Source organism: Netta rufina (assembly GCF_964035555.1).
Source record: "Netta rufina genome assembly, chromosome: 11".
In the NCBI taxonomy this organism is placed as follows: domain Eukaryota; kingdom Metazoa; phylum Chordata; class Aves; order Anseriformes; family Anatidae; genus Netta; species Netta rufina.
The window spans coordinates 20,866,709-21,009,368 of NC_140134.1; the positions used below are offsets into that span (position 1 = coordinate 20,866,709).

Consider the following 142,660-nt stretch of genomic DNA (forward strand, 5'->3'; position numbering starts at 1 on the left):
CGCATAGCTGGAAACCTCCCAAAGCCATCCATAACCACTCTCTGTGTGGGTGCTGCAGGATTAGTCCGTGTGTGCAGAACCTCTGTAGATGTTTTCTCTCTTCCTTCAGTATCTTATCCCAGGGACTTAAAGCAGCGATGCTGCCATGTCCCAACCCCATAAGGCAGCAGGGAGCCACCTGCATGCAGCAGGAGGAGCAGACCTGCTCCTGGCAGCTTGGCAGGACACCAGGGACCAAACACCATGTAACCCCCCAGAGCAGCACCTGAGCTGGGGGCCTGGGAGGAATCGACCAGAAACGGGTCATAAAGAGGCAGAAAACCGAGCCATCCTTCACTGCCCACAGCCAGGGGGATGAAACAAAAGGGGAAAGTATCTCATCCTTCTGGACGAGCGATCTGCTCCTCCCAACACAGCATATCGGCTTTTCAACACGCACCCGGTGGTGTGAGGGAGGTTATTAAGAACAGCGAATGCCTTCAGTAGGCTCTCAAGTCATAAAGATGCTTGGCTCCTCATTTGCACATTTCTCGTGGAATCAATCAAAGCGGAAAAGCTCGAGGATAAAAATCAATAAGGGAAAACTAGTACGTGCGGGGCATTGTAAGACAGAGAGATACAGATGCAGAGGTGCAGGGCAATTATTTAGTGTGCTAATAGATGGGGAGATGATAACTCAGAATTGATCGGACACTGCCTAAGCTGAGGCGATTTCACAGCTCCAAAAGTCCCAGCCCAGAGGCTCTCACAGAGGGATGCTCGGATTAGCTGCGCGCTTCCCAGCCCACTCAGCAGCAGGTATTGGCAGGTGCTTATAGCCCAGGGGAGAAGCAAAATGAGCCTTGCTCTGGGTTAAATACCTAATAAAGCAGGACTTTGCTAATAAGTGCCCCCACTCCTCCAGCAGATAGTCATTGCCCACTCCATCTTGCACAGTATGGATTCAGGGGCTGTCACTGCACCAGTGCATTACCCACAGCCTGCTCCTCCTCCGAAAACTGCACTATCAGCTTCTTGCTTTCCACCAAAACATCTCAAGGCTTTGGGGGATTAATTCATCCTCCCAACCGGGCTGGAATTGGCCTTGTCTGAAAATCCCAGTGGGGAAACCAAGGTGCAGGGAAGGTGCTCGTGGCAGAGCTCACCCCAGCATCCCGCCTCGCTCAGACCCAGATGATTGTTTTGGGCTCTCCACCTCTGTGGAGGCTCTTGCATCTTGATGGGATGGTTTCCTCTGGTCTCCAGAGTGCAGAATGAGGCCTGCTCTGCTTTCACTCAGATATCTGTGTCAGCTCCAGAAGGGGGCTGAAGGCAATTTTAGAGCAGCACTAACTGGTTCGAGCCAACTTCAGGCTCAGCCAGCTGGGTCACTGCAATGCCTCCAAATGCTGCGGATGCTGGAGGATGGAGAAGACCTGGTTGCTCTTGAGACCCACTATGAGATCAGAAATGCACAGCATAGCTGCTCCCTGTAGGCTGCTCCTCTTTTTGCAGGGTGGTCCAGACACAAGGCAGGGCTGTTGTAGGATGCGATGGGAACCTTCCTGCTCAAAGGCAGAGATTTGGCATTCCCAGTGAATATTTCTGGATGAAACTTAGCTGGGACACCACAGAGAAGCCTACAGACCTGTTTTTCTTGGAAAGTATGCAGGAGGGTAATCCAGATACAAACCACCTGCACGCACCCTCTGGGGAGGAATTTTGTGGCAGGGCCATGGGCCAGATCCTGTTCTGATTCCCACCCTGGGTAACAGCTGTTGGACAGCACCATCCACTTGACGGAAAGAAATGATGCTTTGGGGACAGTTTCTGGAAGATCTGCCCTTAACCTGAATGGGATGGAGCTTACAGCACGCAGAAGTCCATGGAAAGCCCATTTCTGCTGTGTGCCTCCAGCAGTGACCCTGCTTTGGTGCCAGCCTGCTTTTACTGCTGGAAATTTTGAAGACCAGGTCAAGAAATATGTCCAGAGATATGAGAGAGAGCTGGGCCTTGGGGCAAGGGCTGACAGGTGACCGAGCAAGGTCTCCTAGACCTGTCCCCTGCCTCGGCTGCAGGGCTGGTCCAGAAAGGGGACTTACAGGTGCCTGAGCACCTTGGGCTTTTTCTCTGCCCTTCAGCCAAAAAGAAAAAAAAAAAAAAAAAAGCAAGGAAAAACAAATTTCTCGGTAACAGCTGTGTTTCCTTTACAAACAAATGTTCCCTTAAAACACCCAAGATGATGAGTTGACAGTAATGAAGTAACATCTGTCCAATCAGCACACTTTTTGGCAGCTCCCGAGCCTCCGAGTGAACGTTCCCTAATGCTCACCAGACACAGGCAGCACCTGCTCTCCGCTACCAGCCTCGTCCCGCCGCCTCAAAACGCGGAGCAGATGTGCGGGCTGAGATGAAAAGCTTCCCCGAACGATCTGTCAGTTTAATAGCACCGATCAAACGCGCCGGCCTCGGAGCATCCCTTGGTTTTGCTCCTGGCACCTTGTGCCCAGCTGGGGCATGAACTCTGCCTTTGACTCTCGCCTGGCTGCAGCAGGTACCTGGCGGGGTGCTGGGATGCTGCTTGCCATGGGCCAGGCCCGGTGCTGGGTTTGCTGCACCCAGGGATGGATTAAAGTGGCTGCAAGGGTCTGCGGGAGCCGTGGAGGGGCAGAAAACCCATATGTGTATGCATCAGGTGGCTCTGGGCCTGTTGGTGGGTGAGAAAATGCAAACCAAGGACATGCAAAGAGGGATGTTTTCCATGGAGGATGGGGAGCATTGTCTGGACTGAATGTGGTGCTGGGGAGACCTGGCAAAGTCAGGTCACATGTGCCCCAAATGAAGGAAACCAGCCTGGCTGCCTCTGTTAGCTTCTCAGCCCGCTCTTTCTTTACAGAACTCCACAAAATGGTGTTTTAAAGCCAAATTCAATAAGTGGGCAAGCACCCAAAGCCAGCAGGGGGGTTCTCCTCCCCGCAGCCAGCCCAGCACCAGCACCCACCCCGCCTTCCCCCATGCAAGTGCCACTTCAGGGCTGTTTATTTTCGATTTAATTAGCTCAGCCCCAATCTGCAGCTCAGGGGTCAGCAGGTCCCAGCCCTGAAAGGTGCTGCCATCGCTGCTTTGTCACTGGTCATTTTCCAACAGCCTCTTTCATCCCTTCAGCTCAAAGCCATACCCTCCCCCCCCAAAGAGGGGTCCCTCCAGGCTGTCCTCCTCTCTAATGGGGGCATATTTAAAGGCCTGGAGAGTGACAAAAAGGGCAGCTAATCGCCTTGCTCCTTCCTCTGGTCTTGCCTTGCAAGGAAAGTGCAGACCTCTGTGACCCTGCTGAATGGGGGGTGCGCTGCTGAGATGTCCCCAAGGACACCCCAGGGGACACCCGCCCCTGGGGGTGGCGATGCCCAAACACCACCAAGAGGAACAACGGGGAGGAGGACGGAGCAGGGCATGGCCAGAGCTGGCATGGGCACGTGTCCCACGCTGATTGCAGCGCAGGTTAAGTGAACGGGAGCCTTATTAGTCATAAAAGATGTGATATGGAAACACTTAAGGGGACCGCTCAGATAGAAAGAGCCAATTTAGAAACCTATTAGGTGCAAAAAGCACAGCATATGTGGTGCAATAAGGGAGAGTGATGCAATCACCAAAGCATATGGACACCTTCCCGTGTCTAAACACATCTATTAGCTTGGCGGATCGGCTCCTGCGAGTGCTGCCACCCAGGATTATTAACGTGCCCTCTGAGCACCTGCAAGGAGCAGCCACCGGCTCCTCTCCTGGCCCCAGGCACAGCCTGTGTCCTCCCCCAGCCTCCTCCCAAAATGCAGGAGGGCAGAGGTGGCAGAGAGCTCTCGGGTGCTGCAGCTGCATCTCAGCTCCTCTTGATTTCAGGGCAGGTGAGGCTGTGGCAGCTCCAGCACCCTGTGCCCGGGTACCCAGCTGTGAGACCCTGCTGTGGGGCAGCAGCACTGAGCCACCAGGCACTGCTGCTCACCGTCCTGCCTCATGGTTGGTGAGGGGCACCCACTGTGCTGCTGGAGCAGCAGCAACACAACCCTGAGCCGGGAGAAAGCTGGGGAGCAGGAGTCTTGCAGGGGGCTTGCGCCGAGGCTATCGCATGGGAAAATGGCAAATTGCAAGGCAGTGAAGCATGCACAGGCCAGGCTGGAGGCTTGACATCATGGGTTTGGGGTCAGGAACATCCCCAGAAGGGGTGTGTGTGTATCGTGTGCTATGTGCTGCACACTTTGTGCTGTGCACCATGCCTTTTGCACCATGTCCTGTGTGCGCTATGTTCTTTGTGCACCATGCCCTGATGTGCACCATGCCCTGAGCACCATGCCCTGTGCACCACACCCTGTATTCACCGTGCCCTGTGTGCACCATGCCCTGTATATTCACCAGTCCCCGTGTACTCCTCTCGCTCCGCCGCAGGCCGCCACCGGAGGGAGCCCGCACACCGAGCACGGCCCCGGCGCTCAGTGCGGTGCTTTCGCCTTCCCCCTCTCGGGGACTCTTTGGGGCCGTGGCCACACCGAGCCAGTGGGTGCTGCTCGGCCCTCGGCTCCCTCCGCCTTTGGGATGAGGTTTTGGGATGGGGAAACCTTGGGGAAAGGCTGCCCTACAGCGAGACCGGGCACCGAGCGGCCCCCTGCCTGCACTGCTTTGGGTTTGCTGCCCCCAAAGCTGGGTTTGCTGCCCCAAAGCTGAGTTTGCTGTCCCATAAATCTGGGTTTGCTGTCCCATAAAGCCAGGTTTGCTGTCCCACTAATAAAAAGCAGAGACGAATGAAGGAGGGCAGGAGGTGAGAGGTCTGCCCGGAGGCTCGCCCGCAGTCACGCGGAGGGCTCTCACTGCACTTTGCATGGATCACAGCAAGCTGAAGCCTCAGCCTCGGGGCTTACAGCCCTCGGATTTATGTGCATTGATTTCACACCTTCACTCATTTGCCTCGGCTTTCCGCAGCGCCTTCACGCAGACAAATTTAAGGCCCAGCAGAGAAGGAACATCCTTAGCCGGAAAATTCAACTGTGGCAAATTTGCGATAAAAGTCAATCTTCCATGCACCTTTGTTTTACGGTGTGCTGCAAGAGATTGGACATTTATTTCATCCAGCTGAATGTTCACCCCGAGCAGGCTGAGCTCTCCTCGGTGTGAATCAAACGGAGCGGGATCGCCGTGCTTCGCCTTCCTGAGAGCTCTCGAGCTACCTGACGAGGCAGACGAGGATGCTGGGGGGATACAGGGGTCCTTTTTAGGCAAATTCCAAGCTGCCCTGACTTTCAGTTGGCTTTAATTTTAGGAAAATCCAATTAGCCATGTAGGCAAGTCATGTTGAAGTGGATGTTAGGGGTCTAATGCTGTAGCATAGCCGGGAAGTGCCGCCTTCAAACCTTGGAAGAACACAGGAGCACGAGCTGGGGACATGCCACCCCAGTTCTGTCGCTGTTTCCAAGCTGTGGCCCCTTTTTTTCTGGTTTGGTTTGGTTTTGAGAGTCCCTGGGGCTCAAACGCTGGCTCACAGCTTGTTTGTGCTTTCTTCCTGCCTTGTGCTGCAACCTGAAACAAGTGGTGGCTATTAACACAGGGCAAAATAAGGTCTGTATTGATTCCTGCATCTACCACAGTGCCATATCTCTATCTCCAAAGAGGCTAAACCCAGTTTATAAATTTGGCAGACGCAATGTTAGGACACTTCTAACACCAAAAGCAAGAAGATCTTACTGGCTTTTGTGCATCCCTGGACATGTGCTGCAAGAAGCAGCTCGGTGCTGAAAGCTGTGGGGTCTCATCCCTTACCTGCCCCCACAGAGGGACCCCATCCTTCTGCAGGAGAGCTGTTTTGGCCCCCTGGATTTGCTGTGCACAAAGCTGGAGCTAGCAGAGGCATCTCCATCCAGCAGCTGCTTTGTCTGGGTGAAGCAGCACTGCTCCTGGCTGCAGAGCTGGAGCTTTCCCCAGGGCTGGAGGAGATAAGATCACCTCCAAGGCAGAAAACCCTGCTCACCGGAGCCAGGGTGAGGTGAGCACTGCGTGTGGGGCTGCAGGCTGCTGTTCAGGACCACTGGCTGTTCTTTCACCAGTGCACAACGGGGCAGGGGCAGCAGAGCAGGATTTAATCCCAAATCCCCGTCTGAAAGCAGTGAGTGAGGCAGAGCTCTCCCAGCCAAGGCTGCAGCCCCCACCAGGCTACAAACCCCATAGGAGATGTGGCTGAGCGGGGTCTGTGGGGCTGAGCCCATCATAAGCATCAGCCTTAGGGACAGAAAACCATGCCCAAAACTCCTTCTCTGGACATAAAATGGGATTCATTACCAGTATCCCACAGGAATGTGCTTTAATACTTGGGGAATCCTGGAGAAAGTCTGTGGCTTCATACCCAGCATCTAAACACAGGGAAAAACCCTATTTCCGCATAGCCATAAATGGCTAATTTTCTTAGAGGAGGCTGCAGGAACAGGGTGACCTGGTTAGGGGTGATTCATGCCTGCTGCCGCGTTAGGCATTCCCTCTGAAAGGTGCCTGTCCCTCAATCTGCTTCACCGCCGGGTGAGTAACAGGGAACCTCGGCTCTCTGTTATTAATATGCCATCAGACCATATGCTCCCAGTCAGCCCATATGTATTTTTGAAAAGAACCACCTGTGACTAATTCTGCCTCCTCGGGGCAGCGAGGAAAACCTGCTTCGGTGTGGGAAACTGCAGCAGCATCTCGGTGGCTGGGTGCTCCTCTGCCATCCATCCCCGTGCTGGCAGCAGCAGGACCTGAGCAGCCTTATTTCAGGGACCCAGCCCCGGGCCAGGCTCTGTTGTTATTTTTCAGGGCTCTGTTCATCTCAGGTTATTTTAACAGCCGTCAGGAGCGGTTCAGCTGGGAGCTGGTATTTCACCTGGTGCTGAGCCACCGCCGGTGACTCACCTCCGCCGCCAAGGACAAAAAGGGAGAGCAGCTCAGGGATGCCAAGGATGAAAGGCAGAGTGGTTCAGGGGTGCTGGCAGCCCTCGCTCACCCCAAAAAGGTGGAGGTGAGTGCCTGACCCTGGCAGTGGTCTCCCCAGGCAAAGAATGGTGAAGCAAACAGGGAGCAGCGCTGTCCCGGGGTGGCCTCCTGCCCTCCAAAGTGGGGAGCTCGAGGTCTTCCTGCACCAGAGCTCGTGGCTTTATTTGATCCTTATGTTTTGCTCACACTGGGTGCTTCAGCTTTGGGGTTTGTGTGTGTGTTTTCTCAAGTTCTGTTTTCCTCTGTTTCATTTTAAAGGTGCTCAGAAGGACCAAAGCCGTTCTCCCAGCCCGCAGAGCTGCTGCAGTCCTGGGGTGTGCTGCTCTTGGTGCTGCCAAATGAGCAAATTGTGGCCGTCCCTCTTCCTGAGGATATCAGGACACCAGGTTAAGTGCCAGAGCCGTTTAGAGTGGTGGCTGTCACTCAGAAAGCAGCTTCACCTTTTTCATTTCGGAGGGGCTAATGCTTTTAGCAGCAGTGATCACAGGCCAGTGAAAGTCTGGGAGTAGCTATTGTTTGCAGATGCAGGAGAGAATGTTTGCTAAACACTTTATGAATCAGTGTTTTAAGGGATTGAAACCACATGCTCGTGTGGCTTGGCGTGTATATTTTTTCATGGTAAAACATTAATGAAAAACTTTTGGGCAAGCCCGTTCCAGTAAGCCATATAGCCCATGCCTGTGCAATGCTGGGAATGCAGGAGGGAGGTGGGCAGATTTACTGCTCCAGCAGAGTCAACAGAAGTGTGCTGTATGGGAATGGGTGGGCACAACAGTGGGGCTGTTTTGCATCCTCTCTGTGCCCTGCTCATGCCACCAGCTCCGGCACCTGGGGTTATTCCTCTCCCTCCCAGGGCACCGAGGAGGGATGGCTGCGTGCATGGAAACCCAGCCCCTTGGATCCCTCCCTGCTGTCTGCCTGGAACTCACAGAGACTTTTTTCCCCTGCAGACGGAAAATATTCCTCATTGGAGCCCCAGTATTTGACTGACAAAACAATAATCTTCCTTTTAAGCACGTCAAGCAGCCAGGTAAAGGGAGGCTTTGCTGGCATCGCCCAGGATGCTCTGATGACAGCTCCTAGACTTGAGCAAGGGCTTCGAAGCAAAGCAAGGGGCTTTCTGACACAATTCTTGGTGGAGGGGATGCTCCTGAGGACACACAGCATGCTGCAAGAGGTAAGCACGATGGCAGCACCCCGCTGGCACTGCCCTGTGCCCATGCCCGGGTGGATTGCCATCACAGGCTGAACCCACCTGAGCCAGTTTCACCAGTGCCCAGCACCAAGTCTAGGAAAAATCAAAAAATAAATATGTTTTGGGGCACGTTGATAGGTTTCAGTTGGTCACTGGTGTTGTTCAGAAGCACCCACTGCAAAGCCCTGAGCCCCAGCAGGTGGGGGCCAGGCCGGTTCCTCTGCCCCCTGCTCCCCGCACATGTCCCCACGTCACCCTCAGCACAGGGACAGCACCCAGGCATCCACCAAGTTCGTTTTTTGGGTAGTAATAAGGGTAGTGGAGATGTGTCATGCCACCAGCAGTTGAGTTGTTGTGGGTGCTTGTTCCCTTTCCAGGCTGCTTTCCTTTCTGTACTGTTTGGGCAGCTACTGCCTGATCATCCCTCTTCTGCTCCCACTGCAGCATTTCACCCTTGATTTTAAGAAAAATCGGGAAGTTGTGATTTCTGTAAGTGCAGTGTGCACGTGGGATGTGAGAGGTTCATCCATTTCAAAGAAAGAAAGAGAAAGTAAAAGATGGCAGCAAAACTCAGAAAACAGAAGGAGGGAACTACCCCCAGAGAAGATGGGATTCAGTGCTATGTGCCACGTGTCAGGGGATGGAGAAGGAGTGGGTTTAACAGCTCTTTGCCCTTTTTTTTTTATGTCTGAGCTGCAGAGATGTCTGCAAGGGAGCTGCAGCATAGGTCAGTACATTCTTCTCCTGCCCCTGGTGTTTTATGGCTGGTCTCCAGCTAGGCCTCAGCCCCGCAGAGTCTGGGCCTCACGAGCAGTGGTTTCCAGTGAGTAGCACCAAGACGTGTGTGTCCCTAACACCACCATGTGTCCCTAACACCACCATGTGTCCCATCACGAGAAGGGTTTGTACTGGTGAAAGAAATGTTTTCCCTGCATGAGAGCGTCACAAGGTTACGGCAGCAAAAGCCTTTCTCGGCCTGGTGGCAGGGGTACATGAAGGGCCTCGGCTGGCCCATAAATGAGGTGAAAACTCGTGGTCCTGAGCAGCAAAACTGTGCGAGGGAAAGCTTCCAGAGCAGACCCAGCCCTCGTTTATGAATCACTTGAATCAGCCGTTTAATGTAATGCAGAAGGATTAACCCACTGCAGATTTTTGAAGGGAAGCTTTAGAAAGATCACTGTCATATATTGTAGGGTGGTTTTTTTTAGAACAATGACTCAATTTAATCTTTCAGGAAGCTATTATTTAAGCCTGTTAAATTCCATAGGATTTCTCATGGGACTGGGGATGAGAGAGGAAGACAGACAGCTGATGACCAACGCTGACTCTTCCAGCTGCTCTTTTCTGTTCAAGGGCTCTTCTTTAGTGGGGGCAATCTTAAATGTCACGCCTTGAACAAGAGACGGAGATATTTCAAGGTCCCCTTTCCCCGGTGATCTCATGCCTTCACCAGGGAAACCTTAATTACAAATCATAGTAACACCAAGGGAGATGTATCATGCCCATCCCTGCGCTCCCAGCTCGCCCTCCCTATCTGCTGCCTCCTCTGATGCTGTTTACAGCAGCCTCCCAGCACCAGCGGTCAGAGCACAGGGAGGAGCGGGGTTTTGGCTTTAGGGATCAGCACCAAAAATAAATCCCTCTGCCAAAAGCCACGCGGCACTGGGAACCTTGAGAAATGCTCCCGCCCAAACACACAGCCGGGCTTCCTCGGGTGGAAAATTAGAGATCCGTGTTGGAGCATGTAGGCGGCAGGTCGCTTCTGCGGAACTTGCAGAAACTGAAGCTGCCTTGCCATGGACATCACCAGCACTCAAATAACCAGAGATGTACGCTGGTGTGACTGTGAGGAGATCCTGATGGGCTGTGTGACCCCAGGAGGTCCAGGAAGAAGCCCCGAAGTCACCAGGGATGGCCACGTCAGGGAGGAAGCTGGGTCAGTGCTGCTCTGTTTAAAGCTCCCACCAGCATTCAATTTTCATACTTGGTTAGCTCCTGTGCCTTAAAGGCATGTGGTGTGATTCTGCTCTTTCTTGAGCTGGTGTAAGAAAAGGAAGAGTCTACTGAAGTCCATGGTCAGCTGGTGTAGAGCATTTTTAGAGGATTGAGTTGGGAGATGAAGGAGTAAAACAGAGACATATTGGTATAGAATAAGATTTAAACCATGGACAAATGGCTTCTTAGCTAGGACTGCAGGCAGGCAGCCATCTGCTGGTGCTGGCACCCTCTTGGCAGAACCTCTAGGCCCTGCAGATCTGAAAAGCTCCAGATCTTGCAAAACTACTCTAAAAGCAGTGAATCACCAACATTCACCGTGCACAGGCAGCACGGCCATACCGATGGACAGGGCAGCTCCAGCGCAGCCGTGCAGTGGTTTTTCCACCCGTGATTTGACTGCATGCTTGTGACAAGCATGTGTGCACCGTGCACTGAAAAAATGTTATGTCCCCAGGTGGGTTCTGAGCCCAGGGTCACCACACCGTGTTGGCCAATCTTCTTCCCAATATTTTGAGGTCTTTTGGATGTGGATGATGTTGTCCGATGTGTCCCTGAGACTTTGCCCTTCCATCCACCTCTTCTGATGCACTGAAGAATACCTCTGGCTTTTGAAAGCCCACAGAGTCAATCTCCAAATTCATATTTGCAGAAAAACATTAATGTTTGCATGTGGTGTCAGAACAAGATAAGTGTCTGTGCAATTAAGAAACAGCTGTTGCTGGCAGCCTGCCCTGGCCAGTCTCAACAAGGAGCAAGACAGGTAACCTGCTTTCATCAGACCCTGGGATCCCTTTCAAACCACCCCAGCACATTCACAACAATAAAATAGAATAAGCATTTTTATTAGCCTTTAGGAATAGCACGTTGGTTTGGGTCCAAAACATGAGATGAAGTTGTTCTAAGACATAATGCACTGTGGCAAGGACAGCATGTTTCCACAAACAACACCTGGCAGAGGGAATTAAAAACAATGCTGAAATCGCGCCAATCTAAAGATTTTCTGAAGTCGATAGCGATGCGAAATGAGGACAGGTGTGGCTGTGTTTTCAAAATCGCCCAGGGCCAGTGTTTCAGGAACTTGGCACTGACTGGTGGGGCCAGATTTTCTAAGGAGGTCAGCATCCAAGATGCGGCGCTTGCTGGAAAAACTGCCCCATAGCATCTAGCAGAGAAATACATAGCTTGAGGGTGTAACGAGTTGTTTCTTCACTGCACCAAGTGCAAGGAGACCTGAGACCCCTCTCCAGACCCCTGGACACAGCCTGGCTGTGCTAATTACCTCTCCTACTGCCATTCAGGGGAGAATGAGGAATCCCTTTGGGTTTCTGGCAGCCCGTGGCTTGCAAGCAACTGCTGCCGTTTCTTGAATAAAATCTGTGCAATTTCCTTCTTTTTGCTTTCTCTCCTTACATTTTGTATTTTCTTTATTTTTTTTTTTTTTTTATTGCCCCAACTGGCTTTAATTTCCAAAGCATTGTGATTTGCCATAGTGATTTGCCATTGTGATTCAGCAATCGTGTTCTAGCAAGAGCTCTCCCAGCGTAAGAGCTGTACAAACACCTCTGCCTGTCCCGATTTCCGTACCCAGGGCTCGGACAGGGTGGAAGTGAGCCAGAGTGGGATGCTCAGCCCACTGGCCCCTGGGCTGGTGCTTGCTACGAAGAGGTGCCCCCAAACCATCTCCTCGGGATGAGGTGGGAGCTGGATCTCGGCTCGGAATTTGGCATGGCTCACACTGGGCTGAACCAAACCCAGACAGGGACACCCATAAATTCTGGGAAAGTCTGGTTCTGAACTTTGTGGCTTGGACTCCTCTTTAATTACAGGTCACTGGTAAAGCTGGTTGGAAAACTCTATATATATTCTCTGCAGAAATGGCTGTTTGGTTCAAAATTTTCACATTTTTTTTTTCTTTAATTATTGCATCTTCCTACTGAGATTTCACAGGAAGACGCATTTATTTAGGTCTCAATATATTCTCTCAGATTCTGTTTTTCCAATAGAGGAGCCGATTAAGTGACAGAAAATCAAAACCCTCGTGTGCAGTTTTGTCGGAAAACTTGGAAAATTCCAACCAAAACAAAGGACTGTTTTAGCCGAGGGCCCTTTTTGTCAATGAAGCGCTCTGTGAAAAGCAAAATTGAAACCAGCCCTGGTCGCAAAGTTAAACTGGTTTGCCACCACATCCACAAAGTGCTGTGGGAAGAAGCTGCTTGTTCACCCGCTGCTCCCATGGCGGGGCTGCCGAGAAGCCCACCGTGCAGCAGGAGGTGGTGCAAGCCCTGCTGAGCCCCCACCAGCTTGTTCTGTTCATGGCATCTCCTCTTCTCCCCTGCCTTCAGGGTTGGAGCAAGCCACAGATGCCACGTCCACGCACGGTGTGCTCGGGAGGAGGATCCGAGCAGGCAGATGTTCCCGGGGAGTCAAGGGTGTGGAAAGAGAAATTCTGCGACACGTCAGTGGAAAAAATAAGATGAAGGCCAAGTGTCTTAAGCAATGGTGCTTCCTGCAGAGCCAAACAACAGTGAGGACAACCACCTTTGGGAATTGATGATGTAGAAGTGCTCTTCTACCGGAGGAGGAAGCGAGGAAGTGGGAGGAAGCAAGTCAGCAAGAAAGGCCAACGCTTCTGAGTAGCTTGACCCACATCCCATTGAAGTCTGCATTTTATTATTAGAATCATTATTATTTGTATTGTGGTCGCATCAAGTGGCCCCAACTGGAAGACAGCCTCATTGTACTAGGCACTAAACAAACACGGCATCGGAGACACTCCCTTCCCCGCGGGATTTGCCGGCAGAGGAGACACACAGAGAGCTGCAGAGGACAGGAAATTCTCATTTACTGGCATGCACTGTACGTATAACAGCGCTCCTGTGCTAATAAGACTGTCTCCCACTACCCTGGTTCCCATCTGGGGCCCAACCCAACACCTGGTGGAGTTGGTGGAAACGTGGACTTGAGGACAGCACAAACCGAGACATTTATTTCACTCTCCTCCCGCACGTCTGTCCACACAACACGTAAATATGCAAGAAGTCTGGTTTCCAGCCACCACCGGCCGAATAAAGACACAGCCATGAGACAGAGGAGAGACAGGGAGATATGCTCACGCTGCTCTTGGAGCTGCTGAGGCTAATTTTAAGTTTATCAGCCTTGACAAAGTTCTTTTGAAGACTGACCCGGGAGAGAAAAGCTAAGTGTGCAGCTGTGCAGAGGCCATGCACAAGGATCGCTCGTCTCCCTGGTTCCCGCAGCCTTCAGCTTCGTAAGCTGGAGATTACTGCAGCAGCCACAGAAGGGAAACTCGAGATAGACCCAAGGCTGGTGGGTCTCCCAGATTAAGGTCACTTATTTCGTAAATCATTTATTTCTACAGTCAGCTCTTTACAGCCAAGTGTCTGGGAGTTGCTGCATAAATGTTCAGAGACAGAGGAGCAGGAAAATACATTCCCCAGGAAGCAAAGACAGCCCCTGTTATGCCAGACATGTGACACATAGCTGTTTAGGTTTACAACAGTTTTCATCCTTTTATTTTATTTGACTGAGCAGTACCAGAAGTCCAGGTCTGGCAGGTGACTTTGAAATCCATTTGAAATGATGGAGGCACTTAGAACTGCAGCAAGCGGTGCTCAAAAAGAAGCATCGCCCCATGCTTCAAAGGCAAAGAGCAGGACCTTACAGAGGGAAACAGCAGGAGACTCTTTGCACATCCATAAGCAGTCTACTCATGGACAGATGCATAATACTGTACATCCCTGATGCTTTCTTTTAGTGTCAACGTGGTGCAGAGGGACATAGTTGTGTCACTAAGGGACCTAGTTTAGTGTGATGGGACTTGGTAGGTCAGATTGATGGTTGGACTTGATCCTGAAGGCCTTTTCCAATCTAAATGATTCTATGATTCTTTTGGGAAGCCTCACAGAAGAAAAAATATTTTTAAAAATGTCTGTACAACCCAGCTGAAAAGAAAGCTAGTGCTCCAGAACTGCTCCCACTGCAGCAGGTGGGAGTTCTGCCATTTTCCATGTGCATGACCTGGGCTGTTGTGGATGGAGGGGGAACAGAGCTGCTCCAATCTCTAGCAGAAGAAAACAAATGGGCTGCTAGTGACCTCCAGCCAGTGTCACTGCTTTGCTGATTGAGAAGCTGCATCCAAAAGGCCATCCTAGGGTGATTCTGAGTGCAGATTGACATTCCCACCATTCATGCACGGCTGCTACTCATCTCATGCCAGATGCAGCCAACCCACTGTCCCCAGCATACACGACCATGGCCAGAGGCAAACCCCAGCACCATGCTGCAAAGCTCGAGCCACAGCTGGGGGGCTGTGATGGAAGGGCTCAGTGAATGGTGTTTAGCAGGTTGCTGGAGAGCTGTTCCCAAAGCTCCTTCCCCAAAGAGAGCCTTCCCCAAAGCTCCGTGGGGCTCCCTGCTGGCGTCCCAGGAATGGGGACACGAGTGCAGACAAACACAGCAGCTTCTGCCCAGGTTTGTGGTAGCTCTGAGAACAGGAAACTCTCTAGACAATTGTTCGAAGAGGTGTGGGCAGGGAACCAGTGGTGGGCAGAGACTGAAAAGCAAGAAATCTTTTCCACCTCAAAGTGACCCCTACTCTTTTTGTTGCACACAAGGTATCCAGCTTATCTCTGACTTGAACTGTGCTTCTTTTTCACAGGAAGACTAATTTTATCAAAATCAAGTACTCAAATGGTGATGAAATCAAGTGCTCACAAGGTAGGTAGTGCCACTAAGAAGGGATGCTCACTGAGTGTATTTGAACATAACGTGCCCTTGTATTACGATGTTATCTTCTACCCTATGACTGCAAGATTTTCCTGGTAGGAGTCCTGTCTCTTTCCATGTACAAACTTGCTTAGTGAACCATTATTCAATCTCTTGTTCTTCCTGGTTGTGCAACGTGTGGCCCCATGCCTTATTTACTGCACATTATTCAAATCCTCTTATGAAGACAGAATTATTCATTTCCTTACGAGCTCTCATAGGGCACTGATGACAAGCATTATTTTAATGGCAATAATTTATTTTTCACCGTTCCCCTGTGAGATGTGGGGGTGGTATTATTCTTGGTTTATAGATGACATGTGAGGCAGAGAGAAATCAAGTTCAAAAGCACTCACCAATTCTGGTTTGGGACACGATGTGTCTGAGATTGTAGTTCCCTGTAGCGCTGCAGCCCCTCGAAGCCTGGCTGACCTCAGATCCAGCTGGGAGTCAGGAAATGGGCAAATAAAGGATGTAAATTTAGTGGCCATCTGGGAATATTGTAAAGTGTCTTCCCTAAAACTGCCCAACAGTTCTGTTGAAGAGACAAGGATTGTACATGCACTTTTCCAGGTCAGTTTTCAGCTGCATTAACTGGTTCTTTCTCTAATTTCCTCCTTAATTCACCATATGCTTCCCACCTTCTGCAAGAAATGGAGCAGGGGCCCATCCGGCCACAGCCTCCATCACCTTTCAGTCCTAACTAACCCCCAGGCAGGGTCTTGCCTGTGTGCTGATTGAAACTGAGCGGAAACCCAGGACGTGGCTCTGTAATTCGTAATAAATGGGTTGGTGGGGTCACAGACAGATCAACAGGTCTGTGTCTTCTCTGGTTCCTTCCACAACTCCTACTCCTTTCCATTTCTAGTCTCTCTCCCCACTTTCCTTCTGCATGTATCTCTTGCCCCATCCCCTAACGTGGCTGTTCCCAGTTTCATTGCCCTCACTTTTATCCTCCAGGATTGCTGCAGAAGAAAGGCCAAGGAGCTACTGTAAAAGAGGTAAAATAACCTATTTCAGTCTGCCCTCCCTTCAGAAGTGGCTGAAATTTGTCAGTTGATTTAATTTAAATCGAAAGAGCGAACAAAACCTCATGGCAAAGTGGACCATGGCAAGGCCTTTGGCATGAAAACAAACCAAGTGAGGAAAGTTTGGCAAAGATTTCAGCAAGCCTTAGCATCGAGGCAGAGCTGCAGTATCTGCTGTAATAGCCGTGTTTTACTCAAGACGGGTGCAGTGAGCTCATAGTGTTTTGCAACTAAAGAAAGTGAGACGAGACAGTGATATTAAAGGCATTAAATCATTAAAGATTGCAGAGGTGGCAATCTTTGGTTCAAAGAGTTTGCACGCTCTCGCGCTGCCAGGCAGAGATGGCTGGAGATAGGGCTGCATCCATCAGCAGGGGCACCACCAGACTGTGCGGTGGCTGTGCTGAGATTAACAGAGAGAAAGCTCGACCAAGCCTTTCTGGCTCTTTCTTTTCCTTTCTTCTGGGAAGAGAAGTACTTTATAAAAAAAAAATAAAGACAATCACTCACGTGTATCATTTAAAAATAAATTGGCTTTAAAAGGGAAAGCACTTCTTTTGCACGTGCAAGACTGATTTGAGTCAGGGAGCCATGTGATGTGAGCACTGAGCTAGGGGTTAGTAAAGGAAATGCAGAACAAGTTCTGTCTTGCAAAAGGCAAATAAAGTCAGGGATGAGAGTGCATCTATCTAAAATTTCTATCCGGTCAGTGGAGCTATATGAAGGGGGAAGAATTCCATTCAAGCACCCTCTATCTGGCTTATTCAGGAGACCCTTTCTGAAAGCAGTCCCAGGCACCAGGAAGAGGCAGGGCTGAGTCTTCCTTAGAGGCCTCATAGTGACCTACTTACTGCTTAACAGACTGCTGGCGATGCGCTTTGGCAGCGTGAGCTTACATTAACCAGAGATCAAGCAGGACACAAAATTCAGATGTGATAAGCAGGTGAGCAGTGTCTGGATTTATCAACACGAGTCTAAATTCATTACCAGCACTCAAAGCAATGGCTCTCTTACTAGTAGCAGATACTAATCACAGATGTTCTTGATCCTGCAGGTTCCCAAAGGTGGAATAATCCATTCAAGGCTATTCTGTGCTCTCCTCTGGATATTAATACATGCTTTTTAGCCCAGCTTTGCACTGGCTGTTCTGTTGCCTCTCATACAGTCGGGCATAAAGCTGGCATGAAATAAGCATCAGTACAACCCTTCCCCACGTATGTGCTTTGGGACAGGGAGCATCGGTGCCCAGCAGTTTTTAATTGCTGTGCTGTTAAGGAAATTTTCACGAGAGGATATATGCTGCTCATAAACTTTTCCTCTAGAAATTCTTCTGTTTAGAAAACTGAGTAACAACCATCCTTTAATATAATATATTTAAACATCATGACAAAAATCCTCTCCGGAGAATCTGACAACGCACTATTCCACCAACATTATAATGGATGGCTTTCTTCTTTTAAATGCCTTGCCATTAAAGTTTAACGAGCAATACTTACTTTCGTTCTAAACTTATTTTTCTCCTTGACAGATTGGATACTTAGTTTGGATTTGTTAACATAGCTAGTCATAAAAATGTCTGCTTCAAACAAACTGATAGATATTCTTTAGGAAATTGGGCTTTGATGCCTTATTTGATTTCCACAGCAAAATAAGTTCATATTTTCTTATTTGGACAAAATGAACATGAAGTACTATGCAGAACAAGCTAATAAGCTCATGCCCCTTATTATTTGCCTGGAGTTTAAGTTTATATCAAGCATAACAGATAGTGTAGCTCAGAACTGGTCCCCTAACTCGGGACCATACTTTTTATCAACAAGGGGGTTCATTTGTATTATTTCTGGTCTATATTCATATGTTTGTAGGACTTTCTATCTTCTAATCCTTTGATCTAAAAATATAGAGTGGCACAAGGAATAAGCAGAAATGAAGTTGCAATTAAGGCTCACATCTTTACACAGAGGGTATCTGTGGCATCACACATCTTAACCAAGCGTCTGGTAATGTCCCTTGGACTATTTCGAGTTTTCACAGTTTTACATTGAATCTCACGGTATTGATATTTCTCTTAACCTTTCAGTTTCCTACTAAAAATGATTTATATCCTTACATGTGGAAAGGGAAGACTGAAAGTGTGAATTCTTATGCCTCAAGACAACACATTTTTTTTAACCCACAAAACAGAAGAATCTGAAAGGAAGGAGAGGTGAGCCTGACTCATGAGTTTGTTACATTCAGTTCATCCTTCCGCTGATGTACTCAGACTCTCCTAGAGGTCTCTCTGTGATCTTGCCAAGCTCTGTGCTGCAAGAAGAAAACATTTGAGGACAATCTCCTTTACTCCCCTTAGTGCTGTGATACCCAATGGGTTAGTTTATTGTTAAGGGTTACAGGAGACAAACAAAGCAAGTGAATCAAACAATTGCAAGAAATATTCACAGAAAAAAATAAAAAATAAAAATAAATAAAAAAAGAAAAAGAAAAAAAATGCTGAGCAAGGAAATTCAGCATTGCTTTAGCATCATTTCCTTACAGCAGCTCATCCAAAAGCTCCAAAGCTGCATTACAGCGGCTACTGATAAGCCTTTTCCTAACTCAGACAAGGACAGAAATTTGAAATTTGAAGACACTAAGATCCACTGGAAAAAAAAAAAAAAAAAAAAAAAAAAAAAAAAAAAAAGACCACAAATAGACAGTAGAAACCCATACTACATCGCAGCAAACATTTCCTAATTTACTGCAATGCCAGAAGATGATTCACCCCACTGTTCCTGTTGCATAATCTTCCCCGCAGCTCAGGAGAATGAAACTAGAAAACCAAAGATCTCACTGGGTTTTCAGTGACATTTATGTTTAGACTGAACTTTCAGCTAGGAAAGTGTGAGTTTTGCTCTGATAACAAAGAGAGGAACTGATAGAGTAAGGTGTTGTTTCAGAAGTGATAAACTACGGAGCGTACCAAATTGCGATCTCCCTTTGCCTGGCGCAAACCCCGAGCCAGACCACAGGCTTCATTCGCCCTTTGTCGCTTTCACACAGGTCCCCTTGCAGTGACAACCTGTCCCATTCAGCCTGCCCAGTCCCCAGCCACCACACACCACAAAGTCCCTGTAAAACGTGCCTGCATCCCCCAGGGCTTGGTTATTGGGGTGGAAGGAACCGTGGGGACTCCCTGCTGAATATCTTCCAGCAGCAGCAGAAGGTCTGGAAAGTCCAGGTAGGGCCAACACTTCCAAAAAGCACCAGGCTGGCTGCACACATGCAGCTTTCAAGGAGCCCTGGGTGTAAGCACAGTTGCCAAATTGCCTGCGTAAGGACCTGGGAAATTCTCCCCTTTGGTAGCCACTGGCAGCTGGGGGGAGCAGGGAGAAGGGGTGGTAAAAAATGGCAGGCAGCAAGGCTCACTGCCTCAGAGCCGCTTCTCCCTGTACAGGGAGCTACATGAGCCCAATCTACCTTTTTGTTCCTTAAAATAAAATCAACAGCTACTGAATTAGTGGATACTGCACATCTTCAAGGGGATGTCAGGCTGAAGACATCCTTGCTAGGCCAAGTTAGCCTGGGTTGGAGGCTGGGTGCCAGGCATGTTTCTGTGCTGAACGCTGTTTCACAAGACCCAGCGTGAGCAGCACACGATCCCTCCACACCTCAGCAGCTTTCTGCTCTCTGTTACACCACAGCAAACCTGGTTAGTTCCTCCTTCAGGGCAGCATTACCACAGGCAATGTAATTTCTTCCCCTCTCTGTTGAGAGCAGATAAATTTCCTTTATTCAGAGGAAAGAAAAAAAAAAAAAGTTCAACATTCAGAGGGTGGCTTTGTCTTTTCACCGTCTCTGCTTCTGCGGGATTTCCACTGTTGCCTGATTTCACATCCCCTCCCTCAGGCCCATGTGCGGCATGGTTTAAATGAGCTGCCACTTCCCAATTTGCGGGGCAGATAAGAGATTTGTTGAGCGTTTGCCTCGAACAAACGCCCTTTTCAGCAGGGACGGGCGCTCTTCGGCACAGCCCCAGCCCTGCAGGTGCGCGGCGCTGACTCACGGGACGGAGCCGTCTCTTTCCTGCAGCAGGGAAATTCTCCTGCTGGCTCCTTGCCCCGTGCTCTGCCCTCCCTCCTGGTCTGGACACGCCATCGGTGTCTGAGGCTGGGCCTGAACCATCCTGGGCCTGGCCTCCAGGGCCCTAAAGGAAGGGGGTGATCCCCAGGTGACAGCAGCAGCTGTCAGAGGCCGTGGGGAATCCCAAAACCAAAGAGGCCCCGGTGTTTGAAATCAAAAGGACGGGCAGAGGGCAACCTCAGTCAAACGGAGAACATTGTGAGCCCCATGTGAATGTTGGTGACATGGAGGTTCCTCGCCTATTCCCAGTGGAGGCCACAAGGCCAGCTGCCTGTGGGCTAGAGGGGGCTGCCTGAGTCGCCGCCTCGGATCACTTCTTCGTGCCACCATGGGATGCGAGCGGGGAGCTGGAGCGGGGCTTTTTCTCTCCGAGCTAGAGTGAAGCTGAAATGGGAGCAAATACCAAAAAGGGAACCAAAAGTCATCAACACAACCACGGCTGTGGCTAGAGAAGGGAAGATGGGGTTTCACAGCCTCTCTCCTCTCTCATGAGGACCGCATGCCAGGGGAAGGAGGGGTAAGCCAAGTTGCTCCCCACCCAGGCCCTCTCCGTGGCAAGGAGATGAGCCCTGCAGCGTGATTTCCTTGTCCTGCTACAGTCACTGCCCTCAGCAGCAATGTGGCCACACGGCAATGTCACTTGGCTTGGGGACAAAGAGCCCTGCCAGCAGGAGGAGACGTCAAGGGGTAGGTGCCTCCCGCATCCCTGAAGTAGTTGTGTTCAATGGAAAGTTATCCATGAGCAGTAAAGCAGAAAAAAAGAACAAACTGTGTGTGTTGGTGGAAATGCAGGTCTTAGCTGGTAGGCTGAGCAGGGAGATGAAAAGCTGGGGCTGTGATGGTGAAAATGACACTGAGAGAGCACACGGGGCTTACGGATCACTTGGAGGGCCTCACATGCAGGATATATCAGAAGAGGAAATACAGACGTGCACATATTTAAAGATACCTGTCAGCATAATTCATACAGTAAACAATTAATGTGTCATGCTCTTTACGCTGAGGAGGTTAAGAAGTGGAGCTTTCCCTTGCTCTGATGAGCAAGAGGGTGTCTCAGTTCACTCAGAGATACGAAGTTGTTTTGAAGCAACAGGAAGGCCCAAAAGGAAACTTTATAAATCGTAGATATTCTGCTTTAAAACACTTGTGGAATTCTCAGGACTGAGCTGGAGGAAAATGTTTTCAGAACTGCCGAAGGACTGATACTTCTGGTGCCAAGTCTCAGTGTGAAACAAGTGTTTATGGCCAAGTTGTTAGATGGTGTCTATAGGGCTTCTCTTGCAAAGGCTGGCACCACCTTAACTGTAGTAACTGGCAGGAGCTGCTACAGCTCCGATGCTATCAGCCGTGGCTGCAGAAATGGGAAACAGCCGCTTGTTTGTTCCTCATTCTGATTCGGGAAGGGCATACGTACCTCCCATGGAGAACCCCTTCTTCCTCTTGTATCCTCCAATTTGTAATTTTTAATATCCTGTTTTAACTGGAAGTTAAGATTTTAGTTTCATAAGGCTGCCCATATACTAAGAGTATGAAACTGAAGCACAGCATTGGCTGCACATTAAGTTCAAAGCCCAGCAAAACAAATATATGTTGAAGCATTCACTCGAATCCATTCTAATTCAGGGAAGAAATAAGAATATATTTCAGTGTTTTGATGAACAAATGCAGCTTAAAGCATACACTTAATTTATTTGCAAACTTTGGGCCTATCCTGCTCCAGAAGACTTATGAGATGTTCCCTTTACAGAAGACCTCTCAGAGATGTCTTCAAAGTCTAAAGTTATTATTCTACCTTAATTCATTACAGGCTAGACTTCACCACTTGAATTAATGCAAAACCATCCCTTCACACTGAGCTGAAAACAGCTAAAGGTAAAAATCCAATTTAACTCTTAACATGAAAAGAATGTTTGGCAGTATATGTTACCTGAGAGTGTAGGTTCTGCAGCACTTGTTTTCTCTTTTATCTGTGTTAGCTGCTGCAGCAGTCAGGCCTTTGACATGCATTGTTCACTGGAAATGAAATTGCACACTGTCATAACAGTCTATTAACAGCACTGAATTTCTGCAGAACTTTACCTCTTTTTCTAGAAGATAACATCTCTCTTTCCTTCCAAGGATAAAATAGCTTCCTTTCTTGCAAGCGTACATATAATGGTGCTATTGCTTGACAGGGATGTCAAGTTCTTTGATTATTAAGGAGAGGGGAAATGTCTTTGTTACACATTTCTGTTCTCCTTTTATCCTCTTCAGAGAGGCCCCCAGCTCAATATAAACAAAATAAAGCCAGGGTATCATTTAAAAACAAAACCATTTTGAAAACTCTTTGATCTCCTTGACTTCCTGTTAAATATACAATCGACTGTTTCTCTACATCCTCGACCACTAAAGATCTGATTTGCTCTGCAATTTATATTGTCTTTGGCACTACTCTAAATTAACATCGCATTGGCTGTAAAATCTCTTAAAGACAAAGGAATCCAGCCCCTCCTCAGCTTCACCTTTGCCTTTCCATGGCCTCTTCTTTGCAGCTCTGCCATCCACCTTTCAGTTTATGTACAAGGACATAAAGGCTGGTCTGGCTGTGTCGTTGAACTCTTATTTTCCAGCTCCCTATCAGTCCAACTCAGACTGTCATCCTCTTTCCCCCAGTCCAGTGAAAATCCCTTATACATGCTAGTCCTGGAAAAAAACTCAGGACCTCTTCATTCAGCATCTCTTTTCCACGTCCTTCTCTATCTACACAGTTTTGTTATTTCTTCCCTGAGAAGCTTCTCCTGCCTTGCTCCACCAGGTCACCCTGTTGACTTTGGTCTTCTCCTTTGCCACAGCAACCTTCTCCTCCATTCCTTCCCAAGGCTTGTGTCATGCTTGGTTGGGGGGAGTATTATTGCTCAGCCCTCCCCATGCATCCCTGCCAGCCGTGCACGACCTTCCCTTGTCCTCTTCTTTCTGCTCACCTCCGACATGTCACGTAGCTCAGCTGCATCTCAGCCCTGCCCTTCTTCCTTTTCAGAGTTTAAGTTTACTAGGCTCCTCACGATGCCATTTCACTTCTCCCTCAATCAGCTTTATGCCTTTGTCCTCGCTCCATTGTAATTTGAACAATTGTCTTCTTTTATTTAGTCATTTATTGAGGTGGGTAGAATGGGTGGATGGCAATGAGACAGCTGGCTGTCAGCTTTCTGTTCCTTAAGTTTATCTCTAAACTGCCCAGTGCTCATCAGCTCTGGTGCATTAATGACTCAGGCAACATATATTAATTATTTGGGCTGAGAAGGGAGTTATATCTGATATAGATGAATAGATGGTAAGGTATTTAGGTCTTACTGTATTTGTGCAAAGCACTGCACATAATCTATCGAGTTATACAAGTAGCAACAGGAAGTCTAATCCTATATACTGGCAAACTGTTGACTTGGTGTCTTCCAGATTTAATTACATTGAAGAAAAACAAAACATTGCAGCTTTAAGGACTAACTGCTCCATTAAGCGTAACATTTTAAGCAAGAGAAATGTTCGCACACAATGGAAAGACACATAATGTTGTTCCACGCACAAATAAGATAAATTGTTCTCTAGCTTTAGTGACAGCAGAGACAAAAGGCTCTGTCTCCCACATCGCAGCAGCAACATCTGGGTGGCTGCCTTCGAATTTCTCCCCTTACTTGAGGCCTCTCCGTGTTCAAACAGCAGAATAAAGAGCATTGTTTCATGTACCTCAGGTAGCACCATCAGCACAGGCCTGGAGCAGGCTGTGGGAGCACGATGGATGCAAGTTATGACATGACAGTGCAAAAGTGGGAATTGGGTTTGCATGCATCATGGGGAGATTTGCTGTCAGAATAATAAATCTTGTGGGGCTTTGAGTGGCTGATCAGAGAATTATTTTGCAACTTGCTTGGTTTTCATTCTTGTCTCAGAGGTATTTTAGAATATGAAGCCAGTATTCCATAAAATAAAGGGCCTGGAATATCAAAACAAATTGCTATGTACCACAGTCTCTCAACCTACTGCATACCATGCAAATGCAAAGCAAAACGCAGAGCAAAGGCCAAATTCTCAGCTCAACTAAATGCATTCAAATCCCACTTTGCAGTGCAGCAGCTTTGTGTTCATCCTGTCTTCCAGAGGTCTCATAACCCCAGTAGCAATGGCCCTTTTTAGGATTCCTCTCCCACGAAAGCAAAAGCAAACGGTGAAGAAATGACACTGATACTGGGCCTTCTTCCTTGCTTGCAGCACCCATACAGCCACCTCCTCCTTGCTCCCCAGCTCCCATTTTATAGCCAGTGGGAACTGTCGACACCTGGCTGCATAAAACCTTGTGTTCCACACAGTGTCAGGCTCCAGACCCAAGAAATCCTCAGGTTACAACTCAATAATTTTTGAGGAAAATTCAGAACTAATATATAGTTCTGATAAACTATACCTCTTTGTACTCTTTAATTTCAAATTTATTTTCTAGTATGCCCTCCTTTCTTTCAGGAATAGTGCATGTCTTTGGAAATGGCTGGTTCTGTGAACCTCTGTACCCTTGATTTGTCATTACCCCATCTGGTCAGGAAGAGTGATGGTACAGGAGACGAGTGAACTGTTTCCCATTTACTGAATCAGCTTCACTAGCAGGAAGGTCAGCCAAGAAGACAGCCCCTATAGAGCAGAGCACAGATATGGGCCCATTTTCTAAGCATATGCTTAATGTAACTGCATTTAATGTTCTTTAAATATACGGAACAGTGAAATTTCCACCCAAAGTGATTGCTACTAATATTTGCTATGCTTTCTTTTTGTAAAGATACTCACGCTTTCTGTAGTTTGTCTACTTGGCTAAAGTTTAAGCATTCTGGGTTTAGGCCATAACAAATACAATTTATGCAGTATTATAAATGGTACTGAGGTATATATGCACTTTTCTATGTGAAAATGAGAAATTTATATGAGAAGCTGAGGAATCAACGGGCTTTTAATAACTGAGCTACGCACTCTGTCTTTTTTAGCCCAGGGGTCTTCAAACTCTTTACAAAGCCCGAATTCTTGCCTGTATTGGGTTTTGGATCAGCTCCCCCCAAAAATAAAGAAGCCAATTCTCTTTTATCCAGCTCTTTCTTTGCACTGTAGGCGTAAATTTCATTTGACTTTCTCTACGCAGGGAGCTGCAAACAACTCTGGTGCCTTTGGGGTAGGCGGGAAAAAGAAGTATGGTTGATTCTAAATAAAAGTTACTTGTCAGATCAACCTTGATAGCAGAAATAATGAGGCTGATCACATGAGAATATATATTCAGGGTTTAGTTTAATCATCGTTCCGTATCAGCTGCACTGATCCAGTTCCGCGTGACTAAGTGAAATAAATGTTAGGTAACTGAAATTATCCCCAGCTTCCTTACTTTTCATTCTTCCCTCCAATACCCAAAGCACTTGTTTCACTGACTTTAAAATAGGTATAGCTGTAAGGGACACGAGTATATCTTTAAGAGGCATAAGTGTTGACAGGTAAGGAGAGGACAGAATTTTCATGATGAGATGTTTGAGTTAAGCTATGGAAGAGATTTCTAAAGGCAAAAATATAGTAAGTTCATCAAAATCATACGCCTTTAAAAATCTCTGTCAAGGCTGTGTTAACTTTCATTAACTTCCATTATCTTCACAGGAACTCTCTGAGTGCTGAAGCATGTGATTTTCAGTTCTACTCCCAGCTCCACTGGGGAAAAAGACTGTCAATATTGAAAAAATTGCTCTCTTATACATTATAAAAAGCCATATACATGGTGATGTGGCATCTTCTTTTAAAAAAACATATCCTAAAACCTTGTATCAAAACCAACAAGCAGCCTTATATAGGCAGCTTTGGGCTTTGAAATCTTGATACAGATCCAACTTTTGCTGGTAAGCTCATCCAAAAAGAAAGAATAGATAGTGTAGTGTTATGATAAAGTAGCATTTGAGGTTTCTTTAATTTGCTTAGTATCTCAGGTAAACTTCTAATTAATTGCATTTGTTCTATGGCTGTGGCTTCCTCTGCAGTGTTCCCACCCCTCCTGAGTTTATTGCAGGCCTCACACAGGTGATGCTACTTATTGCCCTTAGCTTCTGGAAACATATAATTGCATCAGAAGATCAGCCCTCCTTTTGTTTTGTCTCTCATGGGAGATGAAAAAAGGTAAGAAACATGAACCCTTTGAGATGGATGAAAATGGAAAGCAGGAAAAAGGAGACAGCATTATTATTTAAATTTAATTGCTGCAATTTTAAGCTTACTTCATGATATGGTGGGGTCTTGACTTGGGAGTTTTGAATGCTTGAGTTGGTAATTCTGCCTTTAGCATCCATATGAAGTATTATGCTGTATACTTAAACTGATTTGGTTTAGCTTTAATTTAGGGCAGTCTGCCCAGATTGCTTTCCCTGCTCCTGACAGACTTGGCAATGCTTTAGCAGAGCCCTGAGAGCATTTCAGCCTCACCAGCAAAGGGCCCTCACACAAAGCACTTTATTTCTCCCAGAACAAATAAACAAGGAGTAAACATCCCTCCTCACACACACAGAGCAGGAGCGTGATTCTCTTCTCCTTCTGTGTGATTCATATAACCAAAGCAGGGCTTGAGCTTTATGAAAATGTTATGAAAAGGCAAAGCTACATTTTTTTGCAATAGGGAGCAACCAGAAGACCAAAGAAAACTAAACCCAAAGGTTTTTTTATATGCACAGCTTGCAGGCTTGTTCCAGCTCAGCTGTGTCTGAGGACCACCACACTAATATGTCTGTGCTCTCTAAAGCCTAGTGAGATCCCCAGCAGAAGACAAGAGCAGGCAGATGCAGTGGTCTGATTTTTATTTATTTGATCCTGAAGAATGCACTTTCTCTGGTTACACGTTAAGTTTGTCAGGAGGTAAAATCAACACTTGAGATTCTACATGGAGCTTGAGATGTTGTTCCACAAAGCATGGCTATACAAAGCTTCTCCTGTAAATCTGCAAGTTGTTTTTCTTATCTAAGTAAGCAATGTATAAATATTAGCATATTATTCATGGGCAAATAATTCTACGCCATTCCTTTCTGCTGCTCCCTGAAAGAGGATTCTTGATTCCGTTGGGAATGATGGTCTCCTGTGGGGCCTCAACTGCATTTCAGGTCGAAAGAATTTAAAAAAAATAAAATAAAAAGGCAATGGCGCTTCTTAATTAAGTAAACCTCAAAAATGAAAAAGTAAGTAGCCTTTAACTGCTGGTTTTAATGTAGAGGAGCCACCACACAAAAACCACTGGCTGAGCTCTATGGTAATTGGAATAAGTGAACTCCCACTTGACTTTGGTGAGGCAGGGCTGAGATCCAAGGCATTTGTCCTCTGGTGTTCGTGCGTATGTCACCAGCAGCCTCAAGCCCTGCCCAGGTTCAGCACAAAGGCTGCAGCAGGCAGATGGTGGCTGAGCTGTGCAGTTTGAAGCTGGTTGGGGATCTTCCTGCAGCGTGGAAGCTCAGTTCCAGCACGCTGCTTTGGGTGGCCTGCGCTACCAAAGTCTCCAGCACAGTAGTGGTGTTCACCTCCTGGAAAAAAATATGTATATAAAAAAATATTTTTAATTAAAATGTTCCTTGAGGATTCCTCTTGTGTGCAGCAAGTAGAAATGTATTCCTCCAGAAAGTGCATTCTGCCCTTAGAGGATTCGACATGCCGGCAGTGGTGGACAAGAGGCCATTGCAAGTGGAACATGTGAAAACAGGGGCCTATTCATAAAAATAATATAAATATATTGACTTGTTAAAAGCCTTTGCTCAGGATCTTTTTTTAAAGTTCAGCTGGATACAAAATGCCCACTTCAAAAGCCAAAATGAAGACTTTAACAGATGTGCCCTGGCAAAGAAAAGGGTGTAGACACAGCAAGGAATTCAGAAGGGACAGACAGTCATATATGGGCATAGGAAAAGAATCTCAAACGAAATGCTTGTGGCTGGGAGCTCAAGTTTTCGTGTTACCTATAGCGAGCCTCTGGGCTTGGGACTTTGGGGCCTGGCCCATGCCTTTCTTTTTTTGTGTGCAGCTATTTTACTGGAGCTTTTTGCACCATTTTATTTACACAGACGCCCATCACTCCTGCAACCGGAGTAGGGGAAATGTTTTACAGGGATCAGTTTCCCTAAAACTGAGGACCTGGATCTTATTTGGAATGACTTTTCTTTTTTAAGTAAGAAACTTCAGGTTGCAAGACGTGGAGCAGGCCGGTGTTTGCGTGCGTGCAGCCTCTCTAGGGCCAGCCTGGCAGCAGCTATTGGTATGCAAAGTCTCGGCAGCGCTGAGCGTTTGCAGGTGCTGGCTCCTCACAGAGCTGGGTGTTGAAAATCCCCCACTCCGTGCTGTCAGGATATCTGCGCGGCCGAGTGGATGTCTATTCTAGTAGACAGTTTTATCGCCGGGTTAATTGGAAGCATATTAATTTGAGGCTGTTAACACGTTTCTAAAGATTAGATCAGGCTTTATCCAAGTGATTCTGGTTCGACTGAGGGCTCAGCCTCAGGAGGCCTCTGTGTCCCTGCCTGCACCTCTTCTCTGTACTACATTGACTGCCACCTCCTGTCCCTTACTGAGCACACGCAAACCATGTGAAGAATTGTAGAATATCCCGACTTGGAAAGGACCTCCAAGGATCATTGAGTCTGGCTCCTGAGAGTTACCATCCTAGGTATTTTAAGATTTCAAAGTCAAGCCTCCAATGACCAAGGGAAAACAGGATTAAAAGTGCCCGTAGAGCCTCAGTACTCCTTGTGTATGTTCCTTAGCACACTGTTTTTACTCTCATGGGCACATTTTATTTTTCCAAATGTCTCCCATCTCACGCACAGTGTGTTCCTTGTTTCCTCAGTGGGTACTGAGCTAGTATTTTGTCCTGTCCTCCCTATTCAATGTCTGGGCCTCTTATCTTATTTATGGTACACTTTCCAATCTTCTGATGAAACAATTGTCCGTCTCTCTGCTGGCTTGCATATGGTAGTAATCTGTTGCCTCTGAGTGCTCTACAGACATCAGGGGGTACTCAGCCAGCAACGTTATTAGACTGTGGTGACAAATGGGGCTAGACCTCCAGAGACAGCAAGCTGAAATATGAAGGTTTTTAACAGCCTGTAGGTTCCTACAGATTGATTTCAGTGGGACTTGGGTCTCTAAACACCATAGAGGATTTGGACCCTGGCCATTTTCAAACCTGTGCTAGACCTGTGGTTCTTTAAGGAGGTTTGTAGGGACCCCAAGCACCAGGACGTCCCGCTTTACTGGAGCAGAGCTCTCAGCAGCTTCCCGTGCAGCTGTGTGCCCGGCTGCAGACCTACCCCAGGGGAGCAACCAGGCCTCCACAGGGGGAGGCACTCACAAAAAACACGCACAGTTTTGCTTGAAGTTGTCCCGTATCACAAGGGAATGCTGTGACAGAGAGGGGTAAACTCCAGTTTCCTAGGAGAGTTGTTGCCTGCCCTTTCTCTTCTCTAATCTCCTGTCACTGTCATCAAGCACCACAAAATGGCTGAGGTTGAAAGGGACCTCTGGGGGTCATCTGGTCCAAAACACTTTTCAAGCAGAGATACGTAGAGAGGGTGCCCAGGACCGTGTTCAGGTGGCAAACGTCTCTTCCAGTCTGTAAAACAAATAATGTGGAGATCACAGAGGCAATATAACTATATGCCTTCAGTTCATCTTCAGAGTAGCTCTGCTTGATGTCCTGGGTGGGGTGAGGACCCAGCAGAGGCCAGTTGTCACGTAAGGCAGAAGCAGAGAGGGCTTGGAGGCTAGGACTGGCTCACTGGGGAGATCAACTCCAGGTCAGAAGTGTCTACGCAGATAATTGCCAAAAATTAGGAGAGTATATTAGAAGAAAAATTGCCCTGGACATGCTGCTACCTTGTCCTTTTTCCTTAGGCCAGAGGTACCGTCACGGTCACAGGCTGCTGGCTTAACTAGACCTTTGGTCAGAAGTAGTTGTGTGACTTTTACACTACAGAGCCTCTTGGAACATGCAGCGAATTAACTTGTGTGCATTAAGTATTATGAATTTTCAACAAAGCAACTTTTTGTTGGATGTGTGTACTTTTTCTCATATGTAGAAGAGAATAATTGCTGCACCCTGAAAGGATTTGTCTGAGCAGTGTCTCACAGAGTTGAAGTTAACTCTGAAGACATTAACTTTGAATGACCTTGCTTTTTTTTGTGACTCACCCCAAAAGTTATTTTCCTGTAGGTTTGTTCTGAGTGATTAAGAAGATAGGTTTGCTTGCATATAAATGCTGCTCTACATATATATATTACCTTAACCAAGGAAAGCTCCCACACTTTCCCTTGTTTATGCATATTATGTGTGACATAGATAGAAAGTTAAATGTCATAGCACCTATTTACAATGTATGAATAGAACCTAATTTAAAACTCTCTCCTCATTTTCTCAGCTGCCTGTCTCACCCTTCAGTGCCGCTGCAACTTGCGTAACGTGGAACAAATGGAGCTGAGGAGGTCACGGCCCTCCAAGCAGCTCCAGGAAATCCTTATCTGCTGTGAACCTCACGGGTTTGGCCACCTGCTTCTCAGCTGTCCTGGTCAGTGCCATTGTAAAATTTCCTTCCACAAATAGGTAGTGCCCACGTAGGAAATTATACTTAATATCTGAGCGAGTGAGAGAGAGAGATGGGGGCAGTACAGTAAAAGCTGGTTCTCAACCACTCCCTGATTTTCAAACTAGCCACAATTACATGTTAGGACAGCCTGGGAGCTGTTTCAGCAGGCACCAGGCTCCCCAAAGAGCTGTCTGTTGGCTGCATGTAGCCAGAGAACAGCAGGCTCTGGCCACGCTTCCTCCAGCCTGCTTGTTCCAGCAGGCCCCTGCACAAGGGTGTCGGGGAGGGCGCTGATGGAGCTGGCTTCGTGTCTGCCCAAATATCCCTCATTCCCTTCTCACTGCTTGAAGGATATAAAGGGAATGTAGAGCAAAGCACAGAAGCGATTCTTCAGTCTCAGAAGCTGTTAAAGTATTTCTAATAAAAGTGCAGATGCGTGTGTGTGAGCTTCAGAGGACACCTTGTTTTTCCTGCTAATTTTATGCTGTTCCTGAATCAAAGCCCAATTTTCCTTTGTGAAAGTAAATGCTAAATCCTGCTTCTAGTTATTGATTGATCCTATGAATGAGCACGGTATGTGAGGATTATTTTTAGTAAGTGTTAAGGTGCTAGTACATTAGTAAATGACTAAGAAATGTAAGATAGCCATTAAGGGTATGTTCCTTTTTGTCAGGTGGATGTAACACGGAGGGCTGGGTTTTCTCATGTTATTGCAGACAATATTACATCCTTACTTTTCAGTAAGAGCGAACTGCAATAAGTTAAGTCCCTGAACCTGTGCTACATCACAAAGATGATTTTTGAAAAGGAAAGTAAAATATATATCAAAAATGAATGGATAGACTTATCCAGCCCAGAGGTGGCTTCAAAGATGTCAGATGTTGTAAACCAGAGAACAGATCCAGACCATGCAAAATTGGGCCAGTCCTGCTTTTTTCTGTCTGATAACTTCTACACTATGATAGTGTCCAAAACTCTCCGAAATAAAGGATGACTGTCTAGGGGTTCAGGAAGTCTTATTTTCATAGAACCGTTCACTCTGACAGATAACCCCAGCAGGCATACAAGTCATTCCATAAAATGTAACATCCCTAATCTCAAAAATTACTTCTACACCTTGAAACCAAAAGTCTATTTGTTTTTACTAGTCTTCACAGTGCTGCAGTGGCCTGAAGGTTAGATCAGTGATTTAGCTGCCTACGCTTCATTTGTGATGCTGTAAGCAAAGTGAGACCCAATTTGGTTTAGCGTTTAGTTAATTCTATTCACCCTTTTGCCACTAAATCACTGTACAAGTGTGAGCAAACCACTCAGCTCTTCCTCTCCTTCCCCTTATTCAAATTTACCCAGTTGATCACTTGTGATATGACTGTAATGGACTGAAGATTAGCCCATGAATATGTACAGAAAATTCTGGAAGCCATGCTGAACTGAGGCCACAGCATGAATTCTGAGTGTAGAGACGAGATCTGAGTATTACTACAAGCCTTCTGGCTGAAAAAAGTATGGAACGGTTGCCATGATTTTCTAGCCAGAGTGGCTAGAAAGTGATGGATACGGTCACCAGCAGAAATGTGCATTAAGGTTTTCCTGGCATAGTATTGACTTGACAAGCTTGAGGCAGGGCCTTCAGGCTTAGTCGTCTTCTGGGCTTCTTTCAGTTGCAAAATGTGCTGGTCTAGGAACTAGGAAAGCAGAAAATGATGACTTTAAATAATCATGATTTTAGATGTGGTGAAGTTTATACCTCTTTTTTAAAAAAAAAATAAAAGTAGAACACAAATATTAAATACTTGGTTCACATGTTCAGTTATTCTCTACAGTTGTGGGAACTTTTTCTTTTTAAAATGAAAGCTCAGATTAGTTCATCTCCAGCTACCAGGAACTAGGCCTTTTCTGAAAAACATAAATGCACGGCAAGTCAATGAAACTAGCAACAGTCAGTAATCTGTGCATCCTGCTTTTAGAGCAACTGGTGTTAATTTTTTTTTTTCTGCATTGTTTTAGAAGTACTGAGGAACTACTTCCTCAAATGATGTTGGGATCGTCTACAGGGGCTCCACATCTCTGTACTTCAGTCATCTCAAAGCAGCCAAAAACTGGGTCAGGGCAATGATCCAAAATTTTAGTGGTGAGCCTCCAAAATTCAAGACACTCGGGGAATGTGTGTTGGGGAATAATATGAGAATTCTGGAAAAAAAATAGAGAGGGAGTATTTAATTTGTACCCAATACTGATATTTCAAAATTTGGTAGTCAGTTTGGAACAAAACATGCTGTTTGTTTTAAATCCCTGTGAAAGCCGAGCCAGTTGCCTTTGAGCCTCAGACGCTGTCTGAACCCATAGGTTTCTAACTTGCCACAAGGCAATCCATACGGTTGGCTGCTTCAAATCCGCAGGCACGGGAAGTTTTTGGATGCCGGCTTTCGAGGAGTCTCCCCACTGGGTTGCACTGGAACCTGGAATATGAGAATGTGGGTTGGCAAGGACCTGTGCGTCTGGGAGCTGCCGAGCAGCCCCGGAGGCTTCCCAAATTCAGCTCCCCATCATCCCGTCTGGTAGGATGGAGGAAGCTGGGAAGCCTCTCTCAGGCTGAAACCTCAGAATTTGGGAGCCAGGCCCCCTGAAACTTTCACCCCTGTGTTCCTGGGCAGCTGTTGTGGGGAGCTGCGAGGCAGCTGGAGCACAGAAAGATGAACCAGCCTCGATGGAGGCACCTGGTGGCTCTGCAGGTGGCCCCCAGCCTCCTTGCTGCTTGCCAGGCTGCTCAGCACCATTTTGGGGTGATTTATCACAGCATTGGACCACTGAAGAGCTATGGTTTGTTTTCACACAGGCTCCCTTTCAGCGTGAGGGGGTGATGCTGGAGACTGGGGAGTGTGACAGCCCAGTCTGCCCAGTTATGGGAAGTGAGGAACTGGAAATTTACCTGGATGTCATCCGGAGTTAGTCAAAACCGAAGCATCTCTACAAAACACCTAGATCTGAACAAACTGCCATTCTCTGACAAAAATGTTCCGTCTGAGAATTTCTGACCAGGTCTGGTGGTAAACATCTCCAGGATGTCATTTGTGCCTGATACAGGGCAAAAATTATTCGGGTACCTGGAGTCCAGGGTGGGAGGATGAGGGAATGGAACAGTAAATTAAAGGGGTTGAAACAGAAACTGCTGATTGTCCGAGCCTGACTGGCCAAGTTGTGCTCAGCTATCTGTGTGGAAACACTTTTTTTTTCTTTTTTCCACAAAGAAAACAGCCACCTCAGGGGCCGCATCCATCGTGCCCTGCCTGAGGGTCCCCTTGCTGAGGGGGAACTCGTTTTTTTTGTGTTTATTTTGTGTTTATTTTCACTGCCTTCCCCTCGGTGGGATCTCTCCAAGGGTTTATGGCCGGGCTGACCCTCCCTTGCCACCCCACAGCTCTGAGGGCGATCCCACACCGCGGGGCTGCCTCAGGGAGGGTCTCAACGCTACAGAGAGGCCAAGAGCAGAGGGGGCGGCCGGGTGGAGCCCGTGGGGGTCTCCTGGTGTAGGGTGAGGCAGCTCCTGAAGGAATGGTGGAAGCTGAGGGGGCTGAAGGCCATGGGAGGGAGCCCGGTGGCGATGGAGGTGGGGGGGGAGCGGAGTTCCCGGCGGGCCGGCCGCCTCCCCGCCCTCCCTCGGCGGCGTGAGTGAGCGTGTTTGGGAGGGAAGGAGGGGGTGGAAGCCGGGCCGGGGCGGCCAGCAGGCAATTTGCATGAGAGACAGACTGGGAATGAGCTGGAGTGGGCGCCTCTCCGCGCACACAGAGCGGGGCAGGAGGAGGACGAGGAGGAGGAGGAGGAGAGGGGGGAGGAGGGAGCTGCCGCCGCCGCCGCCGCCGCCGGGGAGAGGCGGCGAAGTCCGGGCAAAGTTTGGTGCCGCGGGCCCCGGGTGTTGAAAGCAGCTCCGAGCAGGGAGGAGAGGGGCCGGGACGAACCGAGCCGGGCTCCCGGGGCCGGGCTTTGTGCTGCCGGCGGCCCAGCGGGGCCTGCGCGGCGTGGAGAGGAGCGGAGCGGAGCAGGGGGGCGGCGGGGCGCTGCCGGGCGAGCCAGCATGTCCTCCATCCTGCCGTTCACCCCTCCCATCGTCAAGCGGCTCCTGGGCTGGAAGAAAGGGGAGCAGAACGGGCAGGAGGAGAAATGGTGCGAGAAGGCGGTGAAGAGCCTGGTGAAGAAGCTGAAGAAGACGGGGCAGCTGGACGAGCTGGAGAAGGCGATCACCACGCAGAACATCAACACCAAGTGCATCACCATCCCCAGGTAAAAAAAAAAAAAAAAAGGAGGGGGCAGAGCACGGAGATGGGCACCCGGGGTCTCAGGGGATCCCCCCCCCCAAGGTCTGAGAGGGGGTCCCGGGGCCCTGCAGCCCCCCCCCCCCCCCCCCCCGGCGCCGCCTTGGGGCCGCTTCTTCCCCGCGGGCTCTATGGATAGTGAAAAAAGGGGAAAAAAAAAAAAAAAACAGGCTGCAGAACGGGATTGCTGTCTAGTAACTAGAGGGGAAGAAAGTGAGAGGGGAATGTAGAGGGGGAAATATGTCTCCGGCCGAGATTCCACAAATAAAAAAAAAAAAAAAAAAAAAAGTTGGAAGCGCTGTGGGCAACAGCTCCGCTTCTTGGGGGTGCTCTCCTTGTCAGGGAGTTTCGGCGTGTTCCCTAGTGCTGTTACAGCGAGGTTTGGTTGTGATAAACGTATCGGGGATAGGGGTTTGTTTGGGTTGCCCGCCTGCTTCCACGTTGGCTGGGCAGACACCGCTCCCAAGGGCGCCTCGGAGCTGTGCGGGTGCTCCCAGGGCACTTGCAATTGGGAACGCAAAGGGCAGAGCTGAGGGGATTGTCTGGAGTCCAAAAGCCATGTGGGGGTGAACACTGAGCATAACCGACTCCTTTAATGCTGTTTCTGTGCTAGCACAAACTTTATTTTTAGCCTGGATCCCGAGATCGGTCCGTGAGACCATTATAAATCATAAAGGCTGTGTGTGTGAGGCTCCCATCGAAGCAGGATTTCCCGAGAAACTTTCAAATCGCTGGCCACGAGCAGCGTTTTATTGCTGCAGATCTGTTGCTTTCTGCGAGCCCGGCCAGATGCCTGCCGAGGCTGTTGCTGGTGGTTGTTTGGGGGGTACTTTTTTTTGTGTGTGTGTGTTGTTTTCAACAAAGGCCAAAGTTCATCGCAAATATTTGAATGCTGCATAATTGTATGCTTCTGCCTGAGAAGATATCCGTGTGTGTGTGTATTCATGCTTCTCTCTCTCGCGCAAACAAATGTATGCTTTCTTGGTTGTCAGAATGATTTAATATGCAGTAGCTAATACAAAGCAGCATCTGTTGCATGAAAAAGTAAGCAAGTAGCTTGGAAATGTGGATGTTTGGAACTCCGAAAATGTTCTTCCAGCAACTGTGGTTCTTTATTTATTTATTTCCAACCGAAAAAAAAAAATAAAGTCTCCTGGTCTTTGTGGTGCTGGATGACTGTGGCTAAGATTTTGTCCACTAACACAAATGGACCCCCCTGCCTTTGTTAGAGTCGCTCTGGCCTCTTCTCCTAGTGGAAGCAGGGATCAAAACACGGAGAGCTACCACCTGATCCAAATGCCTTAAAACCTGTAGTTTGAAATTCTTGGTAAGCAGTGTGCTTTCCTCAGCGATAGTGCCCTAATTAAACCACTTCCCTTAAATACCTTTTCAAAAGGAGAAAATGACTTGGGCAGCCCCGCTGATGTGAACCTGGGTGTTGTGTCTTGCTGATGCTGACCTGTTTGGGAGCAAAGCCTGGAGCCTCCTGGTGCTGCTCTTACCAGTAACAAGGTGTTGTAGCAAAAGGGAGGGAGGTCTTGGTGTTTCATGATTGAAAGGAAGCAAAGAGGGAGGTGGAGTAGGATGTTTTAGTTTAGAAAGATACAACTGTAAAGCTTGAAAATGAGTAACAAGACAAGCAGATGTCACGAGTCATAAATATCACCTCCAGAGATTGTCCTGGAAGAGCCTTCTGTGCAGAAGTGATTGTTTCTTGTAGACCTTGCTCTGTTGAAGGAAATTGATGCAGACATTAAAACATTTCATATCCACCTGTAACACTTGCAATTAGCTCCTTTTGTCTTGGTGCTAATTTTTAAACACAATGTCACCTGTAGGGCTGTTATTGTTTAAGGTGCATATTACAAAGATGCAAGTGGCGGTGGTTGGGTTAGTTTGTGCTGGGCCTTCTGCAGCAGCTTACTAAGAGGCTGGTATCTACGGACTGGGGAGTGGATTGGAAAGGAGAAACTGCTTGTCTGGAAGTTGGTGGCAGGATTGCAACTCCAACAAGGCCTTGTGACTTTGTGCTGGGTCTTCTCTGGGCTGCCCTGTTTGTCACAACGTATCCACAAGTCTGATTATCGCCTGACTTGAAATTAGCATTTGCAAGACTGTTCTGGGGTGGTTTTAGTATTTATTTCTTAAATAATACTGCGTAAGTTATTTTACTATTTAGGCAAATAAGTACGTGGGGGGGACAAAAGGGGAAAAAACATCGTTAAGGATTAGCTCATGTTGTGCATTGTCTGTAATGCATCAGTAGGCTGAATTTCAGTGGAGCTATGCCAGTGATGACTCTGGCCCAGCAGGAGCAGGGTAAGTCCAAAATTAGCTATTGTATCCATGAGACGAAGCGAGTTTCAGATGTAGAAGTGCTGGAGCTTTGCAGGAACATTGCCTGTGGGACCAAGGGCTGCAGATGAGCTGGCAGCGTCGCGTTCCTGTAGTGACCAGGTGGGATTGAATGTAGGTTTTGAGACAGAACAAGAAAAACATAACATTAGTTTTTGTTGTGGGGTAAGGAATTAGAAGGCCAAATTTGTTCCTGCTTTCATTTCTATCTGCTTGGAGCTGGAAATGTGCATGCTCCTCAGTACACAATCTCCCAACAGTTTATAAAACAAAGAATGGTTTATTTGCTTGTGTATTTGTTCAGCGTGTGTTACTTTTCCAAGCACTCCATTTGTAAGATGGCAGACACCTCAGGGCCCAGGTTTCTGCTGGAAGGGCCTGCGGCAGGCAGCAAAAGCCTGGAGAGACCTTCAAGGATTTCAGCACAGCACCGATGCTGGCAGGAATCTTCTTGTGTTCTTTTCTGCTGGAGCGAGAAGTCATTTCCACCTGAAAAACCTGCCAGTCTCAGACCGCCTGGTTGTTTCTTGTGCTGCTGTTGGCAGTGTTGGATGGAGCGGCTCATTTAGAGGCCTGTCCTCCCTCTGCAGCCACCAAAATCTGCCTTGATCCACAAGCGAGCTGCCTCTAACCCAGGGTGCACTGAGCTCTGGTGCTAGGAGCTGACCTAGTGAGCTGTAGCAAGCTGTGGCTGCGTGGCAGCAAGATATTTTTCCATACTGTATCAGACAATAAACTTGAAAACCTTCGTTCTTTTGCCCATTAAAATAAATCCTTCGTGGTGGTTGCGTTGATCTTGAAAGCCCAGCTTTCAGAGTGGGCATTTTTATCACTCTCTGGACCAGCTGGGGGTAGAGTCCCTTCAGCACGTGCCCCAGCACAGCCACATGTGTGAGTTTATGGCCTCTCTGCAAACGAGCTCAGACCTACTCCAGCTGCTCTCAGATTGTTTGAATTTTTGATGGGTCTGTTAGCTTCTGAGACCAAAAAGTGTGGTGGGGATGGAACCTGATGGTAGCAAAGTCAATCGTACCTGCAGAGCTCGGGTGCATCCCTGCGGACTTCATCCCTGGGAGGAGAGCAGTAAGTTCACGATGCTATTCCTGACCTGAAGAGAGGCCACGCTGTGCACCTGGCAAGCCATTAGCATTTTGCCTTAGAAACCGTGCATTAGGCTGAGTTTATCTTCTAACCTAAACAGGGGGTGGAACTCTAGAAGTCAGGAACATGTGGCAAGCACTCAGTAATTTCTGAAAGCACACAAGGTCTGACTGGGACGGCAGGAGATGGCAGAGGCTTTGTTTCGAGAGCCCTAGTGGTGCTGCACATTCAGACACAAACCTTATGACATTCTGTAGTATATTTTCATATGCATATTTTTCTTTTAAACCTATTATTGTATTTTTTTATTTTTTTTTTTAAATCACCAGGGGGTTTAGGGGAGCCAGGAATCTTGTGTGTAAGAAATAACTTCTTTTAAGTGGTGTGTTTTTTTTAATTTAGAAAGTAGTTTTGAAGAGAGGTGGGTGTTATTTCTTGTGGAACTCATCTGATAAGGATAGAACGTACCAGCTGAAATGGAAACACGGCACATTTGCTTTTTAAAAGAAGCTGAACAAAGTGTTCCTTATGTGATTTGCATGTCGGTGGGGAAAACCAGGAATAATAAATAAGTGATTTTAAGAAGATCTTGGGTGTGAGCAAAGCTGCTGTTATGGTGATAGCTGACCGCACAGTATTTACGAGAGGTGACCGTGGTCTTAAGGCTGCCTTGATACCAGGAAAATAGGAAAACTACAAATACAGCAAGTGGCAGAGGCAGCCTTCAAGACCGAAGTATGTTTTCCTTCTGAGCCTGGTGTCCATTTAGCTTCAGCAGCATGCAAAAGGCTGCTCAGTTCTGTGTATCGCCACACAAAATCATATTTATAACACCATTTTAAGCCATCTATTTTTTAGTTTGGCCTGTCGTTGTACCTGGGGAGCTTTACCATGGTGGAGATTTGTTTCAGAGTGTGCTCAGTCCGAGCTCGGCGGTACGGCGGCGTGCTGGAGCAGCCCAGTCCCTGTCATGCTCAGCTCCCTGCTGCAGGTAACTTCAGTGCTACCAAGCTGCGTGTTGGCCTGCGTGCTGACACAGCTTTCTGGGCGGGTTTTTACAGCCCTGTCCTAAACTTTGTGCTGCCAGAGGCGTGCTGCTGGCAGGACCCACGTGAGCTGGTTTGGCCGGGGCAGCGGTAGCGGCTTTGCAGGTTGTTTGTGAGCAGCTTTTGTGGCATCCGTGTGACTTCGCAGGTCGGTCTAAAGGTGAAAATACGGGAAGTGCACAGGGACACGCGGCCTTTAGTCAATGTACTTTCTGCCTGCAGTCACTCGTGCCCCTCAGTGCCCTTCTCCTCTGCTTCTTGGTCATCTCACCAGAGGTTCAAGCTTCACAACCAGGGGCTTCTCCCCACAGCCCCTCCAGCTTCTCCCTGCCCATCCATCAGTCACTGCCTCTGGTGTTAGCCTGAGGAATAGCACGTGTAGTTGCCTTCGAGTTCACACTATGCCATTTTTAAAAAGAAAGCTCTGCCAATAAGCTGAAGCAATAATGTTGTGCCAGCAATAATGTAAAGCCAGGTTGTGACTCCACATTTAGTCGTGTTGGTCGAGGCGAAGGAATTGGGGAAAGGAGGTCAGGGAGAAAGCATCGCAGCCCCCTAGCTCAAAGCAGTCGCTGCTGGAATGCCACATCCACCCCAGTCCTTGGTAAGGCATCATCTCAAATTGTAACCTCTCGGTCAGCAGGCAGTGACATTCAAAACCTTGTCAATACATGGGTTTTGTGTGTATTTTTTCCTTGAGAAGCGTAGGCCAGCCAGCATTTTGCAGTAAAACCAGTGCTAAAACTCCTCTTGACTTGAAAGACCACAGGGCAGTGTTTGTGTGGAAGCACTGATGGGCTAATGGGGAAAAAATTGCGTTTTACCATTTCTTGAGATGCTTTCAAATATTCATATTTCTGCTTTTTTTCTGCTCCCTTTTCTCGAGAGACTAAATATTTAAAATAGCTTCTGAAAAGACTCATAAGATTCTCATTATATTGTGTAGTAAGTGTTGAATCTTTGTGAAATAAAATGTTTAAAATGGTTGCTTAACTTTTATAGTATTAGGAAAAGACCCTGAACATCGCAGTCATTTAAATATAATGAGAAATAAATGCAAAAAATTGATGAAATCAAGAAATGCACACTGTACAGGATTATCACATCAGGGATCCAATTAAAATGAGCTCTTCTAATAAATATTGGTTTAATAATGTAAACTTGTGATCGCTTTATTATTGCAACAAAAATAAAATTAACAAGATTTAATGGACTGAGCAGCCATTAATTTTCACTTGTTAATTTATTAGGAGCTTCTAACACTGTTAGATGCACAATAATGCTATTATCCTGCATGAACTACTTTCTGAAATAAATAGGGCCAAACGGTGCTTGAATTAAATTGAAATCAGATTTTATTCCCAAATTATCTTTTTTTTTTTTTTTTTTTTTTTTATTATTATTGTTGTTGTTGTTGTTGGTATTTTCTCTAGCTTTCCTCTACTGAGTGCAATTAAATTTTCAGGGATGGGATGCAGCACTCTCTTCCAGTAAGGCTTATGAATAGTCCTAATTAACTTTTGTCCTTGTCTGCCTCGATGTGCTGTGCAAAAAGCTTTTTCCAGTCCAAAGCTGCTCGTGCTGACTGGCAGCGAGGAGAGCAGCCGGGAGCGGGGGGAATAAAGACAGGGCAGAGGTTCTCGTCCAGACCCTCCAGTTGTAGTGGGCTGACTCCACCGAGCTTAGCAAATGTTTGCTAATTGCGTTTGGTTACATGCGCTTCCAGTCCAAAGAGAGGCGAGGAAGTTGTTAATAACTGGGCTCTTGTGCTTGTCACTGGCAGCCCAACTTTCTGTGCAACAGAAGGGACGGTAACGTGTCGCTTTTTGCAATTATTGCTGCTTTTAAAGCTGTTTTGAAGCCCTGTGGGCCTGATCCTCATCTGCTCGCAGGTCTCTTTGGCATTGCTGTCAGCCTGGACTGCCCTGAGGCAGGCAGGACAGCTGGGCTGGGGCTGCTAGAAGCAGAAGGAAAGGGCAGAGCTCGCTCTTTTGCCCTTAAAGGCTTGATCTTGAAGCACAGGTCAGAACCGTGAGCATGAATAAACTGTTTACCCGTGATAGTAGGAGCCCTTTTAATAAATAAATAAAGTAACCCTTATCTTCAGAAGAGCTCACTCAGGCAGGTAAGAAATCCCAACATCCTGCTTCCTAGAGGATCGGACAGGAATTGCGTGAGCACCAGAATCCAAAATCTTCATTGTCAACTGCGAAGGTTGAGTAAAGTGTGGATGTTGTAGGTGCTTTGGGTGTCCACGCTTGCTCATTTAGGAACAGGCAGGTTTCTGTGTCCTGCGTGGCTCTGTGTAGCACAGACAGCCTGAGGCTGTTCAAAGCAAGCAGATCGGGATATCAGCATGCCCCAGCATTTGTTTGAAGCATTGAACCTTCCTTTCCTTGCAGTGGAAGTCTCCCCGTGTGCTCCACGTGAGTGATACCCACTAATGCTGGCCTCTCTCGCATCCCCAACACGTTTCTGCAGAGGCAGATGTCAGTGGGTAGGAGCAGCACTGGGGAAAGGACACCAGGAAGCGTGGGGAGAAAGCGGTGGCTGTTCCGTCTGGGTTTGCCTGTGCCAAGTTTTCTGCTTGTGCTCAGAATCACGCTGTTCCACGAGGAGTCGGTTTGATTGCATTTTTTTAATTGCTAGGAGCTGCTGTTGATGTGGGAGAGATGAAATAATAAAACTAATTGGCGAACCTCATGAGAAAGTGTACTTAAAAATAACAGTGCAGTAAAATTTACCTGCTAGCACCTCTTCCAGGCTTCGTGGTCCTCAGGAAGGAGAGACCTCAGGGTCAAGGTGTTAGGTGGACCATCCTTAGCTCACTTCACAATTTGTTGTTATCTAATCTGGAAAATTCAGTAAGCTTTGGCTTACAAATTGTGCTATAGAAGAGGTTGGAGATTGTCTTGGAATTGGTGATGTTCGTTAACCATAACACAATCCGTCCAGAAAAGGAACTCAAACCAGAAATTTCTTACTTTGTGGTGAGGTTGCAGCCAGCCGTAGTTGAATGATGGATGCTGATACTGACTCTTTTCGAACAATAAAAGAGGAAAAACTTTGTCCTTCCCCTTCTAGTTGCTTTAACATAAAAGAAGAAATTCGTTGACTCTGATTCTCTTCACAGACGTAGAAAGTTAACATTCCCAAAAATGTTGGGCCATAGCAGAGGACATCTGTGGCATGAGGTTGCATCTTTGTTTCTGTGCCGACCCTGCAACTGTTGTTAGGGCTTTACCTACCCAACTTGGAGAACACTTCTTCCAAAATTTCCTTCCCTAACTGGATGGTAAGTGTTGCTGTGTGGGAAGACAAAGACCCAGCTACAAGCACCTTTAATTTTGTTGTACACAGAAAGAGCAGATGTGTTTTTTTTCATAGAGATACAAAGTCTGTGGTTTCTACACATGGAACTGTACAGAAATGTCCTTTTCTTCGCCTTACTTGTTGAACAAATTGTTGTTCCCTTTGGGTCAGATGCATAGCCGATCTGTAGCACACCTGTAAAAGTATCTGAAAAATTATATCAGTGTTTAAATAACACACTTCGCCTAAAAGAAAGGCTGACAAGCAGCTGGAGGTGGGTCTTTTCCCACTCTTTTTGCATTGTAATTGTGTAATTACATGGACTGCAGTAATCTTCCTTGATTTACATGCAACTGAAAGGAGAGTTGGGCCAGCACGAGAAGGCAGTGAACTGAAAATGGAGGAGAGAGGTGTCTGCAGGTTGAGTACTGTCAGGGCTCTGTCAGATTCAGGGCTTTTGGGGCTTCTGGGGGCTCTCCTCTGCAGGACTGGAGCCTGCCCAGCAAACCCCGCGTGGCTGCAGCGTGTCCCGGCCCTGGGCTTGAGCACTGGCAGGACATCAGGCGGGGCTGAGCTGCGAGTTTGGTGAAAACGAGCCTGGTCCACGGAGCATTTCGTTCCTGGAGGAGTGCTCGCTCCCTTTTCATTGAGGGTTTTCCGATGGGCGCTGGCGTGGCTTGGCAGAGGGCCCCCGCGTTTCGTGGCTGCGATACCCCTGGCAGCGGGGCTGCCCTTGGCAGCAGCTCCCAGGCCTGTGCACAAGGCATTTGGCTGTTCTCACCGGGGTTTGTTGTTTTTGTTGTTGTTTGCTTTGTGTTTTCTTTTCTCCTTTTTGCTGTTTAGCAAGCTTGCATGCCGATGGTGAAACCATTACAATGTGCTTCTCCTCGAGCACCCCTGCCACCTCCCCGCTACACAGCCTGCAAAGAGAGCAAAGAGTCGGGCTGTGTGCTCAGTAAAGCCCCCCAGCAATCCAGGTCTCGAACTCAGAAGCTAATAACATCGATCCTTTCTTTCTTCCCCCATGCCAGCTTGTTGGAGGCAAGGTCTAGAAGAGTTACTGATGTTGACCTGGAACCTGAGGCTGAACTCAGGTGAGCTCTGGAGACCCCAGGTTAATTATCTGGTACGATTTTCATAGGCAGGGCATGGTGACACTTGCATCCCGTTGGGCTAATCTTGCCCTGTACCTGCTTCTTGGGCCTATATTTACCTCACTTACTGACCATGTGCTTCACATGAGTCAAATCTGTCTTCAGGTTTGCTCAAGTTTGCTTAAACTCGCTTTTTTTTGCCTGTTTAATGTTTTATTTTCAAAATTCTTTCCTTTTTGTCATTTTTTAATGACCAGTGGAGTCTTTTTGCAGATGATTGCTGTTAGCACAATGGAAAGTGGGATAAAGCTGATTGGAAACCACTGCATTAGAGACGGGCTTTGGAAAATAACTAAATGTGAATTAAAAAAAAAAAAATCACTGTCTGATTATCAAAGCTAATGTTACTGTATGGCTGGTTTCTGTCGCCAGTAGAAGTCTGCTGGCATTCTGCAGATTGTTTTGAGCTTTGCTCTGATTTTCATGCCGTAAATAACTTGTGTGTAGGTAGGCAGCTGATCACCGAAGCTTTTTCCCAAATCTAGTTTTGTTTGTTTGGTAGAACTCTAGGCTGAGAGTTCGAGCATCGGGCTGCAATTGCATCTTTGCTTTTCCCAGCCATAAATGAACTCAGATGGGTTTTCGGTTGTGGATTACTGCCTAATGGATGTATGTTATTTTCAGTCTTCCCCAACCACCTCAGGTTTTGTTCCGTAGCACCGTGTACCATTGAGCAAAATATTTCACCTACTTGTACCTCCCTCTTCACTACCTGGAAAATACGGCACTTACCTCACAAGGATGTCAGAGAATTTAATAACGGTAGTGAAAAGCTCTTCAGGCCTTGAGAGGGAGTTGCAAAACTCGGTGCCTCGCTCCTTTAAAAAGCTTTCTGTTGCTGCTCAGCGTCTCTTCCGTACTAAGAAAGCAGCTTTAATTTTCGCTGGAAACTTTCTTTGAAAATATGTAGGTGCTACGTCAGTGGGAATATTAGGATTCCATGGATGTTTCGTGGTCAACCTTCCCTGGCTTTGCATAATGGTTATCTATTCATCTCGGCGTGGTACCTCCCGTCCGCACGGCATATTTTGACTGGTTGATACACATCATGCCACAGTGGTCTGCTACCGAGCTGTAGCTGCGAGTCTGTTAGCACAAGTCCAGGGGAAACACTATACATGTCGCCTCCTGTTTTAGTTTAAGTAATATTGTATAACCATATGTGGATATAATGCCATCCAAACACACCACGGTAAATGAAACAAATGTGTTCGTCGAGCGGTTGTGCTGTTGCTAGCAGACTTTTACGGCCGTGCCCCACGGCAGCACGTGTTGGAAAAGCTAAACACTTGTGTACCTATAGCTGGGCTCTTTTACCAAGCTTTTTGGCAGCCGCTGAGTGCTGGGCGATTGTGAGCATCTATTTGCTGTAAAACTCCTTTGCATCTGAAGACTTCTGGTGAGTTGTTCTGAAAGAGATGACTGAAAACTAATAGCTGGCCATCTGGCTGGAAACGACATTATTAATTAAGCTTTCTCTTTTTCTTTTAAATCATTTACACGTTTGAAATAAATACTCTTTTCAAAGGTATTGAAGCAAGATGAATTTGAATTCTTGCGGTGGGAAGCAGTGCATTTAATGTATCTCTTCACCAAAGTTAAGGATCAAGAAGTAATGCTTGAGATCATGGTTATTTAGATTTCTGAAGAGCAAAACAACCTCTGCATTAGTCCTTGTGTGTTTTAAACAGTTGCTTTATATGAAAAACAACAATCAAGCTCCAACGCTGACTGTTACTCCCATTTAAAAATAAAAACATCCTTACTATGCAGTATCCATCAAGTCCTTTTAAGCACCTTTTTCATCACGGTCTTTCCACAGCCTGTTGAAGGGCTCGTGCATGCCTGAAGGGCGTTCATGACCTCTCATTTCGTAACACAGGCCTCAAAGCCCTTTACAGCAGAACAGTTTTAGTCCCCTTCTGCAGGTGGGGATAGTGAAGTCCTGAGAACTTGATTGAGGTGCGTGGGGCAGAGGCAAAGCATCCTTTAGGGTTCAAGCACCCTAGGGCCTGCTGCAGCACTCTATACTGAAGGTAGGTGTGACATTTCTCCAGGGGGCATCTTCCCATGCCCAGGATGGAAGCAGGAGGCAGTTTGAAAGCTGTTCTTCCTGAGTTATGCCGATAATTCCCAACATATTCATATCACCCATAATTATATTCATAAAGCTCATTTAAATACAAGAAGAGGCCGCTAGGATTTTGTCTTTATCCAGGCTGCTTTCTGACGCTTTTGGAGGAGAGACCGTGGTGTTGGGATCCACTCGTGTCTGGCTGCTGCATTTTTATCCTGTGGGTAAGCAGGCACGGTCCTTGCAAAACCTTCTGCTGCGATGGCATTCGGGAAAGGTGTGTCCTGTGAACACAAAGGCACTTGTGGCCTCGGGGATGTTTGTTTCTACTGACCATGACCTTCTGCAAACGTCATTGTGGAGATGTTTTATTTAAAAAAAGGACTCTGTAGAGCTGTGTGTTTTTGTGTACAGCCATGTGGCTGCATAACCTACGTGAAGAAGGGCTGAAAGTGCTGAGGACTTCTGGAGATACTTGAAAGATGATACAGCATTTAGTATTTGATTTACTTGAATATTTTCCAGGCTTAGGATGAGTATATCTCTTTACTGTCATGATTGGTACCTTCAGGGTCCCTTGTAATTCTTATTGATATGTCTGAAGGCCAGAAGAGTAAACTTTAATTCAAGCCTGCCTGTAAGTACTGCCGTTCTCCAGATATCCTGGGGACATCAGGAGAGCAGTATAGCTGTGTAGGTACACGAAGAGAGAACCCTTAAATAGTGCTCTGGCTTAGAAGAATTGTTTCATGTAAACATCCCCTCGGTTTCCCCTGTAGTTCTCCATTTGCTGATGATGTCTGTGCTGTAAAATTGGAGTGCCAGGTACAGATGGACACACACAAGCGAGCAGAGGCCTTGGAAATGATGGCTTGAAATTGAGTTCTCTAAGCCACTGCTTTGCATGCCAGGCTCTACTGGTTTGAAAGCCCTGTTGAGATAGCTGCTTCTAAACAGGAATAAAAATAGACATTTGAGTGTTCTGATTTTAGAAAAAAAAGCATTTATTGGATTATGATTGGCTGATGACTTTGAAGCTGGAGACAGTTTTGTATTACAGAGCTTCTCACTCTGCTTATTCTCTCAGTTCCCGTTCGTTCCCCCCCTCCTTTTTTTTTTTTTTTTTCTCTTTTCTTGCTTTCTATTTTTAGGATGGCATTTCAGAGTTTCTGCTACTGGCAGGCCAGCTACTCCAGAAGAAAAAGAAAGAAAGGTGGGAGGTAGAGCTAATGAGCACTCATAATCTGTTATTAATTTGGGTTTTGAGTGTTACGTTCAAAGTTTGTATGTTTCCGATTTATCTGATAGTGGATGAAAGCTCTGCTTGCACTTGAAGCCATCAATTCACGTGTTCTGACAGTCCCTGTGCACTGCAGTGGAAGAGAGAAGAGGTGGGAAGTTGGGAGCCTCAATTCTTTACGTCCAGCAGAACTAGCTCCAGGTAGAAAACGGGATTTTAGTTGGCCTGTTTGTGGAGGAAGAATAAAATAATGAATTGGGACATAATGGAAAAAATCATAATACTCTATCAGCATTTGAACAAAAGATGAATAACCTTTGTTTAGGATATACGTGTGCCTGTATGAATGCACTCATGGGATGGTGCTAATGCTGGTCAGGGATCCCAGGTGCTCCATGGGTGTGATGTGTGCCTTTAGGACTTAGGTTTTCTTGCGGGCTTGGTTTGTTTTTCTTTGTGTGTTTCGGGGTTGGGGTGGTTTTTAGGCTAAATACTGTTTTTCTTCCTGTTTTAAGCCTTAAACAACAGGGAGGGATGGCTGCTTGGAGGGCAGGATGAACAAAAGTGTTCTTTGTTACCAAAGCAAACAGTGCAAGTTAGTGTGGCAACGTGTAAAACAGCCCAGGCATAGGTGTTCTGCTTTCTGAAGCCTGAGCAGGATTTAATTCTTGTTATTAGTCCAGTAAGTCATTTTTTCATCTCTGTGACTTCTGGGCTGTCCCTTTTGCACGTGCAGAGCAGCTTTGAGTTTGTATCACGATGAAAGAATAGTTGGGGAAGCATAAAGAACTTTGTCACACTTTTGCTTTAGAATCACATCTTGCTTTTACAGATCGCCTTGTATTTCATCCCTAAGTGGGGTTTGCAGCACTTGGAACTACAAGGAGTATTTTTCTAGATTCATTTGAGGGTCGATAGTTGTCAAAAGCTGGCCGAAAGCTGGTCCAGCGTGGCTGCGTATGTAACGTATTGCTACACATTAAATCACTGAAGAATTATTTTTAGAAGAGCAGGATTATTTCAAAATGCAGGCTGTAAGTTTTCTAACAGTGATTCAGTAACTTAGTCCTGTCGGTCAGAGATTGCACCTCCCATTGACTTGAATCCAATGCAAGCTTGCAGGATATATATTTATATTTATATATATATACACATTTTATTATTATTATTATTTTTACAGCAAGTAGAGTTACTCAGAGGTACTTCTGCTCCTTAGAACAGCACAGAAGTCTCTTGTTTTGTAAAAACTGATATGTGTAGCCTGTTTTGCTAGCTATCACGGGGACTGAGGTCTGCTTCTTAATCTGACGTTGGCAGCCCTTTGGGAATGCAGTGTACAGGCTTGCTCATAAGCTAACCTTTCTCTGGTTTTGTTTCTGGTGTTATCTCCTGGCACAAAAGACTGGGGGAGTGAGCAAGTGAAGGGTTTAAATCTGGCATTTTTTGTACTTACTGCAGTGGGTTGTAGGGGCTGAGGGAGAGGTGACAAAGGAAACTGTTCCTGTGTGTTAGCAGCAGTCTACATGGATGAAACAGCTCACGGGGCCTTTTCTTGGGGGAAACTTCAGCAAAGTTTTCCCTAGGTTGAAGAAAGCCACTACAAATGTCTTCCACTAGCTGGGAGATGCATCCAAGCCAGCTTGTCATTGCAAGGCTGGTGAAAGTTGGAGAGCAATAACCCCCAATTTTTGTCAACTTTTTCTCTTATGCTTTAACCCTGAATACTTTGCTGTTGTGCCACTAAGTGGCAAAGCAGATTTGGGCAGAGTCAACATCTGAGGCTGCACTTCTGTGTCTCGTTAGCGTTGTGTGGAAGCCAAGTTCATTTCAACAGAAGTGACAACTCCAAATGATCTTGTTTCCATGCGCTTTTATGCTGTCGTATCTCTACATGTTATGATAATGAGCCATCAGTAGCATCATTTTGTTTATGATTTCCACTTCTCCAAGCATAGTTCTCGTTACCTACAAACCACCGTAGGAACATTACTCACCGGGGGAACCACTTGGCTTTGAAGATGCAGCTACGAAGAAGCGTTTTGTTTTCTCAACGTCCTACGCCGGTGACTGGTAGTTTCTTGTCGCTTCCAGGGACTGTTCAATACAAGTTTGTGGCTTTGCTAGCAAAAAGGTATGTAGTGATTCCCTGGTTAACTGGCATCTAACCGCATGAAAAGCCTTCACAGTTGGCCGTGTGGCAACTGTCCTTACAAGTGCCTCTGGAGTGAATGGTGCTGAGGATTCAGGCTCCCTTCTGATGTCCACTTCAAAGAGAACACTGAACAATGCCTCCTTGTGCAAGGTAAGGAGCCTGCTAGAGGTCACATCCCTAATGAAGAACTTGAGCTATCCTTAGCCCAGCACTTTTCATGAGGGTTGAAAGTGTTTTGCGTGCTGGAACAAGGTGTTACAGCCAAGCGAAGTGTGGGTACGGGACTGGCTGGGTGTTGCCAGACTCTGCAGGGATTTGGCATTCTTCTCGTGGAAGGTGAGCAGCCGGCTGACCCTTGTGCAACTAGCAAATGAGCAGCCTTTGAAATATTCCTCTGTCTTCTTAACCAAGTCTGGCCCTGCAATTCGAGCACTTGTTAGCACACAGATAACTTAATTATACCGGAGGCACCGTTGCCCTGCGATTGCCTAATCTTTCCGTGTGCAATAACTGGTTACCGAGATATCTGGGATAATGCAGATGTGAAGTGTTGCAGCTTTATGGGACTCCTCTTCATTGCAAATCTGCTAGATCACCGCTGTGCGTGTCATCAGGGACGAGCACGTTCCAGAATACAGCAGCATCACTGTCACCAAGAGGAACTGTGCCTTGAGTGTACCAAATGAAGGTGTACTTAAAGTCTTATTTTCTTTAAGTTAAGTAGCTAAAGTTAAATAAAATAATCTTGTGTTATTTTAACGTATCATTGCCATCATGTGGTGATGTTCAAATGCATCTCTAGTGTACCTTCCTTGTCTTTTGCCTTAGTTGAAGCCCTTTGTTGAGGTTATTTCAGCTAAACCCTCTCGTTCTCTGGCATTCGGTCTCTTCTCTGCCTTGCACTAGCAGTACTTGAAGTGATAGATCAGCACCTAATAAAAGTGGGATTATCTCTAAGCTGAAAGTAAGTAGAAAGAGCCTACTGTGGAAATTAGAGGGCTTGCTTGTCATTACTGATTCATTTCGTAATACTTGTGGTAACTTCCAGCACTGCAATCAGCACGGCGAGGGTCTTCAGAGGACTTTGTCACGAGCTGGATTTTGCTGCTCGCAAACTATTTAGACTTTGGCTGCTCAGCCTGTTCAGATGATCTCCCCCAATCATGCAAATATCACAAGCTGTTCAACCAGTTCATTTATTCTGTTGGAAGGGCAGAGGGGGAAAAACAGCCTTGACTTGCACCCTGGAGGGACGCTATGCAAAACCAGCCGAAGGTTTCTGGGGCGGGAGCTGCGGAGTTTTCTATTCTTTTGTTTATTGTACTTTGCTTTCTGTCATCTCTTGGTGAATAATGAATAACAGTAATAGTATGCTGCGAGACATGAAATCTGGAAGTCTTTATTCCAATGTGTGTGTGAACCGTAGTCATCACCAGAACTTATTTTCTCACGGGCTGGTCCGGTAAGTGCCTGGGGGAAGGAGCTTGCAGCTATCTTTGTAATACGGTCTCGGGGACGCTGGTATTTCAGCTCCCCGGCTCTCCTGTGCATAGCAATTACCGTCCGTTGTGCCATCAACACCTGCCTCTAATTTCTGGTAGCAACAAAGGACGCTGCGTGCTGTATAATCCCTTTGCTGTTTGTGTATAGAGGGCTTTGCTTTTACAGTCGAGGGCTAGGAGACACCGCAAAGGCAGATGAAAGCTCGGTAAAGCAGTTGTTGCAATAGGCCTAAAACAAACATAAATTTTGGTGAGGTTTTTCCTTCCTTCCCTTCGTGGTTTATTTTTGTCTTTATTTTTGATAGGGGGGAGGGGGAGTGGGGAAGGCATCTCGAAGCACGAAAGCTGTGAAATCGTCTTGGGGTTTGTGTGTGCTGCTTGGTACTTTCTTGTTGTTTTTTTTTTTTTTTTTTTTTTTTCCCCCACCAGCTCCTCCTTTAGGAACAGCTTGCTTTAAATTAGGATTTCCATGAGCTCAGTGCCGCAGCGAGCTTCCCATGGCCGGCCCGGTGTGCCTGCAGAGCTGTAGGAAGCACTTTTGCCCCGCGAATGCTGGGATGAGTAATAGCAGACCCACCAAATTCACATGTGCTTGAGGACAGACGTGTTCTGAAGAGCCTTGCCAGGCGGAGTCTCGTAAAAGCCACTGGAACTATTCACATGTCTGAGTCTGGCCGTGCGATTCCCTTCCCAAAATCTGCAGCTGCTTGGGCATGGGATTGCCCGAGGCGTTGTCAGATGCGTGTGTTTCTGAGGGGCTGCCTAGCCTGCGGAGATATTTCTTTAATTTTCCTTTTCACTTTTCGGAGCAGATCTGTTCAGTGCTCGGGTTGCTGCCGGCTGGGCTCGGGAAGCGTTTTGAGCTTTGGATGAGGATTGCTTGGGAAGTGATTTCTAGCTTGCAGCGACTGCAGTCTGCTTACTAAATATATATTTAACATTGTTAGTTGGGTTTTTAAAGAAAATGGAACATGTCGTAATTAGTTTAGGTGCTTGTTTCTAGAAACCCAGCCTCTACTGGCAAGCAAATAAAAAGCAAAAGGGGCTGAATAAGGATGCATCTCTGTGCTTACCCTGAGTTAGTCTAATAGGAGATTGCTTTTAGAAGGCACAATCCCATTTCTGTCTGTCCCTGCCCGAGTCTGCTGCTTGCTTGCGTGGGGTTTGCTGTGCTTGTCAGAGCTGCTTTGTATCTTTGCAGCGACAAGATCACCTCGTGTGATATCCTGTAATGCAGCGCTGCGCATCGCGCTTGTGGCTAGAGATGGGACCTCGGTGCCAAATTCGGTAACTTGTACAACTGTATCTTCTAGAAACGCATCCTGTCTTCGTTTAAAGGGATGCCAGTGTTGTTTTTGAAGCGAGGAGACTATTAGCTGTTGAAAAAAGTGTGGCAGATATCAGCTGAAGCTGCCTGCTGTCAGCTTACAGCATGGCTTCATTATATATACCTCCCTTGGCTAGGCTGGAGGGTCTTGCAGTATTCCCTTTTTCCCCTCTGATTAACATATTCTTGCATTGTTGTGATTAAGTTGTCAGTCAGTCATTGTCTTATCAAAAACAATGGATTGAAACTCTTATCTTTTAAGTCATTTTCTATAGCCCTAAACTGTTTCTGTGGGTGTATTTTTACCAAGCTATGCACAGCCAGTTGCCTTACAAAAGTCCAAACATACTGTGTCTAGAAAACTGCTTTTCATCAAACAAACTTCTCCTCTAGTAAAGGAATGAAATTGAATTTGAGAAGAACTTTTAACCAAATTGCCCAAAGTTGTGTTCTCCTATACTTTTGCTGTGACTGTGTATTTTTTTTTCTGTTTGAGATAAAATTTACCCTGTACCAGCTTCTAGAAGTCCCCTAGCCCTCAGATGATACCAAATTTTGTCCCGTGCTGTTGTTTTGTTTGTTTTGTGTCCCCTTGTAGCCTGGACCGTCCTACAGAGGAGCTTTCAGAGGAGCAGTGGTCCCTGCAAGCACAGCTTTTGATCTGCTGGCACCAAGAGGGTAAAGGCAGCGTGATGCATTGCTGACTTAGGCTGAAGTGAAGTCTGTGGTTTGCCTCATGATTTGAGAGGGATGGGAGGGAGCGTGTTGGAACGCGGGTGGCCCCGTGGCCTGCCACTTGTGACTGTGTAGAAATAAAACTTCACACATCTCCTCCGTACAGCCAGAGGGAGGAGAGGTGGCCATGAGCCTCGGGGGGCTCGCTCCTATCCGCCTGGCAAAGCCCTGCGATCGTTTTCACTACTTCTGATTCTGCTTAGAAGTAGTTTTGAATAGTACGGAGTATTGTCAGAAAACGGGCAAAGTGTCCAGGAAGGTGTCTGAAAAGATTTCATTAAAAAAATGTATCTTTCATTTAAAAAAATGTATCCTGTGTGTATCACCAGTGTTGGAGTAGAACAGCAGGTGGGTGGTGAACAGGCTCACATGCACTCGTGTGTGTGTGTACATTATTATTTCCATAATTCTGTGAAAAATGGCCATTTAAGGTCTCCTATATTCTTTTCAATTCGTATTTGTTTTTATTGAAGACACTAGTGCACCTTCACAGTTTCAGGAGGGGTGTGGGAAAGGCACAGGTTAACAACGCTCCAAGTATTTCTTTTATGGGTAAACTCAGGACAAAACAGTATCTTGTTGTTCCAAGCTATGCTTAGCATTTCTGCCCCGAGGAGCAGAATATGATTACACAGCACACGAGGCTTGCTTGGACAAGTTATAATGAATGTTGAATAACTGTTTGGTAGTAGCGCGCGTGCTTTTAGCCTAATAAATATACATTGTGGTAATGCTGGAGAAGACCTCAAGATTATAATTATTTGAAATATGCTTTACAAGTGCTTAGCAAAGCAAACTAGTTTGTAGTCTCAGTCAGGAGCATGCTCTTGAAGGAGATGTGAGGAATTTTCATTCACCCCATGTGGCTTGAACCAGCAGAAGCCATCTGCGGGTCCCTTGGCACTCAGCTCCTTACAGGGGCTGCACCCTTGTGCTCGCTGCAGCAGGACTCAAGGATGTACCCAAATACTTGCTTGAACTGGGGTTGGGATGGCAGACTGGACTTGGGGTGGCCTCAAAGCCAAAGTTGCTGAAGATGGATGGAGCGTCAGGACAGCAGCATGGGGCTGCGCTGAGACACCCGGTGCTGGTGCTTCCTCTGCCAAAAATCTGCAGTGCAAGGGACTGTTTGCTGGCCAGGCTGAGGCTCTTGTAAAGCTTCAAGCCCTTGGGCAGCGGGGCTGCTTGCTCGTGGGCAAAAAGATGAGAAATTCAGCAGTCACTCGAGCAGCTCCGAGGTCCAGGAGCAGCATCCTGTGCCTGCTATTTCATTAGCTTTCATAAAAGTTAGAGGGTCCCCTTTCGGTGTCAGCGCCTTGGCTACAGAAAAGGGGCTTTTACCAGCAGAGCTGCACAAAGGAAGAGATTTGCCGTTTTGAGGAGCTTTTTCTTTGCTTCAGTCTTGGTTTTAATCCAGCGTAGAATGAACTCTGACACTTTGGGGGAATTAAAGTAGATGGGATTACTAAATGTGGTGGTGGAAATTGTCACAAGGTGATTAATGCTGGAAGCTCACGGTTTTTGTTGTGTGGACAGTGTCCAAAGTGGATCTGCATTATTAATTGGTGTGATGCAAGCTCTGCGGGGAAAGCTAAAGGTTGCTGCACTTCTGTTCAGGATTTCTCGGACAGAAACGTGTGTGCATTCATGGAATTACACCCGTGCAGGAAGCCTGCACTTCGGGCAGGGTGTGAGAGCTGTTACCTGTGGGCTGCCCAGATGTTTGTACCGTGTGTGAACTGGCTCTACGAAACGTGTAGTAGCTGGGATGACTCGCTGCATGCATGTTTGCAGCTGGTTGGTGCATGTACGATGGATGTTTCTGGACTTTTTGGATTTCCATGGCTTTGACTTGGCTTCAGGAGGTCTGGAAAGCGTGAAGAAATGTAGAAAATCTTCCCCCTCTGCCTGAACACCTTTTTCTTTTTTTTTCGGATGGAAAAGAGATGGTACGCCTGGGGAAACCTGGAAACGCATTAGCTGTAGGAAAGCTGTTTCAAATGGCAACGTGATTAATTTCCACTTCATTTCTTCAGCTGGAGTCAATACTTGGACAAGAGTTGCACCCTGGGAACCAAGCATTCAAATGCAGGCTGAGAAGAAAGGAGATTGCTTGCATGCCTTTTGGCTTGTTTCTGCTCAAAATAGCACATACAAATGGAAATTGGTGCCCAGCTTCTGCAAACCGCACTTTCTCTCAGCGCTGGGGGTGCTGTTAAGGCCCGTTCCTAGGTAAGCCTGTAGCGTGACATGCATTTAGTCATCTTCTGGGGAAATTGTAGGGTTGTCATGGCTCTGTGCAGGGTCCCTCGGGTGGAGAGGAGGGCACACCCAGGGTATAACACAAGCACAACGAGGAAGAGCTCAGGCGTTTTCTGGAGCTCTGAATTTCCTGGTCGTACTCAGCTTGTGGGAGCTCCGATGCTTTGCAGGAGCGTGTTCCTTGCTCTTAATTCTCTGCACAGCACGTGAGCCCGTTTCCTGCCGGCAGCCCGTTCCCCACAGGGAAGAGCTGTGGTTTAGAAGCAGCCTGCCACTGCGCTGCTGGGTGGGCAGCTCAAGATGTGAGCTGCCTTCCTCCTCCTGGAGCTGCTGTCCGGGCTCATCGTCCACCCTAGCAAAGCCTACGGGTTGCTCGGATGTACAGGTTTTTCGGTGTCTGAAAGCAGGATCAACTTGCCGAGTCTTAGATGTCGATGCCAGATGTATTTGGATGTGGTTTGCTTTGTTCTCAGACAATAGAGAGTTTTAAAGAAAGAGGAATATTACTTTTGCCCATATGTCCCATTGTTTCCATCCTGGGCACAATCCTGGCCACGGGGTTGAGCATTATCGTGCTGACTCTGTTTGCAGTGACTCACGGAGCTGAACATTTGTCATGCATTTTGTTGAATCTTTGATCTCTTCTTCTTTTTTGATCAAATTTGGAATTTGCATCCTGTGCTGCAGTAACCGGGGGCTTTGTGAAGCAGTCTTGGGGAGCAAACCCTGCCACTGGGCACTGCCTGGATGCTTGAGCTGTGGGGTGTGTTTGGTTTGCTTCGCGTGTTTCTGTCAGTTTTCCATGGTCTTGCACTTTACCAGCAACAGTTATAAAGGGAAATAACATGCAGATTATTTTTGAAATACTTTTAGTGGCAGGCCAATAGCATGGATTTAAAAATAATGCGCAGAATGCCCTCTGTTAAAAATGAATCAATAAATCTCCCTGACGCTTGCTTTTAATGTAAGCGAGGCATTTTTTTCTTCGATAGAGGCTAGACAAAATGGTAGTGTGAAAACTAGGAAGCATTCAGGAGATGATGCAGGTGAAGATCGTTGAGCTTTTTCTACTTGGAAGTCTCAGGTTTTAATGAATTTACCTAAAATATCAGTGGGTACCTTTCATTTCTCTCTGAATGCGGGGCTGATGGCTGAATTTGAATAAGCAGATACTGTAACACAATTTCCTGGCTGCTGTGTGAACCGAACTTGAAAAACAGAGAGTGATGAAACCATAATTGGATTAAATGTATTCCTTTACCCCTTGGGAATATGGATAAAATTTCTGTCTTTCAATAGTTTTGTTTTGACCATGTTAGTTTAAGATCCTAGGCTGATGGCTTGTGTTACAATGGGTTGAATAGCAGATGGCAACTATGGAAGTGTAAATTAGCCAGCAGCTGACATGACTTGGAGAGCTATTGATTGTGTTGATACCATTACACGGGGATAAGTGCTAGATAGGCAGTAAGGGGAGAAGGGAATCATTACTTGGAATCATTTCATTAATTTAACCCACCAAAAGTTCTTACTTGTATATGGTTATACGACTTTTTTCCAAAATAACTTGTTGCTTTGACACCTAGAGTCAAATTCTTCATGGGTTTAAATTCCTAGGCTGTAAAGGAGCAAAGATTATTATTTATTTATTTTTTTTAATTTTAAATATTGTGCCCTTATTTCCTGGACTGCTCACATTTGGGCACACGAAGGTGAGCGGAGGAAGGCGAGGGGGCCAAACACTCCCATCGGAAGAGCCCGGGGGAATCTTTGCTTCTCTCGAGCAATTTCGTGCTGCCTCGGGAGCAGTGGTGACAGGTTTTGCAGAGAGGAACATCCGGCTCCCTCGGCCAACGCAGCGCCAAAAGTGATTCAAGGTTCTTCAAAGAACCGGCGGATTTAGCAATAGGGGATTGTCGTATTGGCTGAGCAACTTGGGTACCTGCCTTGGATCGTCGCTGCTGTGTGATGCATGGTAGGAGTTTCCAGGCCTTCCCGTAAAGATCTTGGCAAAGCTGCTAGCAAAAGAAAATAAAGTCTCTGTGCCTTGATACAGCACTCGGCGTGAGATGATCGACTGGCCTCCTGCGGGAAAAAATATTACTCGGCAATCCCATCTTAAATCTGGTTTTAGTATTTGATGTGTTGTGTTTTTTGTGCCAGAGACTTACAGAAATCTGGTCAAGGTAAGGCATAACGTGAAGGCGGTGAGGAGAGCAGCACGCCCAAAGCATTGGACACTTTCCCCAGGGTAGTAAATAAATAGAAACTGTGGTGCTGCAGTGTTTGGATGGGGATGCTTTGCTCTGTGACTCTTCCCTAGCATGGAATATTGCATTAACACTGGTCAAAAGGCAAACAAGGGACTTAGATTCAGCAAAGCTGTCTGGCTTTCTATTAATGATCTCCTGAGCTGGCTGCTGCAGGACTGGGAGCCACCCTGGGAATTCCTGTCGTCTGGGTCAGAGCTTCTCCAAGTGGCTCTTTGCTTCAGCCCTGGGAAACGTGGAGGGTAAGCACCATGCACAGCACCCACATGATGGAGACACACTGGGAGGCTTCTGCTACCATCCCCAGCACATGTTGTGGCAAAATCTTTGCCCATTGCTGGGCTTCTTTGTGGCCAAATGGAGCCAGTGGAAGTTGAGAACTGAGCCCGAACTGCACGTTAGCAGTGATGAGAAGTGATTTGAAACATAAGCAACGTGACGGTATGTTGTTGAGGATTTATTTGTGGCCTGACATCTCGGTTTGGAAATATTTCTGGTCCTGTGTGGGGGGAGAGCCTTTGCTTTCCGTGGTTCCACCGTCCCAAATTGCTTCCGCAGCTGCTGGAGGCTGCGAGCCTTCCACGCTCTGCAGCCGGAGCTGCTGCTCCTTTCTCAGGATCCTTCTCCAGTTTTAGCCCTCAGCAGCTGTGTGCGCTGCCCCCCGTTCCCTAGAGCCCTGTTATATCCAGCACTGCAGGGAGGCCTCAGCGGGGTGGACAGGCAATGAGAAATGGGGTCGGTACTGCAGGGAAACCTGGGCTGTGTCCCTGCTGCTGAGCAGAGGGCAGGGGAGCGAGGCCAGGCAGGTTGAGCTTTCCCCTGGCTGTGGCAGCCTGCCTGGGCTTTGCACACCCTCTAGCATAACGTGCCTTGTTCCTCCTGAGTGCAGGCCTGACTTCTGGGGAGATATTTCACTCTTTGGCCTCATCTTGGGTTTATCTTTCCTGCCTGAATCAGTGGGGAAGCGTGCAGGTAACAGCATCACCCAGGGGCTGCATCGCAGACCTCGCACTCCCAGTGATGCCGAGACAGATTTTTGCTGTGCTGAGAGACTCACTTACATACTTTATTCCCTTTTTTTTCCCTCCTCATGGCTTTAGTTTACAAAACAGAATAGAGAAAGCTATAGCAGGGGCACCACATTTTCAAGCAACGCTTGGAAAGGAGTTAAGCTGAGGGCAGGAGGGGTGCCCCAAGCTGCCACCCCAACGCTGGGCTCTCTCTCGGGGCTGCGAGGAGCCGTAAGAAAGCGGCGCGGGCTCCAAGCGCCTCCTGTTATTCAGCGCTCAGGAATGCAGAGGCATGCTCCAGCCGGGGTGTGGGCGGCTGTTTGGTTTGCGGTTCTTGCTAGGGGGTGGGTGATTTTTTTTAAAAGCACTTGCTGAATTCGCATTTGGTTGAATAATGGCTACTTTATATACAAACGATCAACGTTAGTCACAGCGGAGCAAAGACGGTTCTTGTGTTGGTCATGGGTTTGGCATATCAAAAAAGGGAGAGGGGAAAAAAAAAAAGAGCAAGCCCAGGGTTTCACTGCTTCAGAAACTGCAAAATTAAACAGAGCTGCGCTTATGTTATGTGACATCTTTAAGCCTTTGGCTCTCTCCACTTAATGCCAGATATCTAAATTGGAAATATTTATTGCAACTGGCATATCTTTTAGGAGCCTGTCATCACAGAAGAACTGTCATCAAACTGTCCTTGCTAAGTTGTTTCTGTTAAGTGCTTTTTTTTTTTTTTTTTTTTTTTTTTCAGTGCTTCAGCCTTAGATGAGTCATTTCTGCTTTCCTATGGCAAGTGGTGGCTGCTACAAACTTATAGGATCTTCACTGGATTTACCTGATTGTTCTTTTTCTTGTTTCATTCCAGAATCAAAGATTCTGCTAAACTAAGTTGCATTGCTGGATTGATGCAGGTTTCTCTGACTAAGCACCTTGGTTTCTTCTCCCCCCAGAGTGCTGGAGGATCACCAGCCCCTTTTGGAGTCACGCTTTGCTGAGACACAATTTTTCAGGCTATTTCAGCGCATTAATATGCGACGAGAACAGGACTGCATGTGAAAACAGAGCATGTTAGAGCTGGTTTGCTTTGTCAACACTTCATTCCCTTATTGATTACTTGCTGTTATTGCTTATCTGGAGGAGCAAAGCTCAGCACTTGGCTGAGGTTATCTCCGTGCCTGGGTCGCTGCGATGCTTCCTGGGAAGCGCCCTGGATCTGCATTTTTGCATCCCTCTCCTTTGGCCCTGCTCACAGCCAGGTGCCCAGGTTCTTCTGCCTTAACTTGGTCCCCAAAAGCAGCACCAGGCAGCAGATGCTGGGATGTAGGCTGCCATAACGGGCCTCGCCTTTAGGGTAAAAATGGGTTCCAAACAAAGTGCATCTCTAGCAGCTCCTGGAGGGCTGTGAAGTTGCTTCGGTGGGTGCAGATGCTGTAGATTTAAAGCAGGGTGATGCAAAACTTCGGCAGTCCGGTTTGTCACCGCTCTGCTCCTGGGATTTATGCTGAGCCTTGTGCAAAGTTTAAAATCCTCTTCTTCACACCGCTTCTTTTCCATGACCCTGCATCCAGAGCTGAGATTCGGACCCAAGAGGAACCCATTCAGACCACTCCTGATGAAGCCGAACGCCAGCTTCTTGCTCTGCTGAACAAAAAGCCCCGGAGCCTGGGCAGGGTGGGCTCCAGGATCACCGAGGGCAGCGGGATTCCTCCGATTGCCTCCAGCACGGCAGCTGAAGGGATTGCTGCCGCAAGGTTTTAATTAATGGGGGAGGGGGAAACCCACAAATATTTCCTTCTTTTCCGAAAGATGAAAAGGGGGCTGCATATCGCTTTTAACGTCCATAATGTTAATCACGCAAAGCCACAAAAAGGAAATTAAACTTTAAAAACCATGTTAAAATAACACGAAGGATTTGAAGATAGCCCACAGAGGCAAGAAAGTTCAAAGGGAAGACTGAACTTCATCTGACCCTGCTGTGCCTAGGAATTGCGACACAGTTTGTCTGTAATACTATCCAATTTTTCGTCTTCCACGGAGCAGGAAGAGGAAGGTCAGTGGCACCCTGTGTAAACTTGCAGTTCCTACAACACTAAAAGGAAAGACTTGAAAATGGCAACTTAATACATCCAAGCTATCAGATGATTATATATGCGTGGATTTATATGATACTTAGCAGAAAAGAAGAGATCTCTTTAAACGTGGTAGTGTTTTGCTATTTTTTTTGGTGCCCAGAGCTGGTATATGAGCAGAACGCCTTTCCCTTGGCATCAATACTCTGTTGTTCCTCTAAACTTTTCGGCTTTTCGGTTTATATCCGTCTTATAAAAAAGCATTTAACTCTTCTGATGGTAGCTGACTGTGTCTCCCTGACCTTTCTTCTCGTTCTGCTACTGAAACCTTGGTTTTGGTGTGTGGGGGGAGCTTTTTAAGTGTTTCTCGCTCATTTGGAGTTTTCTTACAGATGTTGGTATTTTTTGGCCCGGCACTTGAAATGCTGTCAAGAAAAGTAACACTTAACAAGCTGGGAAATTCTTGAGTTAATTACTGCCGCCTTTCTCACAGGTGTTGCAACTGTTTCACTTTTGGCTTCACCCAGAGGTTTTTAATCAGAGCTTTGAGTGTCTCTTGAGCCTTGGCACCCTGCAGAAGAGCTGGGTGCCAACTGCTGCTTGCAGCGTGCTGGTATAACCTGATACTGCAGAGGAGAGGTGAACTTGATGCCATACCTTCGGCTTTAGAGCGGTCTGATGAGGGCTTGAACTCTCTTGGTTCTTTATTTCCTTCGCCCTTGAGCCCCGAGCTCAGGAGGTGCATCCCCACCAGCACCATTCCCCGTGGTCCATATATCGTCCGTCCTGCCCGCCGTGCCAAAAGCCTGGTGTCACCTCCTCACTGGGTTGCTTTCCACTCCATCTGCCTCTGCAGCTCCCTGCAATTTCTCCTGTTGCCACTTTTCCATTTCTCCCACATGCCCTCATCCATCGATTTTTCTCTCTGGGCTGGGTTTGTCCCCACCAGTCCACTCCTGATCTCCAGGTCTCGCTGCACTTTGCCAACGGGACGTTCCCCGAGCACGTACAGAGGCTGCCTCCGCGTTTCCATTTCCCTCTGCATCACCATCACATGCTTTCTCCTCGCCACTTCACTTTGAGGGTACCATGTACCGAACCCACAGACAAAGTCAGCATGCGTGGATGCTTTGCTGCAAGGTGTTAACATACTGTTAATCGTGCTGTGATCTGTGGGTTGTTATCAGCCTGGTTTAAGTCATCGGCAAGATGCTGCCTTCTTCTGTACCTCCTGCCATTTACAGTGGGAATTCTGGTTTTGTGGGAGGTTTCTCACTAATGCCCTTAGAAGTTCCAGTACCACAGCCCAACATTTGCTCAGAGAAGAGCCAGCAAGCCGTGCAGGCAGCCTCGTGCGCTCGGCTGACCAAAAAGCCCAGGACCCGGAGCAGCCCCAGCGGTGACCTAGGATGAAATCTGCACGTGAGTAACGCGGCACTCAGAAACAGCCCGAAGCTGCTCCCGTGGACCCACAGCGTCGTGCTTGGGTGGCTTGGAGCAACCCATCTGCAGGAGGGAAGTCCCCAGAAGATCCCCGTTTTCGCCGGGGAAGCCGCGGTGAGAGCACAGTGAGACACAGCACGGAGCCTCGCCGCCCGCCCGCCGTGGGTGCATTCGAAGAGCGAGGCCCTGCGTGATGCATCGCCCTGGAGAGGGGCAAAGGACTTGGAGAGTGTTTTTTTTTTCCCTAGGCCTGTCTGTCCTAACGCTGTGCAGAGTTAGGAGCCCCCTCAGTTTCGGCAGCGCTGTGGTTTCGCTGGGTGTACTTCACGTTACTGATTCCTGAGGGGTGCATTCTGCTTTTTCTCAGTGTGAGGGGGAGGGTTTTTTGGTGAAGCGTGAAGCCTGTAGCACGGGTACGTGTGGTTGGTTTTGCATTTACTTTTTTGGAGCAGCTCCAGTGAAGCTCTTCTCCTCTGAGTAACTCCAGAGGCCTCCTGCACAGACTGAGCAAATGGAATTCCCACAAGAGACGCTCCAAAACTTTTTTTTTTTTTTTTTTAATAACAGCCAATTAATAAAAGGCCGCCGCTGCATACACTCACCCCATGCTCATTCAGAATGTATTTGATTATACCAAACCACACGGTGTAGATGGGAGAAAGACACAATTTGCGGCGGGGGTGCAGCATTTCGTTTTCACAGTGACCCGTGAGAGACCCGGCGAGGCTGACTGGCAGAGGGCAATCCACAGACTGTGCTGCTGAAGCAACGTGGGAATGACGTGTAAGCCCTGGATTGTGAGAAGACTTTTTTTTTTTTTTAAAGTCATACAAAGCAAATATGTACACAGATGTGACCGGCCTGGTCCAAAGCCCATCTGCATTTCCCAAACTCTCCCTGAGCTCTGGATTAAGGTCTAAGTCTCTGAAGAGGAACGAAGGAGTTGCTTATTGGGATTCTCTGGGGCTCTGCCCTGATACAGCAGGGGTGAGTGGTTCTGCAAAAGGAGATAGCGAGGAGGGGTGCCTGATAGCGGGGAGCATAGCGTGAGCACTCCCCTGCCTCTACACACAGAAATGTTTAGGCAGAAGGACTGTAACGAGGAGGGAAGCTATTAAAATGTCAATTTAGAAAGGCAAACATAAACAGTAAATGTTGCTCTTTGCTGTCGTAAACTGGTATGAAGAATTTCCTGCCCTGTCACTGTCAGATATGAGAAATTTTATTTCTCTCGTTGCTCTTGCTTTCCACAAAGAGCATGTGCATATACGCGATACAGAAATGGTATTAAGTGTTGGACACAACAGGGAACTTGTGGACTTAATGCTCCTGTTCCCTTCATTACTTGAGATCGGTTGTCTCCCTTTCCCTTGGTTTCCTTTCTTCAAAATGAAGCAAATAATTATTTGGGGGCTCTGAGACAACTTCGTGGAATCAGGCACTCAGTACTGTGTTAATGAGGGCCATATAATTGCATAATTACATACAGAATACTTTTTTTTTTTTTTGCTGGTTATGACACTGCAGTATAATGACGTAAGGAGGGAAAACCTTACAGTGCTTGTAAACTTCATATAGAATTTCAGCATCGTGAGCAATATTTATGTTTGGGGATAGAGCATGGTGTAAAGGCTGTATTGCAGCATCTCTTTATTAATGAAGTTAATTTGTGCAGCCTTCAAGTTTTGCCCCAGCGCTGCAGGGAAAGATAGATGCCACGGTAGCAGGCAAGCAGCGAAGTGTGACTTCTAACCCTTGCCCACTGCGTGACCGCAGCCAGGAAGGGGAAGCAAGATGCCTACCGATGCTGGTGTGTGTGAAATGTGAAATTGTCACAGCACTCGCATACCCTTTCCTGCAGACCTCTGAGCTCTGCAGGCTTGTGGTCACTCATCTTCTCCACTTGCCTTTCTTATACCTTGCTATTTTGAGTAAGAGGTGTAGTCATGGGCAAGCCTTGCTTCTTATTAGACAGTGGTTCTGCTTGAACTGGTTTTCTGTGAATGGCAGCTCTTCGAAGCTGTCTCTCATATCCCCTCTCTCCTTTCGTGCCTCCTCTTGGGGGAATAATAAAATGGATCCCTGCCTCAGTTAGGCACAGGAGGCAGCAGACTGCATAGTCCATAGAGAAAGCCAGGATAAAAAGTAAAAGGGTTCCTAAAGTGCTAGGTTAGGGTGGTTTGGTGCAAAATACTTCTTGATGCCATATGGATTTGTACTGGCTCTGTATGTGCCAGGAGGGGTGCAAGCAGTAAAGATATCATTAGGTACCCTACAGGTTTTATGAGAACAGTCAACCAGGATTTTCAGCTTGAGCTTCTGAATTGTTTAGTGTTTTTTAAAAGAAATTAATCCCAGTTTTCACAAAAATTGCAATGAAAACTTGACCTGCCCAAGAGTCGCAAGCAGATTAGTAGAAGGAAAAGAGCAGTAAGTAAACATGTTTATTGGGCAATGTATTTTTAAAGCAAATAGGCATGATCAGTGAGTTATATTTTGGAATCGTGAATATTTAAAAAAAGTTATGGGTCGAACATTTGGTCTCTCAGTGACTTCACTCATTTAATTTTGGTCAATTATTTTGTACAACTCAGTCTCATGGGAGGGTCCCATCACAGCACAGAGGATCTTGTATCAGTATGTATCCTGAATTGCCATTAAATTTTCTCAGAATTTCTATGTGCAGTATTCTGACATCTGCTAATGAAGATCTGGCGTTTCAGATGTCTTTTAGTCTTGCACATATGGATAGGACCACACCACGACAGCAAAAGGCGATGAAAGATGGAAGAAAGCAGGGAGGGAGGGAGCTCCTCGCAGAGCCAGGAGCCTTGCTCTTCATCCCTTTTCCCTCTGTCAGCGAGGAGAACGAGAGAAGGAAGATCCCAGGGGATATTTGACAGGAGAGGAGAGGCTCTTGTGCAGCAAAATGGGTGAGAGAAGCTGGGTGCCTGGCCTTGACTGCAAAGGAATTAATAGGAATAATAAAAGGAATGTTGTTAGCTCCAGGCCTTGCTGCAAAGGAATTAATAGAAGTGAAGATGTTCGTACAAAGCTGTTACTTTTGTCCCGTATAACTCTTGCTTCTGGGTAACAAAGCAATCCATCCGGCTGTGAGAGTTTAAGCAAGGCTGAAAATCGTGCATTTCACAGAAAAGCGAAGTTTGACTGTAGCGTGCTTTAGCAATATTCTCCAAGATAGCTACAGTCTGCCAGTAGGGTTTTATGTCAGTTATAAATGTTAATTACTTTATAATGGTAAGAAAAGACATCTCTTACTGATACAACTGCATCAACAAGAGGGCTGTTGGTGAAAACGTGATTACAAGAATCACGCTTTTTAATTCACATTGCTGTGCCAATCAAGATTTCAGGCCTCGCGTGGTAAAAACAAAAGATAAAGGAGCTGAGGTTTCACATCGTGAAAGTATTTGCCCAGGAGTTAGGGCTGTGAAAACCAGGCCAGAGCAAACCAGAGCTGCGCAGCGATGAGATGCTGTACCACATGCAGAGCTGAAATGTGTCTGTGTGTGTGCCTTGTCAGCAGAAATACCTTCCTGGGGGTAAGAGAAAGTCACAAAGTTCTGTATGGGATTGCTGCCAATTTGAAATATGGCCTTGTGCTCGCTTGCCTACCGGCATGTGACATGAAGCCCATATGTTGGTTATAACTGTAGTTAGATCATGGTTAAGAGTGAAAGGCCTTAATTGCATAAACAGAAACAAAACATGGGTAATAATTGCTGGGAGAAAGAACAAGGATACAAAATGTTTTCCTGAATTGTTTTTAACCAGTAACACCCCACATGAAGGAGGGCTTGTTCGTTGGGAATGCAGTTCCCACAAGGAGTGGTGAATGCATGCAGCCCACAAGTCTGACGAGGTCAGAGCATCATTTTTAGCAAGGATTTTTTTTTTTTTTGCAATGAAAGTTGCTTCTAATTCATTACCTTTGGGATGATCTTTAGGGATGATCAGTGACTGCTTCTCACTGGCTTTCAAAGTGCCTCGCTAAACGTGGTGTAGAGCTCTTTCTTCTTTTTCAGCATTGATTATTCCCGAAAAGTTGAGGTTTCAGCTATAAATAAGGTGTGTGAGGAGGGTGCCAAGCAGCAGTTCACAGATAAAATTGATGTCCTGCACAGGCGGGGTGGCAGCTTGCAGGTGAGCCCTCCTGCCCGTCACCCCATGCTCCTTGCCAGGCTGTTTGCTTTTGTTTGTCCCTAAAACTGATGTCTGTGCTAGAGCCTGCTTTCCCAATGGATGGGCTTCACTCCTGTGCTGGCACAACTGCTTTATCATACTTTAAATACAGCCCATTGTGCCTCTCGCCTTCCTGTCTCTGGTTCTTTGTGCCTTTTTTCTGTTTCTAGATCTTGTACTAGAGGGCTCGTCCCACTCATTTCAGGGAGCTGCAGACTCCCTTGGGACTTAATTTCTTTCGCTGGGGACAAATTGTGACACGCTGCCTTTTTATCTCAAGCTGCTGCCACCGATGGCACAGCTGAGGCTGGGTCTGCTCGGGGGTGCCCCGTGCTGCTCCCTTGGTGTCAGCCTCCTCTGTTACTGCTCTAGATTGAAAAACATGCTAGAGATAGGAATCTGTGGCTAAACAACAGCGTGTTTTGGGTTTTAACTTTGCCCTATCATGGCACTTTTGGCCTAATTAATCTCCCGAGAGGCAAATATGGTTGTCACCAGCTTCTCGAGGAAGATTTCGGTGGCTGTTACCTTTTGTGCTCTCGACAGAAGGCAAAACCCTGATTCCATGGGATGGTTTCTTCAGTTCAGGAGTGAACATAGCTATTTGTTTTATGCAGCCTAATTATTGCTGGGTTCTGGAAGGTAGGCTCTGGACAGCCATACTGCTAAAATAAACAGGCTGCTGAAGGAAATCAGCTTGTGGTTAATTAGCAGCACAGAGGATGAATATGTATCAGTGTTCAGATGTTTGAATTGGAAGCTCTGTATATGACTTTACAGGCTTGGATGCACTAGCATTTTTTTAAATGTATTTTTAAAAGCTTCTTTGAAGGCAGCTTTCTGTATTAAGCTGATTGAACCGAGGGCTGGTGATGTCATTTCCCTCCAACTTGCTGCAAAACTCTCCTATAAAAGCATAATGTTAGGAAAACCACAGCAAAATGAGAGAAGCAAAGGCATGTGCCCAAGGAATAATGCCATCAAAGGCGGAATAACAGCACCACTCCTGCACCACTCTTACACCACAGCCTGGAAAGGGCCCAGGCGTTGCCCTGAGGAGATGGCTTAAAATCTCCCCTCCTTCCCGAAGCCCATTTGTGCAGCGCTGCCACTTTTTCAGGAAGGGCGCCTTGAGGATTCCTGTGATCCTGACAAGAAGAAAACAGCCTTGTTGTAAAACAGCCTTGTAAAACAAAATGTTCCATCGAGAGCGAGCTGGCAGCACCATTGTGTGCTTTCTTTGAAACGTCCACGGACTTCAAGTAAGGCCTTTCTCATCTACCTCATCTGTGAGCTCCTTCGGTGTGGTTTCTTTCATGGCTTCCTTGCCTTTTTTTCTTTCCCAGGTGCATGCCCTCTTCAGGTAGGGCTCCCAGCATGCTAAATGTGATCACTTCACATGCATGGGATGAGCCCTGCCAGCAATGCTGCTCTCGAGCAGCAGTGGGTATGGAAAGCCCCGGCGTTGTTACTGTGAAAGGAGCCTTATGTGCAGAGTAACTCAGCCTGTGGATGTGGGAAAGCGATCAAGTTTAAAAAATATACGTTGCTAAATTTGCCCACACGTGTTGTAAACATTCTGTGTAAAATGTAAGTCAAAGGGGTTTGATGGTGCAAGAAATACAGACTAGAGCGAAGTAGTCTTAAAGAAGGAATGTGATAAATGCTTTCCCTCTGTCCAACTCTTCCCTCCCCAAAATATCAGGCAGGCCAGGCCGGTTGTAGAGCGATGTGATGGAAGTGACCTCGTGCATCTCCTGCAGTCTGCTACGCTGAATTTTGGGCCAAGTACACTTGGGGATTTCACTAGAAGGATGAGTCTATGGATTTGGGAAGCTTGGGCTAGGTTTGCTTAAATGGGTGTACAATCAAATTAAGTCAGTTGAAGGTTGAGAATAATTAGCCTGCTGGTGGGACAGCTGAGCTCAGCAGAAGGTGGGGATGGGACCGAGCATCTTCTGGATGAAGGACAGGCAGGAGACTACTGACCTACTGGCTGAGGAGCCCTGAGACAGCACAGCGGACTGCAGGGATGGTAACCCAGTGTCACTGGGAGAACCCAACCGGTCCCTTCCACGGGCTGGTGTAGCTCCAGCAATTATTTATTTTGAAGGGAAAGGCATTCAGAGTTACCTTTTCCATTCAGTGGAGTTTGGCTTTGATTTTTTTTCAACTGTTCCAAAAAAGAAAATGAAATGTTGACTTTAAGCACCGCTGTTGAATACTCAGAAGCTGTGAAAGTGCATATTTTGCGAGGGAAAGTTGTGTTTTTAATGCGGTAGTTTGCATTTATAGGAAAGATAAACCTAGTCTGAAGTAACATTTCTCTAAGCCTTTTTTGGTAGAATTTGATCGGTGGTTTAAGCAACTGTAACTGATTCCAGGAACACTTCAAAGCAGGCGCTTCTCATTGGCCATTTGCAAAATCACCTTCTGAGACCGGGGCTCTGGAAATGCATTTATTCATAGAATATGTCTTGCATTAGTCCTCAGTTGGCCAATAAAATTATCTAAGGCATGTCTGAGGCAGCTACTAAAAAGTAACTTAAAAGGCATTACTGTTCTGGTGAAGATGATGCAATCCAGTTGTGCTATTATCACTCACAAAGTAAAATTAAATGCTTTCAAATGATTTTTTTTTTCTTTTTTCTGAAGGAATGTGATTAATACAGAGCCTTACAGAAAAGTCACTCTGAGTAAAGGCTTCTCCTCCTCCATTTATTGTGCAAGAAAGCTTAGGTGAGAGGAGATTGCTCACCCCAGGTGTGCAGGCAGTGGAGGGGAAGTGACACCCGATATTCCGTGGTGGTTTTCCTCATCTCGCAGACAAGGCCTGCGATTGTCAAGGCTGTACAGCAGGAAGCAAAATGCTAAATACGTTGGCTTTTCTTCAGATAGGAGAGCAGCGTGGGGCTGAACGCTGGCTTTAAATGAGCACGCGTAGCTGTTGCCGTGAGGTGTGTTAGTGTTGCCTGCTGAAATAATAAGTGCTCGCAAAATAAAATATTTTGGGTGTTTTTTTAACACTTCATTATCTAACGGCAGTGTTTTAAGCTTTCAAAGCCTCTTACATCCTACCTGAGCAAACCGTTTAAGCGCTTCCCCAACCCATCCCCGTCCTGCAGAGCCCTCTGAGTGCAGGCTTCGATTTAAGCCCAGAGTTAAACAGCTGGAGCTGATGCACGACCTCTAGCAAACACTTAAACATGACACGGGCAGGGTGTTTCTGGAGTGCCAACGTGGGTAACAGGGTTTGTTTGCCGGGGACCACGCTGGGAGCTCTCCGAGCCCATCAGCAGGTGAGTAGGGCAGCGATGCCGACGGAAGCAGGTGGCTGCGCTGCTCCGTGCCTGCCCGTGACAACCGGCACGCTGTCCTTTCCAAAGCTCTGACTTAACAGCCCTCTGGAGAACTCGCAGTGGTTGTCAGAAAACAGTTAGGAAGCCATTAGGAGGGGATGCTTTTGCCAATCCAGCACCTGCCGCCGCCGGATGCACCTTAGCTGATGAGTCAGGATCGCGCCAGCCGCAGCCGTGGTCGTGCGAGGATTCCCCGGGTGCTGCCGCACAGCCTGGCCCTCCTCCATCCCTCCTCGTCTTGTTTCTGATGGTCTTTGCCGTCGGAAGCATTTCAACCAGGAAAAAACCTTGACGCACAGTCCCCCCACAGCGCTGGTTTTTGCTGTGTGGGTCAGAGCTTGGGGCTTGCTCACAGGTAAGGTGCTGCGTGCGTCCGCAGTGCCGCGGGGTCCCGGTGCTGCTCCCACCGCAGCCCTCCCGCTCCTCCCACGTGTGGGGAGCTGCAGAGGTTTTGTGTGAGCGGCCGTGCGGTGTGCAGGCACGCCGAGCAGCCCTCGGCGGCTTCTGGGGGCAAGCGAAATTCTGGAGGTTTGTTTTCGTCTTCTCCGCGCCGTGCAGCCGAGGACGGAGCAGGGTCTTAGTGCCTCTCGTAGCTGTCTGCGCTGCCTTTTTTTTTTTTTTTATCGCACCAAGGCTACCGAGTAGTAGCTGGCTGGGCAGCCGGAGCTTTTTCAGCAGTGCAAATTGTGGTATGTGGGAGGATGCGGCCCTTGTCGAAGTTTCAAAACCAGAGACAACCTTATCTGCCATAAAAAGAGGAGTAATAATGGAAAACAGATTAGAAAAATCCCTGAAGGAGACATGATAATTTATCAAGGGTCATCTGTAAAAGAAAACAGAAAGGGTTGGTGTGCTTTGCGTTGCTGATACACACATTTCCCCGCAGCCGCCTCTTCCTGCTAACGTGTATTTTTAGTTGTGTGTACATCTCCCCCCTCCCCTTTTCTTCCCCTGCATTTAAATATAAAACACTTTCCAGATTTGCCCACCTGGATTTTAGCACACATGTTTTGAAAGTAAAATCTAATTAATTAACTGCGGGAAGAAGAACGTGGGGGTGATGCTTTTAATTTCTTTTCCCCGTGAAGCCCTTTACACCTCTGGCATAGAGCAACCCCTCCTGCAGCAGCTGCTCCGTCCTGTTGGTCCTTTTCATTTACCTGTTGCATCCTCTTGTAAATGGAAATCTTTGAGTCCGGGACTTTCTCTCTTATGCTGGTTGTGTATTAGCCTGGATATTGGGTTGGGGTTTAGTGGGCAGTGCCATAAAACAATTAGTCTCCTCAAAAGTGAGTGATGTAGGGGGCTGGATGGGAATTCACTGAATGCATCCCACGTGCAAATGAGCGGCTCTGCTCATTCCCTTCCTGAAAGGCAAGTGACCCGTCAGGTTTTGGGAACCTGTTTGTCTTTCTGAATATCCTTTATGGCTTAGAACTTCCCTTTAGGTAGCTCTGGGCACACCATGGGTCCTGAGAAAAGCCTGGCTTGTCTGAACGCTTGCAGGTGTTTCTGGCTTTTTGTTTTGGTGACTGCTACACGTAACTGCACTGAATAAAATCAAGTCTGACGTCCATTCTCATGGCATGGAAGCTCTGCAAAGTGTTTCCAGTGTGCTTCCATGCTCCTGTAAGAGAGGACCTAACACACGTACTTTATATAAAAGCATCCGGACCAACAGGGGTGATTTTGGTAGGATAAAAAGCCTTAAATCTATCTGAAGGCTTTGAGGATTTGCATCTAATTCACCCAAATCTTGGCAAGCCATGTCTTAGAACAAGAAACAAATCTTCTTTCCTCGGATACCCGTTGTGCTGCAGTTCTTTTTAGCCTTTATCATTTGTTTTCTCATTCGTGCTAAACGAGGGTTTTCCCCTTCAAGCCCAAGTTTCGCAGGTGGGAAGAGGGAATGCAGGAGGTGATGGGTGATTCCTCCTGGCCCTTTCTGCTGGTTTCTCCTTTCTCCAGAGGGACAGGAGCCGACGAGGGCCCTTCAATTGCAGGGAGGACCCGAAAAGCTGTGCTACCAGCAGGGCCCCACACTGCAGTGAGTCAGCACATCTCGAGGCCGTGCTTCCTGCTGCGGCACGACGCGGTGCTCCTGCAGGTGCCGTATCAGAAGATGGATGGCAACACCACTTCTTCCTCCCACACCTCCTCCCCGAGCCCCTGCTGCCCGTGCCGGAGGTGGAGGCAGCCCAGCCGTGCTCCCCCCAGGTTTGTGGCTCTCCCCAGGGCAGAGCAGAGCCGCTTTGGGGCGAAGCTGCAGTTGATACAAGCTGCTGCCCTACTTCTGGGACGGGTGGCCTGAGCTGTACAGCAGTGCCAAGGCGCATCGTGGTGTTTACAGAGCAAAGACAGGATGTGCGCCGGCCTGTCTCAGCGCATTATCTGCTCGCGTTATATTTTTAGGCTCTTGCTTCCATGACAGAAATATTCGGTGACAGTACATTTGCCTACAAGCCTTTGAAGGGCCGGTTTTGCCTCGTGTAAGAGTTCCCGTTGTCTGGGATTCGGAGTCCTGGGGGCCATCTCCATCGTGTTTCTAGAAGCAAACTTTTGTGTTGCTTTCAGCCACGGGTCCCGCCTTCAAAAGGGGGAGTTTGTGGCAGGCTGACTGCTGATGGGTTCTTCGTGCCAAACAAATTGTGGTGAGCACTCTGAGACCAATAGGATGTGTGTGTGGTGCTGTTAATTAGAATAAGCACAACAGGCTGTGGGGCAGCAGCTCTCAGGGACTGCCCCAAAAAGCTTGTCTTGCAAGCGAACCTGTAAGTAACAGGGGGAAACCTTCAGCAGAGCAGAGCAAAGGTTGGTGCAGGTCTTGGGGCTGAAATGCAAGAAAGTCGTGCTCAGAGGAGGAGGAGGAGGAGGACAGATGCTTCTGGTGTGGAGAGCTGGGCCAGATCTGTGGAACTTTCCACCAGCAGAGAGAGAGCTGATTCCCCCAGCTCAGCAATTCAAAGCCTGAATGTGAAACTCATCTTTTCCTTGAGTAGTTTTTTTTTTTTCTTTTTTTTTTTCTTTCACGAGCACACAATGGATAAAAATAAAATCTTACGAACTAATCCAGCTTAAGCTTTTTCTTGCCGGCTGAGAAGAAAGAGAGACAGAAAGAACAATAAACACTTTGCTTCTCTTTTGCAATATCTGGTCAGTGGTCAGATACACGAGGTAAAGAGGTCGTGTAAACACCGGTAATTGGGAGCGGGATGCGATGTGTGGTCTGGGTGGGAGATGGAGACTGAACCAGGACAAAGCCGTGTGGGCATGATGGCTTGGACTGAAGGAAGACAAATCCTCTCCTTCAGTCTCATCTATAAATCAATTCCCATTTGTTCCTTATTAATAATTTAGCTGCCAAGAATGTGCTTGTTGCTTTAGAAGGGGGAAAAAACACAGACTGTCCCTGCACTGAATAGCTGGCAGCCTAACCGATGCAAGACAGCACCCAGGGGAATATCTGGAGAAAACTGTAACCATGGGCTGTATTAATTACTTTAATATTTTTGCACCATCCCCTCCCTGTAAACCTTTTTCTCTGCTTGCATCATGGTGGTGGCGTGTGGCACGCTCCATTTCTCTGGCCTTTCCAGCTAAATGAGTCAGAAAGGGATCATCCTTCCATCCCATCAGGGCTGGCAGCCTCTTCCGTGCCCCAGAGAAATGCTGGAAGCTGCAAAAGGAGGGAGAAGGGGGTGGATGAGGTGGGCAGGGAAGGAGCAGCAAAGGGGAAACTCGTGGCGGGTGTCCAGAGGGTGCCAGGAGTTTGGGGTGGGGAGGGAGCTGCCGCTGCGATGAGCTCTCAGATGTGGGCTATAAAGAGTGCTGGAGTGCCTTGAGGACACGGCTCTGGGCTGCTTGAACTTAATACTCTGCAGAAGATACCAGACAGATTAGGAGAGGAGTGTGATTGATGGGCCAGAATGATAATTTTAGCAGCTGTGTTTTTTGAGGGGTTGAAGGAACGAGATATTAAAGTGGTGTGCCAGCGAGGAGGAAGAGACTGGATGGGATGACATAAGGACAGGCAGCTTGTTTTGGTTGCTGAGAGGAAAAAGAAGGGGTAGGGTGCTTTTTTTTGGTGTGTGTTTGCAGGAAAACGTAGCAGGGCACAAGCAGTGAGCTCAACAGGCAGCAGCTGGGGAGGCAACTGGGGGTAGGGTGGAGCAGTGGCTGCGGAAGGTGGGAAGGTTCCTAGGGTTAGGGTTAACATCTCAGCACAACCTGTAACCAGGGCAAACGTCCTGATCTCTTCCGTGCTAGGCTTACAGGAATATGTTCTGCTTTGTTTTTATGACACTTGGACCGTAAAAGGCCACCTGTGTGGTTTTCCTGATGCATGAGGAATTGTTTATCTCACCGCCACATTTTACAAATCTGTCCCCAAGACAGAATCCTGGTGTGGCAGAGCCCTCAAGAGATGAACGTGCACAGAGGATTTGCCTCTTCTCATCAGGCTACCAACCTTAGGCGTTCCTCAGTAGGAATTTTTGCATGTTTTTTCAATCTTACGATCCCAAAGCCTGTTGCAGAGTTGAAGAAGGATCCTTGCTGCGTCAGAAACGGGAGGATGGCGAGAGGTGACACGCAGCAGGTCAGTGCCAGGACACAGCTTCCGAGCGCTGTGTTGGGATCTGTTGGGATCCCACAGCACGCTGTGCACTGCTCCTTCCCCCAGGAGCAGCTAGGAGAGATTTCAGGCAATTTGTCTGCGTGAACGACGTCGTCTGCAGAGGTGGAGGCTTGGGAATGGATAAGGCAAGTGGAGAGGAGCTGGGCTCGCCGGTGTTTAATGTCTCATTGAGAGGGGGAGGTGGATCCTGTTCCCTACAAAGCAGACAGTTGGTGCAGACTCTCAGTAAATAGACTCCGTGCTGTGAGGAGGAGGTGTGCTTGGTCACTGCCCGTGTGTATTTTAGAGCAATCAAATTTGTTTCACGGAGTTGTTTTCTGAGGACGGGAGTGGGTGTGTGGACCAAAGGCTTAGTCACAAGGGGAGGGGAAAGAAAACTGTCTTGGCTTGTGAAATCAAATATTTGTGACTTCTCCCACATTGTTTCCCTATCTTCCTATAGCTTCTGGCTGTAGCCTCTTGCTGTAGGAGCGAGCTGTGCCGTTGGGTCTGTGTGTGTCCCGTATCCCCCTCTGTACCACTCAGGTGTCGGGAGCAGTACAAAGCTTTGCAGCCTTGCTCACGTGCTCTCCCTCACAGCCTCTCAAGCCTCGGACAGCCCAGTAAGTATTTAGGGAAGGTGTAGGTAGTGAGACATCTCCAACAAGACCTGGAGGGTGCTTAAAAAGGTGTGGATGATTCACTGGAAGCCCTCTGTTCTCTGAGTCACTGCTGACCCGGGGACCTAGCACAAGTGCATTGTGCTGCTGGAGAGGAGACATAAAAAGAAGGCCGTAATTGCTTGTTACCTCTACGTGTCTCATCGTGTTGTTTTAGAGAAGCTGGGTGGCGTTCCTGGGTCTCCTGTCTGCATTTCATCTTGGGTAGTTATTATGGTTTGCTTCTCAAGTTGCCCTCAAGCTTTGATTTGGAGCGAGCGGTGGTCTTCGCCCTGACCACGAAAGTGCTGCGCGGCGTGAGCTGCTGGGCAGCCTTTTAGAGCTGCTCTCTTGGCTCTACCACAGCGATGGACGGATCTATTCATGCATTTGTGTAGTTTTGAAAACGCTTTTAGGATATGAAGAACCAGAAATTGGTTTGTCTTCTGTGGATTCCCCTTTCAGGTCACAGCGGAGGCCAGGAGACATCTCTCTGGTGGCCTAGGGAGCCTCAGGTATTTATCCAGCACTGTAGCTCAGGCCAGTGCCCACAGAGGTTGCCAGATGGCGAGGTGAGGTGCAGGAAGAGAGCTCTGTGTGGTTATGGGATGGAGGGAAGGCGAGGAGAGTTTCCTCGCCCCTTTCCCAAATGCCAAAACCACACACGGCAGCACAGCCAGACTCCCGTGTGGCTGCCATTAAAGGCACCAACCGAGAGGGGCCAAATGGAAAATGAGGTAGAAAATCCTGTCTCACTTCTGGACTGCCACTGATTGCTTTCCAAAATTCGGCTGATAATGGCCGGCAGTGTCACCGTCACCCTGGACCAGCTGGCAGAGACTCCAGGCGCTCGTCCCCCTGCACGGCCGTGCCCGTCCAGCGTTGGATGGCGCAAAGCTGGCATGGAAATCAAAAGCATCTCTAAAATGTCCTCGGGCTTTTTCAAGTACAAACTAATATTTACCTGTGAGTCTACTTCCCTCCTCGTTCCTCTCTCCTTGGCAGGCTCTAGATCTGTTTCTGTTTTAAGCTTCATGCCTCAGCCTTGATCCAGCGGGGTTCCCAGGATGTGAACGCTGTTTTCTTTTTCGTTTGGAGAGAGAGGAGGGGGAGCTGACAACAGGAAAGCTACTTGAAAACCTGTCTGTTACTTTTACATGGGAGCTTGCATGCAGCTGATATTTTCAGCTGTTCGTTGTGGACGCCTCATGGAAAACTTCTGAAAAACATCCCATTTAGGAACCGTTCCGTCTCCCGTGGTGGTTGAGTGGTGACTTGTTTTGGTGTTGGTTTTTACTGGGCGTTCTCTAATCACTTCTTGCCTCGAGTTTTTATTACTAGTGACATTTACATAAAAATAAGGTATTTGTTTATGTTGATTCGGCTGTTCTGGCCACTTGCTTTTTCCTGCTCCTTTTTTATGTCATACCAGCTGCCTTTCCATGCAAGCAACAGTAACGATAAAAAACCTTTACAGGAAAGGTACTGTGCACGCACATGCTTCAGATCCTGTTTGGATGATAAGAATGACTTAGCGTGATACTGATACGTGCTTTATGGAGCTGTTATTCATGCCGGGTGCTGCGCTCCCACACATCCTGCATTAGTCAGAGTTAAGCACAGAAATTATACAGCCTCGCTCCCAACCCTGTCACCGGTACAGAGCTGGTGCTGCTTAGGGCAGGGGAGGATAAAGGATAAAGGGAAAGCTCCGTGCTCAGTGCTGCTTTCCTACAGGCAGACAGCGAGTGCAGGAGCTGTTGGTGTCCCACCAGGAAAATGGTGTGTCCTGATGGGGTTTGGTGAGCGAGGGAATTCCTCGTGCCTTGCAGCATGGGGGAAGCGCTGAGGTTTGTTTGTTTTTTTTTTTTCTTCTTCTTATTTGCATTTTTTAAACCATAATCTGTAATTTAGGAACGCAGCATTGGGCTTCCGTGAATAAGATGGTTATCGTGGCCGGAGGGGAGGGCTGAGGGAGCGACTCCTCTGCTGTGCCCTTCAGCTGCGAGTGGCAGCCGGAAAAAAAAACCCTTTCAGCTGATCTGTAGATTTACTAGAAGAAAGGAAGCTTTCAGGTAGGCCACGAACACAGCTGCCTTTTTTTTTGATGTTAAGTGCTTTTGGTGGGAAAAACCAAATATTTCAGCCGAAGCCTTTTCCATCTCTATGGTACAAAAGTAGGTACCATCTCTTTGGTACAAATAACGCTCTTCTCTTCTTGTACAGAAGCAGTCCCACAAAATAAAACAAAGGAACCAACCAAGAGCCCACAACACCACCTCCTCTCCTGCCTGCCCTCCTCAGATGTGCTGTAAAAGCTGATTATGAGAGAGAGAAGTTTACAAAGTTGCCCCCCCCAAATACACACGAACCCTTGCAGAGCCCTGACTCCACTTTCCCTCGTAATTACGGACATGAGAGACTGTAAAATATTAACTTCTGTGGGTTTTTAATGAGGCGTTCCATCTTAAATCCGCCGCGCTCCCCTAAGACATCACACTCTCGCAGGTTTACTTTTGTAAGCTGGATTTCTCCTGCGTTGCTGGTGACTCATAACGAAGGAAGTCGGGGTTGTAAAATTAACACAGCCCTCTTCCACTACCCTTTTCACCTCTCTCGCAGGGCGCCCGCACCTTCTGTTAACTCCTCGTGGAAACTCGCAGCCCGCTTTTGGTAGCGGAGGTCGCTCTTTGTCATCGGGTCCGTGCGAGCGGAGGGGAAAGGCTGTGAGAATGGCTCCGTGTGACGAAACGAGCAGCACATGGGAAGTGATTCATCTGCCACTGATTCATTAACAGCTCGCGGGACGCCCGAGTGGGTCGGAGGCTGGGAAAGCTTGGAAAAGAGAGGTGGTTAATGGCTGGGGACAGCGGCAGAGACTGACGGCGAAATAACCCAGACTAAAGGGTTTTTCTGTTTTTTTTTTTTTTTTTTTTTTTTTTTTTTTTTCTGGTTTGTTTTGTTTGAAACAATCTGTGTTTCATTTCAGGCGAGCGGGCCCTCGTGGCAGAGCTGCCTGAGCACACACAGCCCTGATGTTGGATGGAGCCCAAAGCACGGCCCCGAGGAGGGCTCAGGGTCCAGGGGCGAGGGCGAGCGTCTGTGGGACCCTGTCCCCGTGTCTGTGGGGCTGTCACTTAGCCCTGGCTGTGCAAAAAGTGGCTCCAAAGCAATGTAATACAGAGGCAGAATTAATGACATTAAGGACTTGACAGGCCCACGTAACTCAAGGATCCTATAGATCTGTGGGATGAGCACCTGAGCTGCTTCTGAAAATGGGAGGTGGGCACTCGGGAAAACTGCACCCTGGATCTTGTTATCCACGCGGGGGAGGTACAAACACAGACCTTGAAATAGCAGCTTTTCAAATTACAGGAAAAGCAGCAGCGTTTTCACTATATAATAAAGAAAATAACAGCAATGAGCCTCAAGTAGCCTCAAACTATTCCAAGCAAGATAATTGGAGGCTGGCGTGCAGTATTTTTAGTTATATCTGCTATAAAGTAAACATGGTCTTTGCCCAGGACCACCAAAAATGTTTCCATAAGAAATGCTGGCTTTGTCCCAGCCTGATAGAATGCACAAACATTTATCTGAGCAGTCAGTTCCGACTCCTGGTATTTATATGAAGCCTCTCTTGGAGGCACTGGCGATTGTGTATGTTGTGAGGGAGTGTCCAAGGCCTTAAAAGTGTCATTTTTCAGCACTCATGATGGTAATCATGCTTGCTTTTGTTAGCAGCCGGCATATTTGGGGCAGCAGTTCTCGGTGTGAGGCTTCTGTCTAAACACTGTGCAGCGCCTTAATTTCTTTTCTCTTTGGGCAATTAAGAAGCACGTTCATTCCATGGGTCCTTTGCTCTGGTTTTACTTAGGCTGTATCCACAGCTGATGCTAATTTGCAAAGTGCTCTTGGCTGCAGTGAAGCTACAAAGATTTTTTCCTTAGAGTATCAAGAAGATGGATGCTGAAGCTAGCTATTAAATGTAAAGGAGTGTGATTGCCGTGGAAGCTAACACAGTAAATGAGTTTTGCAGCAGCTTTTTGTTTGGTTGTTTGTTTTTTTTTTTGGTGTGTGGGGAGTGTTACTAGACTACTATCAGCTCCATGTGCTCTGGTTAGTCAGTCTTTCTTGAAACACATTTGTTTGGAATACCTTCTGCGTTATGGAAGGTAACCTGAATGTCTTTGGCATTTCCATCCATCCCTTTTCTCCTCACCAAACTCCTCCCAGCACAGAAACACACAGAGCCGTCAGTATGCCTGGAATCTCCTCGGAGAAAGGAAGCTGCTGGTTCGGTTGGACGAGAGCATGTTGCTGCTTTTTGGATTTCACGTTTGGAGTTAGACGCAGGGTTCTGGGAAGCAGTGACGAGCTTGTATGATAAATGGGTTTCCAAAAAGGCACGCTCCTCGGGAGAGGCTGAGCTCCTTACTGTGTCTGTCTCCTCCACCCCCGGTCCCCTCAAGGCTTGAGCTCAAATAAATTTAGATGAGTGTGACAGATTTGGGCAAAGAAAGTTTGCTGAAATAAACAAAAGGACCAGGGCTGCTTAGGAAAAAAAAAAAAAAAAAAAAAAAAAGGATTTAAATTGAGAGAGGTTATGGAAATCATGCAAAATTTAACTTTGCTCCACAAAAGATAACTGTGGTAAAGGGCTTGGATACGCTACCTTCGGAAATACTTTGGTTCTCAGATGCTGCTTGCATCTCTTATTCTCTACCAATTTCTGTTCAAGGTGAACTAGTAGTAGTGCAGTACTACCTTTTTCCCAAAATAAAACTTTTGGCTGCAAGATCCCTGCTGCAGGTCCTGGGAGCAGCGTCCTGCCACTTGAATTCCCGTTCATCGCCTTCCTTTAGGCATCAGGAGTTAGGAGCGTGTGTCTTGTGAGAAATGCCATCCACCTGGCAGGTTCAAGTGTGATCAGACAGGTGTAGATGGCAGAAATATCTGGACGAATATTGGGAACTTCAGAACTGGGTTCATGATTAAACAAGCCTTAATGAAGCAGTAGGATTGATTGTGGCCAGCTTAGGGCAGAGGGTGGTGAAGGGCATGCGCAGTTGGGTCTCCAAATTATCCATCTTCTGTGGTACTGGTGATCAGGAAAAGGAGGAGGTGAAAGATGTAGGGCATATAATTACAAAGTGGTTAAAGGTAGAAGAAAGGGGACTGGCTTTGATAGCCAGTAGCCAACATGCTGTAGCCGTGGCATAAGCAGAAGTGGTGTAAACAACAGAGAGATTATGAAAAGGTACAGAGGAAAAATAGATCATGATATTATGTGAGAAAAAAAGACCTTTCCATAGGTTTAAAGAAAACTAAATGAAACTAAGCTGTTATTTGCATGCCAGCATGGAGTAGAAGTGGACACGTCTGGGAGAAGAGAGCTGCGGAGTACAGGACAAGCAGGAGGCGGCTTTAAGGAGCAGCAATGGACAGTTTATGGTAAACCAATAAAATGTACTTATGTCTGAATCTGAAATTAGACTCTGAAAAATATGGTCTCAAGGCACCTGCTAAAGAGCTTAGCATTACTGGAATCTTAATAAATGACTCATGCTGTCATAATCTGATCCTGACATCAACTCTCCGTGCTGTATTTCTTCAGCTTTCAAGTGGGGGCTGGGGAAGTCTGTGAAGCCTTGGTAAAGACGGAGATGTAAATAGGCAGCAAGGCGCACACGGGACGTGTTGGTAATTTCTGTGTTGTCAGCTACTTTGCAAGCCCTGAACAAATGAGCCTAGAGTAGAAGAATTATGCGGCCCCAGAAGGAATGGGATTTGCTCTCTACCTTTCAAATCTTCACCTGGTGCTGTAGGCTGGAGCAGGCTGTGCTCGGGACTCGATGGCCAGCAGATGCATGGAGCTGTGCCACCCACTGGCTGTGATCCTGAGCTTACCTGTAAGTACCCACACACCATCCACAAGGGTAGAGGAGATGTGGTTTGCTTCCAAATCCAAAGGAGGGCTTGAGTGGGAAGCATCAGCAGCCCAGATGAGAGGCCAGCACAAAACAGCGGTGGTCTTTGGTAGCCCTGAGGGGGTACCAAGTCCTTATTCCTGGTGGGGCTCTGATGCAAACTGCTGTTTTCTTCGGGAGAATCATTTAACTTCTTTGCTTTGGGGTAGTAAAAACTTATCCTTTCCGCAGAGACATGTTGCAGATTAATTAGAAGCTTGTTAATTCTTTTAATCTCCTATCAATTTACCTGCTAAGTAGAAGTATTACCAGTTTCCTCTATGGCAGTGTGATAACGTGCCTTGCAAGCCTCAGCTGGGCACAGTTACTTCTAATTCTTGAGCTTGAATGACAGTATTGTTAAAACTGCACCAGAAACTGGAAAATTTAGTGATGCTGAGCAAATTGAGGGGAAAGAGATGGCAAGGGTTCAGCTTTTGAATTACAAATGTGCTGCATGGGTCATTTTTTTTTTTTTTTTATTCAGTGTTTTTCATTTGGCCAGTATTCAGGGAAAGTTGCGATTTTATCCAACTTTTCAGTGAAGCCCTGTGGATATTTCAGTGCTCTGCACACAACAGCCAGGTTCTGCTACAAGAGTAAGTGCTTGCTTGCCTGGTGGAGACCAGATGCGGGGCCAGTAAGGAACTACTTATCATGTTTTGTGCTCAAGAGAAAATCACAGCCTGTGGCCATAATTCCTGGTGCATTTTAGAGCATACTGGTAACTTATTTGTCATGGTTTTAAAAAACAGCTTCTGCTCGTGGTTTTTAATAAGAACCCCATGGAAATGTGTAACTGAGACTTTGTCTTCCTGGTTGTTTTTCTCTTTTCCTTAACCCCTTTTTGCACATACCGCTGTTACTGGATACTTGAGCACTGAGACATTTTGCTCTCTTGGAAGATTAATGACGGTGATGGAAAACTGATGGGTTTTGCAAGCAGGAGTGAATATATGTGCATGGAAAGGGAGGGGAAGCAGTGGGATGGACCTCTGATCTACCAGAGTACTTCTGGAGATTTCAGCCTTGACAGAAATAACCTCCAGTATCTTATTGCTTACATCACTTTGCATGATTTGTGCTACTGCATTCCAGTGCTTTTAGCTTTACTTTTAAAGGAGAAGGAGTACCAGGAAGAGTTTTACTACCTCTCTGGAGGGAAGATATCTGCAAAATGCCCAATGAGGAAAATAAGCGTTGTGTTTTTATTTCTTTTCTGATTCAGGATCTTACAAATTAAATCAGGGTTTAAAAAAAGACGAAAGAAAAGAAAAAAGAAACACTGTAATCAGGCCTAGAAATCAAATTCCTGTTATGCAATGTAATGTTCTCGTATTTACTCCTCACTCTTTTTCAAAGTTACAGAGGATTGTTTAAAAAAAAAATAATACTTCAGTGTTTTTGTCATTCTTTTTTCTTCCCTTCTCTGTTTTTGCTATTAAGAGTCACTGTTGCCCTTTGTTCTTTCAGCAGCAGTAGTCTGGACAGTTTGGGGTAGCAGCTCCACGTGTTAAACTTCCCTAGCAAATGTACCAGCATGTACATGTATGGATGGATCAATCCTGAAGGTGTTCAGCCTGAGGGGCTTCGTGTTTGCTTCTCGTGGCTACTGCAACGTTGTCCTGACCATGCCTCGTGCTGTTGTGCAAGCAGCTAAATTACCTGACTGCATTCCTGGGGCCTTGGTCTCTTTTCCTTACTCATTATTTTTCATCTCTGGCTATCGCTGGCCTAGCTGGGGAGTAACCTCTCTCCTGGGTGCTTCTTGGTCCTGTGTGAACACACCGTGTTGAGTGAGCAGCCAGGTCTTCAAGGTCCCCTCCAACCCAAGCCATTCTATGATTCTCCAACAATGTAGCCCTCAAGCCTTAGGCTAACACACTCCCACATTTGCAGGCAATGATAACTACAGGCTTGTAGATCACAATATTTTCTCACTCTTACCCTTAAAGCTCAGGATATGTGCTAGTTAACAAGGTGGCAGTGGGAGTCTGCATCACCCACTGGGGTCTGAACATCAGTGCTGTGAAAAGAAGACTTCTTCCCAGCCTTTGCTATTTAATCCCACAGTGCAGCATGGAGACACGAATGTGTTCAGCTGCATTTGACTGGGAAGAGAGAGAGACACTGCCCCACCAGAATAAGTGGTGCTGCTTTGGAAAACCTTCCTGCACTGAATTTTTGGGCAGAGAAGCTTTGTTATGTTTAGAAGAAATCCTGTTATGTGGTATGGAATAATAAATATATCAAGTCAGTTGTACATGGAGATCTGTTCAGCACAGGCTGGTTAAAAGAAAGGTAGGAGGAAGGAACAGTTCTGTAACCTGATAGAAAGTTTGGCAATTAGATTCGGTAAATGTTGATGAAGCCTGGATGTGCTGAGCTGTCAGCTGGTTTTGGAAATACTTGATTCAGGATCAGACTGTGCTTCAGAACACGACTGCGACAGGCTGAAGGCTGTGTTGTAAGGAGTTTTTTATTATCTGATTGTTCTGCACATGGATGTGAGAGACAGACACGTGTGTGGGTCGTCCCTGAGGGTTGCAGGCTTGAGAAGCAGTCAAATACATCCTGAGCTTTGGTACACATTAACAACAGCATACACGAGCTCATCTGACACGGGTTTTGGGCATTCATCAAGTTCCTCCAGGAACTGCTGCAGCCAGGGAAGGCCTGGGGCAGGAGGAAGGCCTCTCACTCAGCAGTGCCAGGCCCATTCCTAGCTCTGCCATCCCTGAGACTGCAGCTTAAATAATTTCTAAGTCCGATGACTTGGGTGCTCCAGCCAGTTCTTGTGCTCCCATCAAGTGTTTGCACCCATTGAATGAGCATTCATCCAGCTAATAAAGACGTGGCAATTGATTGTGGTAATTAGAGTGCTGTCTAATTACCTCGGGCAAAAAGCTGCCTGGAGTAGAGCAGTGTTTGCCTATCTAATCTTGTGTCCCATCTCAGCCACAAAATCATTTGGAAAAAATACTCCTCGAGGGCTGAGGCAGGACAACAGGAGATAAAGCTGCCCTGTCGCTCAGCCACGTCCTTCCCAAGAAGATGTTGTTTTGTCCCGAGCCTCTTAACAGTGAGGCTGAGGAGAGGTTTCACAATCCTAAGAATGTAATTAGCCTCCAGGGCTTTGGGGGAATGTCATTTCTTTTACCTTATCTTCCTATTGGGGGGAGAGGGGAGAAGGGGGAGGTTGTTGTGTTGGAAAATAAAACATATGGCTCTGTCATTTTAAAAGTCCTTTTAGATAAGATCATGAAGAAGTCCATCTCTTCTGCTGTGAGCAGTGGCAGATAGCAAGCCCAACATGTTCTCTGCAGCCTGCAGTCTGCTGACGGCAGTGAGTAGCTGTGATACCAACAACTGAGAGCTATTTTAGGCTGGTTTTGGTTAGATAGCCACTGTGGAGCTATTCAGCATTTGGGGGCTGCACAGACAACAGTGGCCTGGTGTCTCCAGCTGCTGTCTCCTGCGAGATCTTTGTTATCAGAACTGCTCCGTTAACCTGGTTGGGCAGCAAGGGCCACTGCCTCCTGGGGGCAAAATGCCACAAATTCAGTCCCTGTAGCAGCCATGATGTCCAGGTTTGCCATATTACTGCATGTCTCCTTCCTGGCATGGTTGGTTTAGGTACAACGTGCATCCCAGCAGCACAGTGAGTGCAGGAGTTCAGAGGACCCATGAGGAAGCATCAAGGCGTGATGCCATCTTCATGGGGTTTTGGTAACTGCTTGGAAAGTGCGTGGAGATGTCCATGTGTTCTTGCATGGCTTCCAGAGAGTGAGTCAGGCATGTAGATGTACTGGCTCGTCTCCTGTAAGACCTGATAGCTTTTGCCGAGAACCCTGGAGCAATGGGAAAAAGTGCGCTTTGCCTCCCAGCTGGCTGGGAAGTTTGCTGTAGGTGGAAGGAGATTCTTCTCTCCTGGGAAATGCAGGGAGAGAGCCGTCCTTGCCAGTAATCTCGGTAAGTCATGCACTCTCTGTTAGGCCCTCCCTGTGCTTCTGGGACGTCCATCTGTAACGTGCTGCCGATGGTGACTGGCAACAGTAAGAAACCTTGCCACGGTCGTGCCTCCTGCAGAACACTTTGAATAATCTCTCCAAGTCTTCTCTTCTCTCTTTTACCCTCACTAGGAGGTAAGGCGTCCTTCCAAGTGGGCAAAGACGATTGAAGGAGGAGCAGAAGAAAAGTCTTGGTGTGTTCCTTGCTTCAGCTTTCTGACCTAATCTCTTTTTCTTTAGAGATTTTCCCTCTTTCAGTGTGTATGTGTGTATTTTGTAATATGCATATTGAGTTTTTTTCACTCTAACAGATACAGGGGTTGCATAGGTCAAGTGTTGCCCTCCCTGAAATCAGTACCAGGATCCCCACTTCCACTCAAGATCAGTTCTAGACATTGCTGCCGTCCTTTTGAGTCTCACGTGGAAAGCTTGCTTTCTGCTTTGTAGTTCTCAGAAGGAGCTTGGAAAATACACCAGATCAATGCATTAATAAATTGATGTGTTATAAATAGTAGCTGTGGATGTTGTGCATGTTTCTAAGACTTGGAGGTCGTAGATGTTTTGAAACCTGTACCCCCAGGTCCCTCGGTGATGGTGTAGACCCCTTGTATCCGATACGTGTCCAGCTGTGTGATGTGCTTCCCTGCTCCCCTACACCAGGTGGAGGTTGACTCGGGTGTGCTTTGCTTTCCCCGTTGCTGTAGCAGTGTGTACAAGAGGTGTGCGTGTCGCCAGGCTCTGCCAGAGAAGCTTTTGGGAAACATCTCCTAGGGCAGCCAAGACTAGCACAACCACTGTTTGAATAATTGTTTGTGTGTTTTGGTTTGCGTTTGTTTTGCTTTTCTAGATTGGCAGCCAACACAAAGAACCAAGGGAAATAATTCCGAGAAAAAATAAAATTTTCTTTTTTTTCTTTCCTTGATCAAAAAAAAAAAAAAAATCCATTTCACCAAAACCCCAAAGTGTTTCGTTTCAATCATTAAGAAAAGCAAGGGAAGTGAAGGGTTAGACTTCAAAGAAACTGCCTGGGGGCAATTCAGTGGCTTAGGGAGTGGAGCCCTCATTGAGGATGGAGGAGACCCTGCTCCAACTCTTGCCTCTCCTGGGGAGGATTTGAAGCCTCTTGTCCTGCTTCCCAGGAAGGCCTGTTAGGAACAGGCTATTCTGGGTTGAGGACAGGATTAGGTGAAAAATGAGTTGGAGGAGACATGGGCTAAACGTAAAAACAAAAGCAAGCAATGCTGAAAAAAAATCTTTATTTTGCTTTCAAGCTGCACTTTGGAAAATGAAAGTGGAAACCTCATTTGTTTGTAATGTTTGTGAACACCATTTAAATAAAAGGTACTTATGTGATTTGTGGATAATTGTGTCGCAATTGAAATTCCTGTCTCTGTATTCTAGAAGTCCGGTTTCATGAGCGCCTATTTTAAGACTAAAATGTGGAGAGCTGTGCAAACGGCCGCTTTGCTAGGACACGCACAAAGGCTTCAGGAGTACCACTGAAGTTGTGTGTTCTGACTGGGTGTAGCTTTTTTCAGAAAGTTAATAAATCTGGGGCGAGGCTGTTACACAAAATAGATGGTTTTGCCATTTTCGGAGACACGCTCCCTGGCGTGAAGGCCGGGAGCAGGCAGCCTCCTTGCAGCCTCGGCCGGTTTTGAGGCCTAGCGCCTTTGGGGACGGCGTCAGGGCATGGAGTTGGCTGGGCAGCCTTCACATTTGGCTTTTTCTGGGCTGTCTGTGGTCACTGTGAGGTGTATTAACGCCAGCCTACATTGTAATCACTTTTTTGTTCTGCCTGCAGGTCGTTAGATGGCCGGCTGCAAGTATCTCACCGCAAAGGCCTTCCGCATGTGATCTACTGCCGGCTGTGGCGGTGGCCAGACCTTCATAGCCACCATGAGCTGCGGGCCATGGAGATGTGCGAGTACGCCTTTAACATGAAGAAGGATGAAGTCTGCGTGAATCCTTACCATTACCAAAGAGTGGAAACCCCAGGTACTGCTGTCCCTGCGTGTGGAAACCTCAGCTTCTCGGTAGCAGCATAAGGGATTTATAAGTGCATTTCTAAATTGAATAAAGCAGCAGGCGTAGGTTTTTAAAACCTAAACGTATCTATTATTGATGATAATCTCTTACTGTATGCAGCAGAATAATTTATGAATCTGCACTCGGGGGGAAAATATCATTTAAAATCGATAAAAGCCAAGTCGAGCAGGTTGTGTAGCTGCCAGCTTCCTAATGTGTCATTGTGTGCCCAAAAACCAGCTCACACATAGGAGGTACAGGTACGAACTACGGCAGTGTTGTGCATCCCTAACCGTTGGTATTGTTGGTTTTAAATTAAGGATAAAACCTTACTGTTAAGTTGAAGTAGATCTAAGAATAGCTCCCAACACATCTGAACTTCCTGTTCTGAACTCTCCTCCTGCCTCTGAAAGAGACTTTCATCTGGAACTGCAGATAGTTTTGCTGCATGTCAGTACAAATCTGCAGAACCAGTCTGGATGTTTATGCTAATCCTACCTCGCTGTTTTCATTTTACATGAAATTTCTTCATTTTGAATCAGGTGATATAACTTCCTTCAAATGGTTTTTCAAGAAGACCTGTTTCTTTGCCTTGGAAGGGGCAGACAGAGTAGGTGTGTTCAGCTAAGCACGTATCCCATCCCCAGCTGAGATATGTTAAGAATAGCATCTTCAACTGCTGCTGTTATTTCAGAAGCAAGTATCAAATTGTGTCCCTTAATTAGCGACTTCAGTGTTGCATGTATTTAAGGGTGTTACTCCAAACTGGTTTCTCTTCATTTTCTAGGGTTTCAGTCATTTTATTTTAAAGCTGCTAATGTTCTCTCTATTTTTTTCCTTTCCATTTGTGCAGTGTTACCTCCAGTGCTGGTGCCTCGGCACACGGAGATCCCAGCTGAGTTCCCGCCGTTAGACGATTACAGTCACTCTATTCCAGAGAACACTAACTTCCCAGCAGGTATCGAGCCACAGAGCAACTACATTCCAGGTACTGTATATCTTCCATCCAGGGAGCGGAGGGAAAAGGGTCATGTTGCACAGTGAATCGTGTCTGTGTACGCTAAGCTGGATGAGTAGAAAGTCTTTGTTTCTATCATTGCTATGAAGCTAAGAAGTGGGAACCTATATGAAAGCAGATGAAAGCTGTAAATGTAGATGCACGGGAGTGCTGTTTATAGTTCTGTTTTCTTTAAACTCACCTATTCCCTTTGGTAGTACGTAGTCAGTTTATTGTGGAATCTAAAGCTGAATGTTCCCTTAACAAGTTCAGATTTGAATGAAATTCAGCCGTTCTAATTTGAGTAAAACTCAGTAAATTTCAGATGGAATTGAGCTCTTCTATTTATGCATCTTTTTTTTACAAGCAATTTACACCTTATTTGCATGGGCAAACTATGCAGCTGCACACCAGGAAAGGAAAAATATCTGGACAGAAAACTGTCGACACGGCTTAAAGTTTTATGGGACTGAAAATCCTGATTTTGTTTTTTCCCTTCTTTGTTATTCACAAGCGTACTATGCCTATTACCCTGATTGTGGCAGCTCCTACTCTCAGAAGCTCAAGGAAGAAAATTAATTTAAAAAAAAAAAGCAACAACTTACTTTGTTGTGAATGACAAAGTAAACATATTTGGTGTCTAAAATCCAGACTTTTCATCCAGTTGTAATGACAGTAGGATCATTTTATGATTCTAGAGACACCCCCTCCAGGCTATTTGAGTGAGGATGGAGAAACTAGTGACCACCAGATGAACCCCAGCATGGATGCAGGTAAGTCATCTTTTGCCATTTGTAGATTTCTAGGTCATACCAGAGACTTCTAAAGCTTTTCTCTGAAGCACTGAAAATCAGATGGTGGTGAGTTATTTTATCCTTGAAGGAGTGCAAATGTAGCCTGCCATCTCATGTAAAGCACAGGACAGTATGTTTTGGAGCTTCTGGTGAGTCTGAAACAGTGGAGACACACCTAACAATGATATTTTGCATTGTATAATGATATTTGAAAAAATATTGATATTTTTGCATGTGCATAAAGATGCATTCATGCATCTTTATGCACATGAAAATTGGGCAGGTAGCTGGCACCTTCTGAAGAGGCATTTTTCTGATTACTTGGCTGTTCACTCTATGTGCTGAAATGTCTGATTAAGTGTATATGAAATGACCACTAGCAGATTTGTTTTTAAATGGGTTTATCACTTAGTGAGTATATCCCAAAGAATGTTGAAAGTCTGGGTTCTCTCATATTTCCAAGAAAACAAGAGGCATTAAACAAGATTTAGACTGAGCAGCCTTAGACTTCATGATAACCTATATCAGCACATTAAAACTAAGTATGTGGGTCTTGTCTTTCTGTGGGTAACTGTTTAAGGCATCCTGTTGATCTGAGTTGTGCCAGTGTTTGTGAGTAAGAACTACTGAATTAGACGCTTAATTCCTAAAACTTTTGCTTGAAAAACAAAAACATGTCTTTGGTTAGAAGGGCTGGTGCTTTACAAGAGGGATATGCAAATATGTGGCACTTGCATAAAGATAGACATGCAGAACCTAATTAATGCAAATACTGCATGCAAATATCCTGGTTTCTCTGTATGTTTTCAGCCGTAGAGCATACGTGGGATTCTAAAAGAGGGATGACTTGCAGTCTCTCACCAGTTATACAGATGGCGGAAGGGAGTGTGGGTTTGTTTGTCTACATCAAACATAAGCCTATTGACACAATACATTTCAGCACATACAATTACTGGTAATGTGGTTGACATTTGGAATGTATGTATGGCTTTTTGGGAAGTGGACTGAAAGAGGATTGGCCTGGAAGATGCTATAAATACCTAGTTTGTGTTCAAATGTGATATGCCTTCCTTCAGATGTCAGGGATTTCCCTCTTTATAGAAAAACAAATGTTAAAGAAACCAGATGAAGTCAGTGTGAGAGGAAAGAAAGGATGGGCTGTACCACCTACCTGCATCCATGTGGCATCCAGAGGCTGTGAAACTGGCTCTAGACATCAAAGTACAGATATCAAAGTACAGACACAAAATTTGTGGGCAAAACTGTAATGACTGGGGATAAAATTCAGACAATTGTTTGGTCAGATCTGTATAGCTTGATCCAATACCCCGTTGTCCCAACACCAGTTAAGATTCCTTCATATATCGAGTGATATACGATATGTACAATATGTAATAATGTACAATAAAGTTCTTTAATGCCCAGCTAGCTGGGCTTGAGTGTAGCTGTGATGATGGCACCCAGAGTTTTGTTTACTGCATGTGAAAATAAAAGAGACAACTGCATGTGCCTTTTTGAAAATTAATGGGTAGAGTTTAAGTGAATTAAACTCTCTGAGGGTGTTTAGTAGTACTGCAGATGTCGCAAGTTGATATCGTAAGTAAGAGCATTCAGAAGCTCATGTAAATAGCAATCAGCATCAGAGAAGTTGCTAGTGTCACAAAACAAGACTTAGCTAAGAAGTGGGATTTCCCTCTCAACAAGCCTGGGCAGCACAGATTTCATGCAAGTGTTTTTTCCATGTGCAGATGCCATAGTAATAATTATAATGTCTTGATTTTCAGGTTCTCCAAACTTATCACCAAATCCTATGTCTCCTGCACACAATAATCTGGGTAAGCATGTGATCTTGAGCACTGTGTGTAATTACAGTCAAGATAGTGACATTTTAATAACGACTTTATTTCTTGATGTTGTGCATGTTTGATGAGGTTGTGAGCACTGTTGATAGTCCTTTCTGCTAATCCTGTTCACTGTTGTAACTGTGGTTCATAGTAACTCTGTGTGAAATAAGAAAAAAAGAAATGTTGGCAGATGAATACCAGAAAGAATGAGTGAAGGACTGCAGGAAAAATACACTTGTTAGATTATATGAGTTTGCAAGGAATGTTATCTGACTTTTGCTGGTGGCTTTGAGTTCTTGCCTTTTTTTTTTGTTTTTAAAGGGGACAGTTTGTAGTTAAATTCTGTCTCTTGGAAAGTTACCTTATAAATTTTTGGTGTTTACTGGTCTCTTTTATTGTGTACCAGTGTGCCTTACAACTTTTTGCTGTTATAACCTGGTGTTACATCCATTACAGGGCAAATGCTGCTGTCCATGTACAGGGGACTGTACTGTGGATAGGGGGGTGAAGTTCAGAGCACCAGATTTGCCTGCACTGCTTTGTCAGCTCAGGCAATTGTCACTGTAGTTACTGTAGCGTGAAATTGGGCATGGACAGAGCAGAGCAAAGTGGAGGAGGCTGGTTGGTTGGTGCATTTTTGGAGAGCCCAAATAACCAGCAAGAGATCAAGAATGCTAGCATATGGAGAGAGACAGAAGTCACAGACATCCTTGCTTGAGCATCAGACGTGTTAGCGGGGTCTTAAACTTGCAAGAGCCTGGAGCAGTGCTGTAGGTGAGACACGCAGACCTTGGATGCCCTGTGGGATTTTTGTGATTGACTGGACCATTGGTTTTCTTCAGGAGAGCTCAAGCTATGCCACAATCTTGAGTTCTCTTGAGAAGTAGAAATAGCTGTTGAACAGTGCCTTTGCCTTTGAGACACTGCTAGAGGTCTTGTGGCTCTCCCTGAACCTCTCTTTATCTTCCCAAATGGTTTTGCTCCTCATTTTCATACCTACAGGCATGGAAGGTCTGATCTTCATTAGTTTGAGCTCTCACCTTATTTAAAATTGCTCTCAACAGTCTCTCCTAAAAATACTCACAGCTCAGGCTAGCTGCAGGATCAGTTCTCTACATGTTCATTAAGCCAGCAGACACAGGCCACTTGAGATTACTCTTGAATAACCATAGCCATAAAGTTTACATATGCTTTTAATCCTGGCAGAGGGTACTTTGACACTGCTCCAAAATTTGTCAGTCATTGGCTGACTTGTGGATATCTTGGGGCTGTTGAAGGGGATTTCTTTTCTCTCTTTCTTCTTTTTTTCTTTTTTTTTTTTTTCAAATTCTTTTTTTTTTTTTTTAAAGCATGGAATATGTTGCCACAGTGCCACTAAATTTGTTACTCATTTTAACTGTTAAAGGCTCAGAGATGAATATGTAGCTGACTCTATTCCTTTATTTTTTTTTCTCCTGTCTGAATCCATTATGCTCAAGTATGCTGCCTAGGAGTTGATGAGAATTTCTAGCATTTTTTTGTCAACCTAAAAATAAAAAGCCAATTATGTGTAACAAAACCAACCTGGCAAGCTGACTGTGGCATCTGCCTTACATAAGGAAAAAAGGAGTTTCTAGGAAAGAGGCCCCAGCGCATATCCTTTCTAACCAGGACACTGCTTATTAACACATGCTGCTCAGCTGATGGGCCTGGAGGAGGTCTAATGTGCAGTCTGGTGACAAAAAACTAAATAGGAGGAGGTGAAGCTGGTTAACCACAAGGAATCTCTTTGTAGTCTAGGGAGCAGACATCAGAAAAAACATTTCAACTTACTGACATTAAAAGATATCTTTAAATTTTGCAAACCAAATATTTATTGCTCTTAGGCAAGGTCTCCCACAAATTAAGAACCTCTTGTCTCTTTTTTTAAACTCATATTGTAAATTTTTGCATGCGAGGAAGCTGCAAAATAATGAATAGAAATGCACATCCCTGAGCAGCTCTTAACAACTGTCCATGAAAATTTGTCACCATCCGTGCCTTGTAGATGGCATATCCGAAGGAAGGAGCTGCTTGTAGCACTGCAGGTGAAAGCACGAGCACGGTCCGTCAGCCTGCCAGTCTTTGCAGGCCACAAAGCATACCCTGTAAGAGCAGAACTTTTTCTCAGCCTTGCTGAGTCTCTCTCCAGTCAGACAGAAGTTAGCTGGTGGCTCGTGGCCTGCAGTGCTGCTGCTTTTGCTGTGCCACACAGTTCTTCGGATGAGCAGAGCCTAGGGCGTTGCTTTAATCTGCAGACGTTGAACCAGGATTCCTCTGTCTGTTTGTTAAGAAATTTAAATAGGAATTTAAAAAACACAGCGGTGTGAAGTGAGGGAAACTCAGCAAGCTCCCAGCAGCAGAATGTGAGGTATTTTTGCAGTTTCACCATTAAGAAAATAATGTCACGGTACTGAGAATGGCCGCTTATTTGAACAGAAATGCCTGAAGCTTTTAAGGCAGTTTACTTTGCCTAAGCTGAACTTTGGACTTCCATCCCATGGCCGTGTTCCAGAGAATTACGAAGACAATAAACTAGCATGAGGCAAACTGACTGGAACAATAGAAGCGAGGTTTGTTTGAGCTGCAGTGCATTTCAGTATAAAGCTGTAACTCTGCAATATGGGACTGAAGGAACTTAGAGACTTTCAGTTCATCTTTTCATCCACAGACACAGAAAGTGTTGCAAGTAACATTTGGGGATTTTTTTTTTCTCCTTTCAGCTTGTGCATTTGCTCTGGAAGCATTGGGTCCACGCTTTCAGTAGTCAAACAAAAGATATAAATGGAACTTGTAGATATCCAACCATCTCTTCTGTATCACTGAAATTTGAATTGGAAAAAATACAGAAAACCGAACTGAAAGCAGAGCTGCCAGCATTATGTGGACATTGGGAATGAAGTCAGGGAGTTTACGCTGGCCGAGGGCCAGGCCTGAGGTTGCATGCGTATTATTTTGGAGTGAGGCAGTCCCTTGGTGTACAGGAAATCCATTGTCAGGGTTTGCTCCGCAAAAGACTTGACGCAAAAGCTGTAAGTGAAACAAGCACATACCCTATGGACAAATCCATCAGGAACGTAAGCCTCTGTGACTCTCTGTGTTGAAACACCAATTCCCAGAGCAGGGAAGAGACAGCCCTCCTCAAAGCACAGAGGGGAAGTGTGCACACACATTTATCTCCTAACCTCTGCGGGAGGCAGAGCTAATGTGGCTGCAACTAATGCACTGGGATAACGTAAATCAGTAATTTCTGATGTATGTTGTGTATCAAAAACGTTAACCGAAACTGGGGGAACAAGTACCCTTTGAGCACTTTGTAGAGTATGCAAAGCACACGGCAAGTTTTGAACTCTGAATCTGAACAGTCCTTTGGCCTTGTGGAGAAGATGCGGTGTGGGTTACATGACAACAGGCAGTGGACATTTATGAAAGCAAAGCTGTAGCAAGACAAAATGTAAAATGTCTGGAGATGATTCAGGCAGGATTTACGTGATTTTAATGCAGCTCACCCATTCAATGACAGCTTACGCTAAAGCCCAAGACCACAAATCACAGGAGAGTGCAGCACCATTAAAAGCGCGGTTACATTTTTTGAGAGATGAGTTTTTCTTTAAAATAGGACTTTTTTGGTTTGTGTCTGTCCTCAAATTGCAAATAAGCTTGCAATAAAATTTCTCAACATCCTTCAGTGGGGTATCCCCACTTCCCTTCAGTCCCAAGCAGGCAAAGGTGTTTGCTGATGAAAAGGACCACGAAACCATAGAGAGCAATACAGGCCTCGTTGTTTTTATAACTTGGAGTTACGGTGCACACAGATAACTGCTGACTGATTAAATGAGGCTGGCCCTGGAGAAATAGACCTGGTGTGGCAGTTTCCAGTGGGACAACCAAGATGTAATAGAAGAGAAAAAGGCATCATCTGTGCGTGTCAGGAGAGGGACTTACACAGTAAGTCCTTTTCCATTAGGGGAAGAAACAGTTTTTCTTTTGTGGGTGTAATGTGTGGAGGAGAACAGAAACAGTGGGATTTGCTCGGACAGAGCGTTTTTCTTTCGGGTGATATAGTTAAGGAAAGATAGAGACTGTAAAAGAAGCTGGGGCTGGGTAAAGGCTCCAAAATTCACAGATTTGCAGATCTGCTAAGGATTGACGGAGTTCCCCCGATACACTTCTGTTCAATTCCTTATTTGCTGTCAGCAGAGCTTGTAACAAAGCAGAAACGAAAGCGTTTCTCTGGGTTTTAGCTACTTTGGGAACTCAGGTGGCAGTAATGGAGAGGAAACCATCGTGCCTTCTGGCTGAAGCCAGGCTGCTGCAGCCTGTTACTGAGGGTTACAGAGCAAAGCAGGTCCTGAATGAAAAATGACTCTGAGACCTCTGCAGAGATGCTCTCAGGGGGAGAGGAGGCTGGGAAGGAGCTGAGCTCTTAAGCCCAGATTCACCTAAGCCTTTCCAGAGCAACAGATGGGGAAGCCTAGGGAAAAGGCTGTGTTTTGCTCAGTGGTGCTGCCCTTTGGCCAGATGGGAAGCTGCTCTGTTCTCCGGTCAAGCACCTGGTGAACGGGGACGAAGTGATAAATCAGGGGTGGGGAGGAGGGAACGAAGGGAATTCTTCTCTGGCTTTTATTTCTTGCATTGAATGTGGGAAATAGAGCGCCTATCAATTAGCTTAGTCTGCTTTCCACTTTCTCTGCTCAGCAGATTCGTGGCTTACAGTACAACTGGACGCCATCGAGTGCAGCATTTCCAAGAATATTTGGCTTGGGCCTTCCTCTGCTGAAGTTACTAGCAAAATTCTCAGCGAGCAGTTAAACAAATCATCCAAAGCCATGTGAATGCCCCACCTTTCACGCATTTATTGTCTTCCTGAGACTGCCTCAGTCTGTTCACAGAACTAATTTCACTTGGTCCACAGGCGGAGTAAAACTAGCCCCGGTACAAGACATTTGTCGTCATCTACTGGGGAAATGGATTTTCTTTTGAAATCTTGATATCAAGCAGACTGGAAGAAAGGATCTAGTTTTTAATTTACTTTGATGGCATTATTATAGACAGTCTGATCTGTATTGCAGACAACTCTATTGGTTTCAGCAGTGCTAGAGAGATTGTAACAGAGTCAGTAAGAACAAAAGTCAGACTGCCTTATTTGCTGGTTACTTTGGTGTAAGTGCACAGAATTGGGATTAGGGGATCGGTGTCATTGAAAGCAGATTTGTGGGCTGCTCTTTCTAGGGTTTCTCTCTCTTTTTCTTTTTTTTTTTTTTTTTTAGGGTACTGGTCTCCCAAAAGTGGTCCTACATTTCATCAAAAAGCTAGTTTTCTATTTAAGACTTTTCTCCAAGTATGAGGATAGCTTAGTGACACCCCACTTACCAAGTGACTAATATCTCTGAGTATTTGTGATTGTTCCATGTGCCAGAAGCTTGAGGGATGATGTAACTTTCTAGCTGCGCTCCATTAAAATCTGTCAAGTAATTAAAGTTTGATTGTTAGAGTGAGCCCAAGGAATGAAGCAGAACGATATTTCAAAACAAGTGCTTTCTTCATTCCCCCCGTCCCCTCCTGAGGGCCTGTGACTCACTTTGCTTTTTGTTTTTGTGCAGATCTGCAGCCTGTTACCTACTGCGAGCCAGCTTTCTGGTGCTCGATATCCTACTATGAACTCAACCAGCGAGTGGGGGAGACCTTCCACGCCTCCCAGCCCTCTATGACCGTGGATGGGTTCACCGACCCATCCAACTCCGAACGCTTCTGCCTTGGTTTGCTGTCTAACGTGAACAGAAATGCAGCAGTGGAACTCACGAGACGACACATTGGTAATTTCTATTTCCTTATTTTCGTTGGTGCTTTTCAAGGTGGAAGGTGGAGACCTGCGTGCAGAGATTTTTTGGTTACCCACCTGGCATGCAGTTTGGTCAGTTTTAGAACCCTGTGATACTTGAATATTCACGGTGATTTAGCAGGCTAATCTTCCATAAAGGAACACTAATTGTATTCTTTCATAAAAGTATAATACAAAAAAAAGCACTGGGGAATGCTAAAACCACTGAACGTAATACAGATAGACAGAATTTAAATTTCTACACACATTCTTCAGAACGTTTTTTGAATGGATGTTAGTGGTTAGCTTGTGTTTTCCTTTTCTTCCTGCACTCTTTTATTTTCGAACTTAACTGTTCTCTTAAAAATGGAAACTTAATTTTCATCTCAATTTCCTCTTTCCTTGCTTATACTGTAAGACTCATTTTTGTTTTCAGTTAAGCTGGTGCTAAGTAGAATATCCCAGACCTATGCAATTTTAATAAAAGGCAAAATTTCTTTGCTGTGTTTTCTGCTGTTTTCTGTCAGAAATGCGCACGTTCTTTGTCCTGACTTTGTTCCCCTTTATTCCTTTTTCTGTGCAGTAAAGTTTTACAGGACAATTTTTCCTTAATTGTTTTTGAAATGATTTGTAGCACCAGTAAATAAATAAACAAATGATTAAAAACAAACAAACACAAAACAAGCAACAAGCCAAGATTCAGAAATCAGTCCTGAAATTCAGCAGGCTCCTTGGAAGAATGAAAGCAGGATTTTCAAATAGCAGTGTAAGACCACAGCAAATATTTATTTGAGTAATGAGGATGAATTCCTGAAATTTGTCCCTTTATTAACTGAGAATTTAGTAATGTGTATAAACTCAAGTGGGAAGTAGATATTTGTCCTGGTTTACACATGTAATCTCAAGAAAATGTAACTTGTTGAAAACGTTGTATAATCTAATTCCAAATCAGTAAGTAATAAACAAACAGCTGTATGCAGCTGTGATGCCTTTTGGATAAGGTTGAAGACCATATGTTAACCAATAGTACCTTCATATGGAAAATAGCAGAGTCGTGCACGTTTGGAATGAGCAGGCTGCGAGGTGGTAAGATCGTGCAGCCCCAGGCTGCTACTGACAGCGGGGCTGGAGAGCGCAGTTCTGCGTGGGTTTCATTTTCCTCATTCACAGTTCAGCTGCTTTTTGAGATCTCTTGGATGCAGATTGTCTGTCTCAGCTAACCCTTCTTCCAGTTTTGCAGATAAATGTTCTAAACTAACCCAAACCCCTGCTGTGTGTTTCGTAGGAAGAGGAGTAAGGCTCTACTACATTGGCGGCGAGGTGTTTGCCGAGTGCCTTAGTGACAGTGCCATTTTTGTCCAGTCTCCCAACTGCAACCAGCGCTACGGCTGGCACCCAGCAACAGTCTGCAAGATTCCCCCAGGTAAGGAAACGTGCCCCAGCTGTCATCCTGCGCAGGCTTCGCCTTCTAAGCATGATAGTCATGCTTAAAATTGTGTCCCTATCTTTAAAATAAGATAATATTTTTTTTTAATTTAGATTAACTTGTAATAATTTAAATTACTATTATTTTCTATTCTGTAGGAAAACATTTTTCCCATTTTTTGTGAATGAGTTTTGTTCTAGGGAAATCCCCTTTACAGGTACTTTGTTGCTCTGGTTACAGCAAACACTTCTGAGATATGCTGAAAAGTTGCAGAACTGATTGCAGCTATCTAGGAAAAATATACTTTTCTGTTAAATACATGAAAGAGATAGGATGGGAAGATGCTTTTCCAAAGGATATTTAGCTAGGATTACAAATCCTTATTTTTAAAAGTTAAAAGTATGTATATACTTTTTAAAAATAACTTTTTGTTGAGAAATACTTGTTCTTTTTTTAGAGAAGAGATCTATACACTACAAGTCCTGGCCCACGTTAACGGGTTTCCTTTCTCAGATGCTTAGGAAGCAGCTGCTAGCGCTACAAACATGACTTAATTCTCCAGCCACATCACAGGAGTCCACCCGGGCTGGAGTCAACATCTGAAAGCATAAACAACCCACATTTCCGCTGTAAATTCATCTGAGGCGCATTTATTGAACACCAGCTCTCCGCACTTTTGCCACAGTCTTTGGCTGCCTTCTCAGATCCATCTTCAAATCTTTGTTGGTTTCGAAGCAGTTTCTTCATTCCCATGTTGATCACACCACGTTGTAGCCCCCCTCCTACCCAGCACAGTCACAGAGAGACCTGTTCCCATCCCATCCTGCGGTCTGAACAGCTTGGCAGGCTGAGCAACTCGTTTGCTTTCCTTGCCACAGCTCTTTCTCTGTGCTCAGCCTGGCCCTGATGCTCTCACCCTTGTTTTCCTCTTAGAAAACTGTAATATGCCTGACACAGCTTCCCTTCAAACTCTCTGCAAGATGCTCTTGGGCTGTGCTCTTTTATGGTCACAGAAATGGTAGTTTTTTTCTGCAGCTGCTGAGCCGTTGAATGCGGTTACGCTTTGCTCTGTGCGGTTCGACCCAAAACAGATGACAGTATGAGTCCAGCCCAAGAGAGTAGGCTCAGAAGTGATTTTAGAAAAAAAACAATTCATCATAGTCCAAATGGTTGTTTTTCAGACTTGGCCCATATGTAATCCCAAATGAGCACTAGTTGCACGCCAAGTTTCAGCATTTAACTTGTTTCTGGTTATCTGGGAGAAAGCAAGCATGGCGATGCTTTTTTTAATTACGTCTTTTTTAGAGTTTTGTAGTTTTTTATTTAATTTTAACCGTGATGAATGCGATTATATTTCACCTTTATCACCTAGAACAATGGAATAGGTTGTTCTCAGCCCTTTCAGCTGCGAGTAAACACTGGAGGGAGAACTTCAGTTTTAAAGGAAAATTCTTTGGCACATCATACTTGAATTTAAGAGAGGATTATAGCAGAAACAGCTCTTCTATGAGCTTTTTTAACCCTGATAACCGTTTTCTAGCTTGCCAGAACGGTTTCACTTCAGAACTTCTCTGTTAATTCTGCTGACAGCCACCACACAAATCCAGCACCACGAGTTCCTCTTTTTCGCCTGGGCATTCGTTTGTTTCAGGCCCTGTAGCAACTGCTGTTAATTGGCGTTATGGTCGTAGTTACGCTTTTAAATTAAAATATGAAGGAAATGGTAGTACAGGAGGTAGAAGGAGGTTCCACATGAGGACCCCAAGTCTGGTCATGCAGATCGCAGTCTGCTGTGAGCACTTGCACTCGTTGTTCTCTGTCCATAGCGTGGTTTTCTCCCTTCTCAGCCCATGAGCTGTGGATTTGTGGTAACCTTGATTCCTTTTCTGCAATCCTGTGTTAAATCAATCTGTATCTGCTATCACATGCTCTGGGGGCATGGGAGAGCAGCACCAGGTTTCTTTCCATTCTCAGCAAGTAATAGATTCCTTAATGTGATTAAGCTCATGCCTCGATCTTTGTCCTGTTCTTTTTTCACAGGATGCAACTTGAAGATTTTCAACAACCAGGAATTCGCAGCTCTCCTGGCTCAGTCAGTGAACCAGGGCTTCGAGGCCGTGTACCAGCTGACCAGAATGTGCACGATTCGGATGAGCTTCGTCAAGGGCTGGGGAGCAGAGTACAGGTCAGCCTCTGAAGGAAGCTTGCACCGTGCTTGTGCTTCCCTTTGCTTCTCACCTATGTCACAGCCTAGAGAAGTGTTCTGCAAAGCTTCTTTATTCAGCTTGTAAAGCAGGAGGAATTACCAGAGTGTCTCCTTAGAAATGCAGATAGCTTTTATTTATTGTCAATGTGTTGATCTTGTCTTCTTTTTCCCATCCTACTGGTGTAAAACACGCATCGAGATACGCTTGGAAAATCGCGTGCATTTGGTCACAGTGCTCTGCAGACCAAGAGCTTCACCTGAAGCACAGTAGATAAATCCTGATGGCCTGTGTGGGAACAGTTTTTTTTCTTAAAAATCAGATGGATAATTGATAGTTTGAGTGTCTTATGTCTACATTGTTATCAGGACACCATCAGTGTGAGTGCTTCCTAGTTGATACGGGTTGGGTTTGATGTTGGTTGTTTTTTCTTTTATCAGGGACCAATGGGATTAAAATAAAAGCAGATCAGCTTGAAAATCTACATGTGGGAGAACTGTTAGAGTTGCCACAAAATTCCTGTTAACTCTCCTCATCCTTTTCTTAGTGCTTGTCATAGGGCAGCTGCTTAAATGTGACTTGAGGCGGTGGGAGAGGCAGGGTCACTATTTTTCCCGGTGAATAGTAAAGGTAAAAAAGGAGATGCGGTGGTGTCTGGTGTCCGGGATCAACCAACGGTGTGGATTTTCTGACAACACAGGGAGAGTGTGAGGGGCAGAGCACAGCCTAGCTTGTGCCGCTGCTGCGTTAAGAAGCAAACGTCCCTCGGCAGCAAAGGGAGTAAAACGAGTGCTTGGTAGTACAAGTAGGGGAGACAAAATTCATCGGAAAATGAACGCTGTTTTATGAGAGAAAAAGCTGGCGAGGATTTCGGCCAAATGTGATTTTGAAATACTTACTTGCAGCGTACCCTTGAAAGCCGTGGCCTTATTTTAAGACCCGGGGGCAGCCCCTGCCTGGCGGCGCGGCGAGGCCGTCTGCGCTGCGCCCCGCGCACAGCTGCCTGCAGCAGACGGGGGAGATGCCACAGCATCAGCTGGAGCCCCGGTCCCGCACGTTACTCTCCCGCTTTCTTCATTTCTCCAGATGTTTGGAGTCCATTTTGTTTTGAAATTGTCCTGCAGCCGGGCCAGAGCCTTTCAGCCCTGGCTCGCGGCCACGGCTCGTAATGAAATCCAGATGAGCGTGACTTACGGAAAGTCTACTATCTCATTAGAGCATTGCACTCAGTGAAACCCTACGCTCGCGCTGACCGCGCCGAGGCCGCTCTCCTGCTCCTTCATTTCCTTGCCACAAAATACTCCATCTGATTGCCTTTGTCAGAGCACGTTTATTTGTTGAACCGATTCATATACGAAAACGTTACTGCGGGAGCCGCATCCAGAGCGCTGTGCCAGCGATTTCTGGTTCAGCCGCTCGGCCGGGCGAGCGGTCTGGCCGGTGGGGTGTGCGGTGCTCGTGTGTGCCAGGGGTTTGGTGGAGGGAAGCGGGGCGAAGCTGATTGCATAGGCAGCCGGTGATGCAGAGGTTCTCCTCTGCCCGGCAAGAGCCCAGCAGAGCAGGCTGAAGCCATGGAGAAGGCAGAGAGGAGCTTGCCATGGTGGATTCACAAAGGGCAGAAGCGTGGCAGCCCCTTGGGTCTGGCTTTCTCTGCGGTGTTGCCAGCACAGTTGCTGGATTGCTCAGTCCTAGCCCGACTTCGGGCAGCAAAGGGAATCGCTCTGGGTTCAGGGCGACTTCATTTTTCCTGCGCCTTTGGAGCTTTGTGTGAGCACTCAGTGTGCTCTGAGCTCCCTGCCCTGCAGCCCTCCTGCCCGGACAGCTCACGGGGTACCCGTAATGCCATCCAGGCTCCTTTAGGTGGCTGCATGGGGCGGGCCCTGCCCCTACGCCCACTCTTGGGGCATCATCGCCTGCCAGCTCTGCTCGGCCCCGCCTGAGCTGGGAATGGGTGGGGTGCCTTCAGGGAGCCGCTGCCGTTTTCGGTTCAAAGCAGAAGGGAGGCAGATCCATCCACACGATGCCTTGCACCCTCAGCCAAAGCCCCGCAGAGCTGTGCCCCTGAGCCCTGCAGCTCTGTCCTGCTGCAAAGGGGCAGGGATGGTGCTGGGATCAGAGGGGCTGTCCCCCAGGGAAGGGGAAGGGTCCCTCTTTCAGCAGCCTTTTCTCCCAGGGCCCCACAGACTTCGGCTTCTCCCTCCCACGGGCAGATTCCAAGGACAGCTTCTGTGGGAAACGCGGGTGTAAAACAAGGCTGTCTCCAGGCTGTTTCTCTCTCTTCGTAATCCTCCTCCTCCACAGCAGCTGTCCCTGCCTCTCAGCCTAGGCCAGCAGTCCTGCCGTCCCTCGGCACAGCCCCGGACCCGGTGCCCCGGCCTCGCTTCCCTCCCCTTCCTCCCCATCTCTTCCTGCTTCGCCATCTGGAGACGCTCCATGGGGTCCTGAGGGCAAACAACAGAGAGGCAGAAGGGAGAGGGGAAGGTGCTTTGTGGCACTGAAAAGTCCTCGGACCCAGCAGGGTGTCCCCCCTCTATTCTCTTGCCACCACCACCAGCTCCTGGGGGGTTTTTAACCTCACACATTAACACCAGATTTGTGCCTCGCTGCCCAGCGCTGCTCTCCGTGCTGAAAGGGTGCTGAGCAGCGGCTCTGGCTGCTCGAGGGGCTCTGCAGGGCTGGGGAAGGGAATTCAGGTGGCTGTGCAGTGGCCCCATCATTTCCACGTCCTGCCAAAACCGAAAGAGCTGGCGAAAAGAGAAATGTCCTGGTTGTATTGACAGCAAAACTGAATGTGTTTGGTAAGCAGCTGAAGTTGCTAACCAGCTAGGAGGCGCGAGGCCTGCGAAATAAAACTGGAGTGTTGCTCAGATAAAAGCCCTCCTTTCTCTTCAGGGAGTCAGATGCTGCCTGTTGGCAGAAATCTGGGGAGCGAATAGATCATAGAGGGAGTTTTTCCTTTGAGATAAGAGATGTAAAGAGAAAAGATCGGGTGTTGAAGAAGCCGGCAGCATAGGCCAGGAGCATGTTAAAGAGGAGAGAGACATTCCTTTGGCCCCGCATGCAAGACTATTGTCTAAGCAGGAAAGAATGCTTCGGTAGCTGTAAAACCTTTTCACATTTGTGAAGTTTTCTAAGTCACATTTGTGTTCATTTTTCCTCTCTCTCTCCCCCGCCCCTTCTTTCTCGCAGGCGGCAGACTGTGACCAGCACTCCCTGCTGGATCGAGCTGCACCTCAACGGTCCCCTGCAGTGGCTGGACAAGGTCCTCACCCAGATGGGCTCCCCCAGCATCCGCTGCTCCAGCGTCTCCTAAGGAAATAGCTCCTGGGGGCGGGCGGGGGGAGCAAGGACTGGAAAATGGAATTGGCTTAACCCTTAGCAAAAGGCATAGAAAACAAACTCCCAGTTACTGAAGTGATAAGGAAAAGGATCTGCTAAAAAGTGGGTTGTCTTTGTTTTGTTTCTTTTATTATTATTATTTTTTTTTTTAATGAAACTTAAAGACCCATTTAAGCCACTTCCACTGAACCTGTTAGCACTTTGGTTACAATGCTATGGGCCATTGCAGTTAGCATGAAGCTGAAGCTTATCATGATGAAAAAATGGACTTGGTTTCAGCGGAGAGAAGCCAGTGCTCTGCCTCCAGCCGTGCCGTGCCGCTGGCACCAGCCGGCCGGGAGGGAACTTTCCCTTTGCCTCGCACACCTCCAGCCTCGGGTCTTGCAGCATCTCGGAAAAGCCAGGTACGGCGGGACTTTGGGGTGACTCTTGCTCATGTGTTACACTCTCCATGCATCCGAGGACACCTGTTCTCCCTGCGATTACAGCAGGAGGGGGGGAAAAAACATTTAAAGCACATGCAAGAGCGATTTCCCCCAGAGATGCTCCCTAAAGGAAAGAGTTTCCTATGCTGGACCAGTAACAAGGAGGCAGAGCCTTGCTTCGTGCCCAAGAGATGCAGCTGATGCCCCGAGTGCCTCAGACTGGATTTACATGAAGCAAAAGGCCTGAGTTAAGGCTCCTTCTGGTATTGCTGCAGCAACTTTCGACTAGAGCTGCTCACAGACAGACTTTTGTGATGTGGGCAGCTCTTGCTGGATAAGTTAAGCCTTTGTTATTGTGCAGTCTATTTACATTAACTACAGAAAGTTTGTATTCTATTTTCTCAGTATGTTGAATGGTATCTGCCACTTCTGAAGTCTTAGGGGCGGAGTGAATTCAGTGTCCAGGTCTGCTCGAGAGACGGGAGTGAAGGGGCCCCTGCTGCCATTGTCAGAAAACACAGTTCAGTAGGTCATCCCACGCTGTCACTATGACCATGCACAAATCAGGGCATCTCAGACACACAAAAACTCAGTTAAAAAACATATTTCACCTGGTTAAATTGCTCTGAGATGTGGTTTTGCCTGGAGAAATTGGGAGAGTGTATTTACCTGTATTATAAAATGTTCGTTTTAAATATACATGCTCCAGACTGTTCAATATTTTTTTCCCTGTAGCAACTGTCATGGCAAACAACTTCCACAACTGGAAAAAAAAACAACCTTAGCACTTGTTTTTATGGTTCAGATTTGCCAAATAAGTGTCAGAGCTTTGTCAGTGCTACCCAATGATCTGTTCCTTTATCTCTGTTGAACATCGTACGCCTTTGTGCCAAAATGGAAGGGGGAGGGGAGAAAGCGATAATCAGTTTCCTATGGAAATCTTTTTTATTTTTTTGTTCCTTCTATATCCACAAGGCAGAGACACAAGATCTGGCTCTGGGAAGGCCAGGCTGTGAGGGACATTACGGTGGTTTATGTTAACTTTTGTCCTGCACAGTTTCAGGCTCCCAGATGTGACCACGAGCAGCCCCGCTGAGCCCGGTGGAAGTTTCTCTGTGTGCCAGAGCCCTGCTCCCCGGTGGGGAAGGGACTTGTGCGACCCCAGACACTCACCAGCAGCTTCCGTGTCTGTAGGGAGAGGCTTTTGGGATGTGCTTGTTCCTCTGAGACCGCCCTGCATCAGCCCCACTGCTCGGGTTCCAACACCTGGTGCTTCTGGCCCCGGGTGCACTGGGCACAGAGACCACCAGGAGCCCCCTGGCCACTTTCCCAGGCACATGGGGGAGGCTTTAGAGGAGAGTTTTCCTCCGGAAGTGAGAAATAACAATTTGTATGTGAAATGTAAAATCTGGGGAAGCCTTTCAGTGGTGGGCCAAATGATGCAGGGACAACGCAGGCACTTATCTGCAGCCTCCTGCAGGACTTTGGAGCTTTCACTGTGTGCTCAGCGTGGCTTGTGGCATAGCGCTGGAGGTTTTCTAGGATTTTTTTCTTCCTTTTTTTAGTTTTTGCAATGTGTCTGATTTTTTTTAGTTCCATCTCTGATTGCATGGACTTGTGCAATAAGAGCATTGTATAAAATAGTGTTCTCTAGCCACTGAAGTCGGTCTGTCTGTCCTTGTGGGTTGGTTAGGCACGTACTTTCAGATGCAGTTTTCTAACAGAGTTGCAAACAAATTTATGCAAACTGCTGTGGAAATATTTGACTTGCTGTTCTAGTGAGAGAGGAAAAAAACCTCTAAAAATGGCCCCAGGATTCCTTCCCCGAGTGGCATTAAGTCACTTCTGCTTTATTTTACCGAAATTTTCTTGATCTCCATGATCACGGAGGAGGTTGGACTCTGGTGTCTTGTGCATTAGCGCCAGAACTAGCATCATAAATTCAAGGCTCAGAAAGCTCGTTACAGGTGGTGGCTGTGCAGGAACCCAGCCCAACCTGGAGGCCGCAAGCTGCAGTAACCTGGCTTTGGCTCCAGGTCCGCACGCAGAATCACTGCCTCTGCCCATCAGGACTGGAGCTGGGTTTCCTCTCTGACCAGACTTGCAGCTTTTGTTTGATAACAGATAGTGAATCACCACCCGCTGCCAATAGATGCCTTTTGAAACAGGATTCGGATGATGGATAAAACCTTTGGTTAATCTCACCTCATCATCCCTTAAGGAAAATGGCCTCAGATGAAAAATGCAAGCCAGTCCAGCAGTACCCTTAGATAAAAGAGAGAGGAGGTTATCTTCACTCAAGTATTAATTTCCTCTCCTCCCCTTTGCCTTCTCACTAATTCATAAAAGCTTTCTGCTTTCTGGCGTTACCTTATAAAGGCAAATGGAAAGTCCTGCCCCACGCAATGAGAAGATAAAGGCTGGGGAGGGTGTGATCCAAGGGACGTTTCGGTTGTTTCCTTGTAGTTGCGCAGTTGAGGTGAGTTCTACAGAAGAAAGTAAATTAATTCCCCTGTCAGGTCTGAAGTGTGCTTAATCACCATCCGTACGGACACTAAGGAAGGGAGGAGGTAGCACTCGGCTGCAGCTTGTTGGAGGCAGCGGTGCCCCGGAGGTACACGTGGCTAATTCTTGATTTTACTTTTCTTTCTAAAACTTTATTAAAGTAGCTTTGATATGTAGCACAAATGTATGCAATCAGCCATGCCCTAGCTTAGATTACACGACTGTACTGGAATATCTTCTCATTTAGTGGTAGTCTTGGCTAGTTTTACCAGGATTTCATACATTTTTGTTACTAGTAGAGAGTCACTAGCAGGAACTTTGACTCTTTTTAATTGGTGTAGCCATACACAAGGGCCTGGCTGCTGGCAGATGATATTGATGGCCTTGTGGTTTTATATGACTGTGGTGATTTTTTTTTTATTATTATTAATGTATTGAACTGAATTGCAGTGTGTATTTTGTGTTAAGCTTGTCTTAGAAGTAATCCAGTGCTATCCATTTGATTTAATTGTCAGGAATCAGCATGCGTTTGTACAGAGATGGAGAAATCTGATTGTGTGACATTTCCTCAAAGCTCTGGTTACCATGAGCAGGTTGGGGGGTAACCTTTGAGAAAGCAGTAAGCAAATCAGTTTCCCCTCCCCTAAAGGATCAACATGCTTTGAAGCGTGCAGAGGACTCCCTTCCAGGTTGAAGAATATTCAGGACTCCAGCTCAAGCAGCAAGTATTGGCATCCCCGCCTTGTGCTACTTCCTAACTAGAAAAAGCACGAGGAACGAGAAGAACCCAGCTCAGTGAAGGACTTCAGCTGTATCGCAAAACATCTGTGAGCTTTCCTAGTTCTCTAAGGTACTGGATAGGTAGGAGGAATGGAATATCACGAATAAGCTGGTAAGCTATAATGAGAAATAATTAGTCGCTATATAGTAGCTGATTGAGCGGTATGGTTAAGAAATTCAGTATATGTTTTTTTATTATGTACATGCTTGTATTTATGTTGTCTTTCTTGAATATTCAGATGAATCAAATATTTAACAGAAAGGGCGATAAAGGATTCAGATATTAAATCCTTCATATGTCCCTTTCTGGTGATTGCTAGAAATTAGGCAGTTCCTGACGTGAGCACAGGAGACTCATCTCAGAGCTGAGCAACAAGCCTTGGCACACGAAGCAAAATAAGGACTCCTCCAGCAGGAGTCTTTGCCCGAGTCGCTGTTGTATTTTTAGCAATAAGTCAGGTTCCCGGAGGGGCCCTTGAATTGTGGTCTTCAGGTCTTTTCAGATTAATGAGGCTTTAAAAAGAAAATAACACGCTATTCCATAAACGTTTTGGTTCATCTTACGTTTCCTCCGGTATGCGGATATTAGAGGATCTGCACCGGTCTCTGCTGCTGAGATGCATCCAGTTCACTCTCCCAAAGGAGGCAGCCTACTTCCTTCACTCTTGATGGAACTATTCCCCCTTCGATAGCTATGTATGAGCATGTATGCAGTAGTGTTTAGATCTTCTTAACCTGAGATTGTATGTTAATGACCGGTGGTGTCACCTACATGCTTTAGCTTGTTAAGCATTATTCACCTATTTTGTTACTAAAGACCTGTACTATGTATGCCCTCTTATTTCATATGTGAAACTGTAAGTTCTATTTTTGACATTTTAATAAACTTTGATTTGAAAACTGAGGCTCATGAGCAAACAAGGATACTGTAAACATATATCTAAGGAGAGAAACTGAAAGCATTTGGAGTTTTGAAACCACACAGAATACAGAGCCAGCAGTGTCCTTAGGTGTGACAATGGACGCTTCCAGCAGTGCGCACAGGCTCTCGGTTACAGGTAAGGTCGTCTTTCTCTGGGCAGTTTGTTCGTGAATTTAAAGCCAGAAATAGCATTGCTTAAAAAAATGCAACGAGTTTTTTTAACTAATGGGTTTCAAAGGCGAGTAGAAGTGGAGCACTGCGGCTCAAAGGATTTATTGTCGAATTGCTGGAGGTGTAAGAGGTAGCTATCCCACCTAGTCCACCTATCCCACATAAGCTGCTGCATGGCTGCATTATGTTCCTAGATTTTGACCTCCTAAGGTGTATTTTTGGCTGTTTCCCCTTGCTATAACAGGTTTCTCAGGCCCATGGTCTCTTCGCAGCAATGCTGCTGCTGCTACTCAAGTAGAGCATCTTCAGCAATCACCGTAGCCAGAAATTAAACAGCAGCCAAACTCCACCTGGGTAGAGTCCTTCGTACCCAGCCTGAGCGAGCTGGATGCCGTGGATGTGTCCCTGATGCTGTCAGTACCAGGCTGCACCTAGAGGTGGGCCCGGGCTGTGACCTGCTGAGTGAAGCGGTTATTTCAGCAGGAGCCAGGCTGGGGAGCGAGGTACGTTCACGCTGGCACTGAGCCAGCCTCAGAGAGGGCATTCTCCAAATAGCGTTCCTGACAAAGCCAAGGCACACTATGATCTAAGTCTGTGAACTCCTAATGTTCCTCCTAGGGTTTCACTGAAATTCAGATTTTTTTGTTGTTGTTTTTCCTGACAGAGGATTTACGAGAATACTTTTTCCACTCTCTCTTCCAACAATGTGGTAATAAAAGGGTCTTGTCCAGGTTTTATAGTAGGCTTGCCAAAATGTGATGTAGTAAACCAGTTCGGAGCTGTGAGTTCTGCTAGTTGTCACCTGAATATATCACGGATTTCAGTATCAAAATCTGGTTTGTGCTGATAAAAGGAAGCTGGAGCAAAATACAGGTTTGATAATAAAACAAAAAAACACAAAGATTTAGCGCAACCCCACTTCAAAAAAAAAAAAAAGTGAATCAACATTCCCTGGAGGTTTCAGTTCAGAAGAAAGTTGGGTAACCAACAGTTATCTGCCAAGGGAAGTCCTCTCGCAAGTGTAATCCTAGACCTTGGTCAGGACAGCAGTCCTGTTTGTAGGGCTACGCCTCACCGCCAGCCCGTAACAGCAGATTGCTTACCCTGAAGCAAAGGGACCGGGGGGCTCTGATGTTAGACTTGTGATTCTGTTCAGGTTTCATTCCCTTCTCTGTGTCTCCTTCTGGAAGGGCAGGGTGTCTCCTCCCCGGGTTCTGCAGGAAGCTCCCTTGTTAGGCAGCTGGGTCCTCGCTGGCTGTTTTGTTAAGCATTGGACTTCTGTGCACGTGTAGAATTGGCTTCCCAACAGAGCGCTGTGTCTGCTAACTTTGGAGGGGGGGAGGCTGCTTTCCGAGCACCGAGATAAAATCTGTCTGAAATGCACTAAATCAAATCGAAGGCCGCCGGGTTAAACCAACAGCAGTGGTCTGCAGAGCATGGCTCAGGAAGAGAAAGGCGTTCTGCAAACCTTTCCTGGAGCACGGCTCCTTGCCAAAGGCAGTGCACGTGTTTGCAGGGTCACAGCTGCCTCCAGAGTGGAGCAATAGGAAGCCAAACGTTACGATGCTGTTTGATTTCCTCGCTGCCTTTCACACACTGCCTGTTGGGCACATCCCCATGCTGTTGCTCCCTTGCCACCCCTCGCATGACAGCTCTGCACCTCCAAGGAAAACTACCCAGAGGCGCTCAAACAGGCACCGTGCAGGCTGATGGAGCCTTCAAAGTTCAACTCGTTATGCTGCTTTCATGAGATCCAGTTGATAATTGTGCCATGGCTAACGATGGCATTGAAATTTAATCAGTTCCGTTTAGTTTAAACTAATCTTCCACAGCCTTTGGAGTGTTTGCTGTAACCTCTTAAAGTGTTCTTTGCTAACAGATGCAATCGCTTTCCTTTGAGCTTTCTTACAAAGACCACAGACAGAAACTGATCCTTCCCATTTGCACTGAAGCATCGTTGTGTTCTCCAGAATCACATCCTAAAAATAATTCACTGTATATCTAAATGCTCTTGTGACCATCTTTACCTAGGACAAGCTGCTTCATCTAGCCACAGTGCATTACCTCAACTGTGGCACGTGGCAGGACCGCAGAGCTGTTGCAGAGCCTTGCTCAGCAGTGGAGTACCAACACCTGGGAAAGTCAGCTTCAAAACTGTTCCAGGGATGTAAAACCAAGACAGGAATTCCTCTGCTATTGCTAAACAATGCTGCGGCATACAAAGAGAAACTAAGACGCAAAAACTTTCAGGTTTGCATTTCTACTAATGCCCCTTTTATTCATTTCTGTAATAACTATTTTGTAAAGAAAGTCTGTAGCCAGAAGCAAAGCTTCTCCAGAAAGAAAAACCTAAGTCACCAGCAAAGTAAACTTTAAAAATACAACACAATAATCTTTACGGACCGTTAAAACTAGTTCCCAGCACCTCTCAGCCACACCTCCTACCTTGATGAATAAATAGTGCTTTTTTAAAGCACAGAAAGCATCTACTAATGAGACATTTACAACAACACTTCAAAGAGTTCATAGCATGTTAGATCTGCATTAAAATACTATCTGTACAAATGTTTTGCCAATCTTAGAAGCAATAAGGATGCCTTCCCTAGGGGATGGTGGCCATCAGACCTACCTCCTACTATACCAGAGTACTTCTGATTAAATCAAGCTTGCTTGTGCTGTCACCACGTGCTCTGTGCTTTCAAATACTTGTTCTCATCACGATCACTCCTATTTGTAGCAGGCTGAGTGTGCCCAGACTGGTAACTCTGACCCTGGAATAAGGCATCATTTATGGGTATTTATCTGCTTGTACATTGTAAACAGGCAGGAAAGAATTTAAAATTTAGTTTTTATCATTTTATTCAATGTAAATAAACTATCACAGTTATATCACATGTATAAAAAACTGAATTTTATAAAGTATTCAAGTGTATTATGTTCTTCACTGTGTTCAATTAATTTACTCTGCACTTTTGCCACTTATCTCTATTGCACAACAGCTATTTAGAAAGGAAAAAAAAACTTCAGCTACCAAGAAGCAAACAGAAAACTGTTCCCTACTTGGAAGGAACCACCTTCAGTTCTTTATTACAGCTCTCTGTGTTGGGGAAAAAACAAACAAACAAACCAGGAGCAAATGGGAGGAGATGGCAAAGTCAGGGCAAGGTCTGGCAGATGGGAAGAGGTGGTGCAGGCAGGTGCGGTTCCTTGAATGCCAATGTGTGTCCCTGTAAAAGGAACATTTCTTCTTAAAAATATGTGTTTTACTGTGGCTCAGTCTGTATATAGTTTTTGAGACTACTAGGAAGGCATTGTTTCTATTCCTTAGAGTTGAAAACACTTCAGATTTTACCCAGGACATGATTTACAGCATTCGAAGGATCCTATTATTTTCGCTTTGCTTAATCTTAAAAGAACAAGGCGAATGTCAAGAACCACTGTGAAAGTGCTTTCAGAATTTAAATCTGTCAAATAATTTATGGAAAGCCACTGGTTCAAGACTCACTAAATTTACTAACATGAAAAAAGAGACTCTGGAAAAGCTAATTTCAAAATTTCAAAATAAAATTGCTGAACACTGCCTATTTTCCGATTGATAAGGACATGTTCTTGGGGAAATACCTGCCATTTCATGTGGTTCATCTGACTAGTCTGGTTCTTCAGCCGGGAATCTGCTGGCTGCCTCCTTCCATTGATCTGCTGGCTGTGTCTGACAGCTGACTGTAGTAGAAAAGGAGATGTGGCACCTGCCTTTTCTCTTCTCTCTTCCTCACCGACCTTTGCCTTCCTTCTTGTTTTCCTAAAGCCACGTTCGTTTACATTCTCCAGTAAGTCTCACTATGTGACCATGTAGAAGATGGCAATATTACCGATTCTGAGGATGAAGGAATTTTTCTAGTCCTTGATAACATCAAGCAGCAATTTGAGACTTGCACTCTGGCACCTTCTAATTAATATACAGGTGCACAAGTTTGCAATAAATGCACCAGGTGCCAGTGTGGGGTGTTTGAAATCACAGCTTCTCTCTTTAGATATTTAGGCTAGAATTCACCAGCAGGAGGTCTGCGCATTCTCCCAGGCCTCGGAGGCCAAGCATTGCAGAAGGTTTGGGCAGGGAACTTCACCCCTGGAACAACAGCAAAAATCTGTCTTGCATTTAATCTCAAATTTAGTTTCTAGTGGAAACCCAGGGAGCGTGGCACGACACCTGAGTTTTCACGGAAGGACCACATACTTACAAACGCAAATAGAATTCAAAGCCTATGGGCCATTTCTAATAGCTTTGGCACTCAGCAGGATTAACCTCGCAGACTTGGCATAGCAGCTCACAATAGGGCACAATTCACCAACTTTCTCTTCATGGCTCATATAAATCTGGTTTGTTTTAACTAGTAAGTCAGCTATAAAGCTACATAAAAACATCAAACAGGCCTACATCTAAAATGTTGAATTTAGAATGAAGCACTCATTTAACAACCACTAGCCATATGTAGAAAGATAACTGGTTGTAAATTTGTTTATTTAAACTCAAAAGAGGAAACAATAAAAATGTTAATTTGAAAAATGTAAACTAACTTATTATTTCCTCTAACTCCATCCGTTGTCTTCTAAAACTCTCAGAGAGAGAATGAACGCTCAGACAAAACCACTCTAACCATTAGGTGTTGTGGAATGTGTTACTTAATACAATGATTACGGAGAATCCCTTAACCAAAGAGAGCAATTACAGCTAAATTGGGCTATTTGCAATAAACACTCATTGCAGGAAAAGATCACTCTTTTAGGATCGCTCTGTCGCTTACGGCTACAGAAGAACTTAGTTTTCTTCATCTGAGGAGAGACCTTCGATTTCATCTCTGTCTCCTCCAATTGCCATCCAGAATGCCTTGGCCACCTAACAATGAAAAAATGGGAAAAATTCCCCTCAAGTCACTGAAGGTTTAGCAGTTCAGAGCTCAGAAAGGATAACTCAATTTTTAATAATTTCAATGTGAATTTCAAAAATCTCACCTTTTCCGCGTGTAGTTTTCTTTGTTCATGTGGCAATGTTGCAGCTTTTTCTGTGGAAAAGAACATGACTTAGGCTGTCACGCTCAGGAGCAAGCAGGCAGAGAAATACCCACAGCAGTTATTTTTAGGGGACTACAAAGAAATTCATTTAAGTTTATATAAAAGGAAGCGTATTTATTAGGTGCTATTGCAACTTGCAAAGACCAGAAAGCCAATGCTTCTGAGCACACTGGATTTCGTTTCAAATGTTTGTACCTTTAAACTGCAAGTCTGGCACACAGTTGTAGAGCTAGAATAAAGGTTCTGCTACAGTTTCTTGGATAGAAAACTGTGTAATGTTAATTCACGGTGGACTAGAACTGTGTGATAGCAGTCAGCTGAGCAATATCAAATTTCAAAAGCATTATTAAGATGATGGACAAATTAATGAAAAGATCAGCTACTTGTACAATACCTCATGCAGCAGAAGGATTTGTACAACCTTCCAACCTCACGCACTGGCTTTCATGCCTTTGATTGATTAAAATAGGCGAGCTGGTAACTCTCCCCAGTACATACCTTTCATTTCTTTCAACTTTGAAAACAGCCTTTCAAAGTTCTCCAGGTCACCTTCTCTCGTGGTTAGGTTGGCTAGCTCTTGAATGTCCGTATCTAACATGGGATCTAAAATAAATGCACATAGGTTTGTTCTAGGTAAATTATTCTGTTTTGTCAGTAAGCATAAAAGCAATCTGATAAAAACAGTACTATGCCATCTGCATATCCCATTCGTACCCCCTCTCTGACCCCCCAGAGGGAAAGAAACATTTAATTTACTGATTGTTCAGAAAGAGAACTCATGGCACCGCTGCAGTGGTAACTAATTTGGGTATGTTATATTGCAGTAGCATTTTTGAATTCAGCCAGTATTTAAGGTTTCTTGCTTTAATATAAAATGATCCATTTAGGATGGACCCATGTAGAGCGTGCTTCCTGCTGAATGAGGCTGTAGGGTGTCAAATTGTAATTATTTTTCTCTCCAAGCTTAAACATTTATTCTTATAAAGATGTTTCTGAATAGAAAGAATACCCTCATTGGGAAATTTCACAAATTCAGATCTGAATGTTTCCAATCAGCGGTACTGCTGGCAGACCTTAGCTGCAGGGGCCCTATCCTGTCTAAAGTTGGGCCCATTTTCTCACAGAGAACACCTTAATGCCAAACAATTAGCCTCTACTGGCTCTGGCATTTTTGCCATATTTTTCATTGAGAGCAAGCCAGGAGCTTTCTGGGAGCGTTCCAGCCAGGGGTGCCTGCTCCAACACATCTGCCAAGCAGAAAAAGAGCTTACCTACGTGGTTGTCAATCTGTAAGTTGTTTGTGCTAGCTGCATCTTCTCTGTTGTCTAAATGGGACTCTTCTCTGTCTGCTGCCGAGGGATTGGACTGTCGGGAAACAAATAGATATTACAGGAACTACTGCACCCTAAAAAGCATCATCAGCACATCAAGTGCTTCCTTTTTTAACATTAAAATCTTACTCTTTATCATAAACTGCTACCTACTGTACCCTGTGTATCATTGAAAGCCACACCTTTGCAACACCGTACATAGCTACTACATGAAGCTTTTCTATAACAGGTTTGCTTACTTTTTTAAACAAAACCTTCAAGTGATAGTTTTTGTTTTGCACAAAATACTGCTCCTGTATATTAATGAGAAACAGCATCTCGTTCTGAAAGACAGCGAGCTCACAGCCACGAGGTGACAGCTACCACGAACAACTGTCTCAGGAGGGCTTTTAAAAAAATGCAGACAGTTTTTCAGGCTTCAGAAACCAACTTTAAAATAAATTCTGATAGGCTGTGCAGTATCCCTTGAGTAAGGAGGAAAAAAATGAAAGCCGCCACCACTACACCCAGTGCGACAACAGGAAAGAGCAAAGAACAAGAAATAGGAATTACTGTTTACTTCTGTATCTTGGTTCTCCTCTGATCCAATGCTACAGTTCGCCCCTGCTAATGTACTCAGAAGGCCAAAGCCCTGGGTCCTGTCTGGAAACAAAACAGCTGTTAGTTTGACAGAAGATGCAGTATTATTGCAAAGAGCTGCAACTGACCAGGGGGTAGAGATTACTTTCAGAAAGACACCCCCCCACCCCACAATCCACACACAAAATACCCTATAAAGCTGTATCGGTACACTTAAAAATATATTTTAAGCAGGAACTTTTCATATTCTCTAAGCTTTATTTATTATTTTTTTTTTTTGGTAATTATATTAACAAATTCACTGCTAAATAATACCAAGAAGAAAACAGGTCCGTAAGCCACAAGAGATGTGGATGAACTCTTTTCTTATTATTTGAAATCACTGCCCTGGTAGGATTCGGTCTGCCAAATGTCTTCTGATTCCAAACAAGGCAGTTTTCAAAAGACAGCTGGAGCATTTGCTGTTACTGATACTCAGCGGACCAGGTTTCACTGCCCATGGGAAGCAGCACTGAGTCTGTGGTTAAATGCAGGAAATGCATCAAGGGCTTTTGCTTATACATGTATCATCTAACTAGGAGAGCACTACAGCAATGGCAAAGGCAGTTTTTAAATATCTAATACAGAATTCGTGGAGTTCATTTGGGCTTTCCATAGTCATTAACCTACTGTGTTTTTCAATGGTATTTTATAACCCAACTTCAAAAAAAAAAAGTAAATTGAAACCTGAAACAAAACAATCATCTTTTTCATCTGATAGATATGGCACAGTAGTTTTAAATAAGCTAACTGTATTTTTAAAACTTTGTTTATAAACAAAAATGTATGTGCAATAGGTGGTATTGGGATTTTTGCTAAGCCATGTTTTCTGCCGGCTCTGCCTTGAATAGTAAATATTTGTAGTTACATAGGAGACTCAGGAGAGTTTTCTGAAAATATGAGTGTTTTAGTCAACTAAAAAAGAAATAACATTAAGTTATTGTACTACGAATAGCTAGGAAACAGCAACTTACGCCAGAAGAAAGATTAATATTACTTTCTTTAAAGAAATGTGGTCTACATTAATATTACAATAATGACTAAGCTCTAGATTCAAATGCTGAGATGATGTAATTCTTATACACGCTCCAAATTTACTTGCCATTTATACAAAATTTTGCAGAGCTGAATGTGTAACTAAAACCATCAGCTATCTAGAAAACATGTAAACATGTCTCAGTTGGAGAATTACTAAGACTTCATTTCCTGTTTAATAATCTCCACTGTGTTCTTAGGCTAACGTGAGTCCTGTGCCAGTCCTCTTGTCCCCCCTTATCCCTCCCCTGGGCAGGTATTTGTTTCAATTGGCTCTGTTCTATACAGTTTTTCTGCTTTTACAGATCACTTGCCAAAGGTTTGGGAAGAAGTGAATCAGTCTAGCCGAATGAATCGCCTTAAAAATGTTCAGTTGCAAGAAATCTGAAAGCCCTGAAGTCTGCCAGAGATATTAACAGGCAATTGAGTGATAAAGATTGGGACCTGCAACCCAAAACAAAGTAGCTTCCCGAAGTTTCAGCAAGCTGAGCAAAGCGTTGTCTTTAGGGAAAAAGTAAGGATCAGTGTTTAGCCAATTTCTGAGTCATCTGAAGGCAGATTGGACATTGCAGTCCAGAATGTACTTGAGAGAGAACATTCCCACACTGGCAGAGGGGTGGATTAAGTGACCTAATCATGTACCTCTTTTGTATCTGCAATTTGAGTTCATCCTGTACAGAAAAATGGCAGCGTCTCCATCCCCACCAGCACATACACATAGCCTCAGCCTGTGTAATTAGAAAATGTTGTCCTAATTAGAAAGTACTAGAATGTACAGCCGGGATCTCTGAAAAGCAGCTATTTGTTTCTCGCTCCGTGGTTAGGGAGGTGGCAGACACAACACTTGCTTCCAGTCACACCCTTGAAAAAAACCCTTCCTATAAACTCTTTTTATTGGATGTAAAAGTTATTTCAACTTCTGGGTGCAATTCAGGAAGTGGGTGATGTCTTACACAGTGTTCTTACAGAATCAAAGCCAAAAATTATCTCATTCAAATTATTGTAATAGCCGATGGCTCCATTATGATGCAGTCTATAGGGTTTCACAGGTGCCATCAGTTGCTGCTGTCAGCACGGCTTAGTAATTCATATATGCTTGTTTCGTAGCAAAATGTTCTCTACCGTCTTTATCTACTACTCTGCCATAGTCTGTCTGCAGCTGACGTGACATTCATACAGAAATGGAACTAAGTAGTTGGAATTCAAAATTTGTTTAAACAATTAAGCTTGAATAGTCCCAATAAATTGGGCTAATTCTTTGTAAAGGGAGCCAGGCTAATGAGTGGTCCCGCCCTAGGTGACCAGCTTCAGCTGGGATCATTGAAGCACATATTTAAGCAGGAAAGCAGGCAAGCAGCCTCTTCCAGAGGGCAGTAAGTTGTTTCTCTTACTGCTACCTAGGTCAACTAGGTTTGTTCTTGTTGGGACAACTATGAACAACAGTGGTGTTACGAGCTTTTGGGGACGGGAGGGTTGTTAACTGAAGAACTATTGATGTTCTCCTACAGAAAGGGAAGAAAGCCACCTGATTCTTAGACTGCAGAGAACTTCAAGAACTGGAAAACAAAAAGCTTTATGCCAACTGGAAAGGGGATTGTGCTCTAAGTCTTCTCAGGTAAGACTGCTTGTTTTCCTTTTAATAGAGACAATAACTGCTTTATTTACACACAAATTATGTAATATTACATGATATAAAATTGTTTAAAATTCAATTATGTTATATGTAATACTTATGGATCAGTGTATGTGTAATAGGTAGAGAAAAAATCAAAAGATCAAGTTTTTCTTAATAGGTATGCAGTATTTGAAAACTTCAGAAGAGTTGCACTTGGGTTTGGGATAACACACTTTAACGTGGTTTTAATGCCCATAGCTTAAAAAAATCATTCTTATTCTGTCCATTAATCTGAATTCTCATACAAACACTTAGCTGAAGTAAGGCAATGCTGTAATATTGGCTTTTTGGATGGCTACACTTAACAGTGCTATAAACCTTTCCTGCTACTCAAACATCGTATATTCTGTATGAAAAATCTTTCATGTGAAGTGTGACTGTATAACTTCTAAATGGTCAGCAGTTAGAGGTAACTCAGCAGAAAAGCTAAGGTTTTATTTACACGGTGGCTAGTTTCCAGGATCAGGAGGAAGCTGAAAACAAAAGATATGCTACAGGTTGTAAAAAGTTCTATTTTAGGTAAAATGAGCTCAACCACTTCCCTTTGAAAGCACAGTCAGGTTGCAACAACGTCCAAATATAGCTCACCTCCTGAGGGGTTTGTAGTAACACATATCAACACTGTGTGGTTTCTGTACCATGGAGATAAAAAAAAAAATCTGGATTTTCAAGGAGTTTGACCTTTACATGATATGCTAACGATGCATAGGAATTTCCCCCCATGAAGAACAGAATATGTGACTAAGTTCTGTTCTTCTGTAATGTGACATCTGTCAAATGTTAAGAAAACCGTTTTTGTACTAGCAAGATTAACTTCTTGCCATCTCAAATAGCTACCTGCTTCTTTACGACGGTTATGGTAAATTAGAACCAATCTTAGCCTCATTCTGATGTGGTGTGAGAAATACTGAAAAGGCAACCTTAAAAAAAAGTTTAGGAGTTCTCATCCTCATTACGCTGAATCCCCAATAACCATCTTGCAGTTACAAGAACAAAAACCTCTCAGCACTTGAAATCATTACACAGTAAGAAGATGTAGGAAGGCAAAAGCCACAACACTGGAAAATTGTACATCAGGGAGCAGGCAGACATCAGAAGGTTGATAGTGGGATGACTCTGAAACAAGAAATATAAGGCCAAACACCACACACAAATTTCATCTTCCTACATTTCCTGCAACAACTTGTGTAATTAAAAAGGTAATTAAAGGCTTTCAAGAAAACAGAAGTATTTACACTAGTAGTAACTCTGGGCTAGCCACACATTTCCTCTTCTACTGTCTAATCGTGAAGTGATTTTTCCAAAACTGTATCTCCATCTGATAATCAATTACCTGCAGGAAACTGGGCTGTGTGGTTTTTGTACTATTTCCAAAAAGTTCTGCAGTTTCCGTTTACTTAAGTGGGATTTCTACTGGGAAGTCAGTCCTTCTTGCAGTGCACTTAATGTATTACAAGCTTCAACAGACATTTGAGAGCAAGTTGAAGTATAGAGGAACAAATACTGAAATGGGATTAAATTTCACCCATTGCCTCTAAGTCTCTGTGTATTAAGAGACAACAAGTGATACCTGGAAGGCCTATTTCCATGGAAAAGGTTGGAGTGCTGTAGCTATCTGCATTTGCAGTAGCATTGTGGCTGCTAAACTTAAAGTTTTGCTAAAAGCCTCCAGGCTTCATGTTCTTCAGAATTCACACAGTGGGAATCCGTATTACATACCAGTCTTCATGACTACGTTTGACCACACATTGGCATTCAAGGCTTGCACAATTCGTTTGACTCCTGTGGACTCCGGAAAGTCATCTAAAAAAAAGTTTCATTCCTTGTAATTAGACCAAACACCAGTACATGCTTCAAAGTAACATGATGTGTGACTGAGTACCTGTCCTATCTTACACCAAGGGATATAAAGGACTTCTGTAAGCAAAGACAGATTTCTTGCCTTTGCTTCATGAAAGGCCAAAGAAATCTAGATTAATGCCACACCTCTTGGTCTAGACTTCTGGGTGTTATGAACTGTGAGCTCTATTTTCTATAGAGAAATCTATATTTTGAGTGGAGCTTTAAATATTTAGCTTTGGACCTACATTAATAAATAACTTCCAGGTAATTTTTAAAGTAATAGATAATTTTTAAGTCAGTGCTAGAAGCAAGACTTCTGTTACCCCAGATCTTTCAGAATGCTGTGTAGTATAAATAGATTCTAGAATTCCTTCAGAAGGTAAAGAACTTCAGACAACCATTGATGAAGGTGCAATGCTTGTTAAATTAAAACTATTATACAAAAGCTATCTTTGCAACATCTAACTAATGGTTGTAGTAATCCTGTAAATTACAGTAACTTCAAAGATTAGGGAAAGCATTGTTTGGACTTCAGCTTACTTACTGAATAGATCTGACACCACTTCATATAAAGTCAGTTTTCCCATTTCCTTGGCTTAGTCAGCTTCCCATGTTTGTTTAGGTCTCACAAAGCAATAGGGAAGAAAAACCCTTTGGATAGGAAAATGTGATTGCTTAAAAATCAGCTCTCCTAGGATGACTTGGACTAGTGTAATAATTGAAACTGCCTTTAAAAATGAATTTAAAGCTGTGACACCTTAGATCAAATACTCTGCCCTCCATGATAATGTTGTTTAGTTTTGTATTGGTCATTATCTAGAGTCTCAGCTCTTGTTCTCAGTACACAAAACTGACTGATAGAGTAGTTAGAGTTCCAGTTTGTTTGGGATGAGATACCAAGGATGTCATAACTTTCAAACAGATACTGGCTCAGTATGTTTACTGAATCTATTTTATCTTCTGTAATTCATATCGAATGCATACAAGGTAAATATGTTACTGAGAGCAATGCATTTCCTCTCATGCATGAGTCACAGTGAATCAAACAGCATGTTAAAAAGTGCAGGAGAGAATGTGTATCTTAATATTCCAGAGATTAATACCTTGAGTTATTATTCCCATTACTTATTATCTAAAGTGATTATGCTATTTAAATGGTGCATAGCTTGTTCTTCACAACACTTACTCAGTAGAAAAATAACGTTACTAATGTTTCCTTTAAATGCACTTCAGAAGAAAACTTCAATGGGTATCAATTCCTGATCTTCCTGTTTTCTATAAATCAGATTTATAAGCATCCCTCCCACCCCAAATTAAAAAGCGTTAAACTGAAAGGCATCTTAAAAGGGGCAGGAGTTCTTACCTACCTGGGATACAGTTATAATTTATCTATCTCTTTGGTGGAGAGGAGAGCTTGAGTTTTAGAAGGCCTTTACACTTAACATATTTTTAGTGACAGCTATGTACTTGCTAAACTTGAAATGGAGCAAATGTTAGTGAATTATTCCACTCTAGACTGGAAATGGAGTTGGTTATCTTATTTTTGGTTCTGTAGTGGTAAAATTTAGAAACTTTCTTAATTATTGAGATAAGGCTAATTCTGATAAGGCTGTCAGGAAGTGCAGAGTCACTTTTCAAGAGTGGAACATCACGGTACTGACTTTGCTTTACGGGTTTTCTCAAGTTATAACTGTATGGCTAGGCAAGTGATTTTGAAACTGTTTTATTTCCTGTGTAACAGTGCATGCACTTCTAAAATGTTTTTCAATAATCTCCCCTTTTCAGCCCATCATGTCACTGAATAATCTCTATCTTCTCTTTGTATGTACAATAGCTTTAAGTCTTCTTCAGAAAGATGCATAAGGGCAGGAAAATTCTTAGTCTATCTGCTGCTTGTTTTGAGACTGATTTCAAAATGGAATATAAATGCTTTTTATGTATCAATCAATATCCTAGGATTAGTGCCAGAAAAAGGAGCTGATATTAGTTTTATGTAGGTACTAAAGAAACCAGTAGTTGTAGTTGGGAGGAGACAAATGTGATGTCTTGGAGGAAATTCCTCCTTTACTTCCTGACTGCTTATAGCAGGGACTAAGCCTTAGCAATTGGGTGCATTCCGTGCTGTAATCATGTAGCACAGAAATAATCATGCCCCTTGCAATTGTTTAGAGGATATTTTAGTGTATTTTTCATTCTAAAAATTACAAGTACCTACCATCTTCATCTGGCAGTTCCTCGGGGCTAAGTTCCACCAGTTCAAAGCCATGCTTGATGCACCATTCCTGAGCTTTCTGTCTGTTAACACCTAACGTGGGGAAACAAAAATGCCTTCTAAACATACACATTTGAGACTAATACCAGCAGTTGAATTTCTAGCTATGTTTTAGTCCCTCCAAGTTGTTTGCTTGTTCTGGATTGTATGGGTGGGGGAAAAAAAGTAGTAGCTGGTTTAGGTCTTACAATTGCTTCAAATTTAATTCCAAAAGCCCCAGAATCAAATGTCTTTGAATTATTTTTAATAATTCAAATTTTTCAAAAATTTCAAAAATTTCAAATAATTTTTAAATAATTCAAAGTGAATGAAGGTTTCCACTACTCTGGAGTTGAACCTGTAATGTGTTACCTTAATACAACAGCAAACTGTAAGGCACAGATGTGCTAATACAGAACCAAAGCAGCCATGTGTATTTAATGCCCAAATGATTAAAAAGTACCTATATATAATTTCTACTAGAGTTAAGCAACTCAGTCATCTTTTTCTTCACTAGATTGTGAACGTCAGTAATAAGACTGCCTTGTTAGTTACCTTGCAGTGCACACTATCATACTAGGAATGGGATATGCAAAGTTAATTTTAAACAAGCTTGTAAAATTCTGATTCAGTTTTAAGTACTACTAGTTTAGTACTTCTGTTCTTGGTCATGAGAACACCCTGGCTCTTAAATATGAAGTCCATTTTCACCCAGATATTTTAAGAAATCTTGAAGTCAGTTTTGGATTTCTACGGATATCGTACCATTTTCAGATACCCTGTTACAGACCAGGATCATGACTTCTGGTAGCCACTCTTCCGTCAGAGGAAGCCATTCAGAGACACTATCAAGTCCAGATTTCTAAAGGAAAGAAAAGATCTTTGGAATACATCCTCAAATACTTGACAAGTTTTGTACCAGTTTTAATCATTAATAGTACTAGAAAAACAGCAATGAGGTAAGGAAATATACCAGACTGCACATTAGGTATGTTTAAGATGCTTGTGTTCTAACTACTTTTTTAGTTGATTTATATACAGCAGCCTTCTTGATTCTTGATTTACCCTTGGACCTCCCCTTCCTATTTAATGTTATTTATGCAACTCTAATTTAGACCAGGAAAGTCTTTCACTTAATGTTGATTACTAGTATTTTAAGCAGATCTCAGGTTTGATGTCCAGCTATTCTCTCTTCCACACTGAAGTGGATGTTGTGGTAGCTGATGAACTATACTCATTGCTCTAGTTTATTGAGACAGTATTGAGATGTGTGGTTAAAGGTATCTTTAGGATAAGGTATATTTAGGAGTCTAACAGCAAAAGGGAAGGAAATATCTGCTGTTGCTAGAAGGCACAATTTACCTTTGATCTACTGATAATTAATAGAACAGCCTAAGAGAAATTGAGGTCACAGGATGAACATAATATAGATTGTGGTTATCACCATAAGGCAACTATACCATACAGATAAAGCAATACAATGAAGCAGAAGAATCTTACTATTGAGCTGTCAAAGTACACCACAAATGCTTGCACAGATTCAGCAATTTCTGCAGTAACAAGAAATGTGCTTGGTACTACACAGAGGTGAATATCCGCAGAGTAATATTTATTATCTATTGTCCAGGGGTAGAAATCCACTCCTCCACTCGTAGTAGCACCCACAGTAAGGTCATCTTTTCCTGTGATACCTGTATAAAAGAAAATGAGAGAAATTATTTTCTCAATGCTGGTTTTTTAATATAATTCAACTAGCAAAGCTTGGCACAATGGTGATACAGAGCCATACTTGCTATAATTAAATGAATATGTATTTAAGATGTAAAAAAAAATTAAACCTCCATTCCTTACTTGATCTTACTGTTTAGTACTCTTAGATGAATTCTAGCTTTCAAAAATAAAATACGGTACAGAAGGTCTTGAGAGAGTAAGCTTTTTTTTCCCCCCTGGAAATGCCTTTTAAAGTGTTAGCCTCAAACTCACAACCTGTAAACAGGATGTATGGAGACAATAAAAGGCTTCATTTCAGCAGAAACAAACCTTGCATGTTCATTCAGATGTAAAGAACTGTTTACCTGTGACCGAAATCTCAAGGTAACTAATGAGAAAATAAACCAAGTGACTGGAATTCACTTGTAATTCCCATTAAATTCCATGTAGGAGTTCAACAATTAATCCAAGGCAGTGCTTTGATAGTGCAATGCTAAATGTTGCTATCAGCACACGAAGGGCAGCCTTTGCAGAATGCTCATGGCATGACAGCCACCTGGTGGAGCTGAATTACAGCCAGCAGGGGAGTGTCCCATCCACACCTTGCTGGAAGGGGCAGGATATCTTGTCCAAGGTGAACAAACTCGTGGGCATTTGGTAATGTAAGTAAATCACATTAAATTGACTGAGTCATCTGGGTATTGGAAGAGTTTTTTAAAAAGTGAGTTTTCAAAGATTTTAAGGTTTTTATCTCAAAAGAGCTGAGACAATTCCTTAGTTGGCTGGGGACATCACTCAGGTAATCCTACACAAACCTCGACTCTGAACTCTATGCTCCTGCAGCATAATCTTCCAAACTTATGTTCGTATAAATATGGATGAGACTACTGATTTGGGCTAGATGTTTTGATAATCTTGAAAGATTTTTTTTGTTGTTTCTTGTCTATTTGCTATTTCAACAGCAAAATGGAGCATCTCAGTAGTCACTTCTAGCTGTTGCTCCTTCTGTTTGACAGCTCAGGGGTACAACCATGCTTCTGATGCTCTGTGGCCACAGGAATGATTGAACCTTGGAAAATCAGCAGTCAGACTTGGGCAAAGGGAAATAAACAGCATGAGGAAAGGAAATCTGTTCAGGCTACCCACTGCAGCAAGAGTACAAAAGGGAGAGCTTGCAAAAGACTTTCATAAGCTGATAAAAAAACTTTCATGTCTACTCTGTAAGTGATCTTTTTCTTACAAAGGAGTTCATGGACAAATTTAGGTCTCAAAGTACTGCTAGAAGAATGAGGACATGTCCCATTTCCTATCACACGCTACTGCTCGTGGATCTGAAGCAGCCTTTCATCCCATTGTGCCTCTGATTACCTGTCATTTGCCCAAAGATTTTGCCAGCCCCCTGTGAAATTTCTCTCCCAGTAAAACTGGATGTTGTGCGCTGACCTCAAAGTGCTGCGGGACCCTTCTGAAAGGATTCCAGCTCGCTGTGTCTGGGACAGCACGTGGGGTTGTAGCAAATTACTGCACTGCAGCCTGATGGCTTGCGGCAGGAAGCAACCGCAGTCAGGGCTGCTTGGGAACGGTGCTCTCCTCTCCCCCAAAAGGCACTTCGACCCACTAGTCTGGGGCTTTGGGGCAACCAAGAAACGACTACAAAGTATTGGACACCGCAACTCCAACTGAGCTGTCAAGGGTAAATATCACCAGGCCTAAGGATGGTATTTGCTGCCTTGGAATCCCAGGAATTTCTTCCCCACAGTCCGTATGTTAATGGAGGAAAAAAAAAGCAGCCAGAATAGTTTGAGAAAATATTTATCAATAAATTCCACAAACTCCACTGAGCTTTATTTGGAGATGGAATAAACTTCCAGACAATTAACACGGCAGAAGGAGGTGACTTGTCCAACTTATCTCCAGCGAGTTACTCATTTTTAATTTTAAGCTTCCCAGCTATTGAAAGTGTCAGTGGTTTGCCATCCAAGGAGCTCGGAAAACCATCTGAGTCACTCGGTGACCACAACAGCAGGCAGGCTACGGGGCTGACTTAATCAGCTCGCCTTTCCACGGAGCAGAGAGGCTGGTTTGGATGACAGGCATGGAAACAGGCTCCAAAGGCACTGGTGTTAAAGAACTAAAAACATGCATGGAAAAGTTCACGCCACAAAAGAATATTGCTTAGTGTCATTTAAAAACATGATTTAGAGTTTAAGATCCTCTCTGAAATACCTCCACAGCTAATGCTGAGCACTTGTTTTACTGAAATAACTTTTTATTGGAACTTCACCAGTAACTGCTGAACACTAGGACATATTTCAGTGTCCCCCACTTCTAAAAGCTCTCTGTGATCCGCACCTCTGCTGGATGTGGATGGTTATCTTCCTCCACTGCAATGTGCAGCATGTTACTCTGCTTCGTGACTCTGCTCACCCTCCAGCCCCAAACCATTTGGGAGCAAGGCCGCAGCTGGCACAGGGTCAGTCTGTGCCTCAGTCCAGTGCCGGAGTGACTGGTACAGTACAGATCAATGGACTTCCACCTTTCTGTCCGAAGAAGATGCTTTTGCTTCCAGGCTGTCAGTCACCACCTTGTGGCTTTCCAGGAAGCTCATTAGTGGTGCCCCTTCCTTACTCGCAAGTATCCGTCATTTTTAATCAGAAAAAAATTCTGATATATACTTTGGAAATGAATTTCAGCTCATTATGTAAATGTTTGCTCATTTCATTTTACTGATTTAAACTTGATGACTTTTAATTTCATGGGCTTGCATATAGGCTTTGTAAATGAAATGGTTTAGAAGACAAGGAAGAGGACAGTGTAAAGCTAGAAATTCACTTATTTCACTTATCCATCCCCTTTTTGTAACAGAGGCTTGGGTATTCTGGAAGAGTAGGGCAGCAATTAATTACTTCCTTAAAAGGACCATTAAGAGACCAGAAAACTTCTCAGAGAAGCAGAATGCAGAGTCACATGCAGATCTCATGCCTTTTGTTGCAGTTTTCCCTGTTCTGACATCCAGCTGGTACTTATGCTCTTCTGACATTTTGTGTTTAAGGTCACTGGGTTAGGGCTATCTCTTTAGAACCATTGCATTTTTTTTCAGATATTCTTTCCCAAGCAGATTTAAGTATTGATCTCTCTTCCTAGTGGTCTTTACATTGAACAGATGCAAGAACACAACTGCTTTTCTGCTGTGCCTCAAGTGATCCCAGTCCTCTCAGCTGGTAGGTACACCAAGTTCTTGCATTCTGGGCCTTGAGAGCCACCTGGTGGAATACACCATGCGAAATGCTCCTGCAAGTTACGCGAGGAGTAAAGTGATCTCCAATGTGTGCTCACCCTGTGTTCTGCTGGGGGGGGGGGGGGGGGAAGGAGAGGTAAACAGTCAAAAAGAAAAGTGGAAGATGACATCGGTTCTGTAAAACAGTATTTGTCTGTTTTTTGTTTTGTTTTGTTTTTTAGTAAAAACAAAAATACTTATTTGGTATCTTAATAATTTATCTGATAAGGGCCAATCCTATCCTGTGTGTTCTATAGATTGGGTTTGCCACAGTATACCATGAAATAAAGCATTCGAGGTATCCCATAGAAACTTGAAAGGATAAAAATGTATCCAGCAAATGTACCATAACATCCTCTTCCTCAAGCCATTTTCTACTTAAAAGGATTAAAACAGGGAAAAGCCTCGCAATTAGCATGGAAACTTCTAGCAATCAGCAGGAGAATTCAGTTCTTGCATACCTCTGAGCAGCAAAGCCTCTAAGCAGCTTCTTTCTACTTACAAAACCAGGTTTGCCTACAAAGACCGTGTACCAGGGAAGTCCAGGAACACAGTGGCAACAGCAGTGACCACAGAGGTAAGATCTTTGTGTCATGTTGTAGACCCCAATCCCACTGCTATTATATGAATCTTACCAGGCAATACAGTATTTAGTAGCATATTTAACCAAAAATACTGCATATCAAACACTGAATTGCTTCAGAGGTGCTAATATAAGATTCCTGTTCTCAGCCCTGAGCCAAACCATCTCATAATGCCTTTAAGCTGGCGTGACACTGATGCTGTGAAGGCACAAGCACTGAGAATTGCACCAGCATTTTGTTCCAACCCACCAAAACCTTTCAGCCCACCCAGTCTACTGTAGTCAGCCATGGCCATATATCTTCATCAACATATTCTTAGATGTTTTATAGCTTACTGTGCTTATGTCCCTGGGGGAAGCCCCTCTACTGTGCTCCTAAGCAAGGTATCACTGCAAAAGCAGGAGGAAAAAAAAGTTTGCACTGAAGCTGTTCAAGTTATGTACCTCAGTGTGCACATCAAAGAGCTTGTGCCAGCTCCCTAAAAAGCAGGACTGTACTAACAAATTGTAATGGCAAAACCACCAAGATCTGAACACTTCTTCCTGGAATGCCCCTGATTTTTAGAATTACTAAAAATTCCACCAAAGTTTTCTCTACTATTAGGTCTTACCAGTGTTCCCTTTTCCAAGCCATAAAAAGGGGAACCAGGTCTCAAGAAAACCACTTCCCACTGTATGAATGTAGTCACTCCACATGGGGTAAGCGGAATCCGCAGTTTTCTCAACTGCAGAGAGGCTGCTTTAACTTTCCCTTTCTCTGTGCTGACAAATGGCCAAATGCATCAAAGAGAACCTAAGCAAGCGCTCAGACCCAGCAGGAACTTTAGGAAGTTCTCCAGCACTGAAGGTCCGAGATATTCTCCAGTCACTTTGTAATTGGAAAAGTGAAACCAACGGGACTGTGCATGGCCTGCTTTTGTGTTGCTGTGCCCACAGTCCTGAGCTGCTGCTGTCACTCCACTGCCCTGTCTTGCTCTAGTGGCCACCTGGAGTGTCCTGGAGGAATATGAGGCTGCTTTTGTGCTGTGGATGCCCAGAACAGCTAACAGCGGGGCTTAGGGTCTAGCCAAGCTGTTATTTTTTTTAATGTACATCTGCTATTGTACAAACATGTTTGTTCAGTTGTGAGATGCTCTGGTTTAGGCCAGGTTTTAGGGATGTGGCTTGTGGGTGATGGTTGGACCAGATGGGTTGGACATCTTTTCTGACCTTAATGATTCTGTGATCCTAGGCAGGGTTCAGACACTTGAGACAGTGGCTGGCTCACACCAAAACAGCTGAGGCTGTGGGGTTTCATTTCTCCTCCCTCCTGCAGTGATGGTGTCACAGTCATTAGGGTTGGAAAAGCCCTCCAGGATCACTGGGTCCAACCACCCCCACCAATGTCACCACCAAACCCTGTCCCCAAGCACCACGTCCAACCTTTCCCTGAACACCCCCAGGGACGGGGACTCCACCACCTCCCTGGGCATCCCATCCCAACGCCTGACTGCTCTTTCTGAGCAGAAATGTCTCCTCATTTCCAACCTGAACCTCCCCTGGTGCAACTTGAGGCCATTCCCTCGGGTCTTATCCCTAATTACCTGTGAGAAGAGGCCGATCCCAGCTCTCCACACCCTCCCCTCAGTCAGTTGCAGAGAGCAATGAGGTGTCCCCTCAGCCTCTCCTCACGGGCCTGCTGCCCCAGGCCCTTCACCAGCCTCTCAACCCTTCTCCGCACACCGGTTTATCCCCTCACTGACACATTTATTCCTTCATTATCTTATTTATTCCCTCCCTAGGCCGTGCGGGGTCGCGGCCGGGCCCTACTCACGTCTGACGAGCTCCTGGGCCGCGAAGCCGCGGGCGCAGCTGGTCACCAGCGCCAGGGGCCCCGCCGCCGCCATGGCGCCCGCCGCGCCCCTTCCGGCCGCTACCACACGGACGGCGGGGGGAAAAGGCGCCGAGTGGTGGCCGAACCCGCTTTTTTTTGCTCTAAAACCCCCCTCTGGATGTGAGCGAGTGGTGCGGCCCGCCTCGCGCGTCCCGTTGCTAGGGCTGCGGCCGCAGCCGCCATGGCCGGCTCGGAGGGGCCGGGCCCGGGGAGGGGGGCGGAGGCCGCCCTGGTGCAGGTGGGGCCCTGAGGGGCCCAGGCGCTGCCCCCGGCCCAAGGGGGGGAAGCTGGGGAGTTGGGGGAGGTGGTAGCTCGCTCGGGGGGGCGGAGGGGTGAAGTTGGTGCCTCATAAAGCTGTGCCCTGAGGGCTGTATTGAGGTGCGAGGCTGTCTGTCACTAAAATGTCACCCCAATGTCACCCGCAGTGACATAAACGCCTCGCTGCGATCTTCATTGGGGTCTCCTCGGGGTACATCTCCGCTGGGGTTCTTTCCTGAGGTCCCCTCGGCACTGGTGAAACCTGCGTTAGATTTGGCAGCGTGTGCCTGAGGAACGCTGTGAGGGTTTGGGTTTTGGGTTGGAATCGCATTGGAGCACCTTTGAGTTGCTAATCTTGCTGTAATCACGTTGTAGTTCTCAATATATGTGAGCCACGGTGTTGTTTTCTTCGAGTATTTACAATTTGTGCTTCTGTGATGCTGTTTGTGTAACCAAAGTCACAAAATGGTGTTTTAAAGAGTGAATTTATCATGGTTAGTAAATATTCTGTGTATCATAAGATGCTTAAATCCTATTGTGGAGAATTGCACTGTTGTTCAGTTGCGTTTCCTCCATGCTTCTCAAATAATCTTCCAAACTGAGGACTTTGTCAGCTTCAAATGGAAGTCACGCAAAAATGTCCACAAAGTCCAGCAGGCATCAACCATCCACGTGGCACAAGAGACTAAGGTCTCTAAATAAACCCCTATATTGGCACTTAGGAATACTTTTGACAAGGCAGAATCAGTGAAAATTTGGATTAAACGCTAATACATAATCCCACGGATTTGGGTTATAGGTATGACTTCTGTCATAACTTGTTTTTTAGGTTCAAGAAGACCTCCATAAGCTTAAAGACAAAGTGAAAAATATCAGCTTGAAGGGAAATGTGGAAGATGTGGATATCAGCGATCTGGAAATGGCAATTGAAAGAGCTGAACTTGGGCTGAGAGTAAGTAAAATGGAACAGATCCAGAAGACACTTCAATCTTTGAGATTTCTGTCAATAATTCACTTAAGGACATATGTTTGTCATCCTGCAAGTTCCCTTTCTGATCAGCAAATGATGGGATTCATCAAATATTACGGTTTAGAATAACAGCTTCCTTTTTTTTTTTTTTTTTTTTTTTTTTTTTTTTTTGCATGGTCAGAATTAATTAATTTTGGGCCTCTTAACTTTAGCCAAAGTCTGATTTAGTCCAACAGAAGCACAAAGCGTATCAACTTTTCAGTCATGGGAAGATCTAGATTGTCTAGTTAACTGAGTTAAATAAATTTAGTATCTCTCATGCCTGTATAATAGTCTAAACATTTTTTTTTTCTCTGACAGAAACATGCTGAAAATTATTTAAATGCTATAAACAGACAAGTGTTAACTATTTCTTCTACCGATAATAACGAAGTACATTCAAAACAGGCCACTAAATGGTAAGTGAAACAGCAGTTTTATTGCTGAGACGAATGCATGCATCAAGACAGAGAAACTATGGTACCAGGATTTTATAAAGCAAATGAAAATATCAGCCTGAATGAGGTTATTTTGATCATTTACTATTTTAGTTTTATTTTGTTTAAGCTAAAAAGCAATACAAAAGTAAATGCAGTCCTAAGAAGTTAAAGCAACCTTCAGTTAACTCCTGTGATTTTTCGCTAAACACATTTAAATAAAAATATAGTATTTTAGATTCAACCACGTGGAAGCAGTATGGATTTAATAGGTAAAATCAAAGTAAATTTTAAAAACCTCACTGTTTCTTTCTTTCTAACTCAGGGGGCTTCATTTTGGTGCTTCTCAGAAACAGCTTGTTTTACCACGAGTGCCTGTTGAGCCCATGACTGTCCAGGCATGCAGCAAATCAGCACTACGTATTTCTCAAGGTTCACAGGTCTGAAATAACATATTACTTGTTTTGCCAGAGACCGCATTAAATGAGTAGGCTGTCATCTTGTAGGTTACCAGTTGATCCCATGACCTTATGTTCTGACTCCACATGAATTCAGTTTTTCATAATACACCATCTGGTGACTGAATATGTTAAAAATTCTCAGTAGAATGAGAGAGCTGAGAAGGAGGAGCTTTTTTCCTGCTTCACGGTAGGATAAAGTCTAAGTTATGAAGGACATTAGTAGTATCATAGGTGCATCCCCAAGCCTTCCATTCCTTATTTTTCTCCCACAAGTACCTTGTTAAAGAATCCTGAAACTAGATGTTTATTCTGTTTTAAGGTCCTGGTTCTGCAAATATCATAGAATTAACTGTGACTCTGTGAGTAATGACTTTGAAATAAATGGGACTGTATATTGGAGTAGCATGAGCACAGATATAAATGTTTGTATAATTTGAGACTAAAGCTAGTTCTCTCTTTTGTTTTTGAGTAGAAGACATGGGGAAATGTGGGAAAGATTATCTTTCATATATAGGGCAGTCACCTCTGTAGTAAGTGTAGCTTTTTTCCTTGAAATCTGATGTTTCAATGTCTTTCGTAAGTGAAATCCATGTAAATTCATTTAAAGCCTTCTTAAAATGGTTGTATTGGAAGTGTTGTTTTTTTGTTTATTTTATTCTAAGGTGTGAGTTTTGACTGGTGAGTTCAGGCTGTTTTTCTCAAACATTTTAAAAACAAATTAATTGAATAAAATATTTTAAAATACCCATTTTCACAATTTTACGTTGTTATGGTTTACATTCAAGGGAGCTTTGGTGAAAGATAACCTTAAGAGGAGGCCGTCTGTTGTACTAAGGCTTACCAGAAGCTGCACAAAATTGTATAGCCAGAATGAGCAGCCAAACACTTCTATTGCTGATTTTCTTTGTAAAAGAAGTCCCACTGTAAAGCAGTATTAAAGTATTGCATATTTTTGAAATGATGAATAAGATAGTGAGATCTCTAGTTCTTATTTAACTTGAACAAATTTCATGATGCAGTAGAACTACGAAAATGAATTTCTGTGAGATTGTACTGAAAGAGTCAGTAATCTTTATATATAAATTTTATATCTTTGTATAAAATGTTACTGTTATTGTTGTGAAATGTTTTCATTCATAATTTACAAAGAATATGAACATTGGAATTTGTTGAATGGAGTACCCTGGCCTTCCCAATTTTGAATGGATAACGATGGTGTCTAATGGTGTTCTGAAAGCAGGATACAGTTTGCAGACAGTACTCTAACCCTGTCGTATATGAACACACTTATGTTTTGGAAAAAAAAAAAAGGTCATTTACTCTGTAAATTCTATGTTATCATTGGTCTTTCAACTCTTCATGTGCATGAATGAGCTTAATTTACAGTGGAACATATCCTATGTCCTGCCTTGACTTTCTCTTTGTCTTTTAATTTTTGATATCCATGGCATCTGCTTAGAAATGCATATCCAGTGACACACAAGCTAGCCCTAATTTCCCATTATAAAGAAAATGACAAACAGCGCTGTTTTGCCAGCTGTTCGACATGCCCGTCATGCCAACATAAAAAGCTTTTATTATTAAATAGTTGTGAAATCCAGCTGGGAAATTCTCACCTACAATTCCTCACTTCCTGTCTTTTCCTCACTTGCAACTATAAACAATTTTTTTTTGTATTTAAGTGTACTTTCCTGTTTTTCCAAATTTAATTCCACTAGGAAGAAATACTTGTGAACTGAATAGTTTGCCATTTGCAGACAGTATTTCCAGGTATGTAGGCTTGAAGGAATCAACTTCTCAACCCACAGAGGTTCTGAGAGCGATGAATAATTCATGTAGTAATATTTCTGTGCTTTGCAGTCCGTAGTAGGCCATGTGAGAGTAGAAATGGAGCATAAGTTGTATTTGTAGCAGTTAGGATAAAATAAGGTTGGAGTCAAACGAGCACAGATGCAATTTTCACGTAGAATACTTGTCATGTGGGAAATAGTTTGCCCACAGGTGTCAGAATAGGCTTAAAATTATTGTTTAGTCACACGTACACTATTTCTGAATCATAAAAGCAGCAGCGTGAGGCTGTTTGAACCTGGCTCATAGGAGGAATTGTGAAGCGCTGTCCCCCTTTCTTATCCTCATGGTGTGCTATAATTGGGTTCCTTCTTCTAATGAGGCTTAAGAACCATAAAGAGGCATCTTGCAAGAATTGTAAAGCCCCCACATAGCACTGGCTGAAAGGACGCTGTTGTCCATAACCAGTATGTGAATCAGTTCAAATTTAAAAATAAAAGTAAAAAATATCTGCATAATTGAAAACACACAAGCTTTCGCTTGTGCGGCTTTATTTTGTTTTGTCACTAAAAGCTGACATTGTGAATGTACAGTAGAAGTTAATGTTCTCTTTAAAAGAATTAAATGTGTAAACAAAAAGTTGTTTCTGGAGGGTCTAGAATTTGCACATACCACAAATAGCCAGACACGAAAAGCGGTTTAGTTACTGATAATATGGATTGTTTCAGAGATTAATATAATGTAACTCATTCATAAAGGAATTAGACTCCATTTGAAACCATGCACCACGTGTATCTGCAAAATAGAATTACCTAGTCTGATTTGTTGGCCTGCTATGCAATTAAATGCCCTCTGCTCTGACATGACTTCTGTGTAGAAATAAAACAGGATTTGAATCCTTAACTGTATGGCTGCACGTCAGCTTGTTTTGTTTATTCCTCTATACTCCGTGCTAATAGTTGAGCACAATAATTCTTGTAGAGCATTATATTTGTAATAATGCACTGTTTGCTCTGCTCTTCTCACCTTTTTTCCTTCTACATCAAGAAGGTTGAGGACACTTTAAATGTAAGACCTTGGATGATATAGATGGAAGAGACCGATGATACCATCCTGCAAGTGTAGAATTGTCACTTGCCATAGATTATTATTATATTTTATTATTAAGCATTTCAATTCTTGTTACACTTAGTGGAATTTGCCACTCCAACACTGATCACTTCACTGTCTGACTGGGGAATCTGAATTGTGAATCATCTCCTATTTTAATTGAGAAGGTGCTCAATTTTCCCCCAATTCTTGTTTAATAGCACAAGCAGTTTTCTTTCTGTACAGTGGTGTGTTATAGTAATAAAATAAATACCACAAAATCACTGATGAGGTGAAAATTGAACTTTCTGTCTCTGTGCAGCCATGTGGGTAAAAGAGTAATTGGCTTGGATAATAACTTTTGTTCTTACAAACCCAAATCTAAATGAGCGTCTCATTGATACATCTGCTTGTAATTACTATCAAAAGAAGGGAATATATTGTGCAGATAAATAAATTTAACCAGTTTTAGTGCTCTCACAAAGTAATACAATTGCTTAATAGTTCAAATATACCTCTAACAATTCTTATACTTTTTATGGACTATTTTATTTGTCAAAAAACATAATTATCATAAATTCCTTTTTATGTTTACACAATGGAAATATCAGCAGAGTGCTCTCATCTATAAATATGTTTAGTTGGATCTCACATGGTAAGAGGGGTTTTTGTATTCCCATACACATGCAGTGGGAAATAAGCACATAAAGTGCCAGGCCCCTAGCTCCTCTGAATTGCCATAGCTCTGTGGACTTGTCTGGCAATCCGTTAGTTCCTGCCATCTGAGGATTCCTCCCTCTTTGGCACTGAGTGGTAAAAAAAAACACAAACAAACAACCCTGTTGAGTGCAGAGACTGGTTAGCAATGAAAGCATTGGGAGAAATTACTACAACAGATACAGAGCCAGGTGTAAATTAAAGCACATGCATGATGAACTGAAAGGTTTTCACCTTAAGATACTTTTATGATAGAAAAAGCCGCCTCTGGCTTCTATACAATAAGTGCTTTAGATTCGAACTGTGTGTTGCATATGTCTGAATCCGCATTTATGGTTAGACACGTACTTTACATGCTCTTGACTAGTTCACAAAATAGTTTTATAAAGCAGAGACGCAAATTACGTTAAAAAGCTGATCTGAGACTTACCTGAGACAACATTCAGGAAAAATAAATAAATAATAAGTAAAACGATAGCACCATAATCAAAATATTTTTATATGAACAGCTATATTTATAAAATGTGGCTGTATTAACTCTTTCCAGTAGGATAAGTTGTACTAATATTTGTAATAATGAGTTGGGATTTCTTTAAATATTGTTTGTTTTGTCCATGTTTCTTAATTTGTATGTATCGAAACATTTGTTTTATAGCAAAGGTAAATCGAATCAACAAATAGCCTACGTTAATCAAATTAGTCAAGCTTGATTGTCCTTTCCACTTAAAATTTAACTCAAAGACATGCAAATCTGGAACTTTCAGTACTTATAGTGAAGTTAATTGAACAAATTTTGGTAGAAGCATGCATAGGAATGCTAATTTTATGCCTTGCTAAGTCATTTGTCTAATCAAAAACACTTTTTCATTGTTTGCCCAGTTCTGTGTGGACAGTGAGATAACATGATTTTTTAATCATCCTATTGCAAATTTCTGGACATGTTAGTCAATTCCTGTTTATAAATACTTCTGGCTTAGTGCAATTATTTTAAGACTGTGCACGTTATGTTTCAGCACCAGCTGGAAATGGATATGAAAATTATGCTTGACCCAGAGAACACCAACAAGAAAGCTGTTTTAAAACCACAGAACTATGAGATCAGGCTGCCACTTATAACTAAGAAAAGACCTGTTCCTGTGAGTAACTTTTATGTATTATGGGTTTATATATATTGACCGTTCATTATTAAAGTTAATACATGTCAGACCTAAGTAATTAAAAAAAATATGTATTGTAAGTGAAAGTACCTCATAATTTTCCATTTTTTGATATTTCTATGTAACAATCAGAACATTCGGAGTGACAAAGGGAAATCAAACATGGAATGTAACAGGTTTAGGTAGCAAGAGCCCAGTACAGCAAAAGTAAGCATACATGGGAATGTGCATGGTGAGTAATCTCAGTAAAATCAGGGTCTGAAGATAAATTGGAGCTTGTGGAGTTCAGAACGTGACACAAAGATCAAGGAAGACGTAAAAGGGGTTTTGTTGATAAGAATGGGCTTTCAGTTGTTTGGTCTGTGGCTGTTTCTTTAAGAGACATGAATGCCTTCAATTTTCAAATGTCAATAGGATTGTTATGAATGAGTGAAAAATGCTTGTATGTTGCTTTGATGCTGTTTTTAATTGACTTTTTTTTTAAAGAAGCAATCCTTCCATAGGGCTATCACACCAGAAATCAGTGTCACTGCAGCAGATAAATAGGGGTTATACTAAATGAGAATCAGAATCCTAGACTGAATGCATGAATTTAGGTGGTGTTTGCATCTTATTTTTCTGACGAGGGTTAGGAGAGAATGTCCTATTCTGCTTCTTATTCCCATACCTGGAGGACTTGCTTTGGAATGTGAGGGACAGATTTAGATCCTTCCATTGCATGTGGAGATTTTTCAATATCTTATAGATCCCAAGCGTATTTGCTGTCCAGCTACAAGGTATTCTGAATCACAGCTTTCCTTTTACCCTGGTCAAGATGTTTCCCTTAGTACAAAACAATTATCTAGAAAAGCTGAGGCTGAGCACTTCTCACAACACGCTAGTAGGAGAATCCTGGCCAGCGCCCCTGATATTGCTCTTCTCTCTGGCCTTAGAATGTTTAAGCTGTGTAACATTAAGTTTTGATTCTTCCAAATTTCTGTTCTGCAGAACTGCTGCTCCTCTTAAACAAACATGAGGATGATTTTCTTTAAAGTATGCTTTAAAAAAAAAAAAGCCACAGACATCCACAAAAATCACTTATGTTCACAAATTCAGCGCAGCACTGTCCACATGAAAGAATATGCCCAATAGTCTCACACAAGGACGCTCTTCTAGAATGTAATGTTTGTAATAGAAGTATTATGCAGCAAGCCCATTGCCGTAAGATTCTAGGGTGTTTGGTATTAAACAACACAAACAGAATCTGTGAATGGCACAGTTGTAAGCTGCCACTTATAAAAAATGATTTTTGAAAGCTGTTGCCCAGACTAAGAGGTGATTTGTCTAACCCTGTGATATAGAGTTAATTAGAAAAAAGCATCATGGCTAATAGCTTTTTAGAACCACTCTAAAACACTCGCAGAGAGGAATATTATACTACTGCAGAGAGCCATGTGTTTTACCACTCTCACTGAAATGTATACTGATCAGAGAAAACTTCTTAATGTTGACTTAAATTACTAACATTTAATGTAAATTAGTCAAGCTCTCTGATACATATTTACAGTTGCTTAGAAACTGTTTATGACAGGGAGATTGGCTGAAAAAACAAGTAGGTATTTTCCATCTGTAATTTATTCTGCTGTTTTACTGAAGTAGACACTAAAAAAGTTCTTGAATTTCATGGCACAATCTGTGTTTTGAAATGTTCTGTCTTCACTGGGGGGGAGGGGAATTCTGCAGTTGGATTTGCAAAATCCACTACCAAGATTGTGAATGAAGGCATTTCTGTTAAATGCAATGTATACAAGCACTCAGTGAAATGATAGTTATAGATTGCCAAGAGTAGCTAAAATAAATTAGTGTGTAGTTGCAGGTCTAAAATTATATGGTCTTTCATTTTGGAAAAATAAACAGCAATTAAGTACCTATCAGAAGAATTAGGTTAGCTACTACCTACCCTGTTTTTTCTAGTCTGCCATTAGAGGGCAATATTTGTACATACACACACACGGGTGGACCTATGCGTATACCCATGTACATGCCCTACCTAAATTCAAAGATTATGCCCCCCAAAAAATCAGTGTCAGAAACTGACACGAATGAAAAACTAATCACTCGATTAACTGCATTCAGTTTTTTCTAAGAGTTGTCAGTATCCCAGTTTTCAAGGAGACCTGAGTATTTTAAAATGTGGTTGGGTTAAAAACAAACTGGTTAGGTCAAGCAATCTAACAATCAAGCAATCTAACAATCAAACAATCTAACTAGTTAGGTCAAGCACAAAGTTCACAGACTTTTTCCTATCCTGCCATTTTAGTAGCTTGAAATATTATTTTCATTTTCTTAGTAAAGATCTCATTTTTTCATGAAAATGTTCTTTTCTTGCTCTTTTGGTGTTTACCGATGCTGAATTTTATGACAAAAACTAAAGGAAATTAATTATGTGGTTACTATTGCCCTTTTGTACTTTTTTGGTTTGATAAGCACTAATGTTTCATCCTCTGTAACATTCCATAGTTATCTTAAAATAAGAAATGTAGTTCTGTTTGAAACACCATTGATAGACTGGGCATGGCTTTATTTTGTAGACTGTATCTGGATAACAAATGAAAAATGATGAGTAGATAATTATTAAATATGTACACTTCCAATGGAGGATCTAGCAAAACAAATAGTGATCTGAATTGCAGCAAAAATAATTCTGACTAACTGCTGCAATGTAGAAAAGATTCACAGCTATACCTTTCATTTTCATAGGACTGCTGTTCTTTTATAGAATTATTCTGGCACTTCTTGGTCCCTGTTTTCATATAAATATATATTATACTGTAAACTTAGGAACCTTTTAATTTATTCATGAGTTAGAATTTAATACGGTGATGATTTCTAGCCTTTATGAGTTGCATCTTATACAGTGTGGCTTTAACGGTGATGGCAGTGATTCTGTTTTGTTGGTGTTTTTTTTTTTTAGCTAAGTTATTTGAGAGCAATCACTCTAATCACGTCCTCAGTTATTTGTTCTTTATTTGGAATTTGCATCGTACTAATCACTAATGCTTATCACTGGGAGTCTATTCATTTCCAAAATTATAAAGGAAGGCGGAGCAGGGCAATTCTTTTCATTTCAAATGATTAGAAGAAGCTGTAGAAGAAAATCAGGTGTTTTGGTCCTCAAAATTTGATTGTTTTAAACCTATGCATATGGCTATAATTACAGTCAAAGCATAAGTTGGCATTGGTAGCAGAATGAGACCTAAACAAATCAATGTTACACCACAATAATTCAAAATAAGCTTGTTGCATTTGTATTATGGTATGTAATCAGAACAAGCAGCACAGTGGATTAATAAAATCTTCTCATCAGTAAAAATAAAAAGGAAATAATTGGTGAGATGGAGTTAACTTAACAGATGACTAAAATCAGCATCCTTTCAACCTAGAAATGGGAACGTGAAGGTCACCCCCATCTGAGATGACAAACGTTGAACGTTTTGTTGGTAAACAAATTAATCTTTTGAAAGGTCACCATTTGTTTTAAGTTTTTATCCAGTTCTTGTCATCTGGAATTGGAGATTGACTGTCATTTTGCTAGGTAGGGGTGCAGCCAAAGCTGCTGAAGCTGCTTCCGTACATATCAGCATTCCTTGACAAAACTCAGTGCCTGATTGTGATGCTATGGGCTGCTGGTTTACAGCTGTCTCCGGACAAGAATGGAGGCCCACCCCTGAATTCCAATAAGATGGTCCTGCATATTCTGCCTCGTGTAAGCTGGCCCTTTGCCCGCAAGTAAAATGTATTGTAGTTCAAGCCAGCAATTATCTTCCTTACTTCCTTCTGTGCTGCTTCTGTTCCCTTTTTCAAAAACAGATGTGGGATTCACCAAAGTTCTCCATCTATTCTCTCTTGCACCTGCTATGGCAGAGTTTTGATGGAGGTAAATTTCTGGGAGAGCTAGCAGCAGGTTATGAAGGAGCAAAGCTTGATTTTTCCAATTACATGGAAAATTGACGATTCAGAGCCATCTCTGGTTAGTTTAAGAACTTAAAGTAGGTAAGAATAATGTGTAAGACCTGTTGTTAAAGATGCCTAGCTGCTGCATATTGAAGGCTTTCCATTGAAATTGGAGTTTATTCCATTTAGATAAACAAAATGTAACAGAAATATTTATTACTGTCTCGGTATTAGATCTCAGGGAACCTGTATTAATCAGTAGGTAGATAAAATGCTGGACTACGTAAATTGGAATGAGCAAGACAAACTTGCATTTTCTACATAATTTTCCTACTTGGAAATCTTGAATAAAAAGACAACCAGTTTTAAAAATGGTTCCTATTTTAAATTTCATAGAGACTGTTACAAATTTTGACTCATCCGACTGTAAAATAGTTCCACTCACACTGATGAGAATTTGTCCTTTACTTACATTGGGTATTTCTGCACTGAATTCCATATGCTGGTTCTTAGTCTCGGAGGACCAAAATTAGGTCATTGGAAACCAGTATCAAACACTTTATTTATTTACTATTTATTGCTAAGATTACTTGGCTTGATTATCAGAATGAGATTCCTTTTCAGAACAGAAACTGATAGATGATGGAAATGTCAGTGAAGCTGTTCTGTGCTTTGCTTTGCTGCTTACTGTATAGATCAACACCAAAGCAAACACATCAGTTTAGACTACAGAATGTAATTAAATCCTACAGGAATCTCATCTAGGAAAAAAAAACAAAGCTGACCTGATCTTGTGTGGTTAGTAGACTCAAGACTAGACTTGATGTCCAACAAAGATCCCTTCTAACCAATCTTTCTATTCATTGTATGATTGAGGACAAATTGTATGATTGAGGATAAAGTGCAAGTCACTTAGCACCTCTGTCTTAATTTCACTTGAATTTTTTGCAGTCTGAATTGATTTTCTTCCATTTCTAAAAACCTGAACCTTGCTATCCTTATCCTGCTTCATCTCTGGGATAGTTTGATCTTGTTTCTCTAGTGCTTTTTGTCTGAGGAACATGCAGTTTGACAGACGTCCGGTTTCCACTAGAGGTGCCTTCTACAAACTCTTACCTGCCAGTTTTCTGAACATACAGAAAACTGACCTTAGTTCTATTGATTTTATTTGACTATGCTCCATCCTTCTCTTTGTGGGGATTACAAACATCAAATTTCAGCAAGATCTTCCTAATCAAAAATATGAAGGTAAATGGCAATTTGGAGCAGATAATCATGAAATGATAGATTGCTGCTGTATACCTTTTCCACCATTGCTATCAAGCTGTGTGGTTTTCTGATAAGAAAATCTGATTTATCTAATCTTCTGGGTTGATAAACCATAGTTCTGACGCTATCTTTTCTCTGTATTTAATACCAGCCTATATTCTTTTCTAGGGGAAAAAAAAATAAATATATATATATATAAGTGTATTTTTAAAATCACTTGTTCTAGTTAAATATTGCTGTCTAGGTAAAAAGAAAACAAATAGGGAACTAATCAGAAAATCCCCATGGTGTTACAACAAGTGCCCTATTTAAAATGAAGCAAAAAGAAAAAAATCAAGTGGGAGAGGTTTATCCACAGGAGAAAAACACTTTAGAAAGGGTAATAGAATTGTTTTTTCTCATGTCCCAGGTTAATTACACTCAGAAGTGCTTGAAATGAAAAAATAGTTTTTCAGCACACTCCAAGCATATTATACAGAGTAAGCCTTACTCTGCACTACAGATGAAGTGCTCCCTTCCAGCCCTATAAAACTGTACTTTAAAAGTACCCATGATGAACGAGCAGGCTTTGTGCTGACTTCAGACAAATATACTTGCTGAATTATAATCTTCATAACAATCTTCACTAGAAGGCGTTATTTGTGCAGGAAGATGTCTGTGACTCCATTCACCTCATAGCAGTTAGGGTACATTGCAGCTCTTCTGAGCTTGGGTTCTGCCAGACAGAAAGCAGGTGAGGTGTCTACAGGTTAGGGTTACAGAAGGTGTGATCCTTTGTTTCATGCTGGTTTGAGGCTGTCTGTGCTGAAAACATAAAAGCTCTAGTTCTAGGAGCTGCCAGTTCTGTGGTGTTACATCCACTATTTGTTGTGTTTATACCATGAAAGCTTAAGTGTGAATAAAGGTTTTAAGATGTGCTGACCTAAGTAGACGTAAATCCATTGAAAACCCTTTAAAAAGATAAAATCTTATAAAGATCTTTTTTGTCACTGAATAATAGTAATAAAAGTATATAATATGCTAAAAGTAAACATTTTTCTTGCATTACTTACTAGTATTTTAAGCTATCTTTATTTTGAGTTGCCTTAATTTTAATGAAAATAACTGATGGTGGAAAGTGATTTGCCAAATTTT

At 44.8% G+C, this 142,660-nt stretch overlaps 3 protein-coding genes across 4 annotated transcripts in view; 2 read left to right on the forward strand and 1 right to left on the reverse strand.

Moving 5' to 3' along the window:
• The first annotated feature begins 34,579 nt into the window (after positions 1–34,579).
• SMAD3 (SMAD family member 3) lies at positions 34,580–107,931 on the forward strand. The gene is made up of 9 exons (XM_084293666.1): positions 34,580–34,979; positions 86,674–86,867; positions 87,751–87,885; positions 88,593–88,667; positions 90,473–90,523; positions 96,154–96,366; positions 97,657–97,794; positions 99,838–99,982; positions 103,191–107,931. The coding sequence occupies exons 1-9, from the start codon at positions 34,774–34,776 to the stop codon at positions 103,312–103,314; spliced, it is 1,281 nt and encodes a 426-aa protein (XP_084149792.1). The 5' UTR covers positions 34,580–34,773; the 3' UTR covers positions 103,315–107,931.
• A 2,553-nt stretch (positions 107,932–110,484) lies between these two features.
• On the reverse strand, positions 110,485–129,448 carry AAGAB (alpha and gamma adaptin binding protein). Of its 2 annotated transcripts, XM_084293101.1 has the most exons (11): positions 129,349–129,448; positions 123,466–123,656; positions 122,731–122,827; positions 121,930–122,019; positions 119,592–119,675; positions 115,104–115,186; positions 114,485–114,578; positions 113,712–113,816; positions 113,154–113,203; positions 112,946–113,037; positions 110,485–111,370 (listed from the first exon to the last, which is right to left on the reverse strand). In XM_084293101.1, the coding sequence occupies exons 1-10, from the start codon at positions 129,419–129,421 to the stop codon at positions 112,960–112,962; spliced, it is 945 nt and encodes a 314-aa protein (XP_084149227.1). In that variant the 5' UTR covers positions 129,422–129,448; the 3' UTR covers positions 110,485–111,370; positions 112,946–112,959. The 2 variants fall into 2 exon arrangements, with proteins under 2 accessions (XP_084149227.1, XP_084149226.1); XM_084293100.1 differs by lacking the exon at positions 110,485–111,370 and having other exon boundaries at positions 112,644–113,037.
• A 141-nt stretch (positions 129,449–129,589) lies between these two features.
• IQCH (IQ motif containing H) overlaps positions 129,590–142,660 on the forward strand; it is a gene marked incomplete at both ends in the record, with an annotated part of 64,892 nt that continues 51,821 nt past the window's right edge. The window contains 5 exons of the mRNA XM_084293549.1: positions 129,590–129,646; positions 130,496–130,618; positions 130,997–131,094; positions 131,438–131,552; positions 136,181–136,303. Coding sequence (XP_084149675.1) covers positions 129,590–129,646; positions 130,496–130,618; positions 130,997–131,094; positions 131,438–131,552; positions 136,181–136,303 — 516 coding nt within the window. The remainder of the gene's footprint in view (positions 129,647–130,495; positions 130,619–130,996; positions 131,095–131,437; positions 131,553–136,180; positions 136,304–142,660) is intronic.

Bases quoted from the DNA above. Each gene is read 5' to 3' on its own strand.
- SMAD3 (XM_084293666.1), top strand. From the start codon at position 34,774: ATGTCCTCCATCCTGCCGTTCACCCCTCCCATCGTCAAGCGGCTCCTG. The intron at 34,980-86,673 runs GTAAAAAAAAAA...TTCTGCCTGCAG, and splicing joins AAGTGCATCACCATCCCCAG to GTCGTTAGATGGCCGGCTGC. The intron at 87,886-88,592 runs GTACTGTATATC...TTATGATTCTAG, and splicing joins ACAGAGCAACTACATTCCAG to AGACACCCCCTCCAGGCTAT.
- AAGAB (XM_084293101.1), bottom strand. From the start codon at position 129,421: ATGGCGGCGGCGGGGCCCCTGGCGCTGGTGACCAGCTGCGCCCGCGGC. The intron at 122,020-122,730 runs GTACGATATCCG...TCCCCACGTTAG, and splicing joins TAACAGGGTATCTGAAAATG to GTGTTAACAGACAGAAAGCT. The intron at 115,187-119,591 runs GTATGTAATACG...TTTTGTTTCCAG, and splicing joins AAACGTAGTCATGAAGACTG to ACAGGACCCAGGGCTTTGGC.